Here is a 144,179-nt window from a genome sequence, read left to right as displayed (position 1 = left end):
GTCATTGGCTTTCCTGCCTCTCACTGACCCTTCAAATTCTCATCCTCTGTGACTCGTTGCATTTTAGGTTGCAGAAATTAAACTCATTTTACAGCGAATCATTTCTTTGCTTCTTTGTTGTAAGTTGAAGCATTCTGCATTTGGCTAAATTAGTTTATCAGAATGACTATGATTTCATGTGAGTTCTTTTTATTGCCTATGTCTTTCTTTTGAGTTATTTGGGATATGGGATGCATTTTTTGTATGGCTATTGGTAATGATGATGGGGGAATGAAAAATCACTTACGGATTTTTTTAAAGAAAAAAAGAAAAACTGCACCCTAAAACATGTTTTGAACATTAAAATATGCAAACTTTACATATGTTGTGATAGCTATGGGAAAAAAATATAGATCTTCAAAGCAATACAAATTATTCAATACATTTTGTAGTCCTTTATATAGTATATAGTATATATATATATATATGTATATATATATAATATATATAATTTAAAGGTCTTCATATAATATCCCAATTTTAGTGTGCTTAAAAATTAATTATTATTTTTTAACCTCATTCAGGAAAATCTGATTTTTTCCATAGAAAGAGTTATCTTTAGAAATACGTGCAAATATTACTTAGCATAGGGGCTGGCACCTAGTAGGCACCCCATTCTAAGGTTGCTTATCATTAGGTTTAAGTATCAACCATGTAGGGACATGAATGGAATGGAATGTTACCGAGCTGGACCAAGTGATCCGCCAGTTATCCCTTGCTCTTATCACATAGGTAGCCAATCTTCTTTACTGATGTACACTTCTTGGTTGGCCTCCTTTATACCTTGACTGTGAGAACATTGAAAACTACAGTCCCTCATGACTACTTTCCCATCCACGCAAGGAATCTAAACATGCATCAAAGACATCCTGAAAGAGGTACTAGACAGGAATAGGTAGGCTTTTTCAAATAACATTTCACAATATGTTTTAACTTCACAATCATACAATTGACCCCAAAATGTAGAGATTACAAAATTGACTATTAAAAAACCATTCAGTTAGCATCATCAATTAACATTACCTTAGAGAAGGGGTTCTTAACTATTTTGCATGTGTCCTAGATCCCTTTGGCAGTTAGTTGAAGCTTATGGTCCCCTCCTCCAAATAGTATCATGAATGCATAACATAAAATACATAGCGTTACAAAGAAAAGCAATTACATTGAAATAGATTTGCCAAAATCGTCTTTAAAAAACAAGTTCACAGACCCAGGTGAAGAACCTCTGCTTTGGATGCGATCCAGAAAGGTGTTTCCCATACAGATGTTAAAATTATATGTGATTCGTTGAAATATATAATAATAATAGCTAACATTTCTATAACACGTCAAGGTTTACGGAGCATTTTATATAATATTATCTCACTTGATCTTCACAACAATTCTGTGAGGTGGGTGCTATTATTATTGTCATTTTACAGACGAGGAAACTGAGTTTGAGAGAGGCTCAGACTATACAGCTATTAAGTATCTGAAGCAGGATATGAACTCAGGCCTTCTTGGGACCAAGTCCAACACTATCCACTATGCCATCTAACTGTTTTGGAGAAGTAACAGAGTTGAGCTCGTCCAATGACCCTCTATTGTGTCAAGCATTAAAACAGGGGCGGGGGGGAAAGCAAATGGACTTTCCAAAGGTATTCATCAATCAATGACGTGGAAAAAACCCAGTGCAGAGCCCAAATGGAGCCATTCTTCGCTCTCAAGCAGTACAAAAAGCAGGGATAGGTTGGACTTGACCCTTGGGCTTTTGTTTGCCGAATCTCACTTTAGAAAACAGCGAGTCATGAAACCATGTTAATGTGTGGAAGGGCTGTGATCTGTTTCCATTGCTGCATGGGTTTCCCATTCATGTAACTCTTTTTTAGGTTTCTGTGTATTCCCATTCTCCCCCACAGACACTGTATGTGCCTGGATTGGAGAGTGTGACTCAGTTTTATGAATGGATTGATATATTTAGCCCTGCTTTTGCTTTCTTCGTAAATGTTTTAATTATTGTTGCTTTTGTCTTCTCTTTTAGTAAATGTTTCATTTTAAAAAGCTGGTGAAATTATTACAACTCATTTTGTTTAATTGGGAAAACACCAGTGGGGGTTCAGGTACTAGAGATACAAGTAGTAGGAATGGGACCTGAAAGACTTGAGTTGTAGCTGCATGGATATCACTTGACACACCAACCCTCCAAGGACAAGTCCTTGACTTGTCATTGTAAGGGCAGGCTGGGGTGAATAAGCCTGTCCAGAGAGAGAGCTGCTGGTACAGGTGTCAAACCAGATACCATGTTCAAGCCACGCTGTTAACATGAGTGTATTGGGTACCATATTGCACTTCACTTATATCCAAGAAGGAGAATAAAAAGCAACACTATGGAGAACATGTTAGACTGAAAAATAGAACTGAGTCGGTTATGTGATCAAATGATAGGTGTGTATGTGTGTGTGTGTGTGTGTGTGTATGTATATACACATATATATGTAGTGCTTTGCAACCATTATCATAACCACGTAATGAGAATTCGAGACTAGATGCACAGTGTAAGTGTTATGGTAGGACACCTGAGATACTAAAAAAAACCCCTAGAATATATCCAGAACTTTAAGAATATGCTCTATAGAAGACTTAGGAAAAGATACGGACAAGCATGGAACATGTTTGAGAAAGGATCTTTCAAATTAACTCCTATTTTTTTGGAGGGGGGAAGGCAGGGCAATTGGGGTTAAGTGACTTGCCCACGGTCACACAGCTAGTAAGCGTGTCAAGTGTCTGACGCTGGATTTGAACTCAGGTCCTCCTGACTCCAGGGCTGGTATTCTACTCACTGTGCCACTTAGCTGCCCCTAACTCCTATATTTTTTCCTATTGTTTTTAGGAGGTCTTAAAATGTTGAGTGCATGGACTATATATATATATATATATATATGTATATATGTATACACACGTGTATATAAACATTATATAGCTATATCCACCCACATATATGTATATATACACATATATAACACACACATGCATTATATGTGTGTGTTATGTATCTATGTCTATACACATATACATATACATCACATATGGGTGTGTGTATATATGTATATGTTATATGTGCACATATATGTATATCACCTTTTAAACTCTCTCCACCATCAGAAGATAAAGGCAAATCAAGAATCACCGTGTGGGGAGGGAGTGACTATCAATTGACAAATGCCTGAACAAGGTATGGTATGTGGTAAATGCATATGATGGAATACTACTGTGCTATAAGAAACAATGAAACAGATGATTTCTGAGAAACCTGGGAAGACATATGCGTCCTTCCTGATACAAAGGGAGGAACCGGGAGAACAATTTTTACTATAATAATATTGTAAAGATAAGCAGTTTTGAAAGGCTTAGGAACTTGGATCAATACAATGACCAGCCACAGTTCCAATGAACTAAAGAAGAAATATGCTAGCAGCCTCCAGACAGAGGGGTGATGACTTTAGAGCAAAATTGGGCACATTTGGGGTGGGGGTCAGAGTTAATGGAAGAATTTGTTTTGCTTGAATAAATATATATTTGTAATAGGGTTAATTTTTTTTTTGCTTCCTGAGAAGGGTGGGGGAGAATAAGGAGGGAGGGAGATAATTTAGAGATAAATATAAAATAAAAATGAATTTTTTAAAAAAAGAAAAAAAAGGAGTAAGAAGATATATAGGGGTTGGCATTTGTGTTGATGAAGGGAGTGGCCACATCAGTGAAATCATAGAATCACTGACGTCTCAAGTGCTCAGAACGCCTCCTCAGAATTTAATTGTATATATTTTTTTTCCATTCCTGCCCTTGTTCTCAGCTCTTGGTCAAACTATAGCTGGAATAATATGTTCATGTTAGGCACCATATTTTAGAAAGGGCACTTATAGTGATAATAAGAACAAAAATAACCATTTATATAGCTTTTTAAGGTTTGAAAAGTGCTTTACAAATGATGTCTTATTTTATTCTCACAGTAGCTTGAGGAAGGAAGTCCTATTATTATCTCTATTTTATAGATGAGGAAACTGAAGCAGAGAGAAGCTAAGTGACTTACCTGGGGTCACAGCAGCTTATAAGCATCTGAGGCTGAATTCGAATTCAGGTCTTCCTGACTCTAGGTCCAGTGCCCTAGCTACCATACCACCCAGCTGGAGATCATTCAGAAAAGGGCATTAAGGAGAATTGAGGGCTGTCAGAATGTGGTAAGGAGTTTTAGTAGAAATGGAACATTCAGGGCAGCTAGGAGGAGCAGTGAGTAGAACATCCGTCCTGGAGTCAGGAGGACCTGAGTTCAAATCCAGCCTCAGACACTTGACATTTACTAGCTGTGTGACCTTGGGCAAGTCACTTTACCCCAATTGCCCTGCCTTCCTCCCTCCCAAAAAAAAAAAAGAAATGGAACATTCAAGTATCTCCATCTTGGTAAAACGAGTAACAGTCCAAGCCTTCTGGTCTTCCTAATTTCCAAGATAAAAAAAGGCTCTTTAGGTAAGTGCCTACCATCAAGTCCAGGGTCTTACGTACTTTATATGATTCATCTTATATCTCTGAAAGTTGAAAATAAAAGGAGATGTTTTGAACTTTCAATATTTATCTTTTCAGATTTTTTTTGTTTATTGTCCAGTTCAGCTCCTGATCAGAGAAGTAGCTGCATCTAGGTTTTTTAATGATTTCAAATGCAGTCATCACCTCTTCCTCTGAAGTGATTGGTGAAGGGGATGGCCAGAAAAAAAAACAACAATTGAATAAAGGGAAAATTTATACGTGAGATATCAATTGATCCATAGACTTCAATGCAATTGATTTGGCTGGTTAAAACACTGTATCCTTCAATGACACAGTGGATACATTGCCAGGCCTGGAGTCAGGAAGACTCATCTTGCTGAGTTCAAATCCAGCCTTAGACATTAGCTGTGTTATCCTGGGCAAGTCATTTCACCTGTTGCCTCAGTTTCCTCATATGTAAAATGAGTTCGAGAAGGAAATGGCAAACCTCTCCAGTATCTCTACCAAGAAAACGCCAAATGGGGTCACAAAGAGTCGGACCTGACTGAAACAACTGAACAAAAATCTTGCAATGGTTTCATATTGCACACTTAGTAGAGTGGTTCTAACTCCTAAGCCTCGCATCCAACGACCTCTATGGTCTAGTACTACTTCAGTTCCAGCTTGAGAAAATATTTATTAAGTAGCCTCTAGGTAGGAGGTAGCTTGGCATCATTGATAGAGCTGGCCTAAATGTCAGGTTCAAATCCCTCCTGTGACTCTTCTTGACTGTGTGACCCTGGGCAAGCTACTTAACCTTTCAAGGCTTGAGAGAACTCTCTAAAACTCTTAGCTATAGAGTCCCTGCTAATGTACAGTGGTACAGGGAGTCTCCTCAGTGGGATTTTCCTACACTGATGAAATCAAGAAAGATATGGGAGGCATTGAGAATATAAAGACAAAAAGGAAACAGTTCATGCCTTCAAGAAGCTTATATTCTGCTGGGCCTGGGTTAGAGGAGAATAAATGGGCACAGATAATTAAATGCATAGCTAATTTTACATAATTATTATATTATGTAGCTATTTATTATAAATGCATAGGTCAAGAACAGCTAACTTTTGAAGATAAGTAAGGATGAGGCAAATTGAGGAGAGAGAGAGAAAGAGGTAGAGCCAACGAGGATTAGAAGGTCTAGTGTAGGTCATATTATCTGCACCTTGAAAGAAGCTAGGGATGGTAAGAGTTACAGGTAGAGAATGAGCCCTTGGCTTTGTGGACAACTGTATGTTCAAAGAGATAAGACCTGGAATGCTCAGCTTAGGGAATAGCTATTCTACTATAACTGGACTACTATAGTAGTCCAATTTGGGGAGAACCCTGAGAGCATAAAGCCTGAAAAAGTAGTTTGGAACCACATTGTTGAGGGCTTTAAATGGTATGCAGAGGAGCTATTTATCTTAGAGAAAATTGGTTTTATCTTAGGGATATTGAAGAATTTTTGAGTAGGGAAGTGAAATGATCAGAGCTGTGCCTTAAGGAAATTATTTTGATAGCTGTGTGGAAGCTGGATTGAAAGGGGGAGAGCCTGGATCCATGGAAACAATTCTATCTTTCCAAGTATATCTTATTCTGCTTTTCCACCACATGTGCTATAGTCTAACCAAACTGTATTACTTGCCCTCCCTCATACATGTCAGGTATATACTGTAGGCTCTCCATTCACTCCACCCCCATTTGGACTAGCATACCCTAGAGTATGGTTACATTTTCCCCTCTAATCTTGAATTTTGCCCACTAATACTATCATCTGATGTGTTTCCTCTAATATAAATTCCCAATTATATTTCTCCAATATCATTTAGCCAATTAACATCATATTGGTTTTACAAAGGGACGTTTACCTACAACCTCCCAAACTAGAGGGATACTCTCCTCTACTATCTTGGCCACTGGGAAGAGTGACCTCAAACTCAAAGGCGCTGCTACCAACTATTCCACCCACCAAGGTCATTTTCACATGTAGCATAGCTGGTGAACACATCATGGCTTACTAGTCTTGGCTGTCAGGGTGATTCATGGATAAGTTGAGTCTATCAGGTCACTCCTCAGATTCGACTTCTGACCAGACTCAGCTAATGCTACCAGTGGCTTGTCTACGGAGGCTATTGATGGCTCCTCCAACTTCTTGAATCTCACCAGGTCATAATTTGCTCTGAAACTCATATATTCTAATACAGCTCTGATACTAATTCTCCTAAGATCGGGAAGGAATAAACACAACAGAAATAGAGGTGTCCATTCATTCACAGCACATGGAAGCTTAGTGGAGAGAGAGGATCTGAATCCCCTCCCCCATCTGGAGGTCCATGGCAATTCTTACCTGTATTGCCACCAGGGAAGAGAAAGGGATTTCGTTTGTTCAAACGCATTCCATATAAATTCACTACCCTTAGCAGCCAATTATAAGACTCTTCATCATCACAGAGTAAATCAACAGGAAACAGTCAGATCGGAAGTGGGGAGGGAAGCAGTCCCTCTGTCATGAATTTCTGCAAGTAGGCTCACCAAGCTTCCATGTGAGTTAGTCTCAGACTGAGCCTATTGCTTCTTTTCTAAGGACGGTGCTCACATTGGCCAGTCCCCACATTATATATTTTCACATTTCTATGCTTTTGCTCATGCTCTTCCTTGTGTTTAGAATGCTCTTCTACTAATTCCAACCATTGCATTCCCTTCCTTTAAATCCTATTTCAAAATGACTCCAAGAAGTCATTCCTGATCTTCTTTCCCCCAAGTATTTGAAAGACCTTCCTGTCTTGGAGCTCTTACAATACTTTCTTTGTAACTTTTTAAAGGAAAATAGGTGGGAATACACATAAATGCATGTTTATGTTTTTATGTGTATATGAAATCTTTATTTGATATAAAGCACATCACCAAGAAATTGGCTATGGAGGAAGCTGATTAAATTAGTTGGCTCTTAGTCCCATACTAACATTCTTTCTGATTGTAGGGTGATAGTGACACAGAATGTTGAGGCAGGGGGTTTCTACTGAAAGGCAACAAGAATAGTGAAGGACCTTCAAGTTCAAGCCATATAAAAAGGAACTAGGGATGCTTAGCTGTCGTCAAATATTTCAAAGTTTGTCGGATGGAAGAAGGATTAGATTTGTTCTGTTTGGCCCCAGAGGGCAGAGCTAGGAATAATAGGTGGAAGCTACAGAGGCAATTTTAGGCTTAATGTCAGGAAACTTTTTTCCCCTAGCAATTAGAATTATCTTAATGTTGAATGGGGTAACTCAGGAGGTGGTGAGTTCTTCCTCACTGGAGGTCTTTAAGCAGATGCTGATACCATCTTCACGTCAGACACCAGGCATCCTGGGACCTGTATATAAACCACAGTCATGCCAACAGCATAGATTAATGACAGGGGAGATTTCCATAGCACCCCATTGTATTAGTCTATACCCACGATACTTTCCTAGTCCAGGGCCTTATGGTGGTGTAGAAGTGACCCTGTATTCTTGGCTCTGGCAGGTTTTTGGCAAGGTCTACCATGCTTGAAAGGCTTTGAGGATGATCCTGGCAACAGACCATGCCTGATTTCTGATAAGCAGCCTAGCTAAGATGAAAGGCTCCTCACCAGGAGACTGGACACTTGATAATGAATTCTTTGGCCATGGCAACCCATGAAGCAAACAAACCAAAAACTGTACACTGACCACAGTTGAGTAATCACAGAGGGATAGGAATCTGTTTTTAGACTATCTGCAACTATGAATTTAGCAATGCATATTCTAAATGAGATATGCTTGTCTAGTGATGACATATCTTGGAGGAGTTGGCATATTCCTGGAGGAACTGAATCATTTCAAACTTGAATTCTCATAGTAAATAAAACTGGAAGACAATGAGAAGCTAAAGGGGAAGGTAGCTTAAAAGTTCTCCCTGCAGAGGTACATGAAGGAGTTTTTTTTTTAAATTGAATATTCAAGAACAACAAGAAATATCCATATGATTTATTTATTTTATTATTTACTGTAGATGGGTTGCAATCTTCACTAGTGAAAGGAGGTCCCCACACTGGGAATCCCCCATGCGGATGAAATTAGAGATCCTTTACATATTTGTAAGTGCATGTCATGTGATCATGTGTCTACGCTCCCTGTGCCTTTGTGTATATGTGTCTGTGTGTATCTTATAAAGGGATTTGTAGATTAACAATGAGCTAGATCCTGAATTGAATGACTGATCAGGCTGGATCCTAGCTGGGGAATTCTTTACTTTCAATAATCCCAAGCTACTTATTACCACAAAAACATAGTAGATGCTTATCACCAACATTCTACCAGTGAGGCTTCATGGCTAGGAACCAAGGAACACCACAATCTTGGAAGAATCAAAATTACAGATGTATTATCCGCTATGGGGCTACTTTCCCAATTCCTACTTCCATTTGGGGGCCAGGGTTCTAGAGGGCAATAACTACTGGTACCCTTAGAGTTCTAGGGGTAACCCTGAAGGATTAGGTTTCTAGTACAGTAGCTTATGAGCCCTCATTCAGTATGTTCGCCATTATCAGTCAGCCAGTAGAATTCTACTGGATTTTCGAAAAGGGATTTGATAAGAAGGTATACTAAAAACAGTCACAAAAACATTTACCTTAACCCCTCTAACCAGAGACATACTTTCCCCTTACACATAATAAATCATTAATGAATATAAAGTATCTTCTATCTGCCAAATCCTGTGCTAAGTGCTGGGGTTACAAAAAGAGGCAAAAGACAACCTCTTCCCCCAGGGAGCTCAAAATCTAATAGAGGAAACAGTATGCAAACAAATGTATGCCAAAAAGCTACATACAAGATACATAGGAAATAATTAACAGAGAGAAGGCACTAGAATTGAGAGAGGTTGGGAAAGGCTGCCAGTAAAAGATAGGATTTTAGTTGAGACATAAAGGAAGTCACTTAGGACAGTGAACTCAAATTTAAATACAAAACTAGTCAGGTATATGTGCAGAGAACATGTGGAACCAAGAGGTACCTCAAGTTCCCTGTTCCTGGGAGTCCTGTTCTCCCTTCATGAAGTCCTCAAGGACTTTCCCTTAGTTACAGCTTTCTCTTGGGTTCCAAGAATGAGCAGCATCTTTCTAGAGACCATAGCTGGCCCTTCTCCAGGGATCCAATTCTCTGAAACCACCACCATCCTTGGGTGCCTGGATTTCCATATCCATCTGTCTATGCTTCCTCTGTTATCAGGTTTGGCTACCATCTCTGCGGTAGCATGGGTTTTAATTAAAAATCCATGGATTTTACTACTGACAGTTGCTGGAAGAACCTGTGATGGCTCTTCTAACCTCTCAAAGTTCATAGTATCAATTCCATTTTCAGATACTTGTTCATCTAAGATCAGGGATGAGCAGACACAAAAGAAACAGAGATACCAGCTTCTCATAGATATAGCTCCCAGGAGTTCTTGCCTCACTTGGAGCCAGGAAGGAAAAGAGACTGAGAGATCAGTGTTATCTCTTTTATATGTGAACTCCATTCCACCTCTATGCCTCCTGAGTCTCTAGCTTCACAGTCAATTAGAAGTCTTTTCATCACTTTACTGTATCAACCTCTCAATCGTTCATATCGGGAAACTGGTTTCCCAGAGTTCTGTTATTGGCTTGGAGCCAGGTAGGGAATACCTGTGCATGCCTTAAAGATAAGACCACCATTGGCCACTCTTTCCACTACACAAGTAACCCAAAAGACTACAGAATAACACTTAATACTCATAGCAGCCTTCAATATATTGCCACTGATGCATGAGATAAGTGGTGCATTCATTAAACATTGTGTCAGGCTTTAAGAACACAAGTACAAAGAATGAAACAGTCTGTACTTACAAGGAGCTTAAATTCCAACAGGGGGAAGCAAATACATGCACAGATATGTAAAAGAAAAGTTAATTAATGAACACAAATTTTTACAAAGTTATTGGTAATGAGGGCATTAGCACTCAGAGGGACCAGGGAAGGTTTTATGCAGAAGATGGGATCCCGTGGGAACAGAGGGATTCTATTAGGCAGAATGGGAATACCCAATATGAAGGTGTGGAGATGAGAGATAGAGAGTGGTCTAAGAGGAACAGAGAGAAGGTCAGTTTAACCGGATAGCAGAATGTGCAGCAAGGGGAATTAATTTCAGCAAGTCTTGAAAGATAGGCTGAGCACAGTTTGCATAATAGTTGGGAAGCTAAACAATGGAGTTTATATTTTATCCTAGAGGTTAACAGGGAGCCAATGATGCTGTTGAGTAGGGGAGTCACATGGTCAGATATTTGCTAAAAAAAAAGACAAGCTAATGTAGTTCAACAAACATTTACTAAGTACCTACTATCTGCAAGATTTTGGGGACATAAAGACAGCAATGAAACAGCCCCTGCTCCCAGGGAGTTTACATATACCTGGGTATCATCAGAGACAGACAGGGTGTTCCAAAAGTCTTAGTGCAGTTTGAAGTTGTAAGAGCTGATAGCTTTTGGGGACACTGCACATGGGTAGGAAATGAAGTTGTCTGGTCATGTAGCAAGCAGGAAGTAATAGATGGAGATACAAAGACAGGAAAAAAGAGGAGAGACTTTAGTACTTTGGATGAATACTGTATTCACGAAAATAGACAAGAATTACCCAGGACAAAAAGGCAGTGGGGAAGAAGGCTTTTGATCTGTTTCAGTATGCCTTCCCCTCTGATTGCTTGTTTGTCACTCGCTCTTGAAGGGGACCAAAATGACATCACTATGTTGGAGCCAAGTTATAGTGTATCTGACTGTGGCTGACCAGACCAACAGGAGCTTGGAAGGCTCTACCACAGGTCAGGCACAAGTAGTCCATATGAACACGTGGGATGGCAATGTCTCTAAATCTGTACATCTCGTGTTTCTTTTGAGCTACTGCAATTTTGCTTCACTCATAAAGCACAGTGTGTTCTTTGATGTGGGCGTACCATGCTGGGCAGTCCTGTGCCAGCATCTCCCGTGTCTCACAATCAATTCCAAAGTTCTTCCAAGAGACCTCAAGAGTGTCTTTGTATGGCTTCTTCCGATCACCACGTGAGTATCTTCCTTGTGTGAGTTCTCCACAAAACGCTACTTCAGGCAAACCAACCAACCAACCATTTATGTGTTTGTTGTCTCCTCCAACAAGATAAAAGCTCTTTTAGGATGGGCGTTATTGTTTTTGTTTTTGCTTTTGCTTTGTGGCCCAGTGCTCAGTTCAGGTGCCTAGCACATCATGGTTGTTGTCCTTCATAACTGAAGAGGACCAAAATGACATCACTTTACTAGCATATAGTAAGTGAGTAATGAATGCTTGTGGATTGAGCACCCACATTGAAATCACTGACCCACCAAAGCGTTGCATGTATTTTATAAATCTATTAGATTTATACTCATTAGTTCCATGAGGTAGGTGACTTCTGTCATATCTAACCTTTTAATTTCCCCTAGTGACCAGTGTGGTGTTGGATGTTTACAGAGTCTCTAGAAGCAATGTTCTACCTCTTTTCATTTAGTCCCTCCCTGGTATCTCAGCATTCCCAAACTCTGGGAAGCCCAAGATCATGGATGTTGTTAGAGCTTTCTTCAATGGGGAAGTACCGAGGTACTGCTCAGGTTCCATGGTTCAGGCCATAGATCAGGACAAGTCATCAATAAATATGAGTGCGATTTTCTGTAAAAACCAATGTGAGTCTGTACAAATAAACCTGTTAGGGAGTAGCTCAGTAGGGATCAAACATTAATGCTTGATCAGCTGTAGCAGTGCAATTTTGCAAGCAAATCCCAGAGATATGAAGTGCGAGACAAAGCACGTAGGTATACAGGCCCCAGTTATCTATTACATAATTCATGTAGACCTACATGGTAACCAAATGACATCTTCCGGACCACTGCAGTCTCATATAGTCTACCATTTTATCCTACCCCACTCTTTTGTTTTGTTTTGTTTTGTTTTGTTTTTAGCCAGGCTCTCTCTATCTTGGCCACGCTGGAAATGTAGTAGTCTTTCATGGGTAATTGGCACAAAAATTTTAGTTTACTCCATTTTTCTAAGCTGAACCAGTCTCTACCTCCCTCCTATCACCTCCCCCCCCCCTGCCTTTTTAGGCATCCACTTTCGGGAGGCTCACCATATTGGACACTGATTGGTTTTAGCCCCACTGCAACTTAGAACTCTAGAGCACAAGCGATCTACCAGCCTCAGCTTTTCCAATAGTAGGAATCACAGGCCTGGGCCATCATACCTGACTCATTGTTCTATTTTCAACATCTTCTATTCCATAGTCTATCATTTGTCCCAACATCATGAAGAGTTAATTTGAGGGTTTAAGCCACAGTATACTAAATAAAATTAAGAAAATATTAGCTATGCTCTAATTAAAATTAATACAGTCCTTGATGTTATCAGATCTGTAAAGTAATTTCAAGATACAATACTCTGATAGTAGGCGTTATTTATTCTCTCTGTATATACATTTATTAAACCTTTTAAAGGCTAAATTCTTTCAGAGAACAGATCGTTAAAAAACCAGAATGATTTCTACAGTTTATATTACTAGTATTTTATGGTCAATTTCATTATATGTCATGTTTCAAAGGAGATTAAATGCCCCTTGATATTGTTTACACACTGGTATGAATTGCTTTAAATTAATCATACATTTCTTAGAGTCTCTAGTTTTAGGGTTTTTTTTTTAATTAAGGGAGAAAACTCACTTGAGCAATCTGAAATTTAGGAATATATATTTAGCTAGACAGTATTTTGTGTTGGAGTTACTGAAATGTCCCTTTGGGAAGTCAATATTAAGAAAATAAATTAGGAGTTTCCTAATGAACTTATTTTTAAATAAGGACTTTAAAATTTATACTATTGCTATTTAAAAAACAAGAAAAACAGATGCTTCATAACGTTTCTTGAGTTTAGATTCTGAGTTGGAAGTAAAAATTTAAAAATACGGTTTCTTTTAAGAATTGTAAAAAGATACAGATCCTTTTACATGTGTGGGCCCTAATGCACTGTAGAACCTATCTGAGCCCTGGCTATGCTCTATTTTTAAGTCCTGGGATCTTCACCCCTTTCCCCCATGACTAAAAAGAAGGGCCAGGTTATGGGAGTGGATGGATAAAGAAAGAATGAGTTAAAAGCTCAGGAAATCTAAGGTTTATTGTGGAAGGCCCTTAGTGGTGAGTGGGAGGATATTTAGTTAAGCATCCATGCATTACCAATATCCTGGGTAGAAAGGAGGCAGAAAAAACAAACCACATTCCCATTTGTTGGCATCTGGGGTTTCTCTCTGGCTGCTACATATGATGAACTTATAAGGAATTCCCTCATCTTTTGCCTCTGAGTAAGAGAGAGATGGTGTGGTATGGTCAGTCAGTCAGCCAACAAGCATTAATTACATGCTTGTTCTGGGCCACACACTCACTGCGGAAAAAGAATTTGACTTGGTGTCAGAATACCAAGAATTCTAGGCCTGCTTCTGACACTAACTACATTTGGAACCTTGAGTTTACCTCCTTAGTCCTTCATTTTCCTATTGGAGAGGCCATGTGGTGTAGTGGGTAGAGCACTAAACTTAGAGTCATAAGATCATAGAGCTAGAGACAGAAAGGACCATCTGGGGTCATAGGCTCAGAGCCAGAGGGGACCTTGGAAATCATATAGCCAACACTTTCATTTTATAAATGTGGAAGTTGAGGCCCAGGGAGGTTAAGTGAGATGCAAGTAGTGTCAGAGACAAGATTTAAATCTAATTTTTCTGATCCCAGAGCTTGGGTTCTTTCCGTGGTTATCATAGTGAGTTAGAAAAACCCGGGTTTGCATACTGCCTCAGACACCAATAGCTACTCCATCTTGGGCAAATCTCTCAACCACTCAGAGCTTCCATTTCCTCTGTAAAATGGGGATGGTGATTGCATTACCTCACAGGCTTATTTTGAGGATCCAATGAGCCAATTTGTGGAAAGTTCTTTTTAAGCCTTAAAGTTCTATGTAATTTGAGCAATTATTATTATCTCACTTCTCATTTTGTTCAGTGGGCTCCACCAGACTTTCTGAACAGAACCTAGTCACTACTCACCTTTGTGTGTTGTTCCCCTCCCCCCTCCCATTAGAATGGAAACTTCTTGAGGGCAGGGACTGTGGGCTTTTGCCTCGGTGTGTTTTTCTATTGGTATTCCCATTGGTTAGCACGTCGAGGAAGGGTTTAACATATGCTTTTTAATTCATTTATTCATTCAGATCAAAATGGTCCCATTGAAATAGGTCATTGTCCTACTAGCATTCTTTTATTTTTAATGTTCAGCATACTATTGCAGACAAAAATACACACACACACACAATAATGTAACAGTGTAATTGAATGTAAGTAGCAGGATATAAGCGTATCTTCTGTAGGCTCAAAGAAAGCGTATTTGGAATGTTTGTTATTGTTAATTGTTGCTGATATCATCTATAGAATGATTTTACCATAATTTCTGCTTCACACAATTTTTTGAGTGAGATAATAAATAGGAAAGCGCTTTGTAATTCAATCATTCCATAAGTATTTAGGCTTACTGTGTGCTAGGTGTATATGCGTATGCTGAGCATACAAAGAAAGGGAAAATACAGTCCCCCAAAGAGCTTGCATTCTGTCTGGGGAGAACATGTGAATAACTATGTATATACAAAGTATAAACAGTTATTTTGTAATTCTAAAGTGTTATACAAAAGTATTATAATACATTACACTAATGCATATGAATATTGTACCTTATTGCAAATGTACATTATGATTTTAACTGTATCGATTTTTTAAATGAGCCGTTTTAGCTCCTTAGGTGGTAGATTCTTTGTCTCTGTGGTAAGAATAACCTTAGAAACATCAGAGTCTGTGTGAGTGCTTTCCCAGTGTCTGCTTTGCATGTATTCACATGATCTGATCTTCACATTTTACAAATAAAACCAAATTTGGAGGCCCTTTCAGGGCCAAAAGCTCCTTGTTGTTGTTGTTGAGCCGTTTTTCAGTCATGTTGGACTGTTTATGACCCCATTTGGGATTTTCTTGGCAAAGATATTAGAGTGGTTTGCCATTTCCTTTTCCAGTTCATTTTACAAATGAGAAAACTGAGTTCAACAGGGTGAAATGACTTGCCAGGGTCACACAGCTAGTGAGGCCAGATTTGTCTGAGGTCTCCCAAGCCCTGCATTCCGTCCACTGAGCCACCTAACTGCCCCCCCCAAGGTTCTAACCATCAATAACAACAAAAAAATCGACGAAGCTAATGTTGCTATGCTCTTTTTTTTAAACTTTTAACCAAATGAGCTTAAGGAGGTAGTAAGGGGCCCATAAAATTGTCTAGAGATGGTATTTTATTTTTATCAGAATTCCATTTTTCAGGCATGAACAAAAAGGAATTGAAAAACCAAATCATAGAAGGCTTCCATTCTGAGCAAGTATCCAATTGTTAAGGGGAAGTCCATGCTCTGTTAGCATGAGAACCAGTGTCATCCGAGTAGAAAAGTTCCCAGATGCTTGGGCTATCCAATTTCCTTTTTGATATAATGGGATGCATTGCAGTCCTGGATCCTGACTGAGCAATGATGGTTCAAGAGGAGAACCTGCACCAGGTTACGCCAATAATTACAAGCCCCCCAGGATTCTAGCTCAGAAATTTTTGTATGTTCTCAGGAGACAAAGATGAGTGATCATCAAAGGCGCAGAAGCACAGCAGGACTGTCATAAGCCTGAAGTTACAACTTAGACATGCAATAGAAAATATCATTGCTACCTCTCCAGTGCATAGCCCGTAGTAATTAAAAACTTGGCCCCTGCTGTTTTATCATCTCATTAGCAATGGGGGCACAAGACTTTTATCCTTGTTTGTCAGGAATCAAACATACCAGAGGAACTCTGATTATAAATTGATGAATGTAAAGTTAAACTTTTAAATAAGAGGAGTGTCTATTCACAATGTTTTTTAAGCTGATTAAAGAGATCTCTCTTTTATTTTTCCATTAAAAATAATATCTAAATCCAACATAGCATAGTAGAGGTCATCTCTAGGATTGAACATGAAACATGATTTGCAGTGGTACGCTTTGTAAGCATTTCTGATTTAAAATAAATACTGGTCCTGAAAAACTTCCTGAAAGCCCTAGTACAAAGGGAGGCTATCCATCCATTTCAAGGCTTTTGATGAAGTTTAAAACCTTCCATGCTTCTCGGTTATTTGTATTCCTTTTCCCTTTCTAAGGGTATCTGAATGGCCTTGACATTAAAAAAAAGTGTTCTGGTCATTTTAATTATCTGTCTTTTCTTTTCTTTTCTTTTCTTTTCTTTTCTTTTCTTTTCTTTTCTTTTCTTTTCTTTTCTTTTCTTTTCTTTTCTTTTTTCCTTCCTTCCTTTCTTTCCTTCTTTCTTTTCTATAGAGTCTCTGTCATTTGTTCCCACAGTGGAGAGCATCCTTTAGAACTTGCTGGTTCTGAGGTGCTTTACTGGATTGTGGCCTGTCCTTACAATGTTCACTGTGATTGGTCAAGGATTGACTTAGTTTAAGTGGCCACTTTCTAGTTTCTTTTGTTTCATTCTGTTGAACAGAGTTTCAGGTTTAAATACTTCCATAGCTTCTTTGTCCTTGCCTTTCCTCCTGGATCTGAGACTAATTTCTTAGAGGAATTATCATCTAATCGGCTTAAGCCACCAAGTGGACATCTAGTTAAAAGTTTTATCACAGTCAAAAGGAAAGATGGTGCTTCATAGAAAGAATGTTTTAAAAATATTAAGGCAATAGATGGAGTTCTGGGCCTGGAGTCAGGAAGAACTGAGTTCAAATCTAGCCTCAGATACTTGCTAGCTGTATTACCCTAGGCAAGTCACTAAAATGAGGATAATAGCATCTATCTCCCAGGGTTTTTGTGAGGATCAAATAAAATAACAATTGCAAAGCACTTAGCACACTACCTGGCACGTAGTAAGTGCTATATAAAGGTTAGCTAATATTAATATATAGCTAAAAGTTTCATCTCGGCAAAAGGAAAGATGGTGATTCATAGAGAAGATGTTTTAAAAATATGATTAAGGCAGTGGATAGAGCACTGGGCCTGGAGTCAGGAAGACCTGAGGTCAAATCCAGCCTCAGACACTTACTAGCTGTGTGACCATAGGCAAAACATTTCATTTTTATCTTGCCACAGTTTTCTCAACTGTAATATGGGGATAATAATAGCACCTACATCCCAGAGTTGTGAGAATATTTGTAAAGTACTTAACACAGTGCCTGGCACATAGTAAGCACTTTATAATGCCAGTTATTATATATTTACACACGTATTTTGTATATTATATATGTATAAATGTGTGTTACAGGTAATATCAGTGTCCTGGGCATTTATTTTCCCCCAAAATAATTCCAGTACAGAATTTTTATTTAAACCTTGAAAAAGAAAAATATTTTAAATTCCCTAAGCATATCAAGGGCTCAGGTACTTATTGTGGTTAGGGCCAACAGTTGGCAGGGAGACAAAAATGATGGCACAACCATTCTTTACAAAGACTTTTAAAAAATTAAAGTATATAACGAGAGTCATAGGTAGTGGATTAGGAGCCAGCATCAGAACCAGTACCAGGTTCGACTTCCATGTCAGACACATACTGTATATATGAACCTGGACAAATTACTTAATTCATTCAACTCAACAAACTTTCAGTAAGTGCCTACAATGTGCCAGGAACTGTGCTGAGTGCTGGGGATACAAATAAGAAAAAGAAAAAGTCCCTGCCCTCAAGGAGCTTACAATCTAATGGGAGAAGACAACACACAAAAGGAATATGGAAAGAGGGGCGACACCAGTTGGCAAAGAGGTTATGGCTTGCCTTTGGTCACATAAAATCAGGTGAATTCCATTAGCTTTTACAAGAGATTTACTGAGAAGTTAGTATACCACCCCCCCAAAAAACCCTAGGAGTTCACTCTCTCTCTATACATGATCCCTGGGGAAAGTGGGCTCAAAATTAAAGTACCAATGTATTGAATGTGTAGAGCTGGAGAGAATGTGTGCAATGGAGAACAGTGGTTCATCAATGTTTGTTTAATTCAATTGAAAGAGCTGGAAAACTCCCTTTCTCCGTAATTACTTTGCCACAAATAACACTAGACTCTCTGCCTGTTGTTTGGGAAGACTCTTTTTGCCAATATTTACCCTGAGTTAGACCTGTAAACTCGAGGTCACCAGTATCCACTTAACACTACTTTTTAGAGATGAGGATAAAAGCTAGTCAATGGGCACTGTGAACTACGTTCTGGGGATGCCAAGAAAGGCAAAAAACCAAGATGAAAAACAAATCAAACAAAAAAAACTCTCATGCAGATCAATACTTTCTCTCCAACTTAGGATGCTAGAGAGTTGCCAGAGGCATTGAAAGATGACTTGCCCAAGATCACATAGCCCATGTTCATTTCCAGCCCCAGAGGAAGAAGACAGGAGACCCAGTCTCAAAAGAAAAAGTCATTTATGTGTTCCAGGCACTTTGCTGGACAGTGAGGATATAGAAACAAAAATGAAACAGTCCCTGTCCCCAGGACCTTATATACTCCTAATTCTGATGGTCTTACATTCTACATGAAGTCAGCAATTCTAAACAATATGTAGTTTATATTTCCTAAAAGGAATATAATGCATCTGTATAGATATGACCTTTAACACAATAATAATAGTAATCTTACTTTGTGACCTTCCCTCTGTCTCTGTATATGTCACACATCATTGTAATTTTTCCTTTTTTTGTATCCTTGATACTTAACATAATGTTAGGAGATACCTAATGATGGAATACCTAGCAGATGGTAGGAGCTTAAGAAATGTTTATTGATTCATTGATACTTTTAAAAATAGTACTGGTCAGCATGCACAATGTAATTCAGATTTCTCAATCCTTCTTCCTCATAAGTTCATAGGTCTTTCCATCTTTCTTTGCGTTCTTTGCCATTTGTAATTTTATGGAATAATTATTTAATCCTATTACTTTCCCCTCAATAAAACGAATATACGTTTTTCTTTAATATTTTTATAATGTTAAAGATCAATTTTAGTTTCAAACAACAGAATGATAGCAGATAAATTAAATTCCAAGTTCTTTCCACCAGTAGTTTGTAATTAAAACTTGCAACACACACACACACACACACACACACACACACACACACACACAAACTATTAATTCATGTGGATAGATGGAATCTTTCCAGTGTCTCTATTACGCAAATATTTATCAAAGATTTCTGATTTTGAGGCAAGTGAATCCCACTGTCCACAGAACATGAATTAAACTTTGAGAGTGAGTTTGAATGAGGGATGTATACATTCAGGGGAGTCGGATTGTGAGAGGCAATGTGCTTAGTGAATAGAATGGGAGTCAAGAAGAACTGGATTCAAATTCTGCCTCTGACACTTAGTAGCTGTGTGATGTTGGAAAAGTTAATTAACCTCTCTGAAATCTCAGGCAGTTTTCTAAATTTATAAGATATAGTTGGGTTGTAATCTGGGCTGATTCACAAGTACTTCCCATGACCAACAGAATCTCAAGGCCTTAATATCTGGATGCATTGACATCATTAATTGCAAGTTGTCTCCCTTATTAGAATGTGAGCTCCTTGAAGGCAGCGATTGATTTTGCCTTTCCTTATATCCTCGGAGTTTGCAGTTCCTGGCACATAGTGAGTACGTTACTGCTGGCAGATTGGCTAATATAAGTGGGGTTAATGGAGAACAGAAATCTCAGAAACCTACCTAGAGGGATAATTGGTGAATCTTTTTTTCCAACAACTTTACCCCAGGGAATCCTATTGAAATGAACTCACAGGCTTTTCCGAGTAGGAGAGATATACCCCCACATGATGCTTTTGTAGTTAATCAGATCTAAATACTATCTTCTGTTGGGAAGATTACAAATTGTTCACAAGACATATGTGTGAGGCCCACGGGTCTAGCATATTCAAAAGAAATGTTCAAATCCTGTCTTAGTCACTTCCTAGGTGTGTGACCCTGGTCAAATCATTCAACTTGTCTCAACCTCAGCTTCTTCATCTATACAATGTCTCCACTGTATAATAGTACAATAATAAAACAAGAGTTTTATTTATTTATTTATTATTTATTTATTTATTATATATATTTATAATTTATTATATTATTATCCCAGAGTTGTTATGAGGATCAAATGAGGTGCTATTAGTGATTTTCCTTAAATTTAATGCAAATGTAAAATAGTCACATAGTAGGTACTTAATAAGTACTGGTTGCCTTCCCTTGACTCCAAGTCCAATAATAGCATTTGCATTACATTTAAGGAAAATCACTAATAGACATATGGACTCTTTTTAAAAACTCACAGATGTCTAAAATGTACTCTCCTGTAAGAAATTCTGGCAAAATGAATGTCCATTGCCGGTGCCACTTTCTGGTTGGAGGTAGATGAGTTTTAATCTCCAGAGGTAACAGAGATATGGTTTCCATATAACAGCAAGTCCCAGCATGAAATAATTTCATTATATGTGCAGTAAGATGATCCTCTGTTATCCTGAACATACTGACATTTCCCCTAAGAAATTTTAGAGTGCCCTGGGATAATAGGATAGAAATTCTAGCTAGATTCTTGTTAACTCACAACATGGTGGCTTGAAATACATGAAACTATTTGAAATACTGAAGCCCTTCTGTCACTTACTGCTGATTACCTGATACTAAGCCCTGCCCCAACCTTGAAGATGATTATAATGATAATTAAGAACCACACATCACCCCTATATGCATTGCTTCCCTCAACTGTAAGGAAGAGACTCTCATCTTTATACTTATCACAGAGCTTGGTATGTAATAAGTCTACATGATGGGGTTTTTTCATTTATTGCTTCCTTTTAAATCCTTTACATATGTTCCTTGCTTTGATCTTCACAGCAGCTATATTATTATCCTCATTTTTCAGATAAGGGAACTGAGGCTGAGTGAAGTAATTGACTTGTCGAGGGCCATCAGCTGGAAAGTGATGTGGATTCAATAGTTTTTCAGTGTGCAGAGCATCTCTTGTCAGCCAGGCAGGTTTGGGAATTCCTTCTAGGTTGGGTCTATGTCCACAGTTGTCCTGGGAAAAAATACATATGATGGTTTCATAAGGAGAGCCCAGCAATTTTGCAAAGCTGGCTGGTACTCACAGGGGTGGACTTGGTGCAAGTGGGATTAGTCTGACAACATAGATCCCTTGGTTTAGCTTTTAAAGCCTTTTGCAACCTGGCCCCAACCTCGCTTTCCAGCCTCGTTAGAAAATACTCTCCCCAAAGCACTCTTCAGCCCAGTCAGACTGGCCTTCTCTCGTTCCTCAGGGCCCTCCATCTCCTGGCCATCTCCTTTGCTGGAATGCATCCCCTCCCTCTGCCTCTCAGAGGCCCTCTGTTCCTGTAAGGTGCAGCTCTGGCTTTTTCACTCGCTCAATAAGTTGTGCTCATTGGTTTCCCTCTTTCGAAAAAATGCTGTTTGTTATAACTCTCTGGGAGGGGAAGGGAGAAAGATGCTGGGGACACCTATGACGATATTAGAAAAAAGATACATAGCATCTCTTATATACGTTCGATACATGATTGCCCTGGCTCTTTTTCTAATCATTATAGTTGTGGGAAAGAGGGAATGAGGGAACAAAAAGCACCTATTATTCCATTAGATTGTAAACTTCTTGGGGGCAGGGACTGTCTTTTGCCTCTTTTTGTATCTATGTCTATATATTTATTAATATATTTATATATTAATTAATTATTACTATATATGTATTATATAGTGCTAAGTGCCAAGTAGGTGCTTAATAAATGTTTATTGATTGAAGGAATGAACCAACCAACATGATAAGCTTTGGAGACACAAAGATAAAGGAGAATCCCTGTCTCAAAGAGATTATATTTCTAATGGGAGAGATAAGCTTAATAAAAAAAGTTATTTTTAAAAAATACAGCTCAGGCATCATCTTCTACATGAAACCATTCCTGATCCTCCCCCCACCAACCATCAGTGCCCTCTTTACCAAACTACCTTGTACTACTTTGTAAATATTTGTGTCTATTAATAATAATATTTATATTATATGCATCATTATACATACTTGTTTTCCCTCCCCTTGGAAGGAAATAAAGAAACAAGTAAGTACCTAATATGTGCCAGGTGCTGTGATAAGTGCTTTACAAATACCTCATTTAATCCTCAAAATTGCTCTAGGTGCTATTATTATCCCCATTTGACAGTTAACGAAATTGAGGCAGACAGAGGTTAAGTGACTTGCCCAGGGTCACACAGCTAATAAGTGTCTGAGACTTGCTTTGAGCTAAGTTATAGGGCACTGTATTTATTTTCTGTACTTGTATCTCTGTGGCCTAACAGTGCTTGTCACATAGCAGATGCTTAAATATTTGTTAATTGATTGATTCAATTGAATTTGTCAGTTGAGAATAAACCTAGAACTAAAAAAGTTTTAGGAAGAAATTTATTAAATGATCTGGAAAGAGGGGAGAGCCAAAATAGGTGACCCATTCCCATGAACCTCCATGAGTTACACGTTATATAGGATTGACACAAAGCAGCTAAAAAACAGTTGTCTGATTGGCCCGCATGTGATGAGTTTCCAAATAAAGCACATAGATTACTTAAAATGTGTATCTCAGGAAACTGGAAATGTCTTGCATCAATCAGATCCCCTGGAAGGTTTTAGGGATCAGCATGACCTTTGTGTCCTGAATTAAGCCATAAACAAGTCTGGTCTCTATGCAACACATGTCTGGTTTCTTGCCGTTCGAGGCTAGATTCAAGTAATCCAATAATTTTCCCCACAATTTCCCCCTTTTGGAGCTTCTGAAACCCAACATTCCTATAGTAACAGAAACACAATTACAGACACAGAGAGCTAGGTTGAGGTTTAAGAGGAAGTTAATTAAAATAACTCAAATCAGTGGAGGCATCCCCTTTATTGCCCATCCTATCAAGAGCTTGATGGAATTCCTTTAAGGAGAGATCTTTTCTCAATGAGTCAGAGTCAGGAAGATCAAATTAAATAAGCATCAGGAGTTATAGGTCAGGGGGTTCAGCCTTGTACAGGGAAACAAGTATTTAACATAATACAGAGAGATTTCCCAAGAATTGAAAGCAACATCAGAGAAAAACACGTATAGCCATGAGTATTCCAAAGCCCGTTATATTCTGCTTGAGCTATCCAATGCCAGGCACACATGACTGCAACCAAGTCTACCAGGCACCACCAATGGAGGATTGTTGGCTACTTGAAACCAATTTCTGCAAGCCCTCTAGGTGGGTTTCAAAAATAGTGACTATTATTAGTAATAGTACTATTATAGTAAAGCAATACGTGACCTGAAATTCTTGGCAACCATGTTTATATCCTCCTCTTCTTCCTACTCCTTTTGCCCCTGAGCAAAAAGTGGCAGCCCTATTCTCTAAAACAACCTGTCTGACCTGCCTTAAGTCTGTACTCAGAGCTGAGATCATGGTGGACATGAGATTTATGGACGCAGCCAGGGCTCACTCCACTTTGGAGAGTTTTTTATATATCCCAATGACTAATTCTGGGATACCAATGCAAGGGGAGTCAAAATAAACAGACTTGGCTTTGGAAAGAAGGTTGATGTTATCATCATGACTCTCAAATAGTGGTGAGGAACTCCTTTTCCCCCTGGGCGGCGATGTAGTGGTATTAATGCCTCTTTTGGGATAGGAGAAAATAATTGTCCTGACTATCCCTAGGGCACAGGGTATAGGTATCAACAAAATTAGTGCCCAGGAGGAACCATCCTATAGGAAGATCCATGTGGGCATAGGCAAGGGAGACTCTGATTGTTTGGTTACAACTTACACCCTTCTTGTATGTTTGGTGCTTGGTGTGAATTCACAAATTCTGTGCATGGTTTATCATAACTCACACTGGACAGAAGAAACTTAACCATTATTCCATCCAATATTTTAGTAATAGAGCCTAAAAATTTCCAAAGGACCTAGTTATGTCAAACTTCCAGAGAAATATATGGTTCCTAATCAGTTCTATTGGGGTGGGATATTGTCATGATATTGTCTGCTGACAGTCCTCTTTGTAGACCTGTTCTCTTCCAAAAACCCTGAGGTGACTTGAAACTTCCTCAAGAATAGCCTCCTGTATACTAATCAAGGCTTTGGGGGCATCTGTCTTTAGTGGTTCTCGGAGGACATTAGTGCAATGGGCTTTCTTTCCTCTCTACCATCCCCTGCTCCCATTCCCCCTCAGGTTCCCTTAGAGTGCTGTGATTTCTGTAACAGCTCTGAAATCGAAATAGTCCCAAGGGCGTGTTCATCCTTCTGCTGCAGCCAACTGCTTATTCTCCCCTCCCCAATCTATTTTCTGGGGGGATATTTCTCTGAAAATCTCCCTCAGTTTAGCCTGAGGTCTTAGTGAATTTCTTTGGGCTGACGTCCAGTAGTGGACTCCATAAATCCCTCCCAAGAAATAAGATTAGATGCTAGTTGATGTCCTCCCAAGAGCGACAAAAAGTTTTAAAGACAGATTGCAGCTTTTCAATGCATTCAGTGGATTTATCTTGGATTTTTGGGAAGTCTGACTCCCGATGATGTAAATGTATAGGTGACCAGAGTATATAAATTAATTGAGGCAGACCAACCTGTTGTGGGAACTCTTTTAAAGGAACAGTAGTAACAGAAAGGGTCTCTTATTTGCCCTCTCTCCTTATTCCCTTGAACTTCCTTCGCTTGTTATTGTCATCGAGTTATTTTTCAGTCATATCTGACTTTTTGTGACCCCATTTGGGGTTTTCTTGGCAAGCATACTGGAGTAGTTTGCCATTTCTTTTTCCAACTCATTTTACAGATTGAGGAACTGAGGCAAGCTGGGTAGAGTGACTTGCCCAAGGTCATACAACTAGTAAGTGTCTGAGATCAGATTTGGACTCAAGTCTTCCTGACTCCAGGCCCCAAGCTCTATCCACTGCACCATCTAGCTGCCTTTCCTTCACCTGACCTGTATCCTTATGCCTGAGCCAGAGCTTATAAGGATCCTGGGAAGTCAACTAGGTTTTCCTTATGTACTATAATTTCCCAGGTCTCTGTGTTTTGGAGAGACCGAGGGCCTGGGGATGAGAGTTATCATTCCCAGTACTGATTATAGATCCAGGAGGCCCTCAGGGAGTGGAGGAGGATCTTTAGGGAGTATGGGATAGATCAGACAAAGGGCTGGGGCACTCAGAACAGAACTCATAGCCTTCTGTGGCAACTGATAGCAGCATTTCTCTATCCTTCAATTGAGTTCTTAAGCTAGTCATTTCCTCATTCGCCCTCAACTCATTTTCCTCAAGGCTGCAAACAATAGATTGAATTTTCTTTTTAGTTGTCATCTCATACCAGAGGAAATAAGTGTCCATTGGGGAAAATGTTTGATCTCAACTGCTTCTCTCAGATAGACTAATTTCTCTAGGTCAAAGGAGCCTCCCTCAGGGAACTGTAAAGTGGGATTGTTCTTAGAATAAAAAAGTCATTATGAAAGATATTTCACAGCATGTGAGCCATAGAGCTTAAATATCTTATTGGTGGAAGTTTGTGGGGAGCTCTCAGAGCTGGATTGACCCATTGTCAGAGAGAAGAACATACAAACAATACCAGACACAACAGAAGACAGAGCTTTTCCTGAGAAACTTGTGGGGAAAGTAGGGAGAAAAAGGGGTTCCTTATTGTTGGTGTATGAGTGTTCAGCATGGAAGTGCCCAACCATGGTCAAACTAATACATGTTCAAGCTTCCCTCATTAATATGGGATCATCCTAAAATGTGTAACATTGATGTTAGGCAGCCAGTTTATTAAGGTTACTCAATCAACTAAAATGGTATCAGGACAATAAAAGACACAAATATCTGATAAATAGTTCTCTCTCAGCAGGTCATGTGGTTCAACTGGTGACTCTTACATTGGAGTCCCGGATCATAGTGCCATACTCACCAGGATATCTTTCAGGGCTGTCACCACTATATAGTCTCAGACCAGGTATCTCATTTACTTCTAATAGTTGTGGGAAGATTAAGGGAAAAAATGGGGGGGGGGAGAGGGAGAGAGAGAGAGAGAGAAAGAGAGAAAGAGAGAGGGAGGGAGGGAGGGAGGGAGGGAGAGAGAGAGAGAGAGAGAGAGAGAGAGAGAGAGAGAGAGAGAGAGAGAGAGTGAGAGAGAGAAAGAGAGAGAGAGGGGAGAGAGAGAGAGAGGGAGAGAGAGAGAGAGAGAGAGAGAGAGAGAGAGAGAGAGAGAGAGAGAATATCTGCTGGAGGACTAGCTAGATTTTAGCTGATTGCAGTGCTGTTCCCAGAGCCTGTGGGTGATCCAGTCTGAAAAGACTACTACTTTGCTGATAAGAGCATCAAGGCTAGTTGTAACCCACTTTGAGTAATTTCCTCAGTCAAAATGCCACACAGCCCCCTAGTTTTCTGCACATCTGGATTCCTCACTTTTAAGACCTAGTCCAGGGTCAGGGGCAACTTGGCTATGTTCCATCCAAACCTCAGGGCACTCACCAGGTTTTTACTATGCCAACTGATCCAATATAGGTCTACCCCACCTACCTTGATCCTGAGATCACAGAGACTTACTCAGTGTCCATGGCCCAGGTGAGCCTTTGGGACTTCTCAGGTCAACAATCAGGGATCCCACTTCTAACACCAAATTGTTGATGTCAAGAACAAAGCTAGAACTAAAAAAAGTTTTAGAAGAGAGTTTATTAAGTCATCTGGAAGAGGGGAGAGCCAAAATAGGTGGCCTACTTCTCTGAACCTCTATGAGTTATACATTAAATAGAATTGAAACAATGGAGCAAGGAAACAGTTGCCTGATTGGCTGGCATGCAATAAATTTCCAAATACAGTTCATGGATTGCTTAAAATGTTTATCTCAGGAAATTGGAAATGCCTTGCATCAATCTTCAGATATCCAGAAAGGTTTCTGGGGGCAGCATGACCTGCACCTCCAGATTTAAGCAATAAGCAGATCTGGTCTCTAAGCAACACAAGTCTGGTCTCTTGCCATGCAAGGCTAGATTTAAACAATGCGATGCAATAATTTCCACTATAATGAATGAAGGTCTACAGGGCTGTTGTGCTGACCTCACTGTTGTACGCCTGTGAAACCTGGACAGTCTACCAGCGCCATGCCAGGAAACTGAATCACTTCCATTTGAATTGTGTTAGGAAGATTCTGAAGATCATCCAGCAGGATAAGGTACCAGACACTGAGGTCCTTCCTTGAGCTGAAATGCCAAGCATTCAAACTCTACTGCAGAGAGAACAACTATGATGAGGTGGCCACGTTGCTCATATACCAAAAGTATGTTTGCCTAAAAGGCTATTATGGAGAACTCACACAAGGCAGGTGCTCACATGGAGATCAGAAGAAGTGATACTAGGACTCTCAAAGTCTCTCTTTAAGCTTTGTAATCAATTGTGAAACATGGGAGACACTGGCACAGGACTGCTCAGCATGGCATGCCTGTATCAAAGAAGGCTCTGTGCTGTATGAGTTAAGCAGAATTCTAGTAGCTCCAAAGAAACACAAGATGTAAAAATTAAGGGACATCTTTACTCCAAATGTTAACATGGACTGTTTGTGCCCGTCCTGGGGTAGAGCCTTCTGAGCTCATATTGATCTCATCAGCTACAGTCACACACTGTACTCAACAATCCGGCTAGCAGCTGCTGTGGGGAGTGTAAAATCAACAACCAGCTCACAGAACACTGCAAAAGCCCAGGTTCTTTTGATCAGCTTTACTAAGGAAAGCAACGTTAAGGGGTTAACAGGCTTACTTTAATTCAGCATACAAATACCATTCACTTAGCTCAGGGAAAAAAGCCAGCACCCTGAACTTCAGAGCAAATACAAACAAATTACAGACATCGACAGATAGACCAAATACAATTCATAGTTACCAACATCTAAGTTCAGCCCAGGAGCTCATAACAAGGGCTGGCCCAGAGTCATGCGCGCCACCACTGCTTGTGGGTCAGAGCTCTGAAAAAGAGAAAGCCAACCCCTGGTTTTATATCTTTTTCAGGGTCAAGGGTGAGTCACACATGTGACTCACCCATGTGGCCTAAAATCATCACAAAGAGGCTACTTAAACCCACATGGTCCAAAAGCCTCTGACGTCCCAATCATGCCAGTCCATGTAAACTAGGCCGTCCCCTGAGGCAAGGAGGTCACCAAGGACTCCCAATCTAATCAAGGAAGCAAAGGCCAAACTCTTCAAAGGCACTTGGTTGAACTGAGTGCTAAGAGCCCATTTTGATTGCCAGCACACCCTGACATAGTAGTGACATTTTGGTCCTTTATGAAAATGAAGGACAACAACCAATTTAGAACTGAAAGAGACATCACAGATCATTTAGTCTGAATTTTTCATTTTACAGGTGAGGAAACTGAGGCTTAGAAAGGTTAAGAGACTTGTTCAGAATCATACAGGTAACCAATGACTGTCAGGATTTGAACTCAGGTCCTCTGATTCTTGAGTCAGCACATTTTCTACTGTATTATAATGATTCCACCTTCTCCTGCCATGGGCATTACAGATCATTTTATTTATACCTCTCTTAGGCACTTCCACTGATTCCATTTTGTACCCTAATTCTGTGTGTATGTACATAGGTGTGTGTTTGTATGTGTACCTTCCACTCCACCCAAACTCCCAGCAAAATAGTCTCTACATTTTAGGAAAGGGAAAAAAGGACACTAAAGTTGTGATTTTGTTGACATAGGGAACCCCTAAGGAGGAAACCCCATGCCAGGACAGATCGACAGCACCTCTAAGTATGGTAACTTAAAGTCTTAGAGGCACAAATAGTATAGTAGATAGACTGCTAGGCCTGGTATCAGGAAGTCCTGAGTTCAAATCCAACCTCAGACACTTATTAGCTAGCTCTGTGACTCTGGACAAGTCATTTAACCTCTGCTTGCCTCAGTTTCTCTATCTGTAAAATAGTGATAATAGTACTATCTACCCTTCAGAAGTATTGCGAGGATCTGATGAAATAGTATTTGTAAAGCATCTAGCACAGTGCCTAGCACATTACATGAATATTAGCTATTATTTATTATAATTATTAGTTGTCCTGTACCTGGTAAGCATCTACTGTCTATAAAATTTATTAGAATACCCTTAAAAGCCAAATGTGTTTTAATTTGGTTCCATCTCACATAGGAAGCTGCCACCTTTTCAGATCTCCTGAATTTACAGTAAGAAGCCAACTTTGGAAAAGTCTGTCTTTCTAATTCTGTTTCAAATCCCCACCTTCCCCACCCCCACATTACCATTCTGAATTGCTTGTTTCCTTTCACTACCAGACAAATGGTCCAGATTAAGGCTCCAGTGTTTTCTGCAACTAATGGGCTGCCTGAGCAAATAAACTGGTCTCAGCCCTTGTGTGGCAGGGTTAACCGCAGGTCAGACTTACCTGGGACAGGGGGAGTCTGTGCTCAGCCCCGGCTCCCAATTCTGACTTGAGGAGCTCGTGGAAACAGTCTATAAATATTGGCAAGTCGGTTAACTTCTCCCCCAGGGAATCATCAGGGAAACAAATGCTCTCAGCCCTTGCCAAATGGTTTTCCCTCTTTGCTACTCTTTAAAATGGAGGTCTCTGGTCAAATTCCCAAGTAGTTACCTCCCCCAGGAGGGCCTGGAGCTGAGGCCCTATTAGTTCAGGGATGACTGTACTTCCGACTGCTGTTGGCTGCAAAGCTGAATGGGAGTGCTTAGGAACTGTTGACGCCAAGAAAGGAAATGACTGTGATCTGGATGTTTGGTGGACAAGTTCACTCCCAAGGGATAAAAACTTTGAGGCTTCCTCCATGTAATGGGTTGGAGAAACTTTCTGGATTGTGGGGTTCTAGGGTGGGGAGGCAGATTTTTTTCATAGCATCAGAGACCCAGGAACCTCTGATGACATCTACTCAATCAGTCAGCAAGCATTTATTAAATACCTTCTGTTTGCCATACCTTATGATAGGCACTAGGGACACAAGAACAAAAGGAAAAATAGTCCCTGCCCTCAAGGGATTTCCATTCTAGCCAGGCAGACAAACATGTACATATGAAGCAGGGATTCCTAACACAGCGGCTGCAGATGTCTTTTTGAGACATTTTGGTCATTGTATTTAATTATGATTGGTTTCCTTTGCAATCCTATTTATTTTAGTATTTAAAAACTTTATTCTGGGAGGGGCCCATAGACTTTTCCAGACTGCCAAAGGAGTCACTAAAAAGAGGGGTACAGACAAATAGAAGATGACTGTGAGGGACACTATGAGGATTGGAGTGGGAATCAGGAAAGGCTTCATGTAAGAGGTGACACTTGAGTCTAAGATTTCTAATACCTAAAGGGTGAATTCTAGGTAGGGGGATGGTCAGTGAAAAGTACTCAGATATGCAATGGAGCATGATTTAAGAGAAGTAGCAGCTAGTTGGCGCTGTGGGTGGAGCGCTAGGCCTGGAGTCTGGAAGACCTGAGTTCAAATTTGACCTTATTAGTTGTGTGACCCTGAGCAAGTCATTTAACCCTTCTTGCCTCAGTTTCCTCATCTGTCAAATGAGGGGGAGAAGGAAATGGTAAATCACTCCTCTACTTCTATCAAGAAAACCCCAAATAGGGTCATGAAGAGTTGGAAGTGACTCAACAACAATAGTAAGGCCAGTTTGACTGGGCCATAGAGTGTGTGAAAGAGGAATACACAGTAAGGCCAGAAAGGTTGGTGGGGGCCAGGTTGTAAAGGACAGAGCTGTTTATATTTGCTTCTCCAGGTAATAGGGAAGCATAGGAATTTCTCGAGTGGGGAAGTAACATGGTCAGGCCTGTGTGACGAGAAAATTACTTTGGTAACTTTGTGGACAATGGATGGGGATGAGATTTAAGCCCAAATCTCCTCATTGTACATAGGAATCAACTGAGACCCAGAGAAGTTGCCTTGACTGAGAACATGTAGCCAGGAAATTTCCAAAGTGGGATTCGCACCCAGGGCTCTTTCCAGTGTGCCACCCCACGTTCTTTTTTCTAATTTTTCCATTTGTTCCAGCTCTTGCCTATTTTCTAAAAGCTACTCCTTAAGGCACATGCTGGGACTATTCCTCACACGTGGTGGGCCCATCTCTAGTCGTCCTGATCAATATCTGGCCACTAGACCCAGATGACTTAGAAGGAGAGACTGGTGACTTTACACAGCCCTCCCTCACTTCAATCCAATTCACTTGCAAGTCATGGCATCACCTCCCTGATGTCATGGTCCTCTTTGAGAACAAAGGACAAATAACAACTCCTTACATGCGGCACATCCAGACAACTCTGGATGCTACATCAGTCCCCAACCATTCAGTATCCTTGGGCCTAAAAGAGTTCATGCAGGCCAAATGAAGCCTTCCCTGACCCTTAGAGTTCATAGTTCAAATTACTGGATACTGATTTGTCTGCTGATTGCTTTCATTTTGTGTTGTTAAGTTCCTAGTATTCTGGGTCTAGAGCTGGAAGGACCCTCAGAAGCAGCATAATCCAACGGCTTCATTTTACATATGAGGAAACTGAGGCTGCAATCCCAAGAAGGGACTCGTCCAGCATCACACATCAGACACAGCATTTTGAACACAGGCCAAGCCTCTTTCTTTATCCCTAGTGTCTAAGGCAGTATTTTGCATATAATCCTTAATCCATGTTAGATGTGAGTTGAACCATCAGGTTAACTTCCCTGGACACCTGATTCTCCTCAAGAAGTTGACTTTGTAGCCAGGGCCTTATAAGGAAACGCATTTAAGCCCATATACTCCCACCTATGAAAAACAAACAAACAACAAAGTGAGGGGAGGGGAAGAGGAGGAGGAAAATCCAGCTCTAAATGTAACCCCAGCTCCCAGCCTTCGGGGACCTATCAACCTCTCAGCACATCATCAAACCATCAGCAACCTCTTTCCTCTTTCCCTGTCTCCTGTCGTTTGCTATTTGGCAGACAGGGGCCGCCTCAGTCAACCACTTAGCAACTCCTGATACAAAGAGAAAAGACTTAGAATCACAGACTCCTGTCATTCATCACTAATTAGTTTTGTTTTAAAAATAAACAGTGCAAACCTAAAGAAAAAAAAAACACCCTCTTCCCCAGATGCAGCCTCCCAGACCTTCTGAAACAGGTGCGGGGGAACTCATGGCTCTAGCCCCTTCTAATTGAGAATTTTGGGGGTCCTCTCCCCTAAAAGAGCAGTTCTTCAGATGGTTGCTTCCCCCCCAACCGCAGCCCCCTCCCCAAGCTGAGTCTAGATGCACTCGGAGTGCTTGAGTGAGCACAGCCTGAAAGCAGAAATGGAGCAGGAACAATGACCCTATTTTCAGGGCCATTTTGATTTTGTTGTGTTCCATGAGTGTTGGAAAACAGTCTAGGAACGCTGAATTCAGGGCTGATGCCAAAATACTGAGGCCCAGCCTGGCAGCACAAAACCACCCTTTACGTTGGATGGCTCCCATCAATGAGTGTTCCTACCCTTACATTTTCTTTGTTTAAGGGGGGAGGGGGAGAGAGAGAATCATACTTAAAGAAAAGTAAACCACACCCTGGTCTGGTGCCAACAATATTAACCAACTTCTTTGTAGTGCCTTTGAAGTTAGCAGGGGGCATACATGCTTGTGGTGAGGGGAAAAGAATGATACTTTAAGCGATTCCTTTTCATCCCTTTCACTTAATGAAAGATTAATGGCCCTGTTATTTTTTGTTTCTCTTCCATTTTAAAATTTTCCCCCCTTGTCGAAACTGAAATCCTGCCTGTAATGATTTTCTGGATCACTGGGCGTCTTGAATACCTGGGCTTGCCCCTGCCCCACCATCTGCAAACTCAGCTCCCTACTGGAAGCCCAAACTTTCCAGGTGCATTCTGGGCAGGCAGGGGCAATGGCCCAGGGATTGGCCAGGAGAGGAGCAGCAGCTCATTTGCTTTTGAATTGGGAGCTTGACTCTATTTAGTTTAGACAGCTTCCCTCTGCTGGCATCCTGATTGGCAAGACTTGGCCTCTTGTCTGGCTTTGAGGGCAGTGTTTCTTTGGTGGTTCCCCACGAAGTGACTCAGGATGTGTTCCTGCATCACCTATATGGAAGGAACTTAAATGAGGACAATGTGTTGTCAGGGAATCATTGACAAAAACCAAGAGCTTACTTTGTTTGGGTGTGCCCCACCTCTAAGCGACTTTAATTGCCAGACTCCTGGGACCTTGAAAGGTCACTCAGTGATAAATAAGCATTTATTAAGTGCTTGCTGTTTTCAGGGGCCTATGCCATATGCTGAGGGAGAGACAAAAATGACTGCTGGTGGAGAGGAGAGTGCAACCCCTCAGGAGCAGCCATCGAGGACTAACATCCTAAAATTACTTGACTAGTGAGTAGGCACTGGTACCCCAGCCCTAGCCCTACTCAGCAGCTGTTTGAAGGTCCTCCTTGGTGGGTTCCCCTGGGAATCAACTGCCCCGATGTTTCCTGCTACTATGGAAAGCAAATAACTAGATCTGGAAGGGATCTCAGATGCCATCTTGTCCAACCTCATGTAACAGATGGAGAAACTAAGGCCCAAGGAGGTTAACAAGGTCACAGTCTTCTTCTCTACTCCAATGTTGCCTTCATCAGTGAAGACTTTGAAGTCCACATTGATATTTTCTCTAACACTTTCCCAACACTTTCTACCAATTGCCTGGGATTCTCTCTCTCTCTCTCTCTCTCTCTCTCTCTCTCTCTCTCTCTCTCTCTCTCTCTCTCCCCCTACCCCCGCACCCCCACTTCTCCCTGTCCTTCTGTCTCTGTCTCTCGGTCTCTTGATTTCCCCTGAGAGGAGGCAAGTTCCCTGAAGGGAAGGATTGTTTTATTCTTGTCTTCATATCCCCAGTGCCTAGCACAGTGCCTGGAAACAGTAGGTGCTTAATAAATGCTGGGTGAATAAATGAATCATTAAGTACCCAGGCACAAGGCCTGTCAACACCAAGAGACTTTCCAGGACCCAAAAATCAGATACCAGTTCTTTCATCTTGAGGAACCACCAAGAAACATGCTCCAGACACCAACCTTTTGCTACCAGGACCATATCTGAGAGTAGGGCCTCCGATACCAAGCCTGACCAAGAGCCAAAGTCATGCTCCGTGTATCAGGAATCTCCTGACAATGCGTTTACACATATTTTCATTTACACAAATTTTCATCCATTTCATTCATTCATTCATTCATCATCTTCACCATTTGGGGATAAGACAAAGTAACTGATGCTGAATGTATCACTAAATCTGGAAGGGATCTCAGATGTTCAGTGAGGTGCCTGGGAACCCAAACTTATGGACCCAGGCTCCCTAATCTCCCTTTCCCCCTAGTATTTGAGAGAATAAACTAGTGCCACCTTCCACAATCACATTTCCCCTTGGAAGTAGGAGCCTCCATTGCACAGCTAGATGGTGTAGTGAATAGAGCTCTGGAGCAGGAATCAGGAGGACTTGAGTTCAAATCCAGCCTCAGACATTTAATAGCTACATGAACTTGGGCAAGTCCATTAATCTCTGTCTGCCTCAGTTTCATCATCTGCAAAAATGGGGATAATAATAGCCCTGACATCCCAGGGTTATTGTAAGGTTCAAATGAGATAAGTGGAGGAAGGAGGGACTCCAATATTAGACCGAGGAGTTTGCTCTTTACTTGGCACAGAAGGGACCACCCATCCTAACAACCCTTGGCATGTATACACCTGACAAAGGAACATACACATACATATATACATACATACATATATACATGTATATATTATAAATATTGTTCTTGGCTGGTCTTCTCTCCTTCTCTTCTGTGGATATACATATATACCCACACATATACATGTATATGGTTGTTGTCCTTCGTTTTCAAAGAGGACCAAAATGACATCACCATGCTAGAGTCAGGTTTCAATGTGTCCGATTGTGGCTGATCAGACCAATACAACCTCAGAATGCTCCACCACAGGTCAGGCACAAACAGCCCATGTGAACATTTGGAGTGGATTCTCTAAATTTGCACATCCTGAGTTCTCTTTGAGATGTTTCAATTCTGCTTTGCTCATAGAGCACCTTCTCTGATGTGGGCATGCCATGCTGAGTTGGTCCTGTGCCAGTGTCTCCCTTGTCACACAATCAATTCCAAAGTTCTTGAGAGAGACCTTGAGAGTGTCCTTGTATCACTTCTTCTGGCCACCATGTGAACACTTGCCCTGTGTGAGTTCTCCATAAAATGGGCTTTTTGGCAGCCGTATGTTTTGCATTTGAACAACATGGACAGCCCATCAGAGTTGCACTCTCTGAAGCAGAGTTTGAATGCTTGGCAATTTAGTTCGCGTAAGGACCTCAGCGTCTGGTACCTTATCCTGCCAGGTGATCGTCAGGATCTTCCTAAGACAATTCAAATGGAAGCCATTCAGTTTCCTGGCATGGCGCTGGTAGACTGTTCAGGTTTCAGAGGCATACAGCAATGAGGTCAGCACCACAGCATTGTAGACCTTCAGTTTGGTGGTCAGTCTAATACCTCTTCTCTCCCATACTTTCCTTCAGAGACTCCCAAATACTGAGCTAGCTCTGGCAATGCATGTGTCAACCTGATTATCAATGTGTACATCCCTGGAAAGAACACTACCAAGTTGAGTGAACTTCTCCACAGCATTCAAAACTTCTCCATTTACTGTAACTGATGGTTCCATGTATGAATGATGTGGTGGTGGCTGATGGATCACCTGAGTTTTCTTGGTGTTAACTGTTAGGCCAAAACTAGCACAAGCAGCAGAGAACTGAGCCATACTTTGTTGCATCTCAGCTTCCGAGGCTGCACTGAGTGCACAATCATCTGCAAACAGAAAATCATGCACCAACACTCCCTCCACTTTGGTCTTGGCTTGTAGCCTTTTCAAGTTGAAGAATTTACCATCAGTGCAGTAGCTGACCTTAATGCTGCGTCCGTCCTCATTGATGATGGATTCAGAATGGGCTGAGGAACAGCCAATATGGTGTTTGCTGCCTGACAACTCCAGGAGAAATGCCAGGAGCAGAACACTGGTCTGTACACAAAAGTATGTAGATTTGACCAAGGCCCTTGATACTGTTAGTCATGAGGGCTTATGAAAACTGTGTCAAAATTTAGTTGCCCAGAGAAGTTCATCAGCATTGTACATCAATTTGATGACAGCAAGCTGGCCCGGGTTCTAGATAATGGACAATGCTCTCATGCCTTCTCAGTTATCAATGGAGTGAGACAAGGCTGTGTGCCTGCTCCCATGCTTTTTAGCATGATGTTTTCAGCCATGTTGTCAAATGCTTTCATATATATACACACACATATATACACATATATGTATACATGTATGTATGTATATATACACATATGTATGCATATCCATAGAATAGAAGGAAAGGAGACCAGCCAAGAATAATATTCACCATTTTGCTGTTCATTTTTCATGTGAAACAAACCATCCTGCGCATTGGGCGGGGAAGGGGGAAGGGGCACGGCAATTCAGTTCAGCTCAGAGTCTGAGCTGGGAAACATGACAAATGGCCCCTGTTGTTTCGTTCCTTTTGTCTCTCCATAGACTTTGGCCAGCCATAGGAACTTATTCACATAGGGGATCTGTTTATTTCATAATTTAAAAGAGCTGTTTATTTTGCACTTAAGAAAATCTTTCTGGTTTTTGCTGATGACCTAAAATTTTCTGGGTCATGCCTGGTTCTAAAGTCTTGATGAAATCATTCTTGTTGTTCAGGCGTTTCAGTCTTGTCTGACTCTTTATGATTCTATTTGGGGTTTCCTTGCAGTAGTTTGCCATTTCCTTCTCCAGCTCGTTTGACAGATGAGGAAACTGAGGCAAACAGGGTTAAGTGACTTGCCCAGGGTCACCCAGCTAGTAAGTGTCTAAGGCTGGATTTGAACTCAGGTCCTCCTGACTCCAGATTCAGCACTCTGTGCACTATGACATGACCTAGCTGCTCTGAAATGTTTCTTACTAAAATTCAAAGTAAATTCCTTCCTGCCTTAATTCCAGAGGAAATATAACAGAGAGTCCCATGACTCACACAGAGTACTATACCCTATATGTCAAGGTGAATCCTAGGTGCGCCCTTCAGGACATCTTCACATCTACTTGGGGAGAGATCTGATCATGTCACACCCCTACTCATGCATCTTCAGTGGCTCCCTATTAACTGCTAAGTAATATTCAGAATTTTTCTTGTTCAAACCCTTCCACAATCAGGTCCCCTTCTGTCTTTCCAGCCTTATGTCTCATTGCTTCCTTCCAAAACTCTGCTCTGGAGCTATGTTGGATGGTTCCATCACCCTCAGCCTAAACATGCACTTCGTTCCCATGATAAAGCTGCTTCGCAAGCTTGGACTGATCACTTCTTCCTCTTCTCCTGTTGAATTCTAGCTCATCCTTTGTAGCCAACTGAACACCTCCTCTTCCACCAAGCCTTTCCTGCCCCCCTCTCACTATTAACATTCTTCTGCCATGGACCTCACATGGAGTTTCGTTTTGTAATTCTTTAATGTATTTATCGATGGGACTTTTTAACCTCCATTTTACAGAGGAAGAATGTTTAGTAGTGTTTTGGATGGGTATCTGATCAGAAAGGTGGCATGGTGTAGTGGACAGAGGGCTGGGCCTAGAGTTAGGAAGGCCTGGATTCAAATCTTTTTCCTAGTTGTTTGACACTGGGCAAGTCATTTCACCACCATGACCCTCAGTCTTCTCCTCTGTAAAGTAGGGAAACCAATAATACCTACTTCATAGTTAAGTGAAATCTTGAAGACTCTATTCCAAGCTCCAATAAGACAGGAACCGTTTCTGTTCTAAATTTTACCTTCCCTCAATGGCTTATCATGGTGCTCTGAACCTAGCAGATAATAGCTGATAAATAGCTAACATTCATATAGGACTTACTACATGCCAGGCACTGTGATAAGCACTTTACAATAATTATCCCATCATCCCCATTTTACAGATGAGGAAACTGAGGCAAACAGAGGTTAAGTGACCTGCTTATGGCCACACAGCTAGGAAGTGCCTGAGGCCAGATAGATCTGTGTTCAATTCTACCTGACTTCAGTCCCAGGGCTGTTGTTGCTCAGGAGACCTCCCAAAGTAACTAAACTCACCAGATGGTCAGACTTAGACTTATAAAGACTTGTGTTCAAATGTTACCTCTGACACTGACTGCCTGTGTAACCTTTGGCAGTTCTAAAGGTCCCCAAGACCTCCCATTGACCAAATCCAATGGCCTTCTCTCATTCCTCATTCCCCTGACCTCTGTGGAGCCTTTGACAACCTTGATCATTCTCTCTTCCTTCTCTCTAGGTTTTTGGGATGTTTTCTCCCCCTCTCCTGGTTCTCCTGCTACCCAGTCCCCCTTGCTGGATCCTCATCCAGGTCATTCCCTCTAACTTGTCCCTCTGGGGTCTCTTCTCTTCTCCTTCCCTCACTCGATGATCTCATCAGCTCCCATGGATGTAATTATTAATCTCTCTACTGATAATTCTCAAATCTACCTACGCAGCCCTAGGTATTGTGCTAAATTTCTCACTATCTCTTACCCCTCATATCCAATCTGTTTCCAAAGTCTCCCTATTTTACCTTTGTAGCATCTCTCAAATTAACCCCCTTCCCTCCTCTGATACTGCTACCACCCTGGTACAGGACCTCATCACATCATGCCTACATGACTCCAATAACCTTCTGGTGGGTCTGCCTGCTTCCAAAATGTACCTCTGACCATGTCACTTCAACCTCTCCTACCCCTCTTAAAAAACCCTGTGAAACCTCCTGGAGCCAATACAAAATAGCCCTTCAAAACTGAGCCTTCTCCCACCTTTCCAGTCTTCGTATACTTTACTTCCCCCCCACATCTTCTTTAATCCAGTGACACTGGCCTCCTGGCTGTTTAATGGACAAGACACGCTATCTCTTGGTTCTGGGCATTCTCTCTGGCTGGCCCCCATGCCTAGAACACGCTTCCTTCTCGTCTCTACCTCCACCCCTGGTTTCTTTCAAGTCTCACCTAAAATCCCACTGTCTATAGAAGTCTTTCCCAACCCCTCTTAATGCCTTCTCTCTGTTAATAATGTCCTATTTATCATTGTACATAGCTGTTTACTTATTGTTTCCACCATTAGATTATGAGTTCCTTGAAGGCAGCACCTGTCTTTTGCTTTTCTATGCATCCCTAGTGCTTAGCACTGTGCCCTCTGGCACTTAGTAGATTATTAATATATGCTTACTCATCTGTAAGATGAAGGGACTGGACTCAGTGACCTCCAAAGTCACATCCTGCTGTAAATCCATGATTCTGTGGTCCATGACTCTCAGCCCAAACAGTATTTCAGGCCATAGACCTTTGGCAAGCCAGTCCCCTACCAAACAATCAGCTGCCTTAAGGTCTGTATATGGCAGAGTTTGGTGAAGGCAGGCCTAGATACACAAAATAGAATATATCCATCCTCTTCCCTAGCTGATTTCAGCTTAGGAACACAGTGGTCTACTACTATCAAAATTAAACAGAAATTTTCTGCCATTACAGCAAGAAGCCTACTTAATAAATCAGTAATGAAAAGGAATAATTTATTACAGCTTGTGAATTCCGACAGCTCTAAAAAGACGTCCTTATACTTCCCCCAAAGGGAAAACTGAGCCTCCTTTTTCCCTTCAGTATCCTGGCATTAAGCATAATTTCTCTGTCTGTAGAACTTTGCTCTTGAAGAGGAGAAGGGATTAGATTTTTACATCACAACCTATTTTAAGCAATTATAATCCACAAGTAATCTTTCTCATTCACCTCTCCTGGGGCAAGGAATAAGTAAGGGAGCGTTCTTCATTTAGATCAATGTTTGCACTGCTATGAAATGATTTCCCTGTGACTCTGTGGACACTGACATGGCTTCCACATGAACTGGGGCTCTGGCACCTGGACGGGGCTTGTCAGTTCTGCCAACAGAGGAGACAATAGCAGGCATGCCTCACAGGCCCTACAGTCTCAAATGTTTTCTTACACGTAGCATGTGAGCTGCTTTGGCCTTCATTTGACACTCCACAAAAACACCTGGGGAGGCTTTAGATCAGTCATGTGAGTTCTCCCTGGCTAGCCTTCAACCCACTCATCGGCATCTTGGAGCAGGGACCAGCACCTGGGACAGAATTCAGACATAGCGAGCTGTGGGAGATCACAGCCTTCCCCCCCCCCCACCCCCGTCCCAAGAAACACAGCTCTGATAAGTTGCTTGCTACCATTGTGGGAAAAAAAAGCTGCCCCTATCTACTCTACTCTGGTTAAAGATAACTTGTATGGAAAGAAAGGGTCTAGAAATTGATGGATCACCGAAAGTGAACCTAGCAGAGGTTTAGGCTTAAACCTGGAGGTGTTCTGGGAATGAGATACACAGATTTCCTTTTAAATGAGCACCTGTAGTTATTGCCTGGAGGGGAAAAAAACCTATTGGCTTTTTTTCCCATTTGGGTTTGAACAAGTGAATGATACATTAATAAGTCATTTCTTTATACTTTATAAGCTAACTCTAAGGGTTACACCTGTCCTGCTTTCTCCTCTCCTCCCCATAAGTCCTATTTTAAGGAAAGGAGGTACCTGTGAGCCTTTTGGACCTTTAGACCAATGTTCCTGTCTTCTGCCTTCAGCAATGATAAATCATGAAAAAAAACCCATTCCTGTTTAGTATACTGTGGCTTTAATAGAATACATTTTTTAACAGGCTAACTTACAAAGTCTCTGATTCTCTCTTTTTTCAGCATGGTAAATTACATCTCTTCTGTGAGGGATTGTATGGACTCAGTCTGGAGGATGGTAGTAGTATTGTCCCTAGAGAGACAGTATAATGTAGTGTGTGGAGCTTCAGACTGTAAGTCGGGAAGACATGGGTTCAAGTCTTGCCTCTGCCACTTACTAGTTATATAACTCTCTGAACATGAATTTCCTCATCTGTAAAATGAGGGGGTTGGATGGTCTCTCAGGTCCTTTCCAGCTCTGAATCCGTGATTCGGTGAGAGGAAAGGATATTTGGTTTCCATGTATATCTGTCCCAAAGCCCTGGCCCAGGGTGTATTTCTGCCCATCACCCAGTATAGACAGTTTAGATTTGCACTGCTCTGTCTCTCCTTTCACAGTTGGGTGTCCAGCCCTGTGGCTATAGCCCCCTCCTCATTGTCTAGGACATCTTGGAATTTCTGATAGAGGAGCAGAGTACAGAGAGTGAGGCCAGGCATCAACTGACATGTGCCCTAGATTACTAGGGAGCAGATTTCAAAGTGTTCAGACAAAAGATTGACTAAAATTCTACAGGAAAAGTCAGCCCCAGAGGAAAAGGAAGTGCCCAAGAATGCAATTCTGAAGACAAAAAAGAGAAACTCATCTAATGAGGGAGCAAAGGAGGAGTTTTCTAAAGAGACAAATGTGAACATACAGGTAATTCATCAACCAACTTAGATTTGAAAAAGAAAAGTCAAGATGAAAGCAGAGGCAGGTGACAAAGGATGAATACAAAAGTATGGGCCTAGAAGGATAGGACTCAAGGCACTACAGCTTAGAATGAGCTGAGGCTGGGGAAGAAAGCTAAGGACAACGAGAAATGATTGGGTTTTTAAAAAACTAAAATGGGAAAAAGGAGTTGAAAGAATGGAGTGGACTACTTCCTGCAGCAGGTGGAAGGCTTGATAATAACACATGATAGAGAAGCTAGGGCACCTCCATTTCTGCTTCCTCTTTTAAGGGGAGTGGGTCTGTGATTTCATTGGTGCAGGCCAATGGTGTCAAACTCAAATAAAAATGGGAGTTGCTAACCAGTACATAAAGATCCCAGTGGGCCACATATTGACTAAGAAAACTACATATTAACATTATCTGTGTTCTATTGTAGTTTTATTTATTTTGATAAATTTTCCTTATTTGCATTTTAATCTGATTCTGCCCCATTGGGAGCTCTATGATGCCCAAAGGTTGTATGTTTTCCATGTGTGGTACAGGGAATTCCTGGGTGAGGGGACTTTGTTTTATCAATGCAAATTCATACCTCCTCTGAAACTTATAGTCTCAGCAAGTTAGTTGGAGCACTGAAGGATAAAGTCACTTGCCCTGGGTCACATGTACAACATGTATCAGAGATAGGCCTTGAACCCAGTTCTTTAATCTATTCCTCTTTCCTTGTTTTCTCTGATAATGAGAATGATCTCTGAAATGAAGAAAAATGGTAGACATGCTCATGTACAAGATATATAGGGAAATAGTAAGAGCTTAGGTGCTTTTGATGAAGTCAAGTGACCTGACCCAGATAAACTACATCCTAAGATATTCAAATAACTGGCATCTGTGATGGCTGAACTGATGATCTTTGAAAGATTAAAGAGGAAAAAGAAAGAACATAAGGAATAAGATTGAAGAAGGGTAGATGGCAGATGTTTTCTCAATTTTCAAAACAGGGAGGAGAGTAGAATCTGCAAGTTTTAGATCAGTGAGTTCAGTTTTGACTATTGGCAAAATCCTAAAATGTATTACTAAAGGGGTGGTTAGTGGGCATTTAGAAGAGGAAGCAGTGATTACAAAGGGGCAGTATGACTTGAACAAGAATAGGGGTGGTTAGTGGGCATTTAGAAGAGGAAGCAGTGATTACAAAGGGGCAGTATGACTTGAACAAGAATAGGTTGTGTCAGACTAACCTTATTTCCTTTTTTATGGCAGAGTTACCAGCCTGGTAGGTTAGGGAAATGCTGTAAATATAGTTTGTCTAGAATAGTAAAGCATTTGGTTAAGTCTTTCACCCTATTCTTATGAACAAGATGGAGAGATGTTGGTCAGATGACATTGCAGTTTGGATGGATTCAGATTCATGGTTAAGTGGTTGGAATAAAAGAGTAGTCAGTCATTAATGGCTTCCTGCCAGGTTGGATGGAAGGTGACTGAGGGGGTGACTGAGAGATCTATGCTTCACCCTGTGCTATTTTTTCAAGTTACTGATAAAAATATTAAAGGCATAGGTGACATCCTTATCAAATTTGCAGGTGACCCAAAGTTACCTAGCACACTGTCGGGATTCAGAAAGAGCTTAATTGGTTAGAGCATTGGGTTGAATCAAATGAGACAAATGTAAAATCTTATTCAGGCTCAAAAAATCATTAATATTAGAGATGGGATGTCATTTTTAGATAATATTTAGTCTGAAAAACAAGTTAGGGCTTTCAATATGAGTCAACAGTTGGACAAGGAAGCCAAGAAAGGTAATGCCATCTTAGGCTACACCAAAAGGGGGCATAGTGTTGGACTAATACGACTGGCTAGCATTTATATAGTGCTTTAAGGTTTGCAAAGCACCTTACAGATATTATCTTATTTTATTCTCATTAGAAGCCCTAGAGCCAGATGCTGTTATTCTCCCCGCCCCCCCCTTTTTTTTTACCAGTGAGGAAGCTGAAGTGAACAGAGGTTAAAATGACTTGCCTAGAGTCACACAGCTAGTAAAAATCTGAGGCAAGATTTGAACTTAGATCTTCCTAACTCCAAGACCAGTGCTAATGTTCACTGTTCCATCTAGCTGCCATTCTGCTCTGTATTAGTTGGACTACAGCTATAGTATTATATTCCATTCTGAGCAGCATATTTTAGGAAGGATTTTGATGATCTGGAGAGATTCTAGAGAAGAGGCAATCATGATGGTGAAGGGTCTTAAGTTCATGTCAAATTAGAATTGGTTGAAGAATTGAAATGTTTAGTCTAAGGAGGAAATGACCTGGTAGGAGGGTTGTGGGGAGACACTAGTGGCCATATTCAAGAATTTAGAGGGATGGCAAAGAGAAGAAGAATTAGACTCATTCTTTCTGTCCCTGGAAGGCAGAACTAGGAACAACGGATGGAAGTTGCCAAGAAGTAAATCATGATCTTGACATTTAATAATTAGTGATGCCAAAAAAGCACTGCCTTGGCAAATAGGGGGCTCCTGCTCACCTGGGGCCCTCAAAGCAAAGTATAGAGGTTGTCAGTTGTGTTCTAGAGGTTCTTGTTCAATTTCAAGGAAATGGCCTTCTTGGCCTTTCAACACAAAAATTCTATGACTCTGAAAATGGGGCAGTAGAAGGCAATCACTGAGAGCACTGGAGTTGGAGTCAGAAAAACTGGGTTCAAGTCCTGGACTTGTCACTGACTAACTACGTCACCTTGGGTGCACCATTTTCCTTTTCTGGGCCTCAGTTGCTTATCTGTTAAATAGGGATGATAAAACACCTACTGCCTCTTTCCCAAGGTATTTGTGAGGCTCAAAAGAGCTGATCTCTATAAAATGTTTTATAAATTATAAAATGAAATGAGAATAATAGCTATTATTAAGCATTTGGAGAAGGGAGCTCAGGTCTGGAGAAGGAAGCTCAGGTCTAGGTGATTTTATGTCCCTTATAGAGACTTTCTAAGAACATAGATTTAGATCTGGAAGGGGCCTTAGAGGTCATCCAGTCTGACCCCCTCATTTTACAGGTGAGGAAACTGAGGCACGGAGAGGTCAACTGGTCTGCTTAGTATCACATAGTATTTTAGGCAGAATTTGAACCAAGGTTTTCCTGACTCTTGGCACACATCATGCTCCCTCTTAGCAAGGAAAGGGATTGGATCTGTAATTTAACTGGTAGAGGAAGCTAGCTGCTGGTGAGAAACTCTCTATTAATGCAGTTTGGCATCTTCTCTGTAAATTAGAGTTTTAAGAGAGTTGACTAGAGTTCAGTGGGTTCAAATGGGAAACCTATGGGCAGCACACAACCTTCAACACTCTACAGTCTGATGTAACCAGCTTAAAATGTAATTGAGAAATATTTAACAAAATAATTAAAATATAATAAAACATAGTGTTAATATGTGGTTTTCTCAGTCAATATGCAGCTGGCAGGAATCTTTATGTACTCTTGTTTTTGTTTGAATTTGACATCACTGGCCTGCTGGACTTGGCTGGGCCATTCAACTTCTGTGTATTAGAGGCAAGACTTCAACCCAGGTCTCTCTATCCCCAAGACCAGCTCACTATTCACACTACCATCCGCTGCCAAAACTGAGTTTCTATTTTATACCAGGGGTGATAGGGAACCACTTGAGTTTCCTGAGCAATCTGAGATTATTAGAATCATCTAGAATCCATCCCGCATTTCTGTGGGAGGAATACCAAATTTGCTGCCTTCCATGCATTATAGAACATGCGCACACATGGAAAATGGACTCATAATGTAACCCAGAAAGTGTACACAGAAAAGGAGATTCAATTTGTTTGATTCTTGAAGTGAGAGAGAAGTGGGTGACATGCATAGCTTTCCAATGACAGAAAAAAGGAACTAGGAATGGTATGGGTACCCTTTCCACCCCCTCTCCTCTTTTCCAGCTCCCCATATTGTCTCCCTTAATTAGAATGTAAGCTTCTTGAGGGCAGGGACTGTCTTTCTTTGTTCTTGCATTTGTATCTCTAACATTTAATGCAATGCTTGGTCACAGCAAGTGCTTAATAAATGCTTGTGGATTCTTCTTGTTATTGCTAACGTGGCTACAGGCACAAATCGAGACTCCACAGTATAGCCGGATCTGGGGCCTTGCCGAAAGACTAGGCAGCATCTCACTTTATACTTGCAGATTTCCACCACGACAGTTGCTGAAGTTGGTCCACTGTCATCTGTGTTTTGAAGGTGAGGTCTGATTTTCCTCCCTTCCACCAGCAGGGTGCTCACTTGGCTCAGGACAAAGCCCAGAGAAGAGTCCCCAGAAACACTCCGATTTCTCCTGCTTGTACCGTTTATTAAAGGGACACGGATGGGCTGTTTTTGGAAAACATAGGTTTCTGACATTCTTCCAACACTGACTTCCCCCAAGGAATTTGCTCCTACGAATTAACCAGGGAAATGGCATTGCGCTGGACATGGGTTTCTCGGCCAGGTGTCTGGATTAAGATGGATTTCCCATAGTTCTATTAACTCCTGTGTTCACCCACTGGAACTTTCCTGAAAGGCTTTTTTTTTTTTGGTTCACTTACATTAGTTCTACCAGCAATATAGTTTCTTGCCTCTGAAATTGGAAATCTGCTGAAAGGAGGTAGCCCGGTCTGGCAGGGTCTGCTACTAGCGCCTTCCTTCTGGGATTACCATCTATTTCTTTTGTACCTGTCTTGCATGTTACATAGTTGCTTGCTTGTTGTCTCCCCCATTGAACTGTGAGTTCTTTGAAGACAGGGACTGTGTTTTTACCTATTTTTGTATCCTCAGCATTTAACCCAGTGCCTGGTACATAATAAATGCTTAAAAAATGTTTGTTGACTGACTTATTGGTTAATTTGTGGTCTTAAGAATCATGGAATCAAAAAAAAAGAATCATGGAATCACAGAATTTCAGAGTTGGAAAGGGGCCTCGACATCCTCATAGTCTAGCCTACACTCACAAAAGAATCCCCATGATAATCCAACCAAAGAGCTGTCATCCAGGTTTTGCTCAGAGACCTACAGTGACCTGGAATCCACTCCCTTCTTAGGTGCCCGCTCTGCTTTGGGATACCTCTAATTGTTAACAAATACTTCCTGACATCATTCCTAAATTGTCTTTCTGCAGTCCCTACCCATCACTCCCATTTTTGCCCTCTGGGACCAAACACAAGGCTAATCCCTTTTCTATGTTATATCTTTTTAAATGCTCAAAGACAGAAACCTCTCCTGTCTCCCCAATCTTCTTCTCCCAGCTAACCATTGCCAGTTCCTTCAAGCAGTCCTCATATGGCATGGACTCGAAGCTCTTCATCATTCTGGTTGGCCTCTTCTGGAGGCTCTATAGCTTATGAAAGTATTTGACCTATGAAATATGTCAATTATATCTCCTAACCATCTCCCTCCCCCTCCACACATCTGGAAGAAGTAAAAATTATCCTTGGTAGCTTTCCTAGGAGTAAGACAGAGAGACTAATGATAATCATTGGAGTTATTAATGTTTTATCAAGAGCTGATTTTCAAAAACTGTGCATAATCTGATTCAGTGTTCAGACAACCCTGATATAATATGATCTGTTGATTCAGATACCATAGATCAGGTCAGAGGACCATGATCTGCTTCCAAATAAGGACTTCCCTTTCAACCAATATCTCAACTTTGTTCCTTGAGCAATGAGTAGGGAGCCTTAAAATAGAAGTTGATTCTGGGGCCCTGTTGAATTTGGGAGAGCAGGAAGCTGACAAAGCAGGGTTGGAAGCAAGGAGATCCGAGGGTATGGGAACAGGATGCTTTTGAGGAAAGAACACAGATACTGCTGGGTAGCAGAGACCTCCCGGGCCACATTGTTCCCAGCTCCTCAGAACAAACATCTGGGGCCACTGATAGAAAAGCCTGGCTGACTTTTTCTGTAAAGATAAAGGGGAGCTGTGGAAGTGACTCTTATCTATGGAATTTGGGGACTGGCCAGTAGGACAGTTATTCTAGAGGTAGGAGGAAGTCCCCAGGCTCACTATAGTGTCAGAACATCCTTCCAGCTGAGCGTATGCTGAAGTTGATTTCCAGCCAGGGTTTGAAGAGTGAGCCATTTTCTAGAGCTAAGAGAAAAAATAGTGATGGTGGGTTGTACAAGGTGGCTAATAGAATCCATTTGGAACTGAGACTAGATTGTCCAGGGTTTCTTCTTCAACAACGAAAAGGAAGGAAAAAAGCATTTATATAGTACCTACTATGTGCCAGGTACCATGCTAAGTGTTTTACAAATATTATCGCATTTGCTCATCACAACATTCCTGGGATGAAGGTACCATTATTATTCCCATTTGACAGATAAGGAAACTGAGGCAAACCAGAGGTTAAGTGACTTGCCCAGGGTTGCACACCTAGTAAGTATCTGAGGCTGGATTTGAACTCAGCTCCTCTTGACTCCAGGCCCAATCCTCTACCCACTGTGTTACCAATCCATTTTCTCGCTGGAGAGGATGTGACCAGGAGAAGCTGGTCACAGAAAAGTATGAGGCCTTAGTTGAAGCTGTCTCATTATTCAAGGTATAAACATCTCTTTTAACATCATGTTTGGAACTTGGAGGATTTCTGCTTTATGGGGTGTGTGAATGGTACCCTGGATCTATGGGCACTGAATTGGGGATGATTGAGTCATGGGTAGTGTTGGATTTGGCATTTAAGAGGGAGCAGACACAGATAATAAAAACTGAAAAAAAAACTGGCATTTGGTTTGCAAAGCACTTTACTTATATTATTTCATTTGATCCTTAAAACAGCCCTGAGCTAAGTGCTATTGGCATCATTATCCCCATTCTTTACAGAGGGGAATTGAGGCCAAGAGGAGTTAAGTGCCTCCCTTGGTGCCTGGAACATAATAAGTGCTTATTGGTTGATTACGAGACTCACACAATATTAGGAACAGGATCTGAATCTAGAGGTAGCTAGGTGTCACAGTAGCTAGAGCAGTAGACCTGGAAGACCTCGATTTAAGTCCAACCTTAGATGGTTCCTAGTTTAACCACTGCTTGCCTCAGTTTCCTCAAATGTAAAATTGGATCACAATAGCACTGCCTCTTTGCATTGTAGTGAGGATAAAATAATATGATATTTGTAAAGGGTTTAGCACAGTACCTAGCTCATGATAAATACTTCATAAATGTTTCTCTTCCTCCCTTCTTTACCTTACTTGACTCCATGTTCCACACCCAATACAATACACCTTGCTGCCTTTTAAAAGCTAGAGAGGATAGAGAGAGATGGATGTGGGGGAGGGGCATACATGGATTGTAGGAGCATCCAGATGCTTTATAGATATTATCTCATCTGAGATTCACAGCAAACCTTGAGAGGTAGGAGCTATTATTATACCCATTCACAGTCGAGGAAACATTAAATGACTTGTCCAGAGTCACACAGCTAGGATATGTCTGGGCCTGGATTTGAACTCTATGAACCAAAGTTCTCAGATGCCTCAGCAGGAGATAGAGCTGACCCCAGGCACTTTAGAGTTACGACAGCAGAGACTGGTCCCTGGTTTGTCTCATGAAGCCAGAAAGGGGATGGGTGGCAGACTGACCAGTGGCAGACTCTGCATCTAATTCAGTGATAGACTATGGGCCTGTTCTAATAATGCAGCATGGCATAGTGTTTGGGCATTTGTCTTGAAGTCAGGAAGACTTGAGTTCTAATCCTACCTCTGATACTAGCCTTGTGACCCTGGGCAAGTCACTCTGAGCTACAGTTTGCTTATCTGTAAAACCAGGACTCAATGACTCTTAGGTCTCTTCTAGCACTAAATCTATACTTCTCTGACCATCCTTACTACATTGAGAGGAGGTTCATCCCTGGATGATAAATGGTTTTGTTCCACGGAGTGGTTGGGATCTGTATTGGTGGCAGGAATACATATTCCTCCAATGTAATCCCAAAGCCTTCAAGGACTGAAATGTGTAAAAGTACAAATAGAACCAGCCCTATTCTCCTCCTGCATGACAATGACTGAACATTCATCCACCCACCCATCCATCCATCCATCCATCCATCCATCCATCCATCCATTCATTCATCCACCCACCCATCCATCCATCCATCCATCCATCCATCCATCCATCCATTCATTCATCCATCCATTCATTCATTTATAAGGTTGTCTGATCCTCTATTCTTCAGTTTCCTCATTCATAAAACCAAGGGGCTAGACTGTGGTTTTTAAGGATACTTCTGGGTCCCGAGTTAGGATTCTATGTGTCTGTCCCCAAGCTCTACTTCATTTATGAAAGCTGTGTGTTAGCCTATTAGGCCAGTCCACGCATCCTTCAAAGGGGGAATTACCTGAGGCCCAGCTGAGGCTGGGGAAGGGAATAAACATTTATTACCCTCTGTGTGCCAGACTCTTTATAGATATTATCTCATTTGAGATTCACAGCAACCCTTGAGAGGTAGGAGCTATTATTATACCCATTCACAGTCGAGGAAACATTAAATGACTTGTCCAGAGTCACACAGCTAGGATATGTCTGGGCCTGGATCTGAACTCTGATCTTCCTGACTCCAGGCACACCCCTCAGTCCACTGAGCCACCTAGCTACCACAGGGTAGGCCAGGACTGTTCCAGCATTGTAGCCATGGTGCTCTGACCCAGGAAGCTGGGAGCTTTACCTGGGCACAAAGCTCGGGGGATCCTTTGGTGAACTGGCCCATGCTTTAAGATACTTGGCTGCTGGAACAATCTTGCTAGTCTTCTCTCCAGTGGACAGGAAGCAGCACAGTACAGTGAAAGGAATGTTGGATTTAGAGTTAGGGTTCCTGGGTTCAAATCCTCTCTCTGCCATTGGATACCTTTGCGACCTTGAGCAAATCAATCACTTAGCCACTCTGGGTCTCAGTTTATTTCTCTGGAAAATGTGGTGGAAGACAGTTGTGGCTCCTGATGCTGGGGTGGCTGAGGCTGCTGGAGCTTGGGTTTGGGAATTTTGAGCTGCAGGAGGGCTAAGTCTAACACTAATATGGGGGAACCACTGGGCTTGGAAGGCCACCAGACTGCCCAATGAGAGGCAGGCAGAGAAGATTAAAGTCTTCATGCCAGTCATATTGGGATTGGCCCATGAGTGGCTACTGTAATTCGAGGTAGGGTGAGTTAGAAATACCTAGTCCAAAGGGAGGGAAGGAAGGAAGAAGAGGGAGAGAGAGAAGGAAGGAAGGAAGGAAAGGAGAGGAAGTAAGGTAGAATGAAGGAAGAAAAGAGAGGAAAGGGAAGAAGGAAGGGGGAAGGAAGGGAGGAGGAGGAGGGAGAAAGGAAAGGAGGGAGGGAAGAGAGGGAGCAAAAGAAGAAGAGGAGCAGGGAAGGAAAGGAGGGGAGGGAAGGGGGAAGGAAGGAAGGAAGGAAGGAAGGAAGGAAGGAAGGAAGGAAGGAAAGAGAGAGAGTGGGGAAGAGGGAGAGAGGATAGGCAGAGAAAGAAGAGGGGGAGGAGGGAAGGAAAGGAGGGGAGGGAAGGGGGAAGGAAGGAAGAAAGGAAGAAAAGAGAGAGGGAGAGGAAGAAGGAAGGGAGAAGGAAGGAAGGAAAGAAAGAGGGGGAAGGGAGGGAAAGTAGGATGGAAGGGAGGGTATTGGACTGGTGTGTCCTAAGGTGCATACCACTCCTAAATCTGTGTTCCTCTGATCCTACAAAAGCTTGATCAAAGGGGCCAATCCATGAAATGGGGGTAGGAGCTAAGGAAAGAGTGATTGATTTCTCCTCCTAGGCCCAAATGGAGTACCTGGGTCCAGGTAAGTGTGAGCATCTGGGCATTTTAACCAAGCAGCATGGCTTCTAAACTCTCTCAATGCCCATAAATTCTGCTTCCTTATAAATAAATCAAACCCAGTCCTAGAAAGAATGTATTGATATCCACCAGAGCCACCTACCTGAATCCAAGTGAAAAATTCAGTCTTTAAACCTTAAGTTTTTAGCAGATAGGGAAGAGTTTTCACTTTCTAATCAGGAACATCAAACAAAGCTTAAATCCTATCTAAAGTTCTTCTTGAAAAATCAATGAATGACTCAGAATCAAAGTGAATTTTCCAACTTCCCCAAATAACATTATTTTTGATTATACATTAAAGGAAGAATGAATGTATGAACAGAACTAAGAGAATGTCATATTTGTTTTTTTTTAAATTTTAGCATACCATGGTGCAAAGCTGTAAAAAAATATGAATAAATCAAATCTCTTGTCTCCACGTGATTCCTGAAAAACCCTCCTGTCTGGATTCACATGTGGATTTTTAAAATTATAGTTTTAGCAATTTTTATCATTTTGGACCCTGTATTTTGTTCCATCTGGTATTGTTTTCAGAGAAAGCAAAGACATTCTGAGGCATATGAATAGACATCAGGAACCTTTAAAGTCATTAGAATGCATATACAAAATGACTTTTTGGAGTTATTTCATTTTTAGCCAGTGCTATTTATAAGAGCAATTCTGTTGTGTCATAGGGAGAGACACGTGTCCATTTAGGAAACAGAGGCAAGATCATGTATTTCTTATCATTGCTAGTATAGGGGGGTTCAGCTGAGTGACAGATGGGAAGGCCCAGAAACTAAAGTTCAGCAGCAGGGCATTGAGCAAGATCCTGGGATCCTCAGGGTCCTCTGTGATCCTACATGACCCTCCCAGAGTCACATGGGATCTAAATATCTGAAATGGCACTGCTCACTCCCCACTAACTGGGATATATTTATTTATTTTGAATATACTTAGATAAGAACCTGCTATCTCCTTTGATGGAATATAAACTCCTTGAGGGCAGGAACTGTTTTGTTTTTATTTCCTAATCACCTAACAGTGTTTGGTACATAGCAGATATTTAATAAATGTTTTCTTCCTTCCTTGCTTCCTTCCTTGCTTCCTTGCTTCTTTCCTTCCTTCCTTCCTTTCTTCCTTCCTTCCTTCCTTCCACTGGTTGATTGATTGATTCTGATTTCTAAGGCCAAAGCTCTTTGCACATTCTCATTCCCACATTTTTTCAGGAGCACAGAGACATCTTCTTCCAGAATGTCCTACCCCTAAAGATCTGTTCCTTCCTCAACTAAATATTAAGTCTGACCATTGTAAGACATTATAAAAATAAGCTCATTTTAAGGCTAGGGGTCAATATAATTGCCTCAAAGGTCCACATGTTTCCCTCCCCTTCAGCTTTAGGGAGCTTATTTTAGATGAAAAGTTAATTAGTTCAATCACAATTACTCTAAGCCCTCAGTGAAATTCCAAACATTTAGGCAGAAGTCTGGCTTGCTACCTACTTTATGTTTAGGCCTCTAGTTGACTCCTGACCTCCATGTGGTTCTGTCAAAGTTCGGTTTGCTGTACATGTTTGAGTAATAAAGTCATATATTATACCATAGTGTCTGTGGATAGAAATGGGTATTGAGAGAAGAAATTGGGGAAAGAGCTGGATTTTCTTGGGACTTCTCTTAGTCTAGGTGTTTTGCTTTGAGATGCCAGTAGAACCCACGACTCTTCTCAATATTCCCCTTCTCTCCCACAGCGCTTTTTCCTCAGGAATGGGATGGAATTCTATGGAGCTCAAACCTCTAATGATTGGATTCTGACTATTTGATAATTTATAGGGTGTCCCTACAGTGTTGCTGAGTTCTTTTAGCATATTGTGAAGAACTTTTCCACGCTTGTCCAAGGCCTGTGAGATTAATTAATTAGGCATCTTATCACTTGCTTTGTGTTGTGTGGGGTTCCACAAGTCATTCAGCCCACTCTACCTGAGGTATTCCTATCAAGAATCGAAGATGGTGTAAAATGTACCCTGTCATTCTGGGAGAGGTTTGGTGGGTTGAGGGTTTAAAGTGAGGCTTTGGATTATCTGAGGGATTTCCGGGATGAATGGGATCCCTGTTGCTAGGGGTAAGTGAGAGCATACTGTCCATGGGAGAGCCCGACGATGTTTCCTGGAGAAGAGGCCCAGTTTCTCTTTGTCTTTAGTCCTGAACAAAGAAAGAAACTCAGCTTCTTAGCGCCAGCCTCTCTACAGCTGTGTCCACTGGCCCAGATCCTTGTGATGGAACTGTCCCTCCCTCTGCCTCCTAGGGGAGGGGAAAAGAGGAAATCGAAGGGAAAGGAAACCCATATGGGAAGACATCCACTTTCCTAGGCAATTGTGTGCCTGGACTGGCTTTGTGGGACAGATAAGGCTCACTGGGGGATTAGGCTGAGATGACCAAATTTCCCTCTCCACTGCCTCAACCCCACTTGAACCAAAAATGAAAAGCTACAGCCAATTTCCTCTGCCCCAAATGGACTCTTAAGGAAATAAATGTCTGATCACCCTGAGTGTGAAAATTCCAGGTAATTGATGGAAGATCAGATTACAGCAGCTAACCCCCTGGCAGCAGATTTCACTTTCAGGGACAATTTCTTCTCCCTCCCCAGCCCCATTTTCTTTTTAAAGTATGGAAAGTGAATTCCATTGTTAAAGACTTTTTTTTGGTAGCTTCTGTATTTTTTTTAGTTGTTGTTTTTGATTACTGTGTTTCCCCCATTCTTTTCTCCAGTTACTCCTTCCCTAAAGTGTCTCTTCCTGGGAGGCACTAGGTATGGGGAAGGAGGGCTTATTGAGTACAGGTGGGGAACAGAGAGTAGCCATACAACGGATAGACTGGAGGGTGCAGAGTTTATAAGCACTCCCTCTACTAGATTGCAAGCAGCTGTCCCTCTGTCTCAGTACAAATGTGCCTTGTGAAAATGAGGGTGGTCCATGGGATCCCTCCCAGGGGCTGCTGATTTCCCTTAATGGAATCCTTTCATTCCAGGAATAATTATTAAGGACCTCCGGGATGCCAGAGTGGGGGGTGGCACCTTGAGTCCAAGAGGCCCATCTTGTCCTTTTGGCAGCTGCCCAGGCCCCCTCAGAAGATCAGAGATCTAGAGATGGCAAGAGATCTCAAAGGTCAGCTAGCCAAACCCTCATTTGACAGATGAGGAAACTGAGGCCCACAGTCCCCTCTGTGGGCCTTGTTCCAAGGTCAAACACAAGTTGTACTATGAGTGGCAGACTTGGAGTTTGAATATCCATCCTTTGACTGCCAAAGCCTGTGTTCTTTCAAACATACTGTTTGGCCACTCAAAGGGAAAGACTGTCCCAGAATGCAGTGAGACATTTGCCTCCTTTTCATGAACTAAACTGCACTTCCCAAGGAGTGGAGAGTAACAGAGACTCCAATTCAGCAAACATTAAAATTCTAATGAGTTCTAGGTACTGGAGGTACCTTGCCCCAGCAGCGACTTTCCGTCCCTGGGGACCCAAGAATACCCATCATGCTTTATGAAGTTCTGCCCTAGGTATGTCATTCACTGGCTGTGTGACTATTAGCAAGGTCAAAGTCAAGCCTCCCAGAGCCTTTGTCTCTTCATCTTCTCCATCAAATGGGAATGATAATACCTGTTGCACCAAGCATTAAAGCAGCTAGGTGGAGAAGTAAATAGAGCCCTGGGCCAGGAGTCAGGAAGACCAGTCCCAATCCAGGTTGGGACATTTACTACCTCTGTGATTCTGGTTGAGTCACTTATTATAGTATGTGCTTAAAAATGCTTCTTTACTTCCATCACTATAGACTTGCCAGCTACTGTCCTTCAAGACCCAGTTCAAATGCCACACATTCAAATACCAGTAATTTTGTCAATGATTATGAAGATTCAAGATCATAGCATTTTGGATTACATTTGGAAGGGACATCAGAACCTATGTAGCCCAACCCCCTCATCTTTCAAGTGAAGAAACAGAGCCCATAGAATTTCAGGGATTTTTCGGGCATTGAGCTTTTGTTAAGCACTTTCTATGTGCCAGGCACTGTGTTAAATGCTTCAGATACAAAAGTAGGCAAAAATACAGTGCCTGACCTCACCCAGGTCACACTCTAATGGGGGAGACAACATGTCAAAACTAAGTACAAAGAAGATACACAATAACAATTGTTTGTAACTTATTCTCTTCTCAGTAGTCCTGAGAAGCAGGCGATGCCAAGTCCTGTGATTTCTTCCATGTAAAAGAACTTCTGCTATGAAAACTCCCTTTGCCAACGAATCAATGTGCATTTATTAAATACCAGCTTTATGAATGAGTTATTATTTATTAATCACATATTATGTGATTATAATAGCACATTATATTTTATGTTAATATAACCACATATTATGTGCCTAGCAGTGTGCTAAGTGATAGAGAGATATGAATACAAAAACAATCAGCCTCTGCCCTCGAGGAGCTTACATTCTAATGGAGGGAGGAGACAACACATAAAGGCGCTGATGGATAGAGACCAGTACTGTGGGCCCCCTTCCCACCCCCTTTCCCCAAGAAAGGCCTCATAAAGAAAGTGGGACTTGATCTTGCCAAAGATTCCAACAGGTGGAGGGGAGGAGGAAGGGCATTCCAGGCATGGGAGACTGCCTGTACAAAGATATAGAGATGGGAGATGGAAATCTGTCTATGTGTGAGTTACATCAAGAAAGAACATATAAGGGGTGTAATGCTTGTTAAGCTTGTGTAACTCTGCCATTCATCTGTAACGTACAGCATAGCTTTGACAGAGTTGCTTGGAGGTACCAAGCATTCAAATGACTTGCCCAGGGTCTCACAGCTAGGACACATCAAAGGCAAGATTTGAATGAAAGTCTTTCTTTATTCCAAGGTGGGTCTTTATCCTCCCTGCTCCAGCTGTCTCTTGGCATGAGTTCTGTTATCTCCTTTTAACAGGTGAGGAAACAGAGGCTTCAGAAGCTTAGAATGACTTGCCCAATGGTTACCCATTGGGTGTTAGTATAGAGTTAGTATGGTATTGGCTACTTGGTATAAAAGTCAGGATCGAAACCCGGGTCTCCCAGTAGTTTATGCCACATTGCCTCTATCATCATTATCCTCATAGGATCAGAGATCTGTAACTGGAAAGGGCTTCAGAAGGCTTGGGAGTGGTGTGGGGTTGGAATATACATTTATATAACCCCTACTATGTGCCAGGCACTGTGCTAAGCATTTTACAAATATTATTTCATCTGATCCTCACAACCACCCCTCAAGGTAGGTGCTGTATCATTATCTCCATCTTACACTTGAGGGAACTGAGGCAAACAGGGGTAAATGACTTGATGTGATTTGAATTCAAGTATTCTTGATTCCAAGCCCAGTGCTCTGTGCACTATGGCACCATCTAGTGGTCATTCAGTCCAATCCCCTTGTTTTGCAGATTAGGAGACAGGCCCTGGGAAGCCAAGTGATTTGTCTAAGGGCACACAGGTAGTAAGTGTCAGAAGGTATTTGAACTCAAGTCCTCTGACTACTCTGTTGTTGTTGTTTAGTCAGTGTTCAATCATGTCTGACTGTGACCTCACTTGGGGTCTTATCAGCAGCAATACTGGAGTAGTTCATTATCCCCTCTTCCAGCTCATTTTATAGATGAGGAAACTGAGGCAAACAGAGTTAAGTGACTTGCCCAGGGTCACACAGCCAGAAAGTGTCTGAGGCCGGATTTGAATTCAGGTCCTCACTCCAGGACCAGCCATACTATCCACCAAGCCAGTGCTTTTCCTACTGACCCATCCTTCATCATTATCATCCTCATCCTCATCCTCCTGCTGCTTGACTTTTTCTCCTTATTTTTTTCTCCTTTCTGTTTCTCCTCATCACAGCCTTCCCAGCTGCCATTCATTCACCATTACTGCTAAGTCTCTTCCAGACTCCCCCAGAAGCAACCCATCTCTGAGATCTACAGGCTGTAGATTAGATCCATGTTGAAACACTTTGTCAGTCCTCAGGCCTGTGGCTTATGGGATGGTTGGCATTAGGAGAAACAAGGATGTTGCCAAACAGGGCTTAACTGAAAGGAAGCTTAGGCCTCCCTGAGCTACAGGAGGGGGCTGGGGGCTGGGGGCTGGGGGCTGGGAGGGAAACTACAGAGAAGTTCGTGTGGCTCTCTCATTTTAGAGACCTAGGAACGTTTTATGAGCAAAGCTAATGGATGAAGCATAATGTTTAATGAATAATAAAGGCAGGCCATATGTTCTTTCCAAAAAAAAGAAAGAAAAAGAAAAAAAGAAAATGCTGCAGTGCATTCTTCGTTAACTCGACCACAATCCAATTAATGATTAAAGCATTACAGTCCTGTTCCAGAATGCAGGGGAAGATGTTTCAGATCAGTATGTTGTAGGACTCAAAAGGAAATCCCTGCTCGAAAATATTTTCCAAATTAAAGCATCTAATGATCAGCTCTGTCTATAAGCGCTCTTTGCCTTCTCTGGCTTTAGTGCGTTGGCATTTTTTCAGAAGTGGAATATTCTGTTCAGTTTATAAAGAATTTACTCCCTCCAGGGCAAGGGACCCTCATAACAGCAGCTCATATTCACATAGTACATTTCTGCCAATGAGCTCTTAGTACCTTAAAAAAAATTAGTAGTGAGCTAGAGACTAGGAGGGACCTCCAAAATTCCCAGGCCATGGTGCTTCCCTACAGGCAGAAATATCTAAAAGGCAATCTAGACAGAACCATTCTCATTTCAAGTCAAATCAGAAGTCTTTATTAATCACCTACTATGTGCCCTGGGTTAGGCTAGGCCCCGTAGAGGATCATTGCTGTCCTTTGTGCTCGAAGACGACCAAAGTGACATTGTGATGTCAGGGTCAGAGTACAGTGTGTCAGACCATGGCTGATCAGACCAATATGAGCTCTACCACAGGTCAGGCACAAATAATCCACATGAACATTGGGGATAGAGATATCTCTAAATTTGCGCATCTCATGTTTTTTTTGAGCTGCTGTGATTCTGCTTCACTCATAGAGCACAGCATTTTCTTTGACGAAAGCATACCATGCTGATCAGTCCTGTGCCAGTGTCTCCCATGTCTCACAATCTATTCCAAAGTTCTTCAGAGAGACCTTGAGAGTGTCCTTATATCGCTTCTTCCGACCTTCCTGTGAGCACCTGTCCTGTGTGAGTTCTCCATAAAATAGTCTTTCAGGTGAACATATGTTTGGCATTCAAACACCATGGCCAGCCCATCAGAGTTGTGCTGTCTGTAATAGTTTGAATGCTTGGCAGTTTAGAGCAAGAAGGGACCTCAGTGTCTGGTACCTTATCTTGCCAGTGATCTTCAGAATCTTCCTAAAACAATTCAAATAGAAGTGACTCAGTTTCCTGGCATGGTGCTGGTAGACTGCCCAGGTTTCACAGGCATTATGACAATGAAGTCAGCACCACAGCTCTGTAGACCTTCAGTTTGGTAGTCAGCCTAATATCTCTTCTCTCCCATATTTTCCTTTGGACCCTCCCTAACACTGAGCAATGCATGTGTCAACCTCATTATGAATGTGTGTCCCTAAGAAGAATACTGCCAATAAGTGAACTTATCAACAGCATTCAAAAATTCAAAAAAAATTTATCCAAGAAGCAAAGATATGGAGAATAAGGGAGAAGAGAGATCTAATATATTTGATAAAGATATATAATATATTTGATAAAGTTAAGGGAAAGGGACTGGACATTTGATTTCATTGGTAAAGGGAACTTGCAGACAAAGGAACTCTCTCTACCAATGCAGATTAGTACCTTCTCTGAGGTAATTGTCTAGAGGTAAAGTGACTCAACTCAGGGTCACACAGCCAATGAGTGCCAGAAATGGGACTTCAAACCAGGTTTTCATGTCTTTTATGCCAAGCTTTCTATCCACTAGGCCATGATACCTTTCAATAGATATTTGATACCTCCCCCAAATTACCTTGTATTTATCTTGTCCATATTTTTATATGCTTATTTATGTATATGCTGTCAGCCCAATAAAAGGTAAGTTTCTTGCCTAGTGGATGAAGTCTAACCTCCTTTTCTTATCTTTCCATTTTTGTTACACCTTACTTTCCATCACCTACTCTTTGATTCAGTGACACTGTCCTGGCTGTCCCACAAACAAGATACTCGAATGAACGAGACACTCCATCTTTCAGTTCTGGGCATTTTCTCTGGCTGTCCCCCATGCCTGGAATGCTCTCCCTCCACCACCCCAACTACTGACCTCCCTGGCTTCCTTTAAGTCCCAGCTAAAATCCTGCCTCAAACAGGAAGCCTTCCTTAATCTCTCTTAATTCTAGTGCCTTCCCTTTGTCACTGCATCCTGAGCCACTGCTGGTCATCTTGACTTTTGTCCTGCAGCTGGACTTTGATGACTCAGGAAGAAAGAGTGAGTGAGGCTGAGGACTTTGTGCAGCTCTGCCTCACTTCAATGCAATACACAGGCAAGTCAAGACATCCCTTGCGATGTCACTGGTCCTCTTCGAAAACAAAAGGAACAACCACCACCACCACCTGCAAATCAAATAGCCCTTTTAAAACAAGGAAATGAGGTTAGTCTGGAATGATCCGCTCTCGATGAAGACGTGCAGACTCTTTGTCATCGCCACTTCCTTTTCTAGGTATTCACTGACCGTCCTTTTAATGAGACATTCTGGAATTTTGCTAGTAATTGACATTGAGCTCCCTGGTCTATAGTTTGCAGCTTCCTTTCTCTTTCCTCTTCTGAAAATAGAGGCCCATTTGTCCTCTTTCAGTCCTACTGTACTTCTCTTGTTTTCAACAGTCTTTCTGAGATCGATGCAGTGGTTCAGAATCACTGCATCTAAAGATAGAATTTATCTGTGCCTGGTAAGTGGAACTCATTAGGGGAGCTCAGCACTCTTGTAATATCTTCCTGCTCATCTTGGTTATCAGTTCTCTATTAGTCATTTTTATTCTGTTCTTGCTAGTTTAAGTTTGTTCTCCTTGGCAAAGGAAACTGTTTAATTATGTGATCAATACTCCCTACCCTTTTTTTAAACAAATTTTTTAAATTATGAATTTAATAACAATCTTGACAAATCTGGACAAAAAGAAGTATAGCTTCATGTAAAATCATATGAATAACATGGTTTAAAGGAAAGACAGCAAACTTCAAAAATGCCAGAGATGACAAATTATCTTTTCTTTTCCTTTCCCCTGAATGCCCTCCCCCGCTCCGCTCCCCTGCAATGCTCTTTTCAGTCTAAATCATGTAAAATTTTGTTATTTTTTTTACATAGTTGCCCATCAGTGTGTTTATTGTTCTAATTTTGTTTTCTTTATTCAGCATTGCTTCAATTGAATATTTCCATATTTTTGTATTCTTTATACTTGCCCTTTTCAAAAGCACAGTGGTAAAGAAGATTACACATGAGGATAGAATTTAGATTTTTGGACCATGACTTAAAGTAGAGGAATGATGTGTTGTTGACCAGGGATGAAATAAACCTGATAAGGGCTGGTAAAAATGCATTTGCTTTTAGTCTTGCAAATCTAATCAAAGGGGACTCTAAACTGAAAAGGTGGGGGGTAGATGTGGGGATGTGGCAGAAAGGAACCAACTGCTATGGAATTAGATACCATAATGAAATGTTCTAATAGGAAGAACAGCGGCAGAGATGCCCAGAAATTTCCTAGAGACAAACAGCCAGCAGTAACACTCTTGGTGTCAGATATCTAGAACCTAGGGGGTACTTCCTTGTCATGATAAGATGTCAGAGTTGGACACAAATGGTGATACCACTCACTTATATTTCCCTGATATTCCACCATTTCCTCCAATGTTGAAAAAATAATACATCTGGGCAGTGTTTAGATTTATTTTAATCAGTCAAGCAATGAGCAATGATTAAGAAGCTCTTCTGTGCCAGACACACTGGTAGGCATTAGGTTTACAAAGAGAAGAAGGAGACATGGGACAGTAGAAAGAATAGTGGCTCTTCTCCACCCCTAACTGATAAATAGTCAAAAGATATGAACAGATAGATTTCAAGGGAAGGAATCCAAGCTATCTATGGCTATTTGCAAAACTGCTCCAATCACTAAAATTAGACAAATGCAAATTAAATAAAACTGAAGAAATTGACAAAAAAGGAAAATGAAAAACATTGAAGTGGAAATAGGAAAAGAGGGACATGGATGTACTTGACATACAGGTATAATGATGATGGAGCTATGCATTGGTCCAGCTGTTCTGGAAAGCTTTTTAGTATTCTATCTCGAAGGTCACTAAACTGTGCAGACTTCTGACCCAATGATAGTGCTACTAGGCCTATTCCCCAAAGAGATCAATGAAAGGGGGAAAGGACCTATATGTACAAAAATATTTATAGAAACACTTTTTCTTTTTGGTTTGGTGGCAAAGAACAGGAAACCAAGTGGGAATGGCTGAATAGTATAAGAATGTAATAAAATACTTTTGTGCTACTAATAATAATGTGCTAATAATAAGGAAAGGGACAATTTCAGGGAAACCTGTGAGGACTTGTATGAATCGATGCAGAATGAAGTGAGCAGGACCAAGAGAACAATTTAGAATGTAATAACACCCTAAAAATGAACAATTCTGAAAGACTTAGGTTATCTAATCCATATAACGATCAATCATGATTCTAGAGAACTGATGATGGAAAATGATAGAGAACAAATGGACTCAATATGCCTCAAATTAAATGAGTTGACATATGTAGAATGCTTTGTTGTTGTTGTTGTTTGTCCTTCATTCTTGAAGAAGACCATGACATCAGGGAGGTGACTCCATGACTTGCAAGTGAATTGGATTTAAGTGAGGGAGGACTGTGCAAAGTCACCGGCCTCACCTTCTCCTCCGGAGCCATCAGGGTCCAGTGGCCAGATACACATCAAGATGACTGGAGATGGCCAGAGTATTTTGTAAACTTTAAAGTGCTATGTACATTTAGCAATGAGCATGATGATGATGATGATGATGTTGCAGAATGAGTCATGAATTTTTGGACAATGGCCAACATGGGAATTAATTTCATTTGACTATACATATCCTGTATTTTTGATGAAGGTGGTAGATGTTGGAGAGACAAAAAAGCAAACTAAAATCAATTAATTAATTAATTAAAATTTTTAAATGTTTGATTTAATTTTGAAAAAACAATGTCTCTGGAGTCAAGGATAAAGGTTCAAATTTCACCTGTGAATTTAAGCAATTTGCTCAACCTTTCTATAGACCTCTTCTGGTTTCTTCTTCTATAAAATGAGAAGATTGGACTAGAAAGCTTCTGAAATCCCTTCCAAGTTTTTATCTATGGATTCTATGGACTATGAAAAAAGTCTCTGTCCTCAAGGAGCTTCCATTTGCTTAAAAACTTTATTGATATATTTTGTTTTTATGTTGCTTTTATTCCCCAATATACCCATCTCTCCACCCAGAAAATCATTTCTTATAACAGTAAAAATAGGGGAAAAGAGGGCAGAGAAGGAAGCCATTCAGCTCAACTGGCCAATGCATAAATAATGTCTGACAGTTTAGGCTGTGTTCTCCCTCCACAGTCTCCCATCCCTGCAAAGAAGGGAAGGAGGTGCCTCCTCCTATCTCTTCTCCAGGGCTGATCTTGGTCAGTGTAATTACACAGTCTTAGTTTCAGTCTTTGATGTTGTTGCTACTGTTCTAGAAAGCACCTTGAAGAAATCCTCCCCATCTAAATCATCCCTCAAAGCTTTTGTAAATTAAAAAAGGATATTTAATGTATGTTGTGTCAGCATATTAGCTTTAGGCCAAAATTTCAGATGGTATAGTACAGTATGTTAGGGACTCCATGTACATTCTATATTCCATTGGAGCCTGAGCTATAATCAATTTATACAGTACTTTTATGCCCATTTTATAGGACTTGGAGCATAATTTTACTCATGTACATAATTATAGAGGTTTATGTTTGTGATTTTGCTCTTATTACATGCTCTTGGCCATATCTGAAGTTTACATGACGCTAATTCCTTGGTTCGAAACACAAGAAACTAATTTTTAACATAGATCTTTCAGGAAAAAGACTCACTATATAATGATTTGTTTTATGACAGCATTCAGTTCCATTCTGTGTTTGTGGGACACTTACTAGGTCTGCAGCACTATACTTGAAATTTCATTGCCAGAGTTGTGCCTTGGGGAAATGTCCCTTAATGGAAGGAGACCTAATTCAGAAGAACAGCCGACTTTGGGATATAATGTTTGATGGTTTACATGGCTCTCCGTATACTTTATCTCATTAGAATATCTACCTCCAAAGGAAATGATGAGTCCCAAATGGCTAGACGTGGCTTTAGAAGTTCTCCTCCCTGCGTGTGCTTTTTTGGTTGTCTTTTGATGTTGGCTTAGGATCTGATTGCATTTCTTATAATAATAGCCAGCATTTATGTAATGACTTAAGTTTTGCAGAATGGTTTACAAAATACTATCTCATCCGATAATCCTGAGATCATTTAAAATTATGTGAAATTATATTTAAATACTATTAATGTTTAAAATTGCTTCTACAAGGCTCAGAAAGGTTGTGTGTGGTTCTGGTTGTGGTTTGTCCTTCATCCTAGAAAGGGACTGTGACATCAGGAAGATGATGCCATGACAATTGGATTTAAATGAGGGAGGGCTGTGCAAAGTTACCAGCCTCACTTTCTCCTCCATAGCCATCTGGGTCCAGTGGCCAGATATAGATCAGGATGACTGGAGATGGCCCAGCAAGACTCAGAAAAGAAACCCCAGCAAAGAAGTGACTCTGATTGACCAGACAGACTACATGTTTTTTGGTCACTTGGTTGATTAACAAAGCAAAAGGCTTCAGGAAATCCTGGCCATAAATAAGGGATGATCCCTGCATTGGAGGAACTAGCAGTCTGCCTCTAGTCTTCCCCTTGTTATTCTGAATTCAGTTTTATGACCTGTCCACAAGCACTTGTATGTCGGGCTTAGTCTAACAGTAGAAATAATAAATGTAATAATAATTGGCCATGTGTATAATGCTTTAAGCTTTGCATTTTAAGCAAAGCATTTCACATCTATCAAATGAGAGAATATTTACAAGGCACTTAGCACAGTGCCTGGCACATAGTAGGTGCTATATAAATGCTAGTTATTGGTCTTGTTGCTCTGTTATTTATGGAATTGCAGATTCTGAGATTGGAAAATGACTTGAACATTTATTTAGTCCCACCCATACCACAGAGGATCCTGTTGGTAACATCTCTAGTCAGTGGTTAAATGAACTCTGCCTAAAGAACTCCAGAGAAGAGGAACTCATTATCTCCAAGACTGACTATTCTATTTTGGGACAGTTCTAGTTATTAGTTGGGGCAGCTGCGTGGTGCAGCAGTGGATAGAATGCTGGCCTTGGAGTCAGGAAGATCAGAGTTCAAATCCAGCCTCAGAAACTTCTTAACTGTGACTTAACTGACAAGTCACTTAACCTCTATTTGCTACTGGAGAAGGAATGGCAAACCACTCCAGTATCTTTGCCAAGAAAACCCCACGGACAGAGTTCATGGGGTCAGGAAGTGTCACACACGACTGAACAACAACAAATTATTAGTGGGTTTTTTTCCCCTGAAATTGTCTCGTTCCGCTTCCTTGCAACTTCTACCATTCTACTCCTATTTCTTCCTACTGGGCCCAAGCATGACAAATATTAACTGTCTCTTATTGATAGCCCTTCAGATACTTAAAGACAGCTACCATTCCCTCCCCCCCTATTCATTTTGGCTAAACATTCCCAGTTCCTACAGTCTATCCTTTTATATATATTCTCAGGGTTCTTCACTACATCCTTGACATTCTTTTCTGTACATTCTCCCACTTTTCTCTGTCCTTCCTAAAATGTGGGACCCAGAACTGGCTATAGGATACTACGTGAGGTCAGAACAGCACAGAATACAGAGGAATTATTGCCTTCCTAGTCCTGGATGCTATGCTTTTCCGAGAGCACTTAATATCACATTAACTGGGGTGGCTGCCATATAATGCTGTTGACTTACTAAACTGGAAGTTCAATTCAATTCAATAAACATTAAGTACCTACTATGTGCCAGGCACTGTGCTAAGTGCTGCGGATACAAATAAGAAAAAAGAAGATAGTTCTTGCCCTCAAGGAGCTTGCAATCTAATAGGGGAAGAAAGTGTACAAAAGGAAGCTAGAAAGTGAGGGAGAAGGAGGTATACCAAGGGCTACTGGCCAGGGTCTTCTTATTTCATGGAGTTCAAACTAAACAAAGCTATAGATGGAAAGTAGAGAGTGAAGTCCACTAAATCCACCCCTCCCACTTGTTTTCCCAGAAAATTGCTATCCAGCTATGTTTCCTCTACCATCTTGTACTTAGGAAGTTGATTTTTTAAACTCTAAATGTTAGTGGAAGCTAGTGACTTTATGAGAAATCAAGATATTATAAAACAGAACCAAAGGAATGAAAAAATGGAAGAGAATGTAAATTATCTCATTGGAAAAACCACTGACCTGGAAAATAGATCCAGGAGAGATAATTTAAAAATTATTGGACTACCTGAAAGCCATGATCAAAAAAAGAGCCTAGATATTATCTTTCAAGAAATTATCAAGGAGAACTTTCCTGATATTCTAGAGCCACAGGGCAAAATAGAAATTGAAAGAATCCACAGATCGCCTCCTCAAATAGATCCCAAAAAGAAATCTCCTAGGAATATTGTTGCCAAATTCCAGAGCTCCCAGATCAAGGAGAAAATACTGCAAGCAGCCAGAAAGAAACAATTTGAGTATTGTGGAAACATAATCAGAATAATCCAAGATCTAGCGGCTTCTACATTAAGAGATCGAAGGGCTTGGAATATGATATTCCAGAGGTCAATGGAGCTAGGATTAAAACCAAGAATCACCTACCCAGCAAAACTGAGTATCGTGCTCCAAGGCAAAATATGGATTTTCAATAAAATAGAGGACTTTCAAGCTTTCTCAGTGAAAAGACCAGAGCTGAATAGAAAATTTGACTTTTTAAAATCTAATGTTAGACTTGACATTTTATTACACATCATCTTATGATATTTGGCCCAATATTCTACCCTGTAGAGATCTTTTGGAACCTAATTCTGTCATCTAGAGGGTTGGCTGTCCCTCCAAGCTTTGTGTGATCTGCCATTTATCCTTTAGTCGATGTTATTAATGAAAACATTTAACGGCATAGAATCAAAGAGAGAGGAAGAAGAATACATTGGGAGTGGGTAGAGAGAGGAGGGATGGGGACAATTATGTCACATAATTGGGCTAGACAAGTAGAAGTCTATATAAACAGGGAGAAAGTAAAGAAGTAGTTGACACTTGGACCTTACTTTCATCTGAGCTGGTCAAAGGACATAAGAATGCACACACAAACGTATATAGCTTGGTACAGAGCTATATTTCACAACAAAGAAACAGGAGATAAAGGGGGAGAGGGAGAGGGGGAATAAAGGGGATGGCAGACTAAGGGAGGAATTAGTTCTAAGCAAAACAAACTCTACCTACGGATGTGCAAAAGTATTTATAGCATCTCTTTCTGAGGGGGATCCCATCAATTGGGGAGTGGCTGAACAAGCTATGGTATATGAATGTGATGGAATACTATTGTATTATAAGAAATGATGACGGGAATGGTTTAAGAGAAACCTGGGAAGACTTATATGAACTGATGCAGAATACAGTAAACAGAACCAGGACCATGACCGATATAATTAAAACAATATTGTTAAAAAACAAGTAGTTATGAAAGACTTAGGAGCTCTGATCAATGAAATGACCAACCACAGTTCCAGAGGGCTTATGATGAAACATGCTAACCATTTCCTGGTAGAGAAGTAATAAATTCAGTGTGCAGATTGAAACATGTTTTTGTTTTTGACATTGTCATTGTAGGAATTTGTTTTCCTTGACTCCACATGTTTGTTAGAGGAGTTTTGTTTTTCTTTCTTTCTCAATGGAGGGGGGGCAGTGAAGAAGGTGGGAAGGAGAGAAGATGTTTTTATTGATTGAAAAAATAAAATTCAATTTTAAAAATAATTTTTAAAACACAGTTGAGGACCAAACACAGATGCCTGAGCCTCCATCCCCTGCCCCCGTCGCTCTTTCCAAGTTGACATTGAACCCTTAAAAACAATTCTTTACCCCAGCCATCTGAGTAGTTCCAAATCCACCTAGCTATACTATTGTCTGGGGCCTAGGCCATACCTCTTCATCTTTTCCTCAAGAATCTCACATTAAATGCTTTGATGAAATTTAGGTAAATCATATAGTCTCTCTTGGTTCTACCAATGTAATTGTCCTGCTAAAAAACCAAAAAGGAAATGATAGCTTGGCAAGCTTTGATCTTGATGACATCATATTGGCTTTGGGATCATCTCTTCCTTTTCTAGATGTTTGCCAACCATCTCTTTAATAGTATATTCTAGAATTTTGCCAAGAATTGAAGGCAAGCTTGGTGCCCTATGCTTTGCAGACTACTCTCTTATTTGTTTTTAAAATTGGGATATCATTTACCATTCACTGCTCCTGTAGCACCAATCCTATATTCCATGATCCCTTGCCACAGATGTTTACTAGCTGTATGACCATGGACAAGTCACTTAATCTCTACCTGCCTCAGTTTCCTAATCTTTAAAATGGGGATGATCATTTTTGTCATCAGTTGTATCTAATTCTTTGTGACCCCATTTGGGGTTTTCATGGCAAAGATACTGGAATGGTTTGCTGTTTCCTTCTCCAGCTCATTTTACAGGTGAGGAACTGAGGCAAGAGGGTAAAGTGACTTGCCCAGAGTCACATAGCTAATCTGGTCTAAGGCAAGATTTGAACTCAGATCTCTCTGTCTTCAGGCCCAGCACTCCATCTACTGCTCCACCACAGAGGATGATAACTATAGCACCTAACTTGAGTTATTATGAGGATGAACAGAGATAATACTTGTAAAGCTTTTTGCAAATCTTAAAGTGCTACGTAAATAACAGTTTTTGTTATTATTATGATTTCAAAGATTATCAAGAATGGCTCAGCTTGAACATCAATGTATCTTTCAGTGCCCTGAGATTTTGTCTCAGCCATGGTGATTGGAATTCATTGAGGGCAACTAGATGAGCATGCCTCACTCTTTGCACATCTTTGGTTTTGACTCCCTATTTTTGTTTTTGTTCTTTCCAGTATGAAACAGGGACTTGTTGCCATTGAAATGTGAATTTGAATCCTACCCTAGATACTTACTAGCTGTGTGACCTTAGACAAATCATTTAACCTTTGTCTGCCTCAGTTTCCCCAACTGCAAAATGGTACCTACCTTCCTTAGCTGTGAGATTGTCAGCAATAAATAAACATTTAAATTAAATAAACATTTATTAAGTGCCTTCTTTGTGCCAGGCTCTGTGCTAAATGCTAGGAATAAGACAATCTCTGTCTTTGAGGAACTCCATCTAATGGGGGAGACAACATATAAAAAGAAGTCAAAAAGTGGGTAGGAGCACCTGATGCATAGGAATGCGGCATGATAAAGATATATACCCTGGGGTGGGAAAAATGATCTGAAGAGGTGTGTGTTTCTGAGTTAATTTCATCTCAAAGAACATGTGTTTTTGGAAATGACAAAGTCCAGCAATGTAGCTGGGTGGGAAATGATGAGGAGAATTCCTTGAATGCCATCCTTAAATGGAGGAGCAGTAGGGAGGAGCTCCCAGATGTCCATCTCCCACCCTCTCCAATCAGAGAGAGGGTGGAGCCTCAGGGGCACACCTAAGAAGGTATAAGTTTCCAATTTTTTTTTGAATTGCAGAATGATGGATTCTAGAGGTGACGAAACCCAGGAACATAGCCAGGTGGTGTAACAACAATGCTACTTGCAGCTACTGTGGCTGTGTAAAGCCAGTAAAACCAGCACACAGGAGGGCTGCTAGCACAGGTTCTTTGATCTGCTTTTCTAAGGAAAGCAACTTTAAGGGGTTAACAATCTTACTTTAATTAAACACATACCATTTGCTTAGTTCAGGGGAAAAGCCAACACCCTGAACTTCAGAGAGAATACAAACAGAAATTACAAGCAGAAACTATATAAACAGAGCAAATAACCCAAATCAGTCTGTCCATAGCAATACATACATAGTCACCAGAGAGAGAAGCAACAACATCTGGGTTTTTCAAAGCGGGGGGGGCTCCTTAACGACGGATACCCAGAGTCTCATCTGGTCGAATTACATGACACTCTTCCAGTGAGTGAAAGTCCCAAGCAAAATGCTAACCTTAGAGTATGTATACCCTTTTTCAGGGTCAGGGGGTGTCACTATCATGTGACTCAAAGTCATGCGACATAGTCTTTCTTGTGACTTAAACAGGACACCAAACCCTCCTGATTCGATCAAAGACTCTTGATTGAAATAAAGGCAAGACTCAATCAAAGGCACTTGAGTGCTGAGAAGCACTCTAACAAAAAACAGCAAAAAGTCCCACCCTGCTTGGCATTACAGGTGGGAATTTTTTCGTACCTGGGTAGTTTCCTGGGTGAGAAGTGATGAAGAGAATTCTCTGGGTACCATTCTTAAATAGAATCAAATGAGATCATATTTGGGAAGCACTTTGCAAATCTTAAACTGCTAAATAAACATTAGCTGTTATTGTTTAGTCCAAAGATTGCTCTTCACAGAATTGCTATGAGACTCAAATGAGATAATGGATGCAAAGCACTTTGCAAGCCTCAAAGCTATATAAATGAAAGAAGAATGAATGAATGAATGAATAAAGCACCTATCATGTGCAAAGCCCTGTGCTAAATGCTGGCGGAGTACAAATAGAAAAGACAGTCCCCGCTCTCAAATTCTTATGTGGGAGACAACACATTAGCATTAATACTGACATTAGTATTAGATAGTATTAGCAGTAGCGTTAGTGTTAATATTACCCTTGGAAGAGAACACAGGCAAGATATGAGTTGGGGAGCTGGGATGTTCCGTTACTCATTGCCATCATCTACTCACTCCACCCTGAGCAACAGTTCTTTCCCTTATACTCCCTTATTTGTGCCTCAAAACAACCCTGAGAACCAGCTACTAGAGATGTTATCACCCCCATTTTACAGATGACTAAACTGAAGCTCAATGAGATTTTTAATTGACTCACCCATAGTTACGTAGTTTGTAATCATCAGAAAGGAGGTTCAAAACTGACACCAGGTTCAAAACTAGCTCCCTTTCATGACAACTCACTGCTTCCCGCACTCAAATAATTGTGATATAAAGTGTGCTAAGTGCCCAAGAATAGCGTAATCCAGTGTAACAAGAGCTTGGAGGTGGGAGAGATTTGCTTCTGCTTGGGTAGTTCTAGGCAGGCTGCATGTAGGAGGTGGTGTTTGAAGGGCAGGCCTTGAGGGATGAGTATTACACAATGCAATAGTATGTAGGGGACGAACAACTTTGACATCCTTTAGAACTATGAGCAATACAATGATAAATCACGCATGTCCAGAGGACTCAAGATCAGACATATAACCCACTTCCTGCCAGAAATGTGATGGAGAATGCAGAATGAGACATAGATTGGGGGCAGGGCCAAAGTGGGAATTTGTATTGTTGGATTATGAATACTTATTATGAGAGTTTCATTTTTCTTTTAACTATACAAGGTGGGCAATATGAGAGATAAAATCTTATATTAATTTATTAATTTTTTATAACAAAAGATTCTTAATATCCCCTTCCCCTGTCCTTCCCCTTTGCCTTGCCCCACAACTATAAGAGCAAAAGTTGAAAGAGACTGCACACGAATGAAGGATAATGTTTTGTGGTTTTGTCCATTTCAGAGACATCACCAAAAAAACCCAAACCCAAACCAAAATAAAAAACATTGATCAGCTTGCATCCAGCCTCTTCACCTTTAGCTAGGCTGGTCTTTGGACAACAGACTAACAGTCTATTGTACTCAAAGATTTTCTAACCTATTAGGACCTACCATAGTTGGCCCTTTGCTGTCAGAGTGTAGGGTCACCTCAGAGACTCCAAAGAGACATCTGTATACGATCAAGTGGGTTAACCTCCATTGTTATTGTGTGTTGCCATATTTCCAGACTACAATATCTCTTGTTTCATTAATATACATCGCCCTTGCTCAATAATGTAATTGAACAAGATGAGTGAGGACTATGCTTACCCGTTGGCCATCTCTTCCAGCCCATCCATCGTGAGCAGCTTACTTCATTTGGGCCCTCCATCTCTGCTGAAGCTCTTAACTCCCCTCTTTAGGTATCTTCTCTCCAGCCTGACCTGTAGGGCCTCCATATTGTGACTAGCCATGGAAAGGGCTCTGATGTGGAATTCAGAAGAGAAATCAGAGTATTCGAAGGTCAGAGGCTTCTTGCATGACTGTTGAGAGCCGTTCACAGACAGCTGTTGTTTAAAGGCTTAGAGAGAAGAGAGAAAAGCATCAGTGTAATTCAGCTATCAAACGCTGGCTTCATTAGCCAGGTCCTTTGTTGCCTGCGTTTGAAAATGGGAAGGTGAGTTGTCCAACTGAGAATCACTCTTTAATTTCATGTATTTCAAGGAGCCAAGATCGGCTTTGTATGTTGAGTCTATTGTAGTTCCCACTTTCATATTTTGAAACCTCGGCATTTAGATCTGAATCCTGAAAGCCTGCAAGACTTTAGCCTGTGCTCCTGTCCCCAGCTAAAATACAATGTGAAGTTTCTAAAATAATTGTGTCTCTATGACCAATTTTTTTCACTAAGGCATTTTCTACATGAACAGTATTCTTTGAAGTGTGAAGCCATGATGATGGCGAGGGCCAAAGGTGAAAACTGTGCATAGAAGTTTCCATTCCAAGCAGAGGACTGAGGGGTTGGAGGGCTAAGGAATTAGTCTATTGATATTCAGGACTTTGACCTGCGAACAATTTCAGTGGCCCGGGGGTCAGGGCAGCTGCACATCTTTGCATTGTGTGGCAGCAGAGGGAGACAGACCTTATCAGCTTTAGTTTGCTTTGGTGGAAGGATCAACAGGACTTTGGCCATGTGGTCACCAGTTGCTATTGGCAAGGGGATATGTGTGTGTGAGTGTGTGTGTGTGTAGGGGGTACAGAGTAGAGCTTCCTATTCACACTATATTCATAATGGCAACAGATCTGAAAATAATTCATCCAGAGATGTGCAGCATGATGGGTATTTTTTTAAACCCCATGCCAGAAAAGAGAGAGGAAAATTAATAGTATATCCTGTGCCGGATTTTAAAGGGCACAGACTGAGTAAGGTAACACCCTGCTGCTATTTCTTTCCTTGAGATTAAAAAAAATCTCCTCTCTGACTCTGAAAGTAGCAGCTGCTGATGCTTTTTTTTTAAAGAGAAAAATCAAAGCAGCACCAACTATGTCTTCTTGACAATGGAGAACATTTTTCCCCTTGGTACTTAACTCATTTTTAAAACAGTTCTGCCAACCTTTTAGGAGAAACACTGGGCTTAGAGTTGACTGCTTCCCTTGCATTAAACTAACCAGTCTAGAAGCAGAGTTGGCAGTTGGGTGTGGGGTTAGGTGGGTGGAGGCCACCTTATTTATTTATTTTTTTAAATAAAGCATTGGATCTCTCCACTGGACACCAAGAGTATAGTTCCCAAACCTCTCACAAGTCTGAAATACCATCTGAAGTCAGCCTAGGGACTGAGCAAGGATTGTTTAAGGGAAATCTTCTGTTATATAAGATGTTATGGAAGGGAAGAGAAAACAGAGACTATCACCCCATCCCCAATGCAGAGCCTAGCACATAGTAGGTACTGGACAAATGAAAAGGAAGGACAAAAGGAAAGAAGGAAGGAAGGAAGGAAGGAAGGAAGGAAGGAAGGAAGGAAGGAAGGAAGGAAGGATGGAAGGAAGGAAGGAAGGAAGGAAGGAAGGACAGAGGTGGGAGGGAGGGAGGAATCATTTTGGCCACCAGACTTCATTTCTTGGAAAAGATGAGAGTGTCTTGGCCCTCTGCTACTTTTTAGCAATGTCTTAAATCAGGATGTTTTAACCTTTTTTTGTCTCATGCACCCCTTTGGTAGTCTGGCAAAGTCTATGAACCCTATCTCAGAATAATGTTGTTTTTTAAAAATGCACAAAACAAAAACCAAAAATACAAAAAAGATTATATCAAAATATTATTTATATATATGTGTAGATATGTGTGTATATATTTGTATATATGTATACATATGTGTGTATATATGTATATGTATACATATATGTGTGTATGTATATATGTGTGTGTGTGTGTGTGTGTGTATGTATATATAACAAAACAAGTTCATGGACCCCAGATCAAGAACCCTTGATTTAGAAGCTTAAAATGTAAGCTGCTTGAGGGCAGGGGCTGTTTTTGCTATTTCTTTCTTGTATTCCCAATGCTTAGCATAGCGCCTGGCATAGAGTCTTAGATTTTTTTCTTCTATAGTAGTAAGTACTTAATAAAATGGCATTTGATTGGATTGCTGGATGAAAATATAGATGAAACACTTAGTAAATCTGCAAATGAAACGAAGCTTCGAGGAACAGCTAGCACATTGGATGATGAAGACCAGATCCAAAAAGATCTCAGAGGGTTAGGACAATAATTCCCATTTAGTAGTTTGTAAACCCCAAAGGGGTTCATGCTATTAAAAATTCTTTAAGGGTACCTTAAGCAGTAAATAATTGCCCTGTTATGTTACAAATATATTTTTTCCCTCTGTGACAACAAGCATGTGCCTGTTTGAAGCATTACAGATTTGTTTCTTCAGTGATTTGAAACTGTCATATCATGCTTGCAATGATTTTGGTATTTATGAAGCAATTGCATCAAACTGCTTCTGACTAAGCATGATGGGTTCTTGTAGTTTTTCAACCTGTCCTCAAATTGTTTCCAAATTGCCATAGTTTGGCATTTGAGTAGACGAAGTATTTGGCATTTGAATGCACACTGATTCCCAATGGATAGTCAGACACCTGTCATGCACATACCTTCATTTACATTCTGTTATATCTCCTCTGTTACCCTATACCTCATCAGCTGTATAATCATGTGATCAAGATGTTGTAAATTTCTGCATTCTTGCAATGCCAATGTCTGGCTGTTTGAAAGTCATAATCATTGGGTCTGTGTGTGATGAGCTAGCTTGAAATGATCACAGACCATTATAAACATCCTGCAGAAACAAACCTTATGTTGCTTCTCATGGCAAAATCAAGGCTATTTTCTGATTTAAGCTAATCTGCTTAAATTACTGTTCTTCTAATCAGGTGGATTTTCAAGTAAGCTGTTTGGCGATGCTGGTCATTCATTGAGTAGAGAATGAGAATGTTCATGAAGAATATTGCAAGATCTATATTTCTAGCTCTAATGTCTCTCCTGAGTTTTATGACAGTATAGCTGGTATGCCCATCGTAGAAGAGAAGAAAGTCACATCTCGGGTCATTATTTATAAAATTATATATAAATATTTTTAAAATGAAACAATATATGCAATTGAACTTTAAGCACATTTATCATTTAATATAGCCTTGTCATTAGCCAGTAGAAAAGTAAACAATTTGTTATCATAACTAGCTCTTCATTTTCATCGATTGACAAGATGACTAAAAATAAAGAAAAATGAATTTCCATCTTTTAGCAAGAGAGCTTGTTAAATTCTACCACCCGTTTGTGTGGATGATTATTTTCACTTTATTCTTGTTTTAAAGAAAAATATATAGAAGCAGCTAGGCAGCACAGTGAATAAAGCTCTAGAACTGGAGTCAAGAAGACCTGAATTCAAATCTATCCTCTATAACTTACTAGCTGTGTTACCCTGAGCAAATTACTTAACCTATCTGCCTCAGTTTTCTCATCTGTAAAATGGGGATAATGATAACACCTCTAAAAATGGGGATAATAGTAACACTCACAACAACCTCTCAGGGTTGTTATGAGGATCAAATGAGATAATATTTTTAAAGCACTTTGCAAACTTTAAATCACTATATAAATTTTAGCAGTTGTCATCATCATCATCATTATCATCATCATCAAATCAACTTGATGAAGAACCAGATTTAAGATGATGTTTGTTTGATGTTGAGCCAGGTATTTCAAACCTTTGTTCAAATAAAAATAAATTGAAGGTCAAAATTAAGTTTATATATAAATATTATATTATGGTAAACATCCTCCAAGTTGCAAATTATTTCTTTCAATATGTTTACGTTCAAGAAAATATATTTTTAAAAATATACTTGGGGTGGGGGTGGAGCCAAGATGGTGGAATGAGAGCAGGGACTCATCTGAGCTCTCCCCCAAACCCCTTCAAATATCTTTAAAAAGTGACTCTGAACAAAATCTAGAGCTGCAGAACCCACAAAGGGACAGAATGAGGCAGATTTCCAGCCCAAGCCAACCTGGAAGGTGGACAAGAAGGGTCTGTTGCACTGGGCTGAGAGAAGAGGACAGTCTAGCGCAGGCTGGGCCAACACAGACCCAGCCCCAGCAAAGCCAGAGCAGAGCTCAGGGGACCAAATCACTGAAAGCAATTGTCATTTCCCAACTTCTCAGCCCACTGATGCCAGAGACAACTTAGAAGGTCAGTGGGAGGGGTCTGTCAGAAATGAGTGAGAGAGAAGCCCAGTCTAGCTCGGGGTGTACCAATTTAGCCCTGGCCCCAGCAAACCAGGAGCAGGCCTTGGGAGCATCTGAATTGGCTGCAGCAGTGGCAACAGCAGTGGCAGCAGCTGCTCCTGGAGCTATCAGCCTACAGACAGAATTGTGAAAGTCACCTATTTTGACTTTCCGGGAGCCAAGATGGTGGAGTAAGCAGTAAGTCACTCTCACCCTCCCTTATTAGTCTTGAAAAATCCAGAGAATATTGCCTCAGGAAAAATCCTGAAATAGTAGAGCCAATAGAAAGAAGAGGCGCAGCAGTATTTTAGGACAGGAGGCTAGGGGGATTAAGGGAAAGGTCCCTCTTGCTGTGGCTGAAGGGGGACCAGTACAAGACAGCAGACATCCTGGAAAGCCAGTGGCAAGTCACACCTCAGCAGATCAGCAGGAGATCCTGAGCCCCAGAGTGGAGGAGCAGGCAAGTGCCAACACCAGGCACACACTAGGCACCACCACCAGCTGCAGCTCAGCACCAGGTAAGCTACCTGCCTCCAGCTTCCAGCACCTGAGGCTCCAGCATACAAAACCAGTAATCAGGTCTCTAGTCCCCCAGCACAAGAAGCCTAGGACAGTGCCCCCTGTGTCCCAGAAGCAGAAATCACCTTTAAAAGCCAGAAAATAGGCAAACGACATGAACAAAAAGCAACAAAGAAAAATGATCACCGTAGAGAAGTATCTTGGTGATAGGGAAGACCAAAACACAAATTCAGGAAAGGAAAACAGCAGTTAAAATAGTCATTGAAAGAATCCACAGATCACCTCCTGAAAGAGATCGCAAATTGAAAATGCCAAAGAATATTGTAGCCAAATTCCAAAATTATCAAGTCAAGAAGAAAATACTGCAAGCAGCCAGAAAGAAACAATTTAAATATCATGGAACCACAGTCAGGATTACGTAGGACCATGCAGCTTCTACATTAAAAGATTGGAAAGCTTGGAATATGATATTCTGTAAGGCAAAGGAGCTTAGATTACAACCAAGGATCAACTAGCCAGCAAAACTGAACATAATCTTTCAGGGAGGAGATGGACATTCAATGAAATAGGGGACTTGCAGACTATCCTGATGAAGCGACCAGAGCTCAACAGAAAATTTGATCTTCAAATATAAGACTCAAGAGAGGCATAAAAAGGTAAAAAGAAAGGAAAAAAACATGTTATCCAATAAGGGCAAACTGTTTACATCCTTACATGAGAAAATGATACTTATAACTCTTGAGAATTGTATCTTTATTATGAATTTAGAAGGGATATACATAGACAGAGGGGGTGGGTTTAAGGTGGCTTTGATGTGATGATAAAAAAAACCTAATTAAATGGTGAAAAGTGATTGGAATGGGAGAAGAGGAAAGGAGGAGGCAGAAAAGGGTAAATTACATCCCATGAAGAAGCACAAAGACATTTTACAATAGAGGGAAAGAAGGGAGGGAGATGAGCATTGTTTGAAATTTACTCTCATCAGATTTGGCCCAACATACTCAGGTATAGAAATCTAACTTGCCCTATAGGCAGTAGAAGGGGGAAGGGGAAAGAAAAGGGAGGGGGGAGGATAGAAGGGAGGGCAGATTGAGGGAGATGGTGGTCAAAAGCAAAACTCTAGTGAAGGGCGAATGAGAGAAGGGAGAAAGAAAAGCATAAACTGGGGAAATAGGATGGAGAGAAAGACACATAGTAATCATAACTGTGAATGTGAATGGGATGAACTCTCCCATAAAATGGAAGCAGATAGCAGAATGGATTAAAAACATAATCCTACAATATGTTGTTTACAAAAAGACATTTAGTATGAGATTCTGCAGATAATAGTAAGCTTATGAGATCTTGCTGGATTATTTCTTTTAATTCTTATAAAATGTCTCAATTAGAGGAAGCTATGTCCTAAATAGGACTAAATCTCTCTTTTTCCCTATCTTGGGTGACCTTCCTAATTAGTCCCCTGGACTATTCTCGTCCTTCTCATTGTGTCTTATTCTCCAGGAAACCAGAGTTACATATTCTAAGTATACCTTGAGCACTGTCATATTTCTTCTTAAATGACTAAAAAGTTGTTGGAGAAATCCCAAGGCTCAGTGGATAGAATGCTAGGTCTGGAGTCAGGGAGACCTGAGTTCCAATCCAGCCTCAGACACTTACAAACTACATGACCCTGGGCAAGTCATTTAGTCTCTGTCTGCTTCAATTTCCTCAACTGTAAAATGGAGCTAATAACAGCACCTATTTCACAGGGTTGTTGTGATAGTCAAATGAGATCATTTTTGTTAAAAAGTGCTTAGCACAGTGCCTGGTATATAGTAGGTGCTATATAAATACTCATTCCCTTCCTACATAAAATATTTGTAATTATTTTGTAATGTTTTATGATTTTATATTATGACATATTATATATTATATTGCTTATTAAATGTTTATATTTATGATTTAGAATATAATTTTATATTTTATAACCATAATTAGGTCTTATAAATTTTAATTTGGGGCTTTTGTGGAGCAAAGTTACCATTGTAGTTATTGTAAGCATTCAATGAATAAATCTGAAAGAATATTATGAGTAACATATTAAATTACCCTTGGGGTTCACTATATATATGTACGTACATGCATATATATGTTGTTGTTGTTTGCAGGAGTTTGCAGAACAAAAACTTTTGGAAACCACTGGACTAAGGCAATGGGCTGAAATGAATTGATGAAATGTAATGAGAATAATATAAATTCCCACATTTAGGTTCAAAAAATCAGTTTCTCTAATTCAGAAAGAGAGAGGCATGGCTAGACAACAGTTCCCACGAAGAAGAACTAGGGATTGTAGTGCATTCAACATGAGTTGAGTGGGTTATGGTAGCCAACAAAAGCTAGTGCTATCCTAGTCGGTATTTAGAAAGTCAATGTGCAGAATGAAACAGTTAATAGTTCCCTGGGATTCCATCTTCATGAGGTCACATCTGGAATACAGTCCTGAGTACCACAATTTGAGAAAGATGTAGACCAGGTGGAATATTTCCAGAAAAAGGAGACCAAGATGGCAGGAAGACTGGAGGACATGCCATACAAGAAGCCAGTGAAGGAAATGGGGATGTTGAGTCTGGAGAAGATTTAGGGGTGATTTAATCAGGTCTTCAAGTATGTAAAATGTTCTCATTGGAAGAGGGGTCTAGATTTGTTAAGGATAAAAGCTGTGGAGAGGTGTAGGTAGGTTTGATGTCAGACAAGGCTTCCTAACTATTAGAGGCAACCAAAAGTAGGATGGGCTGCCTTGGGAAGCCGTGAGCTCCCCCTGCACCACAACAGGGCTTCAAGCAAAAGCTGTAGGGTGACTTCTCACAAATGCTATAAAAGAGATTAATGTTCAGGCATGGGTTGATCAAGTCCCTTGTAGCTCTTTGGTTTATCCCATGGGAGGGTGGAGAGAGAGAGAGAGAGAGAGAGAGAGAGAGAGAGAGAGAGAGAGAGAGAGAGAGAGAGAGAGAGAGAGAGAGAGAGAGATAGAGAAAGACAGAGATATAGAGACAGGGACAGAGAGAGAGAGAGAAATGGAGAGACAGAGAGAAATAATGAGGGGGAAGGGAGAAAATGAGAAATGGAGAGGAGGGGAAGATAGGTGAAAAGAGAGGGGGAGGGAGAGAGAGAAAGGGAAGAAAAGAAAAAGGAGAGAGAAGAAGAAAGCAGGGAGAGAGGAGAGAGAAGGAGGGAGGGAAGGAAGCTTTTTAATGCTGTAAAAATGTCCCTTATCTATTTAACTAGATTCTCTTTGCATAAGACCATATTAGTAAGATATTTCACAATTTAAAAAAAATAATCATGATTCTATTATTTCTCTGGCTAACGGTTCCTCATAGTCTTATATAGGTTGTCTCAAGGAGGGACTATTAGTTCCTAAATAAAACTAAATCTCATTTTGCTCTGGTTAGAGTCATCTTAATTAGCCCCCTACCTATTCTCATCTCTCTCATTATGTGTCTCATTCTCCAGGAAACAGAAGCTACACAGCCTAAGTATACATAATTCACTGCCTTTTTTCTTTATAAACAAACAAAAGGTTGTAGAGTAATCCCATTTAGGTATAGAACCTTAAAAATCCTTATTCTGCTTCGTTGTTGAGAACAGAATTAGGACCAATGGGTGGAAGTTACAGGGAGACAGATTTTGACTGAAGAATAATAGCTCCTATTTCTATATCACTCTAATGACCAGAGAGGAAACATGGTGTAGAGGATAGCAGCCTAGCTTACTAGCTGGCAAAGTTTGGGTTCAAGTCCCACACACTGGTTGTGTGGCCCTATGCAAATTGATTAGCCTCTCAGTGTTCTAGGTACCTTTCAAAGCCTTTAAATTGAAGAGATATTGTTCATTTGCATGAATAGAGGCAGTTTCCTCATTCATTTCCCCATTCCCTATGCCAGGGAATCACTGGTCCAGTCCCAATCCCTTTAAAGGCTACAAAGAACTTTCCTCACAATAGTCTTTTTATAATAACAGTAATGAATATGTAGCACGTCAAACTTCAAAGTTAGCCAAGGACTCTATAAATATTTTCTCATTTGATTCTCACAACAATACTGGGAGGTAGGTTTTGTTATTACCTTCATTTTACAGATGGGGAAACTGAGGCAGATGGTGGTTAATTGACTTGCCCAGGGACACAGTGCTATTAAGTGTCTAAAGCCAAATTGAAATTAGGTCTTCTTGACCCCAGTTCAGCTCTCTAGTCACTGTGTCTGATAAATTTATTCTCTTTCCAGATGTTAATAATGTTCAGAATGTTAAGGCTTTTTAGGAAATAGACTGGACAATAAGCATTCTTCATCCAACTAGTTTTTCCTGTGCAGACAGATCAAAATCTTCAGAGTGATTCTGAACCTTGCTAAGAAGGCATTGCTTGATGTAACCAACACCTCATCCTCTGTAAACAGAGGCATCTATAGGACTTCACCACTATGTTGGGAATCCTTCTTCACCTTGACTTTGTCTTCCATGACATTGATGAATGTCTTTAGTAAGGATACCTCTTCCTGATATTAAAAATCAAAGAGTCGTCATGAACAAGCTGATCTCTGTCACATATCTGAAGGACTCTTGTATCATGTTGACATAGGTATGGGAGACCATTTGTTGCAGAAGAACCTTTCAAGTGATGTTCTGCTCTACCAAATCAAATAGCTGTTTCTGTTATTTTAATAGTCAACAAATAGCACCATGGTGTCTCATATTTTCTACACCTTTCATCAATTGTGTGATGGTAAAGATGTGATCCAGTTTTTGCACTTTTATAAAACTTGCCAGTTCCTTTCTAATACCAGAATCAAGGATGCCATTGGGGCATGAATAGATAGTTCTCACAAAATATTATACAGATGAGAAAATGAACATACAGGTTGGTAGTTATTGTCTTTTCTTGGGCACTTTTTGGGTCATATTATGGTTTTAGATTATTCTCATGCCTTTGATATGTTCCGTTCCATCATATACTTTGAGAATCCATTCCTTAATACTCTTCAAATTGTGTTACCTCCAGCAGTGACCGCCCTGTGGATGTTTGTACTTAGATTAGCCCAACTGCTTTCCCCCGCTTTTGTTTTCATCAATGTCATTTCTACTTTCTTTATATGAATATCTGAACTACAGAGGATAATAGATCCAGAACTGAAAGGAACCTTAGAGGTCATGTAGTCCAATACCCTCATTTTACAGATGAAGAAACTGAGGACCAGAGAGGGAGAGTGACTTAGGGCTGGAAAAGACCTTGGAGCTCTAGTCCAGCTCCTTCATTTTACAAATGAGTAAACTGAGGACCAGAGAGCCAAGTTACTTGACTGAAATCATGCAAGTAGAAAGTGGCAGAGCCAGGATGCAAATCCCGGCCTTCTTATGTAACCTGATATTTTTTCCATTATACTCTATTGCCTCCAGGCAGATGTCAGGAGGAAGTCTTGAACCCAGCCCCCAGGGAAAGGATTGCAAACTTGAACTGAATTCTGATACTTGAGTACACATATGCAGTGCTCCGCTCAACTGTCCTTGAGAGTTAAAAAAAAGTTTATCAAAACCTGTGGATGATTTTCCTCTTCCATCTCCTTCTTGTTCTCCTCTGTGTTTCATCCATAACTGCCCTCAGGATGACTATCTAGTTGAGTCTTGTGTCAAGTTCTCTCTAAACTGATTTTTCCTTTCCCAAGTATCCCAGTATGCCAGGAATATGGAGTTAGCAAGGGGCAGGGAGGTGAGATCAGTCTGGGAAGGTAGGCTACAGGCAGATTATAAAGGGCTTTAAAGTCAGAGGAGTTTGTCTTTTATCCTAATGGTAACTGGGAGCTGCTGAAGCTTCCCAAGCAAAGGAATGAGGTGGACAGAGCTAGGTGTTAGGAATATCAATTAGCAGTTGAGTGGAGGATAGATTGGAGAGGGGAGAAATTGGATTCTGGGAAACTCATTGGGAGACTATTTCAATGGTCCAGGTAAAAGGTCATGAGGGCCTGAACTTTGGTGATAACTAGGTGAATAAAGAGAAGAGGATGTATGGATGGGAGAAATGTTATATCGGGTACGATCAATGAGACTCAAATACTAATTGAATAGGGATGGGGGGTGGGAGGGAAAGGAAGGAACATCCATTAAGCACCTACTATGCGGCAAGCACTGTGCTAAATGCTTGACAAGTATCTCATTTGATCAGATAAAATAAGGCAGCCTGAGAAGTTATAAATCTGAGGTAATGGGAAGATTGTGGTGCCCTCAATAGCAATTGGAAAGTTTGGAAGTGAGTTTTGGATAAAAGCTGAGTTTTATTTTGGACACTTTTTTTCAAGATAAAACTCTAAAGGGCATAGAATAACAAAACATAAAAAAGGATTTGATTATATTTTAATAGATGGGAAGTGACTTATTATTGATGTAGAAGTCATTCTTCCATTGTGTTTATGCCCTTTGCACAGACCAAATGCTAGTTTATTAGATTAAAGATGAAAATTAATGCAAAGCTAGAAGGAAGGACAAAATGTAGGGGGTAAATGCTAGGATATGCAATTAAATCAACTCCCATCTGATATAACAAGTTATTGATGCTCCCAAATGGGATACAAATGGAGGAAAGGACATCCAACATTGTATGTGTATTTTAGTCAGCTGTTTGTATTTATTTTGCATGTATCTTGTTTTTACTTCTCTGTGATTTGTTTCTCTTCAATAGACTATAAGCTTCTTGAGAGCAGGGACCCTTTTATATTTTTTTGTCTTTCTATCCCCAGCCCCAGGAATCATGCCTTAATAAATAGTTATCAATTAGTCCATTAGATCTCTCAGGCCCCTTCCAGCCCTAAATCCTCTGATCTGGTTGCTTAGTTGGGAAGAGCTGGACTAGAATTTAAAAGCTAATTGACGACTTCACGTCTGATGAGTTTCAACTAGCCTCTGCTCATCAGATTTACTTAAGACCAATAAGGTTTAGCTTGGAGGCTGGAGGCTGGACTAAATGACCTCTGGAAATCCTTTCCAGCTGTCATCTTCTAAGAGTTTATGCTTAAAAAAATGAAGCAGTGCTGACTTTTCTGAAGAGAGAACTAATCAATTATTAAATAAAAGAAAGTCCACCCGCTCACCCACCATGATTTCCTTATTAACCAACCTAATCCCAAGGCAACAGAACCCATTCTGCTCTAAGAGTAGAAGCTAAGGACAGGTCCTGTTTCTTCCCCCTTCCTCCACTTAAGCCCCCTTTCAACCAGACAAAACCCCTGTTAGGCAGCTTCCTTGCCACTCTGTGCAAGGGACCCAGGGCTGTCATTGGCAGGCCAGTGAGGAAGGAGCAGCATCTCGCCCATCCTGCCCCCCTCCTTCCTGACTCTCTCTTTTTGCTTTTCCTTTTTAATTTTTCTCCTTGAAAAGCCTGAGTGATCCTTGTGCTCAGATGGTGTTACTGACACCCCCAACAGAGTGCCAGTAATTATTCCCACTCCGCTGGGGCTTTGATAAATAAGGTTCTGAGGCCTGCCTTTGGCTCAGTCACACTGGCTTTGGTCCTGCTCAACTTATTTCCCTCCCTAGATAATGAAAAAAAGGTGGGAAACAACACTACCCTTCTAGGAAGGAGGGAAATACCAACAAGTTATTAACCTTAAAAACTGCTCTCCTCTAGCCAAAGGACCCAGGTGCTAGGGTGAGAAGGGAGCCCAGTGCTCTCTTTCCATCTGTCAAAGGTTTGGGATGAGACTCCAGAAAATGAAGGGCCATTCACCCCCAAAGACACAGGCCAGAAAATTGAGATATTAGCAACGTGTGGCCTGAATCCTTATAACAACCCAGGGAAGTAGGTGCTTTTACTATTTTACAATTAAGGAAATGGAAGCTAAGGTTAAGTAACTTGTTCAGGGTCATACAGCTAATAAATAAATGTGTGAGGCTGGATTTGAACCCATCTTCCTGACTCCAGACCCAGTGTTTTATCCGTTGGGTCACCTAGCTTGGTTTGGAGGAACTTAAAGCAATTGATTGGTGAATCAATTTGTAAGCATTTATTAAGCAGGTAGGTGGTACAGTGGACAGAATGCTGGACCCAGAATCAAGAAGAACTGGATTCAAATCCAAACTTAGACACTTATGAGCTGTGTGATCCCAGGCAAAGCACTTAAGGGCTGTTTGCCTCAATTTCTTCATGTACAAAATGGGAATAGTAACGATATCTACCGCCTAGTGCTATCATCAGTATGAAATGAAATAATGTTTGAAAAGCCCTTTGCAAAGCTTAAAGCAATATATTATTATTATATTATTATTATTATGACTGTGTATCAAGAAGTGTTCTAGTCACTAGGCATACAGATACAAAGAATGAAACAATATCTACTCACACAAAGAGATTACATTCTATGTGAAAAACAATACATGCAAATGTAAGTATAGACCAGGGGTGGGGAAACTGTGGCCCCATGGCCACATGTGGTCCTCCAGGTCCTCAAGTGCAGCCCTTTGACCCAATCCAAACTTGTTTGTCCTGTGAAGTTTGGATTCAGTCAAAGGGCTGTACTTGACAGCCTAGCGGGCCACATGTGGCCTCGAAGCCTCAGGTTCCTCACTCCTGGTACAGACAGAGTAAATATAAAGAGAATAAACTCCTAAATTCAGACAAGATCAACAAAGGGAAGGTAGTTCTCAAGGCAGGGCACTGGCTTTGGGAGATTAAGAAAGGCGTAATGTGGTAGGCTCCTTGAAGGAAGAGAGGGAGTATCTGAGGGAGAGTGCATGCTCAGCATGTGTGTTGGTAAGCAAAATGGGCTCTTAGCACTTAGTTCACCCAAGTACCCTTGAATAGTTCGGCTTTTGTTTGCTTTGAGTAATTCAGTGTATTTCATTGAGCCTTACTAGGTGCTAAGCCCCAGGCCCAAACCCCTATTAGGTGTAAAACCTATGTGGGTGTGGATTGGTAACTAAGGTGGGGCCCAAGGTGGGGCTAACTCCGGGGAGGGCCTAGTTTACACATGAGTTTGAGTGACATGTCTGGGACAGCAGGGGCTTTTAGACCACGTAGGTTTAAGTCACCTCTTTGTGACGATTCTAGGTCACGTGGGTGAGTCACATGTGTGACTCACCCCTGATGCTGAAAAAGATATAAAACCAGGAGTTGGCTTTCTCTTCTTTGGAGCTCTTACCCACACCAGTGATGGAGTGACTCTGGGCCAGCCCACGTTATGAGCTCCCAGGCTGAACCTAGATGTTGGTAACTATGAAGTTGTATTTGGTCTGTCTGTCGATGTTTCTAATTTGTTTAGGGTTCTCACTCATGCTGGTGTGCTGATGTGGAGACCCCAGGCAGCTGTAGCTAAGGGCCCTCCAGCTTGTAATCTGGATGCTGGGACTTTGTTAAACTCTGGTAACTATGTATTGGGATTTGAATCAGACAAGGTCTGTCTGTCCGTGTTTGTACTTTGTTTGTATTTTTCTCTGAAGTTCAGGGTTGTGGCTTTTTCCCCTGAACTAAGTGAATGATATTTGTATGCTGAATTAAAGTAAGCTTGTCAACCCCTTAACGTTGCTTTCCCTACTAAAGCAGATCAAAAGAACCTGTGCTTTTGCAGTGTGTGGGCAGCTTTCTGGGTGCTGGTTGTTGGTGGATCTTACGCCCCCACAGCAGTTGCTAGCTGGATTGTTGAAACAGCATGAAGGATGGAGGGCCAGGAAAAATACACAAAGACATTGGGATAGAAGACAGAGCATTGTGGGAAGGACAGAGAGAAGGTCAGTTTGGTTGGATCATAGAGTAAAGAAAGGGAAGTACTATATAATGAGGCAGGAAATACAGGTTGAGGTCAGGTTGTGAATGGTTATAAAAGCCAAGCAGAGGAATTGATTTGATCAGTCAATAAGTAGCGACTGAGTGTGTCTGATGGGGATCATGTATTTAAAATCAGAACACTCTCTAAAACCCACTTTGGCATCTACTTTCTCTGGACATCTATTATCTCCCCCATAAAATATAATCTCCTTGAGGGTAAGGTTGGTTCCATTTTTGTCTTTGAATCCTTAACTCTTAAACAGTGCTTAGGAAATAGTAGGCACTCAATAAATGCTCAGTGATTGATGGATGGAGTAAGGATGGCTCTGCAAATCTAGGGCACCATGATTCTCAGTGTAAGGAAAAGTGTGCTAGACTTGGAATCATGAGTAGTCATGCCTGTCTGAGCCTCAGTTTCCTCATCTCTAAAATGGGGGTGATAATATTCATACACAGGTCTCTGTGAGGCTCAAGCACCATAAAAGTATATAAATTTTAAAGACTCAACATAATTTTTTGGGTCAGTGCCTGTTATTTCATTGGTGTAGGAAACTCTCCATAAACCAATTACAGGATAACCCCTGCTCTGTACAGCCTTAGAGAGTAGCCTGGGGGCATTAAGGGGTTAAGTGATTTGCCCAAAGTCCCATAGCCATCATGTATCTGAAGCAAGACATGAAGCCAGTTCTTCCTCTCTCTTTGGCTGGCCCTCTATTTGCTAGGTTCCATTGTCTCTACAGAGAGAAAAGGGATAGGAACTTGACCTGCGATTTCATTGATACAAGCGACTCCCAGGTGAGTAAATTCCTTCTACCAGTTCAGACTGTGGCCTTCTCTGTAACTTAGATTTTTGGAGTTCCCTTGGGCATTGAGAGAGTGTGTCTTGCTTAAGGTCCCATAGCCGTTATACATCAAAGACCTTGAAGCCTTGAACTTTGAACTGGCTCGGAGACCATTTCTCTACCCATGATACCATGGTGTCACTTATAAAATGATTTCTCTTCCTCTTTGAAAGGACATAAAATTCACCTGATAGCTGGACGAGAAGCTCTTTTTGGTTTCATGTCCTGATTCTGGAGAAGTGCAGGAAGAATGTGGTTTTAAGCTCAATGACCTTCTTGACTATTATCCATCCATAAAGGATCCCATATGACAAAGACCCTCCCTTGTGAATCTTTCACTTTCCAGGGAGGTCATTGACTTTAAATACTCCAGGTCAAATCATAGATTTGGCTCTTAGATCATAGGCACATTGATTTAGAGCTGGCCAGGGCTTTGAAGACAATCTTGAATTCAACCCCCTCATCTGCAAAAATGATGGGTTGGGTTCAAGTTTTCAAGTCTCCTTTCAGCTCTAAAGTTGGGAACCTATGGAACTCAGAGGTTAAGTGACTTACCTAGGGAAACACAGCTTTTAGGGATGGGAGGGTGGGGCGGGGGGGGGGGTAATGAAACCAGACCTTCCTGATTCTGTGGCCAGCACTCTAGACACTGTGCCAAGCTTCCTATTAATGAAATGCTCCTTTATCTGGAAAGAAACTTGGAGCCAAAATGTGATTCAAACCAACCTACCTGGAATCCACCAGTTTTTATCAGTTTTGCCCTATTTCTGGGGCCCCTTCTCCTAAAAAAAATAAAATGAAATGAAAGAGAGAACCAAGCCAAACTGGATGTAGATTGGGGTCAGAGGAAAAGATTGACAATCCGCAGCCTGACAAGAGAATTGGATGGGGAGGATTAGGAACGACCCAGTCTTTCTTAATTTAGAAAAAAAATAAAAACAAAAACACCAAAATGAGTGAGATTTGAAAACCTCTCTATGGAAGTCCCACTTGCCCTTGTTCCTCTGTTCCATTTTGGATTCTGCCACAGGCACTGATAAGAAAGAAACTGGGCCAGGATTTGAATTAATGCTTTTAGACAAATATCCGTTCCATCTCCAATTCTAATGCTAATTACATTTGTGGATCAAAGACCATTCGTTAAAGTTTTGCTTTTGAAAAACAGAGGGAGATTTTACTTTCTTGTTTGATTTTTTTTACGGGCCTTGAATGGAGTTGAGGCTGAGGTGGGGGAGGGCTTGAATGAAGGGAAGGAATGCCTTATCCAGTAAGGACTTGTAAGGGGCCAGATGTTCCCAAAATATCCTTTTGGGGGATAGAAATCATAAACTCCGGGATTCCTCCTGTGCCCCTCTTGACTCTGCTGTTTGAACTGGACAGAACGTGTTACGGCTGGCTGGGATGCAGCCAGCTTGCTGATATGAAAAAAAAAAAAAGGAGGGTACCTTTAAAAAAAAGTTCGAAAAGAAGTGATAAAGATGAAAAGAAACTGGGAAAAACTGTTTTTCAATGTGATGCCTCCTGGGCTCTAGCAAGGCAGAACAAGGCTGTTTGGGGAGCAAAGGAGGAGAAACCATATCAAGGCAAATGAAAGAAAATGAGAGATTGCAGGGATAGAAATGTGGTAAAGTGAGGATTAGGCGGTAAAGGCTTTGGGCTGCCAGCAGGAGGCAGCAAAAAAAAAAAGTTCAGAGGGTGAAAAAGCCAATTAGTGGAATATAAATCTAAAAAGCCAATTTCAGAAATAAAGCGGTGTTAACATGGAGCAGCTAGGAGGAGGATTAGAGGCTGAGCATTGACAGCCTGCAGTTTGGAGAGAAGGTTGAAAGAAGCTAAGTAGGAAAGGGGGCCAAAGCAGAAGGCAAATATTTAAACAATCAGCTCTCCCCACCCACCCCATGGGTAGGTTTCTGTGGCATATACAGAACAGATAAATAGGGGTTGGGTATTGATCATAGCTGCCACTTTGCTTCCTTGACTCTCTTCTCTATGTATTTATAGGAGCTTAAATTTAGAACTAGCAGGGACATCAGAGGCTTTCAATTCCAACCCCTTCGTTTTGAGTCAGGAAGAGCTGAGTTCTAATCTGGCCTCAGGTACTTACTAGCTGTGTGACCCCGGGCAGGTCATTTAACCCTATTGGCCTCAATTTCCCAATCTGTAAATGAGCTGAAGAAGGAAATGGCAAACCACTCCAGTATCTCTGCCAAGAAAATCCCAAATGGGGTCACAAAGAATAAGACATGACTGAAACAACGGAATGGCAAAACCTCAGATGGAAAGGCTAACTGGCAGCTCTGGGAAAAGATTTCCTCAACAAGATGGCCTTTGAGTCTTGAAGGAAGTCAACATGTCTAAGATTAGGGGTGAGGAGGGAGGGCATCCCATGCATGGGGAAGTGTCAGGGCAATGGTACAGAGAGTGGAGGGAAGCTAGTAAACCTGCAAGGTGGCTCATAGAGTATATAAAGATTGGAAAGGCAAGAAAAGGCCAAGATGGGAAAAGCATTAAATGCCAGATAAAGACTTTATAGTTGATCCTGGAGGTAAGAGGGAGCCACAGAAATTTATTGAGTTAGAGGGAGGGGATGACTTGGTCAGACTTGCACTTTAGGAAAATCCCTTCAGTAGCTGTGCGGATGAACTGGAATGAGAAGAGACTGTAGGCAGAGGGACCAGTTAGGAGGCTATTACGACAGTCCAAATGAAAGGTAATAAGATCCTACACTGAGGTGGTGGCTGTGTGAATGGAAAGAAGAGGAATCTGAGAGTGGTTATAAAGAGAAATGGCAAGATCTAGCAATGAATTGGATGTGTGTGGTGGGTGAGATAGAGCAAGAAAGAGAGGACGCCACTAAGCTAGGGAGCCTGAGCGAAGAGTTGGGAGGGAAAGATGATTTCTTTCTGGGGCATGTTGAGTTTGAAATGCCTTCAGGAAATAGTGGTAGGACTCTATCCCAGGTCCTGGCACCTAGCATGTATCTGATTATTTGCATGCTGTCTCCCTCATTAGAATGTATATTCCTTGAGGATAGAGACTGTGTTTTTGCCCTTTTTTGTATCCCTGGTACTTAGCACAGTGCCTGATACTTAGTAAATGTTTAATAAATGCTTGGTGATTAACTGACTGGTTCCAAATCCAGGAGTGCTTTCACTGTACCACCTATTTTTATTGTACCATATTGAGTTTGAGATTGGCATGATCCTTTCCTTATCTCTGAAGTTCTTACTACCAACCTACCAGAGATTAGAGCCTGACTGGCATTATGGGAGCTGAGGCAAAGTTTGGAAATTGCCTTTATTGACAGTCAAGAGATCTGGGTTCAAGCCCAGCCTCTGATCTATCCTGGCTGTGTGACCCTGGGTAAGTCACTTAACTTCTCAATGTCTGAGGCAACTCTCTAAGATTTCTAGGTTCTGATCTGTGAGCATGGAGGTGGGGTGTTTGAAGGAGGGAAGAGAACAAGTATTTCTTAAGCAGCTACTATGTGTGTTGAGGGGGAGGGGGATGTGTACCTCAAGCTTGTGAAGACTTCCCTCAGTGGAATGGGCTAATGAGAACAATTTGTTCCAATGGCTATGAAGGGGTCTGAAGCAGGTGCCGTTGAGCGCTTAGAGCTTGGTCAGACATGGAAGATGTCAGGCATTAAAGATCATAAGATGTAAGGTGCAAAGTATATTTTTAAAAAATATCGTCATGAACAATGTCCTTATGGTGTTCAGTCATTTTTTCAGTTGTGTCCAACTTTTTGTGACCCCGTTTGGGGTTTTCTTGGCCACTCTACTGGAGTGGTTTGCCATTTCCTTCTCCAGCTCATTTTACAGATGAGGAAACTGAGGGTTAAATAATCCACTGCAGGCTGGTCCATCGCCAGTCATCCTGCCTTGTCTGGCCACTGGACTTTGATGATTCTAAAATGTGGCTCTAGTATTCCTGGGAGTTTTCATTTTGAGATCTCTTTCATGAGGTGATCTGTGGATTCTTTCAATTTCTATTTTACCCTCTGGTTTAAAAGCTTTGATGACTCTGGAAAAGCCAGTGAGGCTGATGACTTTGCAACTCTGCCTCAATTAAAACCAATTCACTCACAAGTTAAGACATCATCCCATGATATCATTGGTTCTGTTTGAAAACAAAAGATAAATAATTATGTGGTAGAAAGTTTATAAATGTTACCTCATTTGATCCTCACAACAACTCTGGGAAGTAGGTGCTATTAATTATCCCCATTTTACAATTGAGAAAACTGAGACAGGCAGAAGTTAATTGACTTCCTCAGGGTCACACAGCTAATAAGTATTGGAGGCTGGATGTGAACTCAGGTCTTTCTGACTCCAGGCCCAACACTTTATTCACTATACCACCTAGATGCATAGGTAGAGGGAATTTCCCTTCTTGGAGGGAAGTCATCATCGAAGTCACAGTTCTTGCTGGAGAGAAAAAGGCAAAGAAAATCTTCCAGGCTATCCACCTAAGGCTCTGAGCCTCCATTGTATCTCATATATATTAACTTTTCACAAGCTAATGCTCTGCCAGCCTAAGAAAGTGGACTTTTCTTGTGCTAAAAAATAAATGTGTGTTTACATGAAATCATATTTAAAAGCCTTCCTCCTTGGGTCCCTCCTGCAGCTTGGAGAATTTGCCTGCTCCCAGCACTATCTGCAATCAGGCTTCTGATACCTGCAGTCTGGAAAAGGTAGTCTAATGCCTGCTGTTTCCCAAGAAAAGGGTGTATAGCATGTTCTCAGGTGTGCCAGCCAGCAGGCAGCAGAACTATCGGCCAAAAGGAATCATTATCTTGGCTACAGAGGAGCTTCCGTCCTGGGGTTTCTGATAGTTTACGTACTACAAAATGCTCCTGATCAGAAAGAGACATCTTTGGGATAACTTCTTCCTCCCTCCACTCCATCTCTCTGCAACCAGGGAACATCTGTGTTGGAACTGCTGACTGACTATCTTGGAAAAGTGTTCCTAAACAGTGAATAGGTCTACCTTTCCCCACCTTCCCCCACCTCCTGTTTCCCCATATCCCAAAGACTGCCCTGAGGATTGCTACTGAGCTTCCATTGGATCATAAGATGTAAAGGTGCAAAGTATATTTAAAAAAAATTTATCATCATGAACACTGTCCTTATGGTTTTCAGTCATTTTTTTTCAGTTGTGTCCAACTTTTTGTGACCCCATTTGGGGTTTTCTTGGCCACTCTACTGGAGTGGTTTACCATTTCCTTCTCCAGCTCATTTTACAGATGAGGAAACTGAGGCAAACATGGTTAAATAACTTGTCCAGGATCACACACCTAGGAAGTGTGTGAGGATGGATTTGAACTCATGAAGATGAGTCTTTCTGACTATCCGCTGTGTCACCTAGCTGCCCAAACTGTGACTGTACATTCTATTTCTCTATAGAATGTAAGCTGCTGAAGGGCAGGGGCAGTTTCTTTTTTGTTTTTGATTCCTTAGTGCCTAGTGCTGTGCATGTCCCATGGGGGTAGAAATAGGAACTAGTCTTGTGATTTCATTGGTAGAAGGTACACCCAGATGAGGAGACTCCATCTACCAACGCAGGTTAGCTCTTAAAGAACTGCCTTAAGGGCCTGCAGAGATGACTTGCCCCAGATTGCCCAGTACATGTCAAAGGTGAAATCTGAACTTAGGGCTTCCTGGTTCCAATGCCAGCTCCTGAGTTACTCATTAATTGAGTGGATGATTGATGGTTAGGTATCACACTTCTCTAGGAAAGAAATCACCACCACCACCATCATCATTGCCCAGAGAATAAAGCCCTGGACTTGGAGTCAGAAAGTCCTGAATTCAAATCCTACTTCAGTCACTTACTAGTTGTGGGACACTGGGCAAGTCACAACCTCCACCTGCCTCAGTTTCCTCATCTGTAAAATGTGGATAATGTACCTACCCCCAGAATGGTTGTGAGGATAAAATGAAATATTTGTAAAGCACTTTGCAAACTTTAAAGTGCTTTATAAATGCTAGTTATTATCATTACTGTTTATAATTATCATATTTAGATATTATTGGATATAATGAATTAAACACATATTTAATATACATTAAATAAATGAGATAGTTAATTATACTACTATATGTAAAGTACTTTGCAAACCTCAAAGTCCTATATAAATGCTAGATATTGTTATTTATAATAATTTCATTTATATTTTGTTAAATGCAATGAATTGAACACGTATTTAATACAAACTTAATAAATGGGACAAATATTTATAATGACATGTGTAAGTGTTTTGTAAGTGTTAAAGTGCTATATAAATATTACCTATTGCTATTACTGTTTATTCCCAATAATCACTGGAGGATGTGTCATACAATGAGCCCAGGAAGAGAAGCAAAGATTAGTAAGCGTCTTTGCCCTCAATGAGCTTATAATCTAAAAAGGGATAGGAAATGTATAGAGATAAATGCAAATTTTAAGGAGAATAAAGTACTATGAGATAAAATGGGAGAAGAGATCACTTCCACTTGAGGGGACCGTGCTTAAAGAAGACCCCATAGAAGAGTTTTTGACAGAGTTACTAAACAAAAAGATCAGAGGAAGCCCACTGAGATAGTTTGCCTAGATTTTAGCAAAATGATTGATATGGTATCATCCACTCTTCTTGTGCTGAGGATGGAGAGATGTGAATGAGATAATTATGCAGTCATATGGTTCCAGAGCTGGTTTCAGAGCCACATGGCTGGCTTCAAAAAGTAGTTGAAGTAGTTGTTAGTGTCAACTTGGAAGTAGATCCTCAGTGAAGTATCCCAAAGGGCTATAAAACTGTGCATACCCTTTAATCCAGCAATACCACTACTAGGTGTGTATCCCAAAGATACTCACACACGCATATGTATATGTATATGTATATATAAAGGGGAAAGGACCTATATATACAAAATATATTTATAGCAGCTCTTTTTTGTGGCGAAGAATTGGAAATTGAGGGGATTCCCATCAATTGGGGAATGGTTGAACAAGTTGTGGTATACGATTGTGATGGAATAATGTTGTGCTATAAGAAATGATGAGCAGGTGGATTTCAGAAAAACCTGGAAAGACTTAAACAAACTGATGCAAGGTGAAGTGAGTAGAACCAGGGAACCTTATATACAACAACATTGTGGTATGATCAACTGTGAATGACTTAGCTATTCTCAGCAATACAAAGATCCAAGACAGTTCTGAAGGACATATGATGAAAAATGCTATCCACCTCCAGAGAAAGAACTGATGGAGTCTGAATGCAGATTAAAGTGGACTCTTTTTACTTTATTTTTTTCATGTTTTTTTGCCCATGTTTTCTTTCACAAAATGACTAATATGGAAATATGTTTTGTATGACTACACATGTATAACCTAGGGCAGTTAGGTGGTGCAGTGGATAGAGCTCTGGGCCTGGAATCAAGAAATCTTATCTTCATGAGATCAAATCTGGCCTCAGGTACTAGCTGTGTGACCCTGGAAAGGCCACATAACCCTGTTTGCCCCAGTTTCCTCATCTGTAAAATGAGCTGGAGAAGGAAATGGCAAAGTACTTCAGTATGTTTGGCAGATAGAAAGTGGAAGATACAAGGTCCTGATGTGCTATGGTCCAGGGGTCACAAAGAGTCAGATACAATTGAACAACATGTATAACCTATATCAAATTGCTTGCCTTCTGGGGGGAAAGGGAAGGGAGGGCAGGGAGGCAGGGAAGGAGAAGAATTTGAAAACCAAAATTTTTTTAAATGAATGTTAACAATTGTTTCTGCCTACATCAAAAGAATGGTATAAATAGACAGACCTGGGTTCAAACCTTGTCTCCAATATTTACTGAGTGACCTTGGACATGTCATTGAACATTTTTTCTCTCATCTGACCAGAATTTCCTCAACTAGAAAATGAAGAGCTTGAACTAGTTGACTTCTAAATATTCCTTTCAGCTCTAAAATCCTGTGATCCACACTCTGGGGTTCTTATATATTTTCCAGGTTTCCTGCTTGAGTAGTACTAACTCAACATTATATCAACTGAGGAGTTCATGATTCACTGAACGATAACCCCCTGATTATACAGAAGTAAGCAACCAGGCCAGATCACCAGTGCCAGGATTTACATGCCACTGGTTCTCATGAGTTTTACAGGGTGAGATGTCTGCTGATGATAACCCTTCCCGGCTGTGTGCCTACAGCTGCTTTTCTTCCATATTCTAAGCCTGTCCCATCATACTTTGTCCATTCCTGTTTCATAGCCCTTTCTGCTCACTGGTCCCTATTACCACCACCAATGTTTACGTGGAAGTTGCAGTTTTTGCTCACATGCACATTTTCGTTTTTACCATCTATGTTTCTTTGCACAAGGAGGAGTTGTAAATTACACCACAATTACTATTGTTTTTATTTCTACCCAATATCTACAGACCACATCCATGACACATGTCTTTACAATTATGCCTTTGTTTATTATTGGAGGGAGCATTAAAGATTCTGGTCGGAGAAACTTTCAGAAAGCTCATTTTCTTTCTACACCTACTAAGAGGCTGCATTGAGTGGCTTTTTTAAATACCAGGGTTGATTCAGTTTTGTATTCATGCTCTATATTTCCTACTGACCTTCATCTTCACCCTAGATAAATTGCTACTTTCTGCTTTAAGTTATTCTTTTGGAAGATATGAGTGCTGACTTCCCTCTCCTATATCTTTCTCAATGCTGTGATTTCCCACCTCCATGCCTTTGCTCACACTGTCCCTGATACCTAAAAAAAGCCTGCTCTCCTCTCTTTACCTATTGAATTCTAATTGAATTTTAAAGTCCAATTCAAATTCCATCTCTTCCAGGAAGTTTTATCTGATCTCTACCTACTGATCTCCCTGGCTTCCTTTAAGTCCCAACTAAAATTCTTTCTTTTGCAGGAAGCTTTTACTAACCTCTCTTAATTGCAGTGTCTTCCCTTTGTTTTATTTCCTATTTAACCTTTATATAGCTTATTTGTCTATATTTGCATGTTGTATGCCACTCTAGATTGTAAGCTCCTTGAGGGCAGGATCTTTCTTTTGTTTCTTTTTGTATCCCTAGTACTTAGCCCAGTGCCTGACACAAAGTAGGTACTAAATAAATGTTTACTGATTAATTGATTGAGCTCTATCCCCTCACACACTTCACACACACACAACCCCCCACACACCCCCAATACCCATATACAAGGACATGAGTGTACAAGTGCAACACACACATCTTATTGAAAAAGACTTCATCATTTTTTTTATTTTATCTTGTGTTTGTTTTTTATTTTTGTATATGTTTGTATTTTATTTTGTACCTCTCTAGTAGAATTATTGTGTATTGTATATTCTTTTTTTTACTGTAACTTCATACTAAAATAAGAATTCTAAGAGGGTGATACAGAGGAAAGGGATGCAGGCTCTGGAATCAGATGTCCTGGGTTCTAATCCCACCTCTGATTTATCCTATCTGTGTGACTTTGGGCCAGTTAATTTTTCCTTCCTAGGTCTCAGTTCCCTTAGCTATAAAATAATTATAAGATAATCTTGTAGAACTCTTCTGGCTCTAGGTCTATTTATAATCAATCTATCTTGATCAGAAACAGTGAAAAAAATGTTTTGGAAAACATTATTTGGAACTAAGAAATGTATGAGGCCAAAATATTTGCAGGATCCTCGGAAGCCTCATGCCTATTAGGTGTATACTTTGTTCAAGGATAGTGATAAAATAGCTAACATTTATTTAACACTGCGCCAGGCATTGTGCTAAGCACTTTACAATTGTTATCTCATTTGTTTCTCACAACAACTCTGGGAGGTGGGAGCTATTATTATCCCCATTTTACGGTTGAGAAAACGGAGGCAAACTTAATGGTTAAGTGACTTGTTCAGGGACACGCAACTAGTAAGTGTTTGAAGAGGGTATTGTTTTCCAAGAGCACCTGTAGTTACTCTTGAGATGATACCAATTGGTTGGGTTTCATGCCAAGATTTCTGCTTGTTCATTTTCTTCTCCTCATGTGAATGGCGAAAGTCATCTAGGGTTGGGGGTTTATCAAGGTGTGATCACATGAGAGGATGAGGAAGGAATTAAAGAACAGACAATAGCTGTAGAGTTAAATTGGCTGACTAAGCAATTGTGTTTTGAGATAGGGATGATAGTGTGAAAAAGTACCAGGGAATGGGACAATTGTGGGTCATTTAACAGGATAAGGAGGTTGAGGAGGAGTAGGGCAAAGGACAAGATGGAATGATAAGAGATTGTGATCAAGTAAAGAAATTTCAGAGTTCTTGAGCATGGAAGTGGAACATATGGGTAATGGCAAGATCAAGACAATTCCCATGTAGCTGAGGCAGAGTAAAGGAGTGAGTCATGGAAAGTGAGCAGGCTAAGGAATTAGGAGGTTAGTTTACTTGAATTAACATCAATGTGGACAGAACTAATTGTTAGGAAGTTTTTCTGACATCAGGTCTAAATTGTCCTCTCTACAAATTCACCCATTGTTCTTCTGGGACCAAACAAAACCAATTTAATCCTTTTTCCACAAGACAGCCTTTGTGTCACTTTGAAGTCAGTTATCTTGTCCCCTGTGTCTTCTCCAGTTTAAACATTCCCAGTTCTTTCACCTAATCCTCATATGGCGTAGACTTGAGTCCCTTCACCATTCTAAATGCCCTCCTCTAAATATTCTCCAGCTTATTAATTTCTTTTTTCTGAGACTGGGTTGTTTAGATTCTGTATTTCCTGTTCCTTTACTCTGTGTATTTTATATTTTAAAATAAGTGTTCATCTATTTCTTTTATATTTTCAGTTTTTTAAGATATGGTTAAAATTCTCTGATAATTATATTTCTTTAGTTCATTCTAAATCCTCACCTCTCATTTTTATTTAGATAACTTGGCTGTATTCTTTTCATAAAGAAAATCAAATTAGCTAATGATCGTCTCAGTAATCTTTTTGTTAATAACAACAGCTAGCATTTATATAACATTTTAATATTTGTGAAACAGTGTATCATTTTATCTTCAAAACAACCCTAGGAAGTAGGTGCTATTATTATTATCTTCATTTTACAGATGAGAAAACTGAGGCAGACACAGGTTAAGTGACTTCCCTACAGGTTGCAGAACTAATAAATATCTGAGGATAAATTTGAGCTTAGGTCTTAGTGACTCCAGGTCCAGAACTATAGCCACTATACAACCTTGGTGTCTCTAGGTATTTTGAATTTTATCTCTTCTTTGATTTTTAGAATTTCTACTTTTATGCTGATTTGGGGGGTTATTATTTTGTTGATTTTTTTATTTTTTAGTTACATTGTTAATTCCTCAATGTCCCTCCTTTTTTCAATGTATTTAGAGATAAAACAAATTTCCCCCTAAGAACTGCATTAGCTGCCTCCTAGAAATCTTGCTTTATTAATTATTTTGTTTCTAAGTGTGAGTTTTGTTTATATTTACTGTTTATAATTTTTGTTATCATGATCTATAAATGATGTATTTAATAGTTCTGCCTTTCTTCATTCATTCATTTATGCTTATCACATGGTCAATTCTTGTAAAAACTCCATGTAATATTAGAATGCACATATACTCCTTAAAATTCTCATTTAGTAATTGCCAAAGGTCTATTTTTTATTGTTCTGTTCAGAACCTTTACTTCTTTTTTTGATTATCTTTCCAATAATTTTCTCTAATTCTAAGAGAGGCCAACAATTATTGCCACTGTCTAGGTCTCCCTGGAATTCATCTGCTTTTTATTTTGAGAATTTAAATTCTATATTATTTGGCGCAAACATGCTTAATATTTCCATTGCTTCATTATCTATTCTATAGTACTTTTAAGCATATTGTTTCCCTTATCGTCTCTACACAATCTCTATTTTTATTGCTGTCTTATTTGAGATAAAAATCTCTACTACTTCTTTGGATTCTTTTAAGTCATAAAAAACTATACTCCAACTCCTCAGTTAACTGTCACTTTTATGGGCAAGTTATCCCATTCACATTCACAAGTTCTGATGATTAAGTCCATCAAATTCTTTTTTAGTTACATTGTCAAAATACCTTTCCTTCCTCTATCTTTTACTCAAGGTCATATCTTCCTGGTACTGACCCTCTTAAATACCTCTCTACTTCTTCCCTGATCAAGTCCAATCACTCACTTGCTTTCTTATATTTCTACCACTATTTAAAAAATTAGTCTTAAATTTTTAAATTTTCTCATGTTAGGTTTAGATAAGAACAATTTTCCAGAAATTATCTCTTCCTCCCATATCCACTTCTATATTTGAATAATCTATTCCTTGGCTTCCCAAGTATAAGTATCTGTCATTTCCTTCTTCCTTTTCTTTCTCTAAGGCATTTCTTCCCAGACTTTTGCCCTTTTTCTTTTTGAGCACCCACTGCTTCCCCCTCTTTGTTCACTTACAGATTCTTAGATATAATAGAACTCTGATGGGACAATAGTTTCTTCTCACCTTTTCAGAATGCAAGGACTTATCTCTTGGTCTTTTCAGTTTGTACAAAATTTGAAAACATTTATTTTTTTTCTTTTGAATTTGCCTTTTGGTGTCTCTTCCTAACTCTGGATTTCTTGGTAAGAATGCTTGAAAGTAACCAATACAATTATGCTCATCTTTGCAATCTAAGTTTTTGCAAGACATTTTCCTTTCCTTTTCAATATATCAAATTCCATTCTTTACTTTCTTTATTTTCTATAGTTTCTTTTTTTCAAGGTATCAAATTCCAATCTTTTCTTTACTTTCTTTAGTTCTGTTTAATTTTAATAGGGGCTTCATGGTCTGTGATCTGTCTTTTCCTAGCTACACACACACACACACACACACACACACACACACACACAAAACACACATATACACACGGAAGCACACGTGTATTTTTTGACCTGGGAACTAATTTCCTGGAAATTATATCCCCATGTATATCTGGGGCTTTTCTATGATAATATACTATGGATTCTGTCAATCTTTGTCTTGAGGTTCCAATATCTGTGGATAATTTTCTTTTATTGTTTCTTGATATATGGTCTTCATGTTTAGTTTTGGTTCAGCACACTTTTAGCAACCTGATAATTCTTAAAATTTCTGTTTGCGCTTTTTTCTCCTGTCTCATTGGTCTTGACAGTAGATATTTCATGTGCCCTTCCATTTTCCCTGTCTTTTGACTTTGCTCTAATATTTCTTGTTGTATCATTGAATTTTTAAATTCTCCTTGCTCCAGACTTTTCTTTAGGATTTTTTATACTTTGCTTAGGTTTGACACCTTCTGCCATAGGTTATTTTTTCATTCCTTATTTCTTCCTTTATTTTCTTTGAAGAATTTCTAACTATTCTCACAATGTTTGTGGCCATTCCATACCTCTTTCTGAGATTGTTGAAAGTTATTCTTTTCTTAAATTTTATCCTTGTTTATTTTAACCCCTTATTTTTTCATTGTATTTGGAGTGTCCTTTACTCGGTAATTTAATTTGCTCAATTTCTCTGCTGTTTCTACCACTATCTCCCTATGAGGCTTAGTTCTTGAACTTCCCCATATTGAGAGGCAGAGACTCTTGGATGCTATTGAGGGAAGATTCTGTTCAGAATATCTTGAGAAAGCCTCTAGTAATTGTACAGCCCACCTGGAGTGATTTTCAAGCATTTCATTCAGTCGCTGCCATACCCATCACTCCAAACACAGAACTTGGAGTGAGAAATGCTTGGTTCAGTGCCTAGGATAGGAGTAAGGATCTGGGAGCCAATTACTGAGATAAACTCTGGGCTGATTAAGGAGAACAAAGAGTCATTATCCATTGTCCATCTAGGTGGTGAAGTGGTTAGATCATCAAGCCTAGAGTCAAAAAAACCCTCACTTAACCTCTATTTGCCTCAGTATCTTCATCTGTAAAATGGGGATAATAATAGTACCTGTCCCCCCTCTCCCATTTTATAGGTGAGGAAGCTCAGACAGAGAGGTAAAGGAATTTGCCCAGGGTCACGTAGTAAGTGTCTGAGACAGAATTTGAACTTAGGTCTTCCTGACTCCAATTCCAACACTATTCACTATACCATGCTTCAACACTTGGGTTGCATCTGTAAAATGAGGAGGTTGGACTAAATTGCCTTTGAACTCCCTTCCAGTTCTAAATCTGTGAGTCTATGATAACTGCTAGAATTTCTTGCTGAATTTTTGCTCTTTTTTTAACTTGGGAATATTTTTATTACCATTTTTTGAGGTACAATTGAAGGTCTGGGTTAGGCTAGGAGTCTTTATTCCACCATCTTTTTGAAAGGTCTTTCTATAATCTACACCGATATACACTACCGACTGAAAGGCACAGAGAATACAAGGTCCCACTGTGTGTTGTTTGTGGATTCTCTTTTTTAAAAGCATTTGGCTCAGCAGAACAGAAACACAGCCTTTAAGAGGATCCTTCAATAAGGTGTTTCCCATGTGCATGTTAAGATCATTACTGCATGAAAGACACACATTATTGAGATTATAGTGTGAATTTTGATGGGCAGCCTACTGAGATAATTAGCCATTACTCATACCTTGGACAGGCACATGAGTTGAGCCCAGAATGGAGCAAGAGGAAGACAGTAGGCAAGATTGTATTTGGAAATGTGCCAGTACTTTCTTTGATTCTAAGTTGCTCTCTGACACAGAAACTTGTCTTCTTAACTCCAGTATTTTCCAGGTGCTATGCTTTGACTTCAAGATGTAGAATGCCAAAATCAACAAAATGTCAAAATTATAGGTGACTCAGAGGGCATTGGAGATTTAAGCATAATCATAATAATACATTTAGAATGCTTTAGAATTAGCAAAGAGTGTCTATATGCATATATGTATGTGTGTGTATAGATAGATAGATAGATAGATAGATAGATAGATAGATAGATAGATGTACGTATTTGTTGTTGCTTAGTTTTGCCCAACTCTTTGTGACCCTATTTGGGGTTTTCTTGGCAAAGATACTGAAATCATTTGCCATTTTCTTCTGGAGCTCATTTTACTGATAAAGAAACTGAGGCAAACCAGATTAGGTGACTTGCTCGGGGTCACACAGCTAGTAAGTGTCTGAGGCCAGATTTGCACTCAGGTCTTCCTGACTACAGGCCTAGCACTCTATTCACTGAGCCACCTAGCTGCCCTGTGCATGTATGTGTGTAAAATACACATGCACACACACACACACATACCTCTCTCTCTCTCTCTCTCTCTCTTTATATATATATATATATATATATATATATATATATATATATATATATATATATACACATATATTCTCATTTGATGCTTACAATAACCTTGTGAGGTAGGCAGGTCCTATTAATATCCCCATTTCACAGAGGAGGAAACTGAGGCTGATAGAATTAAAGTGACTTATTTAGGGTCACCTATCTAATAAGTATCTGAAACAGGGTTTAAACTCAAGTCTTCCTGATTTGAAATCTTTTTTTTCAGATATCATCCCTTTATTTTCAACTCACACCTGTGCCCTCTGTCTATATGTATATGTATATGTATATATATATATATATATATATATATATATATATATATATATATATACATGTACTCCTTCTAACTGCCCTAATAATGAGAAAGTTCTTATGAGTTACAAGTATCATCTTCCCATGTAGGAATGTAAATAGTATGATTTCCCTTTCTTGTTTATGCTTCCTATTTATATTTCCTTTTTATGCCTCTCTTGAGTCTTGTATTTGAAAGTCAAATTTTCCATTTAGCTCTGGTCTTTTCATAAAGAATGCTTGAAAGTCCTCTATTTCATTGAACATCCATTTTTTCCCCTGAACGATTATATTCAGTTTTTCTGAGTAGGTGATTCTTGATTGTAATCCTGGCTCATTTGCCCTCCAGAATATCATATTCTAAGCCCTCCAGTCATTTAATATTGAAGCTGCTAAATCTTGTGTTATCCTGACTGTGGCTCCATCATACTTGAAGTGTTTCTTTTTAGCTGCTTGTAGCATTTTCTCCTTGACCTGGGAGCTCTGGAATTTGGCTATAATATTCCTGGGAGTTTTCGTTTTGGGATTTCTTTCAGGAGGTGATTGGTGGATTCTCTGATTTGAAATCTTATACTTTATATCCACCAAACTACCTAGCTGCCTCTAGAATCAGTGTTTATTAACCTGTTGTGGGTGTGTCATAAATTTGGAATTGAAGTCTACGGACTCTTCAGAATCATGTTTTTAAATGCATAAAATAAAATGCATGGAATTACCAAGAAAATCAATTATATTGTAATTTGTTGTTCAGTCTTTTCAATCATGTTCAATTCTTCATGACCCCAACTGGGGCTTTCTTAGCAGAGATACTGGAGTGGTTTGCCATTTCCTTCTCCAGCTTATTTTACAGGTGAGGAAACTGAGGCAAACAAGATAAAGTGACTTGTCCACGATCACACAGCTAGTAGGGGCTTTATATGTGTGTAGACTTAAATTCTGTCTACCAGCTCTATAATTTTTTCCAATCATATCACATTTTTGTAGTCTTTCTTCCCTTCTATCTCTACTCCCTCCAAACGGAAAAAAATAAATGAACAATATAAATACTATATCACCTGGGTCAAAAGAATGAAGGTCTAATAAAAATGAAACCATACTCATATCCATTCATTTCTTGGTTTCATCTCAAAGGTGGAATTTCTCCTGCCACTTTTGCTTCAGCCAGAATAGATTTCAAAGCCCAGCTAGTCCAACCTCTTTATTTTAAAGGTGAAGAAACTGAGACACCAGGAAGTTAAATTACTTGCTCAAAGTCACATAGGGAATAATCATGAGAGGTGGGATTTGAACCCATGTCCTCTAACTCCAAAGCCATTTCTTTTTCAATGTACCATGTTGTCACCCATGGCCATTGGTGAGTTCCCTCCTCACCTTAACACCCCAGTTTTTGAATGGTGATTGATCAACTCAGGAGAATTTATTTCTTAACCAGTATTGCTTCTTAGAGTTGGTAAGAACTTCAGGGTGACAATATTGAGGTTTAACAATTTCACCTCCTTTTAGCTTTTCCTTGCTTGACTTTTTGGTGGCCAGTGGGCTGATCTTTTTTCATCCCCATCTCTTACAACCCTTTTCCTTCAAGCCTCAGTTTAAGTCTGACCTCCTCCAGGAAGCCAATCCTAACTCCTCTGAGTTGCTAGTTCCTTCCCCATTCCCAGAATTACTTCAAATAGTATATATGTTATATTGACTTATCTATTTAAGGGTTGTTTCCCTTCCTCTCCCTCCCCAATAGAATGGAAACTCTTCGAAGGCAACGACTATTTCATTTTTGTCTTTATGTCTCCAGCATATAATTTTTTGAAGCAAACCTATGATTTCATTGGCATAGGGAGTCCTCAGTAAGGAAATTCTCTCTACCAATGTCAGTTAGCACCTGCTCTGAAATTAATAGTCTTAGACACTTGACTGAGGAGTTAAATGACTTGCCCAGAGTCACACAGCGAATATGTGTCAGACACAGGACTTGAACCCAGGTCTTCCTGACTCCAAGGTCTATCATCTATGTGCTGCCCTCACCCTTCTTGGCACATAATAAGCACTTAATAAATGCTTACTTAATGAACATGCCCACCTGCACTTTCTAAGTATAGTTTTAGTCAGCCTGATGACTCCTAAATGATTACAAAGTTACCTGAATTGAATGAACAAATGGGCAGGGATGCAGGTATAGTGCAGTTTAATTTGCTCTGTATAGTGCCCAGAGCAAAGAATCATGGTATGGACATAGGCACCCACAGATGGCAAATGGGCAGAGAAGTAGGTATGGTTCAGTTTTAACTCACTTTGCACAGAGCCCAGAGCAATGTTTCATGGCACAGAGGACATAGATACCCACCGATCTCCCAGTCCCCAACTGGCTGTAGCCAAAGGTCATTGGCCCATGGCACTATTCATAGATCCCATGAAGTACATTCATTGAAAGTACTATTACTGTACCAGTCAGCTTCTCTTTCTTTCTGGTAGAGTTCACTCAAGTCTGGCATCCTTTGTAGATCTGACTGTCCCAGCAGTTACCAGAGCTGCCTTTAGAGAGAACTGGGGTACAGGATGAGAATGCAGCAGATGAAATGCCCAATTTTGGCCGGGGGACCCCCCCCAAACCCTCCCATGAGTTCAGAGAGCTCTGGGCTCCCATTCATTGCACCCAAATGGGCTGTTTGTTTATCACAGTGAAAGGAATACTTTCTCCCCCTTAGCCAGTCAAAAGTAATACATCCTCTTTGTGGCTTTGAAAAGCCTTCCAGGATTATGAATGAATACTTCAAGAGTGTATTATAAATTCAGACATGTCTATTGGGCTTTCAAGTTTCACAGCAGGAGCCTCTTACTGAGGCAACCTTAGGGCGAAGGCTTCCCCACCTTTCCAAAGTGACTCCTCCCCACAAATCTTCTTAGGCTGGAGTGAAAAAAGGCAGAACCACCTGGCTGAGTTACTTAAAGCCCCTTCATTCTCCATGAAGCATTTTTGTATAGTGCTGACATGACAATTTAGCAGATTCACGTATTCATCCGCTCCTTTGGCGTCGCTCCCAAGCTTCATTGTTCTTTGCACGGTGTACATTGAGGTGCTAAAACGCTAATCCTTTTCACACTAAAACAATTGGAAACAGAAGGGCTGAGAAAGGCGGTGAAGATGGGGAAAAGCTGCTGAAGGTAGACGGAGTGAGGGAGAAGCTTTTAAAATCATACGATGATAGAATGAGACGCACAAGAGACTGGAGGGGTTAGTAAGTGGGACCCTCCCCTTCCCCTTTATTTTACAGAGAAGGTGATTGAGACTCAAAGAGACCAATGGACTTGTCCAAGGTCACACCACTAATAATTGCCAGAGGCAGTTTTCATGACTCTAACTACTGTGCCACATCACCCCTCCTCGCTCCCCATCAATATTTGTACAGTGCCTCTGATCTTCTCCAGATTTCAAGGTGGTTTGAACTGGTAGTTGGTAATCTACAGAAGCAAGATGAAACTCTCAGCTTTCCATCCTCCTCCCTCCCCTCTATACCCACTAGCATATCTGCTGACCTAGCTGCTCCATCAGAATGAGGTCATCAGATGTTCCTGGTGTCAGCACCTAGAGCAAAGAACAGAACAGGACCGAGTTGGGGGTGGGAGGGACAGTGTGGAAAGCAACCCAGGAGGGAAAGACAGAATTCAGGGGCTTGGCATGAATGGCAAGAACAAGGACTGGTTTCCATTTAAGTGCCTCAAGCTTGGGTGACAGTAGGCAACTCCAAAGATGGGGAGCATGGTGACTTTCTGAGAAGGATGACAAACTTTCCACCCACTGAATCTGGAGACAGACTTCAGGCAAGCTTGGGGAACCACGTATGTGACTCATCGGTCCAATGGGAGCTTAGCTTAGAGAAGAAGCTGGAAGGACCCTCCCCAACCTGCTGGGGCAGTTGGGGTAGATGTTTCAGCCGGTCCTGAGCATGACTAAAGCAGCACCCCAATTCCCCATGCTTCGAACCCCGATCTTTCTATGTCCTTGTATGTTTGGTCTAGCTCACTCACCTAGAACCCAACATGGCTAATTCCTGAATTTTTTCTGGAGCCTAATTTAAATGTGTGCCTGTAAGAAGACATCCTGGACAAACTACCTCTCTTTAGACGTGGCATTAAGAAACTGGTGAATGAGGCATTGGGTTACTATGGCACCCTGAAGATAATGAGTTCTTCTTATAGTTTGTAGAAGGAAAGAACCACCTATTCTTTTGCCTTTAGAATGGCCCAGGTAATCTGGAAAGCCCTCCCTCTGGTCAAGGGTCCTACAGAGCCCCTTGGCTCAGAAAGAGTGTGAAAGAAGAAAGAAGGGAAGCTACTAAGCAAAATGCTGCTTGCTCCCTAACCATCTTCAAGACAACCCACCTCCCACCTCTGTGTCTTTGCACATGCTGTAGAATGTATTCCCTTCTCACCCCATCTCTTAGAATCTTTAGCTTCCCAGAATATTTTCTCTTTTTGTTGTTTTTTCTTCTTCGTGGTTTTTCCCTTTAGTTCTAATTCTTCTTTCGCAACATGACTAATGTGGAAATATGTTTAATATGATTGTACATGTATAGCCTATAGCAGATTACATGCCATCTTGGAGAGGGGGAAAAATTTGGAACTCAAATTCTTATAGAAGTGAATGTTAAAACAAAAAGATAAATTAATTAATTTTTAAAAAGAATCCTTAGCTTCCTACAAAGACCAGCTCAAGTAACCTGTCCTGAAGGAGGCCTTTACAGATTGTCCCCTCTAGTGTCTTCTTCCCCCTCCTTGGCCCAACCCCACCCCCTCCAGCCAACCACCCTGAAACACACTTGGATTTATTTTGTATACATTTTGCAGGATGAATGGTAGTATGGTAGAGGAGATAGAGAGCCAGCCTTGAAATCATGAGGACCTAGGTTCAAATCTCCCCTCTGACTCTAGAATGGCTTTGGGGAAATCACCTAAACCCTTGGTGGTCTGGGTAGCCCTGTAGAATTCTAAGCTACAGGGAAGGTGCTAACCTTGCCTTGGTAGATGGAGTTTTGTCACCTGGGAGATCCCTATGCAATGCAGTTACAGATCCCACTCCTGTATTTTGTATATCTTTGTGTAGCTATATTGTTTGTATCAGTAGAATATAAACTCTTTGAGGGAGAGCTTGTTTTAGTATTTGTTTTTATTTTTTTCCTCTGTCAAGTATAATTCCTGGTACTTAAAAGTCACTTAATAAATGCTTGCTTTTTTGATTGATTGATTTTAAGACATTCCTGAAACTCCCATGGCAGCTTGCAACAGAAGATGGGTTTCTCAATCACTTTTTCTTAGTCCACCCAGTGCCTTCCCTGAACCCTTTGATCTTTAGACAGGCCTCAGTGATGTAAGACTGATTCTAGTTCAGTTTTGCTCATGCATCATTTCTTTTGGAGCACCTCAGAGCCAAGGGAAGAACCTCTAGGCTGATGACTAAGCTAATGATATTCACAGCTCTCCAAATTGATTGCTCAGCACTGACGGAGAGATGACTGGAAGAAATTACCAGCCAACCTGCTCTTCTCCCACCCTGAAGGAAAGAGGTTTCAAATGTGCAGTGAGAAGTAGCTCCCACTCAATAAGAGTAAATGGCATAGCTGTAGTTACCTGGGAATTTGGGTCTTGTGCAGAATCACCAGCAGAGGGAAACCCCTGGAGAAGATGGGAACATATTATGTCTCCCAGTTCTTCCAGGTAGCTGGGTAGCACATCAGACCTGGAGTTAGGAAGACCTGAGTTCAAATTTATAGCCTCTGAGAGCAAGTCACTTAACCACTGCCTACCTCAGTTTCTCCATTTGTAAAATGGTGATAATAAAAACTCCTAGGGATGTTGTGAGAATAAAATGAAGATATATTAATAAAGTACTTTACATACATTAAGGTTTGTTGTTTAGTCACGTTCGACTCTTTATGACCCCATTTGGGGTTTTCTTGGCAAAGATACTGAAGCAGTTTGCCATTTCCTTCTCCATGAAGGATGAAAAAAATGAAGCAAACTGATTCCAGGTCCAGCATTTTCTTCACTACCCCACCTAGCTGAATACCTTAAATTGTTATATAAATGTTAAGTTATTATCGTCATTATTCTTTGCCCTACATGATAATCTTTGTTTTCTTAATAGGTCTAGATGAGAGCTGAATTTGCTAGTCATTATCCAACCCAAGAACAGGAGAGAAGGGTTGACTGTTCTTGTGAAAGCCAATGGTGGGAACTTGAGAAAAGGGAAGAATGTCCTCTGAGCAAGCACAGGTTATTGGCCATGTACTTCAACAGACATGGGTTGTTATGTTTAGATCTGTGAAACTGAAGGAAATGGGACTTAGAATTCCAAAATACACACAAGCAGGATATGATTTCATCAGCCTCATCACTGCCACCTTAGAGTTGGAAGTCATGGCTGAGCCCCAGCAGTCCTGTTGTATAATTTCTTACCACCAATAGATGCAAAAGTTCTTTGCATGGCATCCATGATTTGGTTTAAATTTTTTTCATAACTGTAATTAAGTATAATTGGTTTCATTTGTAACCTTAAGTATTTTGTTTTATGCATTTAAAAGTTTTATTCTGAAGGGGTGTATAATCTTCACCAGATTGTCAGATGATCCCATGAACATCTACCATTCATTAAAGGCCTCTTAGATATCTTCTGGTTACACAAAAGGAATCCCAATCTGATAAATGCCATGTAATCATTTAATAGTGAAGAGAAATTTTTTCACTTTGGGTAGTTTTTAAAGGCCACTTAATTTTCCTAATGTTTTATCACATATTGACATCTATTGGCCTTGCTATCCATTGAAACCCTCAGAGCTTTTTTTAAAAATCGGCTTTATAGTCATGCCATGCCCTCCTTCTACTTTTGAAGCTTTATTTTTTGAACCTGGCTGACTTTATATTTATCTCTATTAAGTTTTATCTTCAATTTGGACCAATACTCTAGCCTATAGGTTGGTTGATTGTTGTCCTTTGTCCTCAAAGAGGACCAAAATGACATCACTATGCTTGAGTAAAGTTTCAATGTGTCCGACTGCGGCTCATCAGACCAATACCAGCTCGGAATGCTCTACCACAGGTCGAGCACAAACAATCCATGTGAACATTTGGGGTGGATTTTCTAAATTTGTGCATCCTGCATTTCCTTTGAGCTGTTTCAATTCTACTTTGCTCACAGAGCACAGCACCTTCTCTGATGTGGGCATGCCATGCTGAGCAGTCCTGTGCCAGTGGCTTCCATGTCACTCAATCAATTCCAAAGTTCTTAAGAGAGGCCTTGAGAGTGTCCTTGTATTGCTTCTTCTGATCACCAAGTGAGTGCTTGCCCTGTGAGTTCTCCATAGCCCATCAATATTTTATATCCTGAGACTGTTTTCTGTCTGCCTCACTTTCCTCAACTGTAAAATGGGGATAATAATAACACCTACCTTTCAGGGATGTTGTGAGGATCAAATGAGATAATTATAAAGCACTTAGCACAGTGCCTGGTACATAGTAGGTGCTTAATAAAAGCTTGTTTCCTTTCCTCAACCCCTCCCCCACCCCCTTTTAATGCATCAGGTATCCTTTCCAGATCTATATCACCTACAAACTGGATAATTATGCTTTCTATGCCTTTTTCTAAGTCACTGACAAAACAAGTTAAACCCTATGATCATGCACCATTGAAGACCTTTCAAGCTGACTCGTTAATTAATTCATTTATTCAACACGTACTCATTAAGTGCCCTTTCCTTCACTGCTTCCCAGACTCTCCTTCCTCTTCCCCTGAAGTGAGATATGGCCCCTTGGTTGAGCTAGGACTCACCAAGCACAATCCTTCCCAGTTAGATGGGGGACAACCATGCCTTGCTTTGTGCTCAGCTGATGCATCCTAAGGTCTTCCGGGGCTCACCATCTCTCCTACTACCACATCCTCTAGACTTCTAGGTGCTACCATCTGACCTGCCAGTGCACCCTAAGGATTCCTGGCCTTGCCATCTACTCCACTGTTGTATTTGCAATCCTTTACATCAGCCATGCAGGGGACTTCTCCCACGTATGTAGCTTCCACCAATTAAAGCGAGATCTCCATCAGAACAGGAGACATATTCCTTTTTCTATCTGTCCACTCAGCATCTGGCACTAGTTGATGCTAAATAAATGCTCCTTTTTGTTCATTCATTCATATTATGTGCAAGCATTCTACTCTTGGGGTTATAGAAACAATGAAACTCTTCCTACCCTCAAGGATCTTATATTCTGTTGGGAGGAAGCAATATAGATACAGATAAGCAGATGGAAAGTATATGCATACAAAACAAATAGAGAACAACTTCTTGTGAGAGTGAAGGGTGGGGCTAGAAACTGGAGGGATGGAATAAGCCTTTGGCCCATTGACCCTCACCTTGGTGCCAAGGAGACTTTTATTTATTGGTTCATGACTAGCACTTTCCCCGAATAGAAAAAGGTGTTCAAAATATAATATGAATCAAATATGGGACAGGTGATTTATTCCTAAACACCAAAGAAAGGCTAAATGTAGGACACTCACAAGTACCTAAAGACAAACTTAAAACAGGATTGGGTAACTTAATTTATGACCACAGTTACAATGTGCTGAGAGGTAGATATTTAAACCTTATCAGAATATAAAGCAGTTTTCAGGGTGGTTCATTAGTCACTTTATAATTGTGATACTCTCCACCAGACTACTAATTCATGTCTTCTTCAGGCTCAGGCCAATGATCTTGTTGGTGATACAGAAATTTGCCTCCTGCCAGCTCCTCCCATCACTGATATAACCTGGACCCAGGTCCTTTAGGCTTTTTGAACTCACGAGGCCACCTTCAAGCCTGGATACATATACCTTGAAACTCGTGTCTGATTGCCTACCAGGGAAAAGAGATACTAACAGGAAAAGATCAGCAGAGTGGCAGGTATAGGATCACCTAATACAGGCCATGTGAAGTGGTAGCAGTATCCATCTCTCCACTCCCCTAGAGGTAAAAGGCAAAGCAAAGATTGAATTCCTTGTTTCAGAAGAGAGTCACAGCGATGTGGCTGAAATGGAATCAGTCTCTTCCTTTAATGTTGTCTGTCACTGGGCAGGGCACAACCAATGGAGTAAATTTGGAGTTTACTACCTCCTAATGAAATGAAAGTCTTTCAGTAACGAGTCACACATGGCCAGAAACAGCCCCCTCCCCACCTCCCCAATGTTCTGGAATCAGGTGTGGTGACTCTGAGCATGTTCTATGGAGTGGGGATGGGGGGAGGGGAGCTACTACAGTAAGATAACAATAGAAGACAGCTTCCCAAGGACACAGTGGAAAGTGAGAGCAAAGTTGGATTGGGCCTAGGGAAGTAAGGCTATTGATAGGTAGATAAGAGTGACAGGGCATAGAGCAAGTGAGGGAGGGAGGTTTTCCTTAAGCAGCCTGGCACTTTGCTAAACAGCGGGAAAAGGCAGAAGACAGTTCCTTCCCTCAAGAAACTCACAAAATGCGAAACAACCACATACAAATAAACTCTACACAAGATAAATTGTAGATCGTCATGCTTCTCTATTCATCTTTCCTTCTTTACCCTTGCTTCTATCTCACATACATGTTGGGTATAGTGGCACAAGCCTATAATCCCTGCTACTAGGCGAGGCTGAGGCTGGTGGACTGCTTGAGTCCTGGAGTTTTGAGCTGCAGTAGGGTTAAACTTGGTCAGGGATCTGCACTCAATCTAGCACCAATAGGTTAACCCTTGAGAACAGGGGGCCCCCAGGCTGTCTAAGGAGCTTTGAACCAGTCCGGGTTGGAAATGGAATGGATCAAAGTTTTTATGCTAATCAACATTGACATGAGGCTAATAAGTAGTGACCACTGTATTTCCATCCTAGGCAAGTCAGGGAGACTCAGTCTCAAAAATAGATTGGTAGATATGTAGATAGATAGAAGGAAAAGAGGGAAGGAAAGAAGGAAAGAAGGAAGAGAAGGAAGGAAGGAAGAAAGAAAGAAAGAAAGAAAGAAAGAAAGAAAGAAAGAAAGAAAGAAAAAAAGAAAGAAAGAAAAATAAAGGAAGGAAGGAAGGGAAAATGGAAAGAAGAAAGGAAGGAAGAGGAAAGAAGGAAAGAAAGATGGCAAGAGAAAGGAATGGAGAGAGGGAGAGAAAGAGAAAGAAAGAAAGGAATGAAGATAAAGAAAAAGAAAGGGTAGAAGAAAAAGGAAGGAAGAAAAAAGGAAAGAAAGAAGGAAGAAAGAGAAAATGAGGAGGAAGAAAGGATGGAAGAAAGAAAGTGAGAAAGAGGAAAGAAGGAAGAAAGAAAGAGAAAGGAAGATGTTAACTGACTAATGAACTCTCTGTACATCCACATTGGTCTATTTGCTCAGTCACCTTTTTCCTCCACACTGGAATTCTCCCTTTTTGTGTCTTCAGAATTTCATTGTTACAAGTTCCTCATCCCTCCTTAGTTGAATTCTCTTATAAATTTCACTCCATTGGATCCCCCTAACTTTTCTTTGAACCCTTTGAAATCTGTTCTCCCCAAATCTAGGACTTAGATCAGATAATTCCCAAATTTCCTCTACTCTATCAAATCTACTAAATTAAGCAGTTAGACTAATGATTTCTGAAGTCTCTTCTAGTCCTGAACCTATGACCATTTCTAAAATGAAACAAGCACTTCTTTCCTACCCCACCCCCTCTCCCAACCCAACTGTGTTCCCATTGTTTCCAACCCAGGAACCAATCCTTCTTTATTGATAGGAGTCAGTGGATAGAGTGCTAGATGTGGAGTCAGGAAGACCTAAGTTCAAATCCTGCCTGAGACCCTTCCCAGCTGTGTGGGGTCCTAAGCAAATCACTTAACCTCCACTTGTCTCATCTTTAAAATGGGGATTGTAATAGAATCTACCTCCAGAGTCAGGACAATCAAATCAGTTAACATATGAAAAAAGCTTTGCAAACCTTAGAATGCTTTCTAAATGATAGTTATTCTTAAGGTAAAATGATCATGAAGGCGAGTCAAGAAATCATTATCTGCTCTGCTCTTAGCATAGAGAGAGATGTCCAGAAACGAAGCTCCCCGTGTCATTTTTGTTTGCTCTGCTTATTATCTGTTTCCCACACTTCTCATCTACTTCCTTTTCCTATCCAGGTGGTCTGTTACATATTCCAATAACAATATAACTCCTGTTTATGCCTCTGTTTCTTTTCACCCAAAAGTTCTCCACCAAACTTTCCAGATCTGGTTCCTGGATTCCCTCAAATGAGCGTATTTTCTTAAATATATACAGTGCAATTCTGCCTCTACCCATTTCTCCTTTTATCCAAACCATTTATTTTTATTCTTGCTGTTGACAATAATAATAATAAGAAGAAGCATTTACATATCACTTTAAAGTTGATAAATTGATTTACATATATTATCCCCTTTGATTCTTGCAATAATACTGTAAGGTAGGTATAATTATTACCATTTGAAAGATAAGAACACTGAAGCTCAGAGAGGTTAAATAAATTGCCCAGGCTCACACTGCTAATGACCTTCTGAGGCAAAATAATGAATCTCATTCTAACCTATGCTTCTCCAAACCTGGGTCTCATCCCACCAAGTCTCAGTAATTTATGAAATTACATTTGACTCTTGACACTAGGATCTCAATGTTTGTGGGGGCTATTTTATGCATTTGTATAGTTATCTGAGCCCACAGATTTGATTATTTGCTCCTTTCTTAGGTTTGTCTTTGTCATTGTTTAGTTGTGTCCAACTCTTCGTGACCCCATTTGGGGTTTTCTTGTCAAAGATACTGGAGTGGTTTACCATTTCCTTCTCCAGCTCAATTTACAAATGAAAACACGGAGGCACACAGAGAGTTAAGTGACTTGCCCAGGGTCACACAGCTAGTAGGTGTCTGAGGCTAGATTTGAACTCAGATTGTCCTGACTCTGGGCCTGCCAACTAGCTACCCTCGGGTTTGTCATCAGTGAGTCAAATCCTGGCAAAAAATTATTTATTGGTGACTTTTTTGGGCACCACATTTATTTCAGAACATATTCTTCCTCTCTCCCCTACCCAGGGACCCATATCTTGTAAAAGATTTAAAAAACAAAAAAGAAAGAAGGAAAAGAAAAGCGGTTCAACAAAACCAAAGAATGCATCGGTCATGTCTGGCAGTGTGTATAATATTATACAGCTGTAGTCCTCTGCCTCTACAATGAAGGGAGAGAGGTACATTTTCTCAACTCTTCTCTAAGGTCAAGCTTGGTCATTACAATTATCCAGAATCAAGTTTCCTCTTTTTGTTGTTGATTTCATTTACATCATTGTAGTTAACTATGTGTATTGTTCTCTTGATTCTGCTTACTTCATTCTCTTTTGGTTTGAATTCTTTCCATGCTTCTCTGAACTCTTCATATTCATTGTTCAGTAAGATGCAGAATTAGTCCCTTATATTTTCATGCCACCATCTGGCTAGCCATTCCTTAATCAATGGGCACCTACCTTATTTCCAGTTCTTTGCTATACATATTTTGATGTACATGAGACCTTTATATCTTTAGAGTATATGACTATGTGCCTCACAGTGTCATCTCTGGATCAAGGAGAATGGATGTTGTAGTCATTTTTAAAGCATAATTCTAAATTACTTGATTAAATTCATAGCTCTGTCAACAATGTACTAGTGTGCCTGTCTTTCCCAGTCCCATGCCAACACTATTTTTATTTTTTAGTTGAAACTAGCTGTTTTCTTCTCAAACTTCCATTTATGACATGAATTAATAATAAACTTTCAACAGTTACTAAAAACAATATCTCATCCAAAGTAGTACTAGTGTACTCATTAATTCTCGTGAAGTGTTTGTTGTTGCTGTTTATTATGGAGTCAGATGAAAGTGAGTGGGGTTAATGCTGGCTTCTATTTCTATAGCCCTTCTCCATCTACTCTCCTTGGGTTAGTGTCTTTTGCAAATTCCCTGAAAAAGAATAGGGCTGGTGGTGGAGGTGGAAGACCTAATAGGACATCTTTATTTAGTGAGTAAATATTGTATGCTTAGCAGAGAGAAGCTATTTTCTCTTTCCAGTGAACATAGGACAAGGGCTTCATTTTCAAAAGAAGGGACTAGCTTGGACTTTGGAAAGAATTTCTTGACTATAGGGTATTGGAGAAAGCTGAGAAATGTCATGTAAGCAAGTTATAGAAGCAACCCCTCAGTATTTTAAGAATACAATAGTTTTGTATTAAAGGATGAACATTATGCAACTCAGAAACAAGACAACAAAATTGTTGAGCTAATGGGATTACTTCTGTCACTTGGGTTTTAGATCAGGAACTGCGTGTGTGTCTGTGTGTGCGTGTGTGTGTGTGTGTGTGTGTGTGTGTGTGTGTGTGTGTTCTGGACCCTTTGAGCAGTCTGGTGAAGCCTCTGGACCCTTTCTCAGAATACTGTTTTTAAATGAGTGAAATCAAAGACATAGGATTATAAAGGAAAGCAGTTATATTGAAATGCAACCATCAAGAAATTAAAGGCATAAAGATAGGTAAAGAAGAGATAAAACTATTCCTATTTACTGATGATATGATGGTTTACTTAGAAAATCCTAGGGAATCAGCAAAGAAATTAACTGAGACAACTAATACCTTCAGCAAAGCTGCAAACTACAAAATAAATGGTCAAAAATCAACAGCATACATAACAATAGCAAAATATAAGTGGCATTAATAGGGAAATCCCATTCTATATTACAAAATTCACAAATTATCTTGAGATCCATCTATAAAGGCACCCCAAATCCTTGCATACATTCAATTACAAAGTACTCAATAAAGAAATAAAGAACAACTTAAATAGCTGGAGGAATATTCTGTGCTCATGGCTGGGCTGTGCCAATGTAACAAAAATGGCAATACTACTTAAGCGTATTTGCACTTTTAATGCAATACCAATAAAATAATCAAAAGGTTACTTTACAGAACTCACTAAAAATAATAAAATTCACTTATCAGGAAATGATGTAGGACAAAGAGGAAATAGACCTGAATCTGTACTATAAAGCACCAGACAGCAGGCCATCTGATAATGGTATTAAAAAAAAGACATTTAGATCAACAAACTAGACAGTTGAGAACTAGAAATAATTGTAACTCAGTAATAACCAAGTGTTCAATAAACTATGAAGCATAAGTTATTTAGTAAAGAGCTCTCTGTTTGATAAAAATTACTGGAAAACCAGAGAGCAGTCTGGCAGAGATTAGTCTTAGACCAACACCTTACTCCATACTCCACAATATGGTAAAAATGAATATATGACCTTAATCTTAAAGTTATCTAGAAGTAAATCATATATTTTGCATAGCTAACCAAAAGATAGAAGCAATTATAAATGATAAAACAGATAACTTTGATTACATGAGTCTGAAAAGCTTCTGTGCAAACAAAATTAATGCCTCTAGGCCAAGAAAGAAAGTGATCCAAAAAATCTTTGTTTCAAATTATTCTGAAAAGGGTTTTGTATCCAAGATATATAGACTCTCTCTCTCTCTCTCTCTCTCTCTCTCTCTCTCTCTCTCTCTCTCCTTCTCTCTCTCCATATATATGCATATATATGTATATATACACCAGCAGATATGTGTGTGTTTGTATGTATATCTACATGCACACACACACACACACACACACACACACAAGTTTGGTTCCTGGGAACTATGCTGTTCCAACCCCTGGCTGCTCAAAGTGTGTTCCTCTCACCAGCCAATTTCCTAATATTCCCTTGCCCTGTGCTAAGGTCTATGCCTCCCTCCTTCCTATGCTGTCACTTGTTCATAATTTGTCACACATTTTGCTACCCAAAGCAGAGCACCTTATCAGAGTAGACAGTTTAAAGGTTACTCTGAGAGAAGTTAAGCCAGAGTCAAGGAATATGCCATTGGTTGAAATGATCCAGAGCAAGGGCTTGTGTTTTGAGTGGCAAGAGATGCTGGTTGGATGAAAAAGAATAGTTAGGAAAGGAACCAACATTACTTGAGCCTTCAAGAAGCAAATGGCTATAATTTATCAAAGAGCATCTTGTCTCTTGCATTCAGGAAGTTTGTCCAATAAATCAGTGTTTGGCCCTGCCATATAACTCACGCATCAACTAGGGAAGGATCTGTGGGGTGAGCTAGGGAGCTGAGAAACAATGGAAAACCCTAAGCAAAGAACTACTCTGAGCTTGAGTTCCTGTGAGAGAGACAGGGAAATGAGTCCAGAGGGAGGAACCTGTCATCTCTTCTGGCATTCCTTGTGGCTCAGGGCCCCAGGGAACCAATTTCCCTTGCTCCAGATCAGATGCTTCATTCTTATGGTGGGGGTGGGGCGGAAAGGAGGTGTTCTGTTTCTAGTGCAAGGATGGAAATACAAACCCTGACTCCAGTTGAAAAACTGCTACTAGCAGTAAACAAAGAAGGCCAAGAATTCTCAATTGACTAAATTAATCAATCAAAGGTGTGAACAAGAGGGAAACAAGGTTTTAATTAATTTGAGAGAAGTAATTTTTTTAATCTATGGATTAAAGCAGATGATGCCATGCAGGAAATATCTTGGGCCTGGATCAAAGAACCAGACACACCTGTGAGTTTATGTATAACACAGCAAGCCAGGTCCCAGTCACACTTTCTAGCAGCGTGGCAATCTAGTGGTGAAATAGCTCAAACTGAGCACCTGAAAGGGAATTGTTGGGAGAGACAAACAGAAAGAGAGATAGATATATAGATAGATAGATAGATAGATAGATAGATAGATAGATAGATAGATAGATAGAGACAGAGAGACAGAGACAGAGAGACAGAGAGACAGAGAGACAGACAGACAGAGAGAGAGAGAGAGAGAGAGAGAGAAGGAGGGAGAGAGATTCTTTTCTCTTTCCTACCTCTAGGCAACTGTGTGAGTTCCAGAGATCCATGAGATTCATCATTACCGATCTATCTGCAATTGGTAGCAATGTCCCTAGAGCAAGTGTCTGAACACTGCTTCTGCATTGAGAGCTGAGACACATAGAGGAAAACTAGACCCAGTAAAGAAAGGCACTTTTGAGACTCTACAAGGTACCAACCCTCAGACCTCCACAGGGAGCTGTACCTGAGGATAATTTCATGAGGACACCAGAAAGAGAGAAAAATATTTCCCAGTAACCAGGAGCTGTGATTTACCTTTTGGTCATATGAATGCTCTAAGTGAGATTGCACTTTCTTGAGTGACCTTGTGTGGGGAGGGTGTACACCTCGTGTGTTTTTCTGTGAAAACAATGCTTGCTATATACCTACTTAGTAATGATACCTTTTCTAAAAAGTTAATAAAGACTGACTAATAATCCACAAGATGCACACAACAAAACTGGAAAACTCCAACACTTCAGAGTTAATCCTAGAATTCTGAGGGGCAGAGTTGGCAGCTGCCCTCTGGGGACCCAACCTCCCAACACTAGTGGGAATTGGGGGAAATAACCTCAGAGAGAGTGTTATACTAGCATGAGACATCTCCTGGAAACCTAACATCAGTTATTTCAAATAATCGATCAATATATGGAGCAATCAAGACACTAAAATGCTCTATCCTTTCCTTTTTCTAATCCTAGAAGACAGGATGAAAAACCCCACACATCAGAAAACTTTGTCTTTCCTCTTTTTCTTATTCCCACCTCTCTCTCACCTGATCCCACTTAGAATGTGGAAATATAAAAGAATAAGAGGAAAACATTACTGTCATTCACCTCTGATACAATTTTTCTCAGGCTCTTCCAATGTTAATTACAAAATGAGTAATGCGCAGGAGCACAAAAGGCTTTGGAGGAACACCGCGCACCATAACTGTGCCAGAACTGGAAGAGTAAGGCACTTTTTGTTGTAGAATGCACGTAATCAGAGACATCTAGGGAGCCCCATGAATAGTTATTGTGAGGATAGAATGAGATAATATTTGTAAAGTGATTTTCAAACCTTAAAGTGCTAGATAAATGCTAGCTATCATCATCACTTGGAAATCAGAGGTACTCTTTCACTCTAGCAATAAGAATTATTAGAGAGCATTATGCTAAGTAGCATATTAAGATATTATGGGCACAAAGATAGCTTTGTCTCTATTCTCTGACTTGACTGCAGCGAATATCACATCTCGGTCACCCATATGATAGTTGTTACCCTATGAGCCATTCAGATTGTCACCTTTCTTCAGCCTATAGGATGATAGTATGTCACTGTATTAATTATCCGTCAAGGTTGGGCAGTATGAGTTGCCCATCTGGGTGTTTTCCTTGAGATGGCAGCCAAGTAGCCAACTCATTTCCTTTCTGGGACATGCGGGATAACTATCAAAAGTATGAAATCTACAAAGAACCTTTGACCCACATCTAGTCTTTCTTCTCTCCACCTTCCCCACCCCATTCACAAGATAAGTACTCAACAAACTGTGATCGGTTATTTACTGAAATTAGCAAAAAAAAAAAAAAAAAAAGGAAGGAAGGAAAAAATTAAGGATTGCTTAAATGTTATCACCTGTCTAGGGTCCTTCTGACTCTGAATCTAACAGTCTTTCCACTTAGAGGCAGTGTGATCCAGGGGAAAACTTACTGACTCTAGAACAGAGAACCTGGGTTCAGATCCTGCCTCTGACATTTAGCTGTATAATTTTGTAATTTTGGGTAGGTTGATTAATCTCCCCCATGCTTCTGTTTCCTTACATATAAAATGAAGTATTTAGGCTAGATGGCCTCTGAGGTTTCTTTCAGCTCTAGAGTGGTGATTCTAAGACCCTTTCACTTCCCTGGATCTCCAATTCTTCATCTGTAAGATGAGGGAGTTGACTAGATGGCTTCTGAGGTCCCTTCTAGCCCTGATCCTATGATATTATGCTTTATAAAAAACAGGGCATTGGATCATGAAGTTGTGTAATGTAGTGAAAAAGTTCTGAGTTGCAAGTTGGAGGACCTGAATTTAAATTCTGACTCAATAAGTTGGTGACCTTTGATAAATTACTTAACCTGTGTGGCCTTCTATTTCCTCATCTGTAAAAGGAAGGGGTTGGACTCATGACCTTTAAGGCCCCTTCTCTCCTTAAATTCTGTAGTTCCTATGACTGGGTTAATTGTGAGGTTCCTTCCAGCTCTACACCCCTGGTGCTTCCTTTCACTATAAGAATATTTTGGGCACAATGTCGTGTTGTTACTTTAGAGCAGGGCTTCTCAATCCAAATTACACTGTGGACTCACATACTGTCAATGTTATCTACTACAGATGATAGCCTCAATCTCCCTGCTCAAGGAGTAGTAAGATTAAGAGCCTGGAAGAAAAAGGGAATTAGGGCTTGATAGCAAGAAGAATGAAGAGAAGTAACAGTCTGGAGACAACTAATTCAATGAGCATTTTGTGTTAATCCTGGAGAAATAAAGAAAAAAAATTATCCTTAAGGAACTTACATTCTTCAGAAGGGTTCATTTGTCTTATAAAACAAGGACCTTTGGTAATGAAAGTTTTGTTGACTAGTCAAATTCAGTTAAAGAGAAGGGTTTGGAAGTCACACAACTCCAGAAGACTCATGATGAAGCATGCTACCCACCCTGTGGCAGAAAAGTGATGGACTCAGGATGCAGAATGAGACATTCTTTGGACATGGCCAATAGGGGAATTTATTTTGTTGACTAGGTGTTCTTATTGCAAGGGTTTTCTTTTTCCAAAAGGGGGAAGGGGAGGAAGTGACACAGATTTTTGTTCATCAAATAAAATTCAAAAAGAAAGAAAACACCAATTTAGAGGAATTTGGTCTCATCAGAGCTGAGATCTTCTGTCCACAGTGGAGGAGGGTACAGAGACCAAATACAGAAACCAAAAGGGCAAAATAGGAGTCTTTCCTGTGGGAAGTATCCCCTGATTCCTTATTCTTACTCTTCCAAAATAGACACCTTTCACTCCCTGGTCTGGATTGAGAAACCATAAGGGCAGGCCAATAGTGGATGTTCCAAGAATACCTCTGTGGAAATGAACTAGTTGGCTCTGGGGACTGGACTAAGAAAATTTTGCTTGACCTGCCCTTGCTGGTTCCTGTGGACCTGGAGTTGAAAGGACAGCAGAGACAAATACTGATGGGTGGTAACTGGGGTTATGAGCAGCATGGAGCCTGGATGGAGAGCTCAGGAGAGGACAGGGTTAAGTGGATAAGCTGGAGTGAGGTCCATTATTCAGAGCCACTGGTACCAAACTGAAGTTTTTCTTCCTTCCTTCTTTCCTTCCCTCCTTCCTTTCCTCCCTTCTCTCCTTCTTTCCTTCTTCCTTCCTTCCTTCCTTCCTTTGTCCTTTTGTCCCTCTGTCTGTTTCTGTGTCTGTCTCACTCTCTCCCTCTCTCCCCCTCTCCCCCAACTATAGAATGTTTGTGTGTCACCCAAGGGGCAGAACTGAACTACAAATTGTGTTGACACCACCATATTCTTTAGTATGTGTTTGGCTATCACTTCCAGCTCTTGGGAAATCTTTGGAAATTGCATTTGTTGTTTTTGTTCATTTTCAGTCAGGTCCAACTCTTTGTGATTCCATTTGAGGTTTTCTTGTCAAAGATATTGGAGTTTGCCATTTCCTTCTCCATCTCATTTTAACAGATGAGGAAAGTGAGGCAAACAAGGTTAAGTGACTTGCCCAGAGTCACATAGTCAGTAAGAGTTTGATTCAAATCTGAGTCAGATTCAAACTCAGAAAGATGAATCTTTCTGACTCCAGGCCCAACACTTCAACCCCTGCACCACCTACCTATCCCTAGTTGCATAGTACATGGGAAAGTGCTGCCTATGGAATCAAAGGACCCTGGTTCAAGTCCTGACTCTGATGCTTATTATCTCTGTGACCTTGGGTTAGTCCCCTCATCTCCCTGGGCCTTGGTTTCTTCATCTATAAAATAAAGAGGATTGGACCAGATGTCTCCAAGGTCCTTTCCAGCTCTGTGAACCTGCGTGCTACCTCCCATGCTGGTTCTAAAGGCTTGAGGTGGTACAATGGATATAGTCTTCAGAGGGTTGTTGTATGGATAAAATGAGATAACGTACATCAAGGGCTTTGCAAGCCTTGGAGCGCTATTAAAATGCTAGCTATTAGTATTGCAGTTATTACCATCTAATGAATTTTGTTTGATGAATAAAAATCAATATCACCCCACCTACTTGCCCAACATTCCTCCCACCTACTCGCCACCACTGGAAAAAGAAAAGAAAAACAAAACCTTAGTAACAAATATCCCCAGTCAAGCAAAACTAGACTATGCAATGTTTACATGAGGAGAAAAATGAAATGCCCTCCAAGTCAACATTTGCATATATGTGTATGCATATATGAGGGTGGGGGTTATTGAGATTGATCAATTACCGCCCCCCATTTAAAGTGTCAAGATGCTAAGCCCCCCATGCCTTAACAAAGTGGGAAGTCTTCTCTATTGATACTATCAATGATAGGCTTTAGACTAAGTGAAGAAAAATCTTGGATCCACTTAGATATTTGAAAGCTGATGTGATGAATCAGTGACATTACACTCGAAGTGTTTCTAGGTTGGTTTAGAAAACTAGGTCATGCCCTGTGGGTGGTCAATAAAATACTGAGCCAGTTCGGAACTGGGGATTATAGGGTCTGATGGCCTGAGGGGAAGGATTGGGGATCTCAAGGGTTGAGCTAGAAAAATTGGAAGCATAGGAGAACGGAGTGAAAGGAGAAAGAAAAAATCAGACTGAGTTGTGGGAGAGAAGGAAGAGTTCCAGGAGGGCCATTGGCTCTCTAGGCATCGAGGAACAGAAAACTCAGGCTTAAGCCACCTTCTCAAGGACAGAAGGAAGTTGCAAAAAGAGGCCTGCTCTTTCTCCAATTTCCAGGCTGCTGTCTATTCCTAGACACTATAAATATTCTACTCATGTCTTCACTCAAACAGTTCTGGTAACCTGAATTTTATGTCAACTACAAAGAGATCAAGGGTGAGTTAGAAATAAATATAAACATAAGACAGAGAGTCAAACTCCTGTCTGAACTTTGGGAGTTTTCCTAACAGGGGATTTTGAACAATTTAATTCAATATGAACTCCCTTAAGCGGTAGAAGAGTGAAACAGGCAGACCTTGTGACCATTATATTGCCCCAGGCTTAAAATAAGCTATTTGTTGAGGGTTTTGGAGGGGGCAGTTGGGGTTAAGTGACTTGCCCAGGGTGAGTTACACTGCTAGTAAGTGCCATGAGACCGGATTTGAACTCAGGTCTTCCCGACTCCAGGGCTTGGTGGTGCTCTATCCACTGCACCTAAGCTATTTATTATTAAAAAGGTATGGCTTATTACATTTCCAAAGACACCTTCCTCAGCATTCATTGGTATCACACACAACTTATGAAAATGAACACACATAAGGTGGTTTGTGGAGGGAGGGCACTCGCTGTTTGAGAGATCGGGAAAAGTTTCATGAAGAAGGTAATGTTTGAGTTAAGTCTTGAAGGAAATCAGAGATTCCAAGATATTCCAAGTGTATTCCAGCCTTAGGGGACAGCCAGTGCAAAGGGGTAACTAGGTTTCTCCAGGGATAGAGTGCCAGGCTGGAGTCAGGAAGTCCTGAGTTCAAATCCAGCCTTAGATACTTACCTTGGGCAAGTCACTTAACTTCTATTTGCCTCATTTTCCTCATCTGTAAATTGGGGATACTAATAACACCTACCTCCCAGGACGGTTGTGAGGATCAAATGAGGTATTTGTAAAGTGCTTACCACAGTGCCTAGCACATAGTAGGCTCTATATAAATGTTTGCTATCATCATGGAGACAGAAGATGGAATGCTATGGATGACAGTAAGTAGACCTCTGTGGCTAGGATGCAAAAAGCTAAAAAAAGGTAAGGAAACTGGAAATATAGGAAGGTGCATAGTTGTGAAGACCACTAAATGTCAAGGAGATTTTCTATTTGGTCCTTGAGGCAGTAGGGAACCATGGCAGTTTATTAAGCAGGGTGACACAGTCAGACTTATTAGGTAAATCACTTTGGTAGCTGTGGAGGATACATCAGAACAGAGAGACAGCCACACAGTGGTTGAAAGAGAATTTGGAGTCTGAGGTCCTGGGTTCAAATGCTGGCTACTTACTAGCTGTGTGACTTTGGATGAGTTATGAAATGTCTCTGAGTTTCAGTTTCCTCAACTGCCAAAGGAGAGGCTTGTATTCTGGATCTTTCAGCTCTCTGGTCCTCCACAAGGGCTTCTCTGTTTTGTTATGGAATGGAGGTGACTTTGGGTTCTCTGAGGGTGTGCCAGTGGAGCACAACCTCAGACAAAGTGCACGTCTACCAGTCTGACCAAAGGACAGGGAGGCTCCTCACCAGGTTGGTCATGGGGTGAAGAATGTTTTGGCCACAGCCATGAAACAAAGACCATGTACTATAAAGCCTAGAAGGGTTGTGATAAAAAAAAGTGCCCACAGTTGTCAGTACTTGAATTATGAAAGTATGAAGCGACAAGAAGTTTCCTATATAAATATAAAGAGCCATAGAATTTCAGGCTGATAAGTCTTGGGTTCAAATGCTGCTTCCAAAGCTGTGTGACCATGGGCAAGTCATTTCAATTTCCTGGTCTCAGTTTCTTTCTCTGTAAAATCAGTGAGTTGGATTAGATGGCCTTTGAGGTCACATGTAACTCAACATTTATGATTCTACGACACTACAATCCCATGACCTATGACCCTGTGATACCTTTGAGACCATACAGTTCAAAGCTATAGCTAGGGCCAGGTGATTGGGGCTATGCCCCAGATGTTGATACATACAGAGTATTGAGAACACTCTTAGTAGGTTTGCTCATCCCTGATTACCTCGACCCCTTCCCTGACTCCCTAACAAAAGTCTATAGTTTTCCTTGGTCTCGATCTTCCAATCTCCTTTCCATAGAGTAAAATCTTTTCTCCTTCAGATCTTGAGGACTGAGATCCAAAGCATTTCCTGCCCTGCCACCCCCCATACATATTCAGAAAACTGAACCTCTCTTTATAAGGTAATTGGGGGGGTATCCTTTCTCTTTGCCACAAACATATATATATGTATATGTGTATATATACACACACACATATACACATACATATACATACACATACATATATACATATATGTATACGTATACATATACATGCATGTGTGTATATATATACACACATACATACATATATATGTGTGTGTGTATATATATATATATACACACACACACACACACACACTCCCCAGGGCACCTGATTTACTAGTTTCAGCTCCAATCTCATCTGATCCAATGTCTTATTTTGTCAAGAGAAAGCCTTAAATTCCTCAGGAAGGTCGAATTACTCTCCCAGGGTCATAAAACAAACCAGTGGTAGATCTCCCCTCTCCTGGTCTAGTGCTCTTTTAACTATCTCATGCTGTCCCTAGAACCATCTCTAGGAATGTTGAGTGCTTCATGGATGCTCTAGGATGAGAGTTTATAAAACCTACCTCCCTTTAGTCAATAAACCTAACTACCAAGGACCAGGCAGCCAGCGAGCTCCAGGGAGAGGGCCCTATTTCCCAGCCTCTGGCTTGATTTATTTCCTTTTTAAAAAATGAAGTGGGATGGACATGGAGTGGGGCAGGAAGAAATGAGCTTCTGAATTCAAGGCAGAGAACTGAATTAGTGAAAAACAGAGGGCCAATATTTGTCTTTATAGATGACATAGTCAGCTAAAGGTATAATAGATTGAGCGCTGAGCCTGGAATCGGGACAAGTGAGTTCAAAGCCAGCCTGAGACACTTATCAGCTGTGTGACTCGGCAACTCACGTCGCCTCTCTGCCTCAGTCTCCACATCTGTAAAATGGGAATGATACTAGCACCCGCCTCCCAGGGTTGTTGTGATGATCAGATGAGATCATGTTCTTAAAGTACTTTCTAACCCTAGAGCGCTCTATAAATTTCTATCGTTATTATAATGATGATGATTATTCTCTAGTCCAGAACGCTGAACTAGGAGTCAGAAGACTCGGGTTTCATTTCTCACTCTGTCATACTCTCCCTCTATGGGTTAGAGCAACTTACTTTGCCACTCTGAACTTTGGTTTTCTCTTTTGTAAAATGAAGGATTGAACTAAAAAAAAAGAAAGAGAGGATTTGAGTTCAAATCCTGACTCTGCTACACCAGAAAGACCCGAATTTGAAACCTGCCTCATATGCTTACTATCTGTGTGACCCTGGACAACTCACTTACCTTCTCCAAACCTTGACAGCCTCTAAAATCCCCTCCAGTTCTAAATCCTTCATTCTACCTGTGAAACTTTGGGAAAATCACTCAAAGTCCTTGGGCCTCAGTTTCTTTTTCTGTAAAATGCAGAAGTTAGACTCAGAAGCTACCAAAGTTCTTTTCAACTCTGGCTCTATGATTTTTTTTTATCTGAGGACTGGATTAACTTGTGAGGTCCCTGTCAGTCCTGACGTCCTGGGATGCTGCCAGAGCATTGGGTTTGGGGTAGTGGATGAAGTCGCCCATGAACCACTTGGCCTTACTGTGAAGTAGACACAAAGTGGGGCACAGAGAAAGAATGCCATCTTCACTGTAATCATTTGCCTGATTATCTTGCTTCATTTGGAAGTATAGACAAAGATCTCAGCATGGATCCTGGAAAAGACTTCTGCATCCGTATGTACAAAAATATTTATAACAACTCTTCTTGTGGTGGGAAATAATTAAAAACCGAAGGGGTGCTCTTCAATTGGAGAATGGCTGAAGAATATATAGTATATGAACATGATGGAAAAATTTTTACATTGTAAGAAAGATGAAGAAAAAAATTTCAGAGAAACCTAGGAAGACTGGTATGAACTGATGCAGAGTGAAATGAGCAGAATCAGGAGAACAATTTTTAAAATGACAACAATAACAGTAAAGCCGAGCAATTTTAAAAGACATAGGGACTCTGATTAACAAAATGATCAGCCCCAATTCCAGAGGTCTCATAATTAAGCATACTACTCAACTCCTGGTGAAGAAAGAAATACTCAGAGTGCAAACTGAGACATGTTTTTTTTAGACACGGCCAATGAAAGAATTTTGGTTTTGTAATGGGTTTTATTTTTCTTGCTTTCTTAATGGAGAGGCAGGAAGAAGAGAATGCAGATCTGAAAATGAAATAAAATTACATTTAAAAAATGTGAGTTCCTTGAGAGCAAGGACTGTTTTTATCTTTCTTTGTATTACCAGTGTTTAGCATAATGTCTGATACATAGTAGGCATCTTTATGATCTTGGACAAGTCTCTCGTTTCATTTTCTTCTCTGTAAAAAAAGGAAAAAATGAGGGTTTTGGACCGAATCGTCTCTGAGACTGATTGTAGCCCAAAATTTAAGATCTATTTAGAAGGTGAGCTCCTTGAGAGCAAGGATCTTTTTTGCTCTTCTTTTTTTTATCCCCAACACAGTGCCTGACACATAGTAAGCACTTTAAAAAAAATGCTTATTGACTTGTCTTGACTTTTTAAAAAGAATGTGAGCTCTTTTTGTGGTGGCAAAGAATAGGAAATTGAGGGGATGTTCATCATTAATCATGATATATGTTGTGATATAAGATCGTGATGGAATACTATTGTGCTATAAGAATGATGAACAGGTGGATTTCAGAAAAACCTGGAAAGACTTACATGAACTGATGCAAAGTGAAATCAACAGAATCAGGAGAACAGTGTATACAGTAACAGTAATATTGTACAATGATTAACTGTGAATGAATTAAGTATTATCAGCAATACAATGAAACAAGACAATCCCAAAGGACTTGTGATGAAAAATGCTATCCCCCTCCAGAGAAAGGACTGATGGAATCTGAATGCAGATTGAAGCATACTTTAAAAAAAAACTTTATTATTTGTGGGGTTTTTTTTTTTGGTCTGCATTTTCTTTTGCAACATGGTTAATATGGAAACATGGACAACTATGTAGCAGAGTGGATAGAGTGCTGGGGCCTGGAATCAGGAGGACTCATCTTCCTGAGTTCAAATCTAGCCTCAGATAATTACTAGCTGTGTGACCTTGGGCAAGTCACTTAACCCTGTTTGCCTTAGTTTCTTTATCTGTAAAATAAGCTGGACAAGGAAATAGTGAATCACTCACAGTATCTTTGCCAAAAAAAAACAAAACCCAAATGGGTCATGAAGAGTCAGACACTACTGAAAACAACTGAACAACAATGTGGAAATGTTTTGCATGATTGCACATGTATAATCTATATCAAATTGCTTGCCTTTTCAAGGAGAAGGGAAGGAAGGGAGGGAGGCAAAGAATAAGGAACTCAAAAAAATTTTAAGTGAATGTTAAATATTTTTGTTTACATGTAATTGAGAAAAAGTAAAATTAAAATGAAATGTAAGAAAAAAAAAAGAAGAATGTGGGCTCCTTGAAAGCAAAGACCGTTTTTGGTCTTTCTTGGTATCACCAGTGCTTAATGAAATGCCTGACACATAGTTGATGCTTTAAAAATGCTTATTGACTGCACTTGGAAACTGACAAGAGAGCCAATATAGGTGATAACTGGTTGACAGGCTACCCTTGGCCTCAAGCACAGGAGCAAATATTGGAACATTGGAGTCTATTCTCCCCAGACTGCTGGGAAGTCCTGGCATAAGCAACAGCCGGATTGATGGTGGCCAATGATGAGGCTCTATGGGACCTGGAACTGCTGATGGGGCTTGTGTGGCCCTAGATGGGAGAGCCTGCCAGGTGCAAACAATTGTTTGTCTGCCATAGAGACGGAGTCAGATTTCTGGTGTTCAGCCTCCTGGGCTAAGAAAGAATGCATTGAGGTCAAAGTACTCAGATTAATGTTCTGCTCTGTTTAGATCCAAGCTGGCATGGAGGATTGCATCCTCCGCACCCTGGCCCCTGTAACCACCACCGCCTCTGCCCCAAGCTGGGTGAGTACATTCCTGAAAGGCTGGCTCACCACGGCCCAATGAGCTAGTATGCCAGGACAGGTTGGAGAGATTTCTTGCACAGCCAGTAGGGTATAGTAGAAAGAGTACTGAACTTAGAATCATGGGACTTGGGTTCTAATCCTAACACTATCTGCCACTTACTACTTATATGGCTTTGGGCAGCTCAGTTGGCCACTGTGGGCCTTGGTTTCCTCATCTGCAAAATGGGAGAACTCAGGCATGAGCCTACGACCTTCAGAGCTGCCATGGAGAAGCAATCACATCTGTCTGTTGGGGCACTTTGCCTTAGGCTTCCCTCCACAGCATAGCCCGAGGACTCCTGGGCTCTGGACTGGGGCCAGATCCTCTGACAGGGTTGAGTGCCCCAGACTTGGGTGGAGGCCTTGAGCACTGGGGCCATGCTTGGGGCCAATCGGGATTGCCTCCAGTCAAAAGCCAGAATAATCAGCAAGCAATACCCCCACCCACTCAGGACCATCCTGCCCCTCCAATGGGGGTGAGTGGTGGGTGGGAGGTGGGGGAGGGACTCATCCACTCCAAGGGCTCTCCCTGGTGCTCCAGATAGGCCCTATGGGCACCATGCTCATGAGTCTATCCTGAGAAATCACTCCTCCCACAGGGAAGCCTTTTCTATTTCTCATGCTAATTGTTACACCCCAAAGGAGGTTGGTGTTTTTGTTACGCCATCTCCCTGACTTCCAGTTACCTGTCTCTGGTCCACTGAGCTCTGCATAATTGAAAGCCCACATAGTTCTGAGTTTGCTTAAGCTGTTTGCAGGCTGAGGCCTCAGAGGGGAGAGGGGAGCCAAGAGGACCCCATAGACCTTCCTGGTGTCATTGTCCTCTTCAAGAGTGAAGGACAAACAAGAGAGTCTCTGCTACTTGCAGTCTGGGCCAAAGGGGCATGGAAGTTATAGAATGGGAATATGAAGGGACCTTAGAAGTTTCCTGTAATTCAACGCCAATTTATAGTGGAAGAAGCTGGGACCCAAGGAGATTTGGCAGAGACAGGATTTGAACTCACATCGTCTGTACTATGTTGACTTCAATAACAAGGCCTTCTGGTCTGTTACAAAGAACCTGGACTAGGGATCAGGAGACCTGTGTTCTAGAACTGTGGGCCTCAACCCCACATAGGGTTGCAAAAACTTGGCAAGAGTAAAAGGTTTCTGAACATGCACGACTAAAAATCAATTAAAAATCAAACTCGTAATGAATCCAAGGTGTTTCTGGCAGTACTTACCTGTGTTGCATCGAGCAACCTCGCTGCAGCCTTCCTTCTGAACACAAAGCATACACCTCAGGCCAAACAACACCAATGAACACTGTGAGTAGAAAAAGTTTAAGAAGCCCTATTCTACAAGTACAGTATAATACTATGATCATTCAAATGCAGCCTCTGGTATTTGCTAACTACTTGGGTCAGCTTGGGCTGGGAGTAAACATTTAACAACTGGCTCTCCAGAAAAAAATATTCTTTTAAAGTTTAATCTGCATTATTAACATTTACTTCATCACTTTCTTAATTCTAGACAGTCAAAGAAACCACAAATCAAGCCCTGATTTATAGTGTTTGCACATTTTTAAGGTGGAAATACTCACACTGAAAATTTAACAATGAGCTCTTGTGAGCTAGAACTAGCTCTTGCACACTCCTACCTTTGGCAAGTCACTTAATTTTTCTTCACCTCAGTAAAATGAAGGGGTTTCTCTGAGGTTCCTTCCAGATCTGGATCCTATCCTGCCAGTAACTTGTTATGTGATCTCGGACAAGTCATAACTGATATGTATGGGAGAAAAAGGAATAAACATTTTCATAAAGCACCTACAATGTGCCAGTCATTGTGTTAAGGGCTTTGCAAATATCATCTCACTTGATCCTCATAACGACCTTGCGAGGTAGGTGCTGTTACTATCCCCATTTTGCAGTTTAAGAAACCAAGATAGGAAAAGGTTAAATGACTTGCCCAGGGTCACACAGCTTATAAGTGTCTGGATTTGAACTCAGGTTTTCCAAACTCCAGGCCTAGCACTCTGTCCATTGCACTGCCTAGCTACCTTGATCGGTACAGAGTGTTTGAAAGCCCGTTGTCGTCTAGTCATTTTCAGTCACGTCTGACTCTTCCTGACCCCATTTGGGATTTTCTTGGCAAAGATACTGGAGTGATTTGCCATTTCCTTCTCCAGTCCATTTTACAGATGAGGAAACTGAGGCAAACAGGGTTATGCAACTTGCCTAGGGTTACCCAGCTAGTAAGTATCTAAGACCAGATATGAACTCAGGAAGATGAGTTTTTAAAATATGTAATAGAAGTTTAGTTTTACATACAATCTTTTTTTCTGTCCTCCTTTGTTATGTGTTGAAATGTTCATGTTTGTCAAGTGCATAATTTTTTTAAAATGTTTTTTAAACAGCAAGTTCATCAGACTAGTAGAAAGGAAGTCAGGAAAGTCACGGGAGGCTGACTTGGGAACAAAGCCAAACAATCTGACTCTCCAGGAAATGGATGAACCAAGGTTTCTCCTTCCATAGGGTCCTTTAAAAAAAAAAAAAGTTGTGTTCAAAACCCAAAGAGAGTTGTCTTCACATCATTTCAAGTCAGCAAAATTAGAGAGACAAACAGAGGAGAGCCTGCAGAAGAGTGACTCTCACTTTACTCAGTGAATTATTTCTGGATAATGCCGCAACCAAACAGAACGCAAATATGCGGTTAATTTGGAAATCCTTCTCAACAGTGGCTCCAGAACAGTCTATCCTTATCCTTTCTACTTTAAATAAGATGTTAGTCAACATGAGTAATATGGAAATATGTTTTACATGATTGTATATATACAACCAATATCAAATTGCTTGCCATTTTAGGGATAGGGTAGGGAAGGGAGGGAGGGAAAAGTATTTGGGACTCAAAATTTTTTTAAAATGAATGTTATTAATTCCTCTTTACATGTAACTGGAAAAAAATTAAATACTATTAGGAAGAAAAGAAAAATAAATAAGGTGTTAGTAGGTGTAGTGCATGGAATGCTGGACTTGGAGTTGAGAAGACTTGAATTCAAATCCTTCCTCTAACACTTATTAATTGTATGACCCTCAGCAAGTGACTTAACTTCTCTGAGACTCAGTTTCCTCACTCATATAATGGGGATAAATAATAGAATCTACCTCCCAGGATTGTTGTGATGATCAAATGAGATTATATTTGTAAAGTTCTTTGTAAACTTGAAATGCCGTGTAAATGCTAGCTATTATCAGCATTATTACAGGGTTGGTGTACGAATCAAATAATGTGTGAGAATTTGTTTGCAAACCTTAAGTGATATATAAACACTAGCTATTAATTTAACCTATGAGCAATAGTGCTCCCTTAGGGATGATGGGTAGCATTCTGATTCCAAATCCAGTGGGCCTTTCCCTGTGTCAAACTAGCTCCTTGGCCCTAAACAACCAATCTCAACTCCAGCCCTGAAGTTCAGCTGTTCCCTGCACCAAAACAGAAAGAACCACAGACTGGGAAGTTCAGGACTGAGATCTAGGTCCAACTCTATTACTAACTTGCAGTGTGCCCTCAGAGAAATCCCTCGTCCTCTCTGGGTTTCTGCTTCCTTGCCACCGGTAGAATAAGCTAGTGAGCTGTGAGGTCCTTTCTCAGATTTATCCTTCTTTTCTTTCCCAGGCAGAGATCTGGGCAGCAAAATGGGCCCCAAAGTTGGGCAGTCCATGGAAAAAGTAACAGAAGACCTGTAGAATGCTGAACCAGGAATCTGGATGAACTGGGTTTGAATCCTGACTCAGGCCCTTACTGGCTACATGACTGTGAGTGAATCTTTTCATCCTTATGAGCTTTAGTTTCTTCATTGGGAAAATGAGTGTATCAGACTAGACAGTATCCCTCAACTCTAAAGCTTTGCTGCTATAAACACCACACGTTGAATAGTGGCTCCTTCATTAATAATTGTCTGGATTAAGGGCCCACCTTAGAGCCCTATGGATTAATGATTGCTATTTCCTCCACCAATCAGGGTCTCTGATGTCCAAAGTCCTTGGCAATGATTTGGTCGGATACATCATTTGTAGCTTTCAGAGTACTTTCAAAACTAGCCTGTTTAATAATGAGATCAGTCTTCAATAGAAAACATTTTTTTGTTCCTGTGGAAGAGGACCATGACATCAGGGAGGTGATGCCATGACTTGCAAGTGAATTGGATTTTAAATGAGGCAGGTCTGTGCAAAGTCACTAGCCTCACTCTCTCCTCTGGAGCCATCAGGGTCCAGTGGCCAGATATGGATCAGGATGACTGGAGATGGCCCCACACCAATAAGTAGAAGGGGAAGTTGGGAAGGAATAAAATCATACTTTCCAGCCCTAACCTCTCTCCTGATCTCCAGTCCTACATGTCCAAATGCCTGCTGGATATCTCAAACTAGATGTGGGAATCTTAAACTCACTGTTTGCAAAACTGAACTAATTATATCTCCTTCCCAAATTCTCCCTCTCTCCAACTTCCCTATTATTGTAGAGGGTACCACTATCCTCTTGGTCACCCAGGCTCACAATCCAGGGGTCATCCTCCATTCTTTATTCTCTGTAATGCTCTCCCCCCACCAACATAGCCAATTGGTTGTCAAGTCCTGCCTTTCTTCTTTTTGTAATATTTTCATACAGGCCCCGTTCTGTCATCTGACACTACCACCAACCTGGTGAGGCTCTTACCATCTTGTACCTGGACTATTACAATAGCCTGTTGGTTGTTCTTCTTGCCCCAAGTCTCTCCTCATGCTAAGCCATCCTCCCAAGTTGATCTTCCTAAACTGCATGTCTGACTACCCTCCCCCTTCATTCAATCAGTTCTCCCCACTATCCAACAGAAACCCCTCTATTTGGTGATCTAAGCCCTTTGTAACCTGCCCCCTTCATCCCTTTCCAGGCTTATACTTTATACCTCCTGCTCCATGCACTCCGGCCTCCTTGCTGTTCCTCCAATAAGATACCCCATCTTTCAACTCACAGCATTTTCACCAGCTACTCCCATTCCCTCCTCATCGCCATCTCCTGGTTTCCTTCCAGTTTTGTCTGAAGTTCCATCTTCTGCAAGAAGCTGTTCCCAATCTCCCTTAATGCTAAAGCCTTCCTTTTGTGGTTTATCTCTAATTTATGCTCTATCTTGTTTGGGGCAACTAGGCAGCACAGTGGATAGAGCTCCAGACCTGGAGTCAGGAAGACTCATCTTCTTGAGTTCAAATCTAGCCTCAAACACTTACCAACTGTGTGACCCTGGGTAAGTCACTTAACCCATTTGCCTCAATTTGACCATCTAAAAATGAGCTGGAGAAGGAAATGGCAAACCATTCCAGTATCTTTGTCAGATAGATAGTGGAAGATAGAAGGTCCTGGTGTGCCATGGTCCATGAGGTCACAAAGAGTCAGACACGATTGAACACCACTACCAACAATGACATGGATAACCTAATCAAATTGCTTGCCTTCTCAGGGAAGGGGGAGGGGAGGGAGGGAAGGAGAGAATTTGAAAACCAAAATTAAAAAAAATTAATGTTTAAACTGTCTGCCATATCAGGCTGTATAACCCTGGGCAGATTATTAAACCTCTCAGTACCCCCAAGAGAACTCTCTAAGATAATAAATTGCAGAGAAGGTATCAGCTTGCTTTGGGAGAGAGTTTCCTCTTTGGGGAATTCCCTATACCAATAATAATACCAATAATTTATATGGTGCTTTGAAGTTTGCAAAGTGCTTTACAATATAATATAAGCAGGGTTGTTGTTTAGATGAAAGAGTAAAAGCCACTTACCAGGGATCAGCATGGAAGCTTTGAATTGATCTTTCCAATGTGGGCCTACCCTCCCTCCCTGCCCTGCTCCTATTGGCTCGCCATATTGGGGCCAGCCTTAGGCCTACAGCATCTCAGAGCTGCTGAACTCAAGCAAGCCGCCAGCCTCAGCCTCCTTAGGTGTGTGCCCCCACGCCTGGCAGTTATTAGTCCCATTTTTCAGATGAGAAAACTGAGCCTTAGAAAAGTTAAATGACTTGTCCAGAGTCACACAGATATCTAGTATTTGAGGGAGGAATTGATCTCCAGTCTTCCTAACTCTGGGTCCCTCACTTTATCCACCATACCACCTAATCACCTCCCAAGGACCAGTCTTTCTCCCTAACTCATATTTTCTATGGTATTGTTGTTGAGTCATTTTTCAGTTATGTCCAGCTCTCCATGACCCCACGTGGGGTTTTCTTGGCAGAGACACTGGAGCGGTTTGCCATTTCCTTCTCCAGACCATTTTACAGATGAGGAAACCAAGGCAAATAGGGTGAAGTGACTTGCCCAGTGTCGCACAGCTAGTAAATGTCTGAGGCCAGATTTAAACTCATGAAGATGAGTTTTCCTGACTCCAGGATTGACACTCCATCCACTGTGCCACCTAGCTGACACTCCAACCATTCAATTCATTTCATCAAGCCTTTTGGACAATATGCATTCATGTCTCTGAGCCTGATTTTCTCCATCTGTAAAATGGGAATCCTCATACAACTTACCTCACCTGGCCACTTTGATGAAAGAACTTTGTAAACTTTAAAGAATTACAGGGAAGCGAGATGCTATTGTTATTCTTTTGTGGGAGGGGGGAATGGATTCCTAGGAACCCAGGGCAACGAATTCTGGTGCCTTAGCCCAGACCCACATTAAGTCTGAAACAGAGTTTGATGAGAATGTAATTCTTCTGACCCCACATTCCCATCCAGCACACCACGCTGTCTCTATGGCACCTCCACTCTCCTGACGCAATTATATGGATTGTTTTTTCGTCTTACAGTAGAGGAATTTTCAACAAAGAACATACAAGAGGTTTGACTTGAGTTTTACAGTCAGAGTCTGGGTATTTGGCAGCCTCAGAATGTGCCCCTGGTCTGTGCTTACTGTCACACCTTTGTCCTCCCTCTCCCCTTGAAAAGTTCAAAGCACTTTTGGCAACTATCATCTGACTAAACCCAAGAATAAGCCGGTGGGTCGTCTGAGAGACAAGTGGCAAAGTACCAGAGAAATCAACAACCAACACTTGGTTTCTCTTCCAAAACTGAGTTATTGATGGATTGACTTTATACTCTTAAGAAGGAAAAAAATGAGAAACACAATATTGGCTTGAAAGGGATGACATGTAAAGACCAGAGGTGAATTAAGCTAACAATGGCTCGATGCCCAGGACAATCAGGGCTGCACCTGCTCTCGCAGGGTTTTGCATGTTTTGGCACAGACCCTTTCCACTTTTTGGGCCACTGCCTGCAAGCCCCAGAGGGGAAGCTTACCAACTTAATAGGGACTTCAGTCTGTTCAACAAAACAACAAAAAATAGACCTATTCTCCAATTGCTAAAGTGACTATTTTTGTCTAATTTTTTAATAAAGATTTACTCTTCAATCAATCAACAAGCATTTCTTCAGCATTCTCTGTTCCAGGCACTACTGTGCTTGTCACTGGGGTTACAAAAACAAAGGTAAAAAAATCCCTATGCTCAATAGTCTCTGTCCTTTTACATTTTAAAGGGGGAAATAGAACCTATATCTAGAAAAGTATGCCAGGATATAGTCTTATCTTACTTTCTTTTATTCCTGATGTTGAAGACCCTTGCACAGGACTGTCCTGCATGGCATGCCTGCATGAAAGAAGGCACTCAATTCTATGAGCAAAACAGAATTGCAGTAGCTCAAAAGAAACATGAGTTGTGCAAATTTAGGGACATCTCCACTCCAAATGTTATGGATTATTTGTGCCTGACCTGTGGTAGAATATTCTGAGCTCATATTGGTCTGATCAACCACAATCAGTCACACTGTGCCTTGACTCCAACATAATGTTGTCATTTTTTCTTCTCTTAGAGAAAAAAAGGACAAGTAACTTTCTTTTTTTCTGCCACTGTAGAAATAAATTAACACCACCAGCTCCTTTCTCTACACACTGTAACAAGGGCAGCCCATGTAAGCTCTGACATATTCCTTGTTTTAACTTCCATTGCCACTGATGGATTGGGGCCCCAGGGCTTGAATAGCTACATCACCCCCTCATAGTTTTAAGGGTATCCCCAGTGGTAGGCTGGTAAGTGCTTAATAATTGACTATCAATCAGTAAACATTTATTAAGCACCTACTTTGCATCAGGCTGGGGCAGTTAGGTGGTGGAGTGGATAGAGTGCTGGGTCTGAAGTCAAGAAGACTCATCTTCCTGAGTTCAAATCCAGCCTCAGACACTTACTAGCTGTGCGACCCTGGGTAAGTCACTTAACCCTGCTGGCTTCAGTTTTCTCATGTAAAGTGAGCTGAAGAAGGAAAGGAGAAACCACTCCAGTATCTCTGCCAAAAAACAAAACCAAACTCAAATGGGGTCACAGAGAGTCACACATGACTGAAGAATGACTTAACAACAAACATGTGCCAGGCGCAGTGCTAAGCACAGAAGATACAAGGAGGCAAAAGACAGTCCCTGCCCTCAAGGAGCTTATAATCTAATGGGAACTGAGAGTACACAGGGTACACTCTTCATTTAATCTGCATTATTGGCAGTTTCTCTATCCCCTTTTAAAGTCTAGATAATTAGCAAAGCAATAAATCAAGCCCTAATTTATAGCACTTCCCAGTTTCTGAGGTGTAAACACACTGAAATTTTGACAATTGGCTTTCACCATATGAGCTAGCTCCACTATGCTTTTGCGTAGCTCTGAAGAGTCAAGGGGTGATTCTTGAATGCCTTCATTTTGAGCCCCCACTGGTGTGTTTCTCCTTGAGATTATCATTCAAGAATCGATTTCATCATCCAGCCATCAGTAGGTTTTTAGAAAGGGCTGGGACAGTGCTGCTATACCTGGACTACTTGGGCTCTGAGTCCTGGGATGTTTTTATTGGAGTTCAAGGGGAGATTGTTGTCAAAGGAGTGTTTTGAGTAACCTGGCATATGTTGCCACTTCTCGCTGCCTTCTGTCTCTCCCTTGAGAAATCTCAAAATCATGTCAACACAAAATAGGTTAGAAGTAACACTAAAAGCCAAGCAAATGAGGAATAGAATATAGGACAGGAGGGGACTATAAAGCAAGTATTTAACCCAATAAAAAATATAAAAGATTCCTGCTCAATTTAACAGATACTTACTAAGCCTTAACTATGTACCTGGCACTGTATTAGGAACTGAGATACAAAAACAGAACCAAAGCAGTCCCTGTCCTCAAGGAGCTTACATTCTGTTAGAAGTATTTGACTTGTACCCAAGGAAGTAAAACAAAATCAGGCAGTGAGAGAGATTACTAATAGCTGGGAGGGCTGAGGAAATATAGGAGATGGCACCTGAGCTGTGTTTTGAAGGAAACTAGGAACTTTCCCAGGAGAAGGTGAGGAGAGAGTGTGTTCCAAGCATGGCAGGCAGCCTCAGCAAAGGAAGCATGGAATATTGTATATGGGGAACAGTTATCAGGTTAAGTTGAATGAGGGAAGAACAACGTGAAGTAAGATTGGAAAGAACCAGATGGTAACAGGCTCCAAAAACCAGCCTTAGGATCTTGCAATTTATCCCAGAGGTAAGAGACACTGTGGTATCAGGATGCAAAGCTTGCCTCAGAACCTAACAGACCTGTGTTCAATCTTGCCTATGTCACTTATTGGCTGTGTGACCTTGGACAATGAGAGATTCATTTAAATTTAAATTAAAAAGCTGTTATAGGCAAGGAGTGATTGATGAGAGGCTGAACTAGTGTGGGAGCCATGTGGATGGTAAGAAGAGGACAGATACAAGAGATGTTGTGGAAACAGGTTCAACAAGGCTTGGAAACTGGATAGACATGAGTTTTGGGGTAGGGAGAAAGGAGCAAGGGTGTGCTGGAGCCAGCTCTAAGCAGCTTACACTGACCGATAAATTTCGGTGTGAGCGTTTATACTGTGGAAATTGGCAAACTACAAATCCAAGCTTGGTTCCCTATTTAGTTGATGGCCTAGACTTGATAAAATTATGGAGAAAATGTTAATAAGCTTAAAGGTGTGCCCTGGTTACAGTTTTCTTCCCAGAAAGCTGGTTGTTAAACATTTACCAGTATCCTACTGGAGAGTCAGGAATGTTTCAAAGGTTTTTTACCTAGGTTGCTGCAAGGATGGTGCTATAAGTCAAATTAAACATGAGAAAAAAATAAATAGGAAAGTTTGGAGGAGGGATAGTTCTTTTTGGAGAAATATAATGAGTTGCTTTTTAGAAGTGATGAATTTGAGATAGGCTATCCAGGCAGAGGAGTCCAGTACACACTTGGTGATACAGGACTACAGTTTAGGAGAGTTTTCAGTTGTGTCTGACTCTTCATGACCCCATTTGGGGTTTTCTTGGCAGAGCTACTGGAGTGGCTTGCCATTTCCTTCTCCAGTTCATTTTACAGATGAGAAAAGTAAGGCAAACAGGATTAAGTGATTTGCTCCAGGTCACACAGCTAATAAGTGTCTGAGGCTGGATCTGAACTCAGCAAGATGAGTCTTCCTGACTCCAGACGCAGCATTCTAACCACTGTGCTGCCTAGCTGCCGTAAGAGAAAGTTGAGGGCTGGATATATAGATGTAGGAGTCATCCATATAGAATTGTGTTTTTTAAATTCTCTGTTCTTCCTCCCTCCTTCCCTCCCTTCCTCCCTTCCTTCCTTCCTTCCCTCCTTCCTTCCCTCCTTCCCTCCTTCCTTCCTTCCTTCCCTCCTTCCTTCCCTTCCTCCCTCCCTCCCTTCCTTCCTTCCCTCCTTCCTTTCTTTTTCTTTATTTCTCTTTTTTTCTTTCTTTCTTTCTTTCTTTCTTTCTTTCTTTCTTTCTTTCTTTCTTTCTTTCTTTCTTTCTTCCTCTCTCTCTCTCTCTCTCTCTCTCTCTCTCTCTCTCTTTCTCTCTCTGTACCTCTTCCTTCCCTCTTTTCCATTCTACTCTTCCCTTTCTCTCTGTTTCGTTTTCAAGATTCCCTACAATCTAACAAAATAAATATCCAACAAATTTAAAACATTGATCCAAAGGAGAGCAAAGTAAGGCTTCGATGGGAAAAGTTTGCAATTAGGAGCATGTCATTGAATTAATAAACTATAGCAACGGAGCACTGGCATGGTTAACATGCCTTTGACTTTAGTGGCCAGGAAATAATTTCAGAATGACAAAAGTTGTTCCTAATTGCATGAAAAGAGACCTTAAGAGAGCCTCCCCTTCTCTGTGTCCCCAACTGGCACCTCTCTTCCCAGGCACTGCTCACAGCCAGCACAGACTCCTGACAGGGAGAAAATAGGAGGAATGTAGGTCATTTAAACAAGATTTCCTTCTCCATTCCCCACTACTGTAGGAGGAAGGAGGAAGGAGGAGAGAGGAGGAAGGAGGAAAGGAGGAGGAGGAAGGAGGAAAAAGAATTTTCAGTTTAAAGTTCATAATTTTTTAAAAACAAAAATTTGGAAAAACAAATGATGTTAAGTGAGGTGACACGTACAGCTTCAATGTTCTGAACATTTTCTTTTCCTTTAGACTGTTCTTTGGGTGATAAATGCAGCATCACAAAATTCAGAGCTCACTTAGTCCGACCTCCTAATTTATAGGTAACTCAGGAAACTGTAGCTCAGACAGGTGATACAAAAGCTAAAGTCACACCAGGAGGAGGAACAGAGGTGGCATAAGCATTCATAGAGCACCTACTATGTGCCAGCCACCGGACCAAGCACTTTTCACAAATGATCTCATTTAGGTTTTACCACCCTGGGAGGTAGGTGCTATTACTATCTCTATTTTACAGCTGAGGAAACTGAGGCAAACAGAGATTAAGTAACTTGCCCAGGGTCACTCGGCTGGTCAGTGTCTGAGGTCATATTTGAATTTGGGTCTTCCTGACTCCAGGCCCAGCACATTGAAGTAATAATAATAATAACAGTAATAATAATAATATCTAATATTTATATAGTGTCTACTATGTGCCAGGCACTATGCTAAGGGCTTTATAATTATTTTCTCATTTGTTGTGAGGACAATAACCCTGAGAAGTAGATGCCATTATTATCATTCTTATTTTACAGTTGAGGAAAACTGAGGCACACAGAAGTGCAGTGACTTGCCCAGTAAGTGTCTAAGGCCAGATTTGAACTTAGGTTCTCCTGACTCCAGTCCCCAGCCCTCTGTTCACAGAAGTAAATAGAAAAATTAAGATTTGAACCCGGAGCTTCAGATTTCATAGCAGTGGCTTTTTCCATGCCACCATTTCTCCTTCTGATTTCTCTCCTCATGAGTTCCTTGGGCTCAGTTGGACCTATTTACTTTCCCCAGTCTACTGAACTGAACTATGACAAAATCCAGAGCCTTTGTTTGATTTTCTGGGGAATAAGTATTTTGGTAATGGCGGGGAAGGGAAGGCTTAACTGACAGGATCTTCATATGGGGGGGTACTGAAGGTCCTGTCACATTATCCCAAGGACCTGGGCCCCTTTGATCTTGGGGTTCATCTTATTGATCTCCTAGGGCATGGGTACATACCTGGACTAATAAAGCACAAACCTACAGTAGCCTTAGAATTTTTGTTTATTTGTTTGATACTTAAAAATTATTTTTTGGTCTAGACCTATGATTTCATCAATATGGGAAACTCCTGATGTGGGAGTTCACTCCACTAATTTGAGTCAACACAATTCAGTGTGGTATGGAAAACTTGCTGACTTTAGAGACAGAGGATATGGGTTCAGATCCTGTCTATGTTATTTATATGACCTTCGACAAGTCGTTTAATTTCTAGGGGCCTGTTTCCTCACCTATAAAATTAAAGGGTTCAAATTGATGGACTCCAAGGCCCTTTCCACTTCTAAATCTATCATCCTCAGTCACTTCCCATTTTGGGTCTCAGTTTTCTCATCTGTAAGATAAGAGGATTTGACTAGATTCCCTCAGGGGTCACCTTCCAACTCTAAATCAATCAGCCTATAATTCTCCAGTGTCTTGTGCAAATCACTTAACCTTCCCAGGCTTCAGTTTTACTTCATCTGTCAAATGAGGAGATTGGATTAGAAGATCCCCAAAGGGTCCCCTTTCACCTCTGAAAATGTGTTCCTTTGTAACTTTGCCCAAATAAGTATAAATCAGAGGCATAATTTGAACTCAGGGCTTCTTGACCCCAAGGTCAACCTCTCTATCCTTAACAAGCCGTTCACTTGTTACTATAAACAAATTCTTATTTGTCCACCTGCTGGTCCTTTCTCTAATTCTTGTCACTAGGTCTTTGTTCTTGCTGCTAGATAATCAAATCAACAAATATTTACCTAGAGACTGTTGTATAAGAGGTAGAGTCCTGGGTCTGAACTCTCAAGTAGCTTACATGGTCTGGTTGGGTTTCAGTGTTTGGATTGTGTGATATTTACCATTGCCACCTAAAACAATTTCAGTAGATGGAGGCGACATAGTAGAATGGATGGGGATGTGGCATTTGTAATCTGAGAACCTGGGTTCCTATGCTGGTCACTGATTTTTTTTAAACCTATATGACCTTGGGTAAGTCATTTTCCCTTATAGGAACATAATTTAGAGGTGGAAGGGACCTTAAAATTCATTTAGTCCAAGTTTCTCATCTAACAGTTAAGGAAATCAAAGTCCTAACGAGGCATTTATTATCAGGTAATAAGTGACAGCCAGGATTTGAACCTGTGTTACCTGACTCCAGATGTTCCTTCCCCTCCCCCCATATAGTACTGCACTACCTTTCTGGATCTAATTCCTCATCTATAAAAAGTGAGCAGGTTGAACAAGGCATCTTTATAAGCTCCTGATTGTATAATCCTAATATTTTATAAGAAGATTTTAAATGCTTTCACTTCTTTTCTAACCTCGCCTCTGATGACCCCCACCTCTGGGTTGTGCCTTGTACTAGACACCAAGGAAATGCTAGTTATTGAATGAGTGAATCTTCCACTCCTTAGCTTCCTCCAAGGCTCAGTTTAGTTGATACCTCCTGCAG

Source organism: Trichosurus vulpecula, chromosome 1 (genome assembly GCF_011100635.1).
Source record: "Trichosurus vulpecula isolate mTriVul1 chromosome 1, mTriVul1.pri, whole genome shotgun sequence".
Taxonomy (NCBI): domain Eukaryota; kingdom Metazoa; phylum Chordata; class Mammalia; order Diprotodontia; family Phalangeridae; genus Trichosurus; species Trichosurus vulpecula.
The sequence above is the reverse complement of the archived record's forward strand: the minus strand, read 5'-3'. Positions refer to the sequence as shown.